This window comes from Podarcis gaigeae (genome assembly GCF_964106915.1).
Source record: "Podarcis gaigeae genome assembly, chromosome: 4".
Classification (NCBI taxonomy): domain Eukaryota; kingdom Metazoa; phylum Chordata; class Lepidosauria; order Squamata; family Lacertidae; genus Podarcis; species Podarcis gaigeae.
In genome coordinates this window covers 63,009,828-63,154,006 of record NC_139677.1, presented here as the reverse complement: position 1 = coordinate 63,154,006, position 144,179 = coordinate 63,009,828, and the positions used below count along the sequence as shown (strand labels likewise).

The window sequence follows — 144,179 nt, the reverse complement described above, 5'->3', positions numbered from 1 at the left end:
TGGGATGCTTGAGGAATTCAGTTCTGTGAATTCGTGATATGACCTGACCTGATCCACACATCCCACGCTCAAGTGTGGATCTGAAAGCAGCTATCAGTTCACTCCTCTGAAGATTGAGATACACTCCTTGACTCAAAAATATGTGTCAACATGCATTTAAAATGTTTATTATGAAAATAGTGTAGCATTATGTATTCAAACACATCTTTTAAGTCACATTTCTGTGTGGATTATAGCTAACTAATAAGTAAGGAAACAGATTTGAATGAGTGAACAGATGTGAAAGTGACCCAGATGGGATATAGACTGATCTGTCCATCCCAAGGTTAGACTCAGCACTTGCTCAACACAGAGTGTGTGGCCTTTTTGTGATTAGTTCATCTAGTGTGAATGGAAGAAAAAGAATGAATTTGTCTCCATGTATGCTATAGCAATTATCTCTGTCATCTTCAGTGACTCTCTATCTAAATGGAATCTAAATAGAGCAAGTGAACTATTCCACACAGCTGCCTCAATGTTAGCATGACTGTATTGACCTCAGCTACAGGCTGCAGGAAGGCATACAAGTCACATTTTTACTAGCCTCCTCACAATACGAAAAGATTTTCTTTTTCTCATAATAGAGAGGTCATTTATCCAGCTACTGCAACTATTATTGCATTTTCTGAGCATGAGTGAGGGGGGGAATAACTGTTAGCATTATTAAAAATACACCAAAAAGAGAAACAAAAATCAATATCGTATTTAAGGGAACACGCAGCAATATTTCAAGTAATTATTTCTTCTATAATGCAGCTGTCATCTGAAAAAAATGTACATTTGTTAATTTATAATTCTCCTTTTGCCTTCTTACAAATTATTTTTTTCTATTTTTTCTTTGTTTTAATTTTTTCAAATCAAATCTACTTTTTAAAAATATATTATTTTCCCACTAAAGATAAACAACATTTTTGTTCCATCTCAAGCCTAAGGACTATGTTACATACTCACAGAAAGATAGAGGGGTTGGTTGTTAAATGGCTGTAATGAATCCCCCCTCTCCCATACACTGGGTATCAAATAAATGAACATGGTAATATGAACACTTGCACCCAGGGGCGTAGCTAGCTCCTCCAGTACCCAGTGCAGCAGGGGCTGGGCGACCCGCCCAGAGGGCTGCCGCCACAATCCTTGCGCAAGGGCCACTGCTGTGATCCTTGTGCAGGGGCTACTGCCGCGTTCCCCAGGCATGCTGGGGGAGTGCCTGCTGCCCACAAGGGGTGCAACTGTACACTGCCGGGGTTGCAAGCGCCCACCAGCAGGGGGTGAAAGTGCCACCTGTTGGGTGTATTTGCGCGATCGCAGGCGGATTTTCGTGGTGACGATTGCACTGATTGCGAAAATACGCCCGCTGGGGGCGTGTGAGTGCCACAACTGCAATCCACCTGAGTTGGTTTTTTTTGTCACGCTCCTTAGGCATGACACCAGGCTGGGATATTTACCTCAGTGACTTCTAGTGGCCAGAGGCCTGTCAGGGGTCCCTGAAACTTCACAACTCTATGGAAATGCAATGTTGCATCTCTTACTAGATCTTATGCTACACTCAAAACAGAAAGCTTACTGGACATACTTACATGGATCCTATAGCCTAGCCCCTACATGATTTCTTCCTTATATTCCCAGCAAATCTGGTTTCTGTACTTTCCTGTGCTACTATAACAGCAGTCTTACAACAGCACTCTCTTTCATTCTCATGCTCTCTCTCACACCTCTTGTCGCTTCTGGTGCTCCCTATTATAATTTTACATATATAGTAACTCGCTCTCCATGACACATAGGATTAATTAATTGGACCCATTACTAATTAGAAAGGCTTGAATGTGGACAGATATAGGACTAAAATAATCCTTAAGGGCTCTTCACCCTGAAACATCCTCCACCTTCTGAAAATGTATTTTTTGTGGGGCCCTGCTGTAGAAGGCTTTCCCCAGGAATGTTGCCTGCTGTTGACCCTGATGCCTTTCTAGTTCAGATGAAGGCTTTTTTAATTCACTCAGTCCTTTTAGCTTCAATGTGTAGAATTATTTTAATCCGCAGCTTTATTTGCTTAATCTGAGATTGTGCTGGTGCTCCTCATGTAATAATTTATTTTGATGTTTTAAGTGGAAACTGTTCTGAAAGCCTTTTGGTTAAAGATCAGGGGAACAAATTCACATGGAACCAAGCCCTGTTTGGCAATTAGAAGCAATGGGTCCACAGGAGACCAAAGGCTTTGTTTTTCTTAGAAAGTTTTTGCAGAGTTCTGGAAAAATTATAGGAAGAATTGTTTGAAGAAATTCAGAAATGGAGAGATGAATATTTGATAGGGGGGAAAGAGCCTAAGCTCCAAAGCTAGAATGTGAATGGGACTGTGTAGCCAGGGACTGGATTATTTTATTGGAATAAACTAATTCATTTTTTGCTTTCCTTTTTTTTCTATAGTGCATAATAAAAACAACATCTGAGTTGTTCCTCTTGCTTTCCCCTTGGAAAGCAATGGTTCCCCCCCCCCCTATTTTATTAAGTTTCCCATTGGCTTTTGAACAATGATCCTGCAGGAAACCTGTGGTCAGGTAAACTGGAAGCACTGTGCTATTTTGAGACCCTGACATTCTCCCCCTTTATTCATGCTGCTACATTTTGAACCGAGTATCTACGCTCCAAATGAAGGGAAATCAGAATTTTACAAGAAGTTGCATGAGATTATGCTGGATTATCTGGACTATGATAACATCATCATGATGGGAGATATGAATGGGATCGTTTCAACGAATATGGATAGGTCACAAAGCCAAAAGGTTACTAAAGATGGCAGACTACCAAAGACCTTTTTCGAAATGACAGACAACATGGACTGGATTGATATATGGAGGACAAAGAACCCCTTGGGGAAAGAAGGAACATTTTTCTCTGAAGCCCAACTGACTTGGACAAGAATTGACCAAATATGGATTTCTAGAGGTCTGGCTCCTAAGGTTAGGAAAGTGGAAATCTGCCCAAAGACCTGCTCCGATCATAACGCGTTGAAAATGGACATGACACTATTACCAACCGGCTCCTTTAGATGGAAGATGAATGACAACTTGTTTAGAGATCAGGAGATTATTAAGAAGGCCAAAAAAACAATAAAGGACTACTTTGAGATAAATTTGAACACTGCAGTGGAAAAAAGAACAATCTGGGACGCAAGCAAAGCTGTGATGAGAGGGTTCTTGATACAACAGAACGCCATAAAGAAAAGACTACAAAATGAGAAAAAGGATAAGATTTTGGGGAAAATCAAAGAGTTAGAGAAGAAACTAAGAGTAAACCCGAAGTCACAGCCGATCTTGAGAGAAATTAAACTTCATCAGGCACAATATTCCAAACTGATAAATCAGGAAATAGAATGGAAGATTAAATTAATGAAACAAAAAACATTTGAATCGGCTAATAAATGTGGGAAACTGCTGGCTTGGCAGTTGAAGAAGAGACAAAAGTTGAACATAGTAACAAATTTGGAAATAGAAGGAAGATATATTCAGAACCCGGTGGAAATTAGAAAATGTTTCCAGAAATATTTTAAGAAATTATACACTCAAGGGCCACAAAATGAGGAAGAGATTGCAAAATTTTTGGAGAAAAATGGACTTAAAAAACTATCACAAGAAAATAGATCACTCCTGAATAGTAAAATAACACGATTAGAGATAGAACATGCCATTCAGAATATGAAGCTGGGCAAGTCTCCAGGGCCAGATGGCCTGACCTCCAAGTACTATAAGACATTAAGTGACTATTTGATTCAACCACTGATGGAGGTCAGCAATGAAATTATGGAGGGAAAGAAGGCGCCTGAATCGTGGAAGGAAGCTTTCATCACATTGATACCAAAATCAGAAACTGAAAAGACACAACTTAAGAACTACCGTCCCATTTCCCTTTTAAATGTGGATTATAAAATATTTGCTGACGTTTTGGCAGGAAGACTCAAAAGAGTTTTAAATGAGATAATTCATAAAGACCAGGCAGGCTTTCTCCCAGGAAGACACTTGTTTGCTAATACAAGGAACATTATTGACATTTTGGAACTTTTGCAAACAAATATTAACACTAAAGCAGTTTTAATTTTTATAGACGCGGAGAAGGCCTTCGATAACATCTCTTGGAAATTTATGAAGGGGAATTTAAAAGAAATGGGAGTGGGGCGGGGTTTTGAAAATGGGATTGATGCGATTTACTCAGAACAAAAGGCAAAACTGATAGTTAACAATGTGGTTACAGAAGAGTTTAAGATTGAAAAAGGGACACGACAAGGCTGCCCGATTTCCCCCTTGTTGTTTATTTCTGTCCTGGAGGTGCTCTTGAACTTGATTAGAGGGGACCGGTTGGTGCAAGGGATTCAGATCGGAGCGAAACAATATAAACTTAAAGCTTTTGCAGATGACCTTGTTTTGACATTGCAAGAGCCAGAATCTAGCACAAAAAGAGTGTTACAATTGATTCAGGACTTTGGTCGGGTAGCGGGCTTCAAATTAAATAAACAGAAAACTAAGGTGTTGGGAAAAAACTTGACAGACGCAGAGTCAGAACGGTTTCAGAGAGAAACAGAACTAACTGTGGTTAAAAAAGTAAAGTACCTAGGGGTAAACATAACAGCAAAAAATCTGAGTCTATTTAAGGACAATTATGAAAAATGTTGGTCTGAAATTAAGAGAGACTTGGACAGTTGGTCAAAATTGAAGCTTTATTTGCTAGGCCGAATTGCTGCTATTAAGATGAATGTATTGCCTAAGATGTTGTTTTTGTTTCAAACATTGCAAATTGTGGACAAGACGGAGTGTTTCAGGAAGTGGCAGAGAGATATTTCTAAATTTGTCTGGCAGGGCAAAAAGCCCAGAATTAAGTTTAAGATATTAACTGATGCGAAAGAAAGAGGGGGCTTTGCCCTGCCAGACTTAAGGTTGTACTATGAAGCCGCAGCTTTCTGCTGGCTAAAAGACTGGCTACTTCTAGAGGACACTGATGTCTTAGATCTGGAAGGTTTTAACAATGCATTTGGTTGGCATGCATACTTATGGTATGATAAAGTTAAGATCAATAAGGCCTTTAAGAATCATATTGTCAGGAAAGCAGTGTTTAATGTCTGGACAAAATACAAAGACCTATTGGAAAATAAAACTCCAAGATGGCTATCACCTCTGGAGGCCAAGGCCCGAAAAAGACCCAATATGGAGGCCAAATGGCCGAAATATTGGGAAATAATAGAGAAAGAGGGTAATAATTGGAAATTGCAGAGTTTGGAAAAAATGAAAGACAAAGTGCGAGACTGGTTACACTACGCTCAGATCCAAGAAATTTTTAAAAACGATAAAAAGTTAGGATTCCAGGTGGAGAAATCGAAGTTGGAAACAGAATTGTTAGAACCTAAGACCAAAGTACTCTCAAGAATGTATAACTTGCTGTTGAAATGGAATACACAAGATGAAATGGTTAAGTCGGCCATGATAAAGTGGGCACAGGATATTGGGCATAATATTATGTTTGAGGATTGGGAAAGGTTGTGGACCACGGGGATGAACTTCACGGCATGTAATGCTCTGAAGGAAAATGTAATGAAAATGATATATAGGTGGTACATGACCCCAGTTAAACTTGCCAAAATATGCCATGTGCCAGACAATAAATGTTGGAAATGTAAGGAAAATGAAGGAACATTCTTTCACCTCTGGTGGACTTGTCCCAGGGTGAAGGTCTTCTGGGAAATGATATATAATGAGCTGAAAAAGGTATTTAAGTATACCTTCCTTAAGAAACCAGAGGCCTTCCTCTTGGGCATTGTCGGCCAGATGGTGCCAAAGAAGGATCGAACATTCTTTTTGTACGCAACAGCAGCAGCAAGGATACTTATCGCTAAGAAGTGGAAAACTCAAGATCTACCCACGCTGGAAGAATGGCAGATGCAGCTGATGGACTATATGCAACTGGCTGAGATGACTGGCAGAATTCGAGACCTGGGAGAAGAGAGGGTTGAAGAAGATTGGAGGAAATTTAAGACTTATTTACAAAAATATTGCGATTTGGTGGAAAGTTAAGTAGGATGTTTGATCATAAATAATTGGCCACCACAAAATCGGATTGGAATGGGATGTAAAGTGAGATGAAGAGAAATAAATTTGCAGAGGACTATATTTAAATAAGCGGTTATAAAATTTGCAAACTAGATGATAAATTGCATGGAAAAAATTTATGATGATGAAAATGGTAGCGGGAGATGTGAGGAAGTCCAAAGAAGTTATGAAACTCTGTTGAGATAAAAGCAAGGTTGTTTATTGTCTTTGTACTCTATTCTGTAAAAACCCCTAATAAAAAATTTTATTAAAAAAAAAAAAATACATTTTGAACCGAGATCCCATTGTTCTGTCCACAACAATGGGTTGCTAGTGAGGAAAGCAGAGTTAAATCTAATACATTAAAAAGCTGTATGTACACACACCCTTATTATTATTATTTTTATAAAATATTTATTAAATTTTTTAAAAAATAAGGCATAAGCAATAAACAACATTACTTGTGTCGTAACAAAATTTCATAACTTCTTTGGACTCCCTCACGTCTCCCGCTCCCACTTACATCGTTAAAGAGAAATTTTTTCAAACAAATTATCATCTTCTTTACATTCTTGTATCCGCTCATTTAAATATAATCTAACACTTCTCCAATAAGTTTATATTATCCTTAATCTCATTTAACATCAAATTTAAATCTAAATTAGTGGTGGTCAATTATTTATGATCTAGCATCCTTCTTAACATTCAGCCGAATTACAATATTTTTGTAGATAAATCTTAAATTTCTTCCAGTCTTCTTCCACCCTCTCTTCTCCCAGGTCTCAGATTCTGCCAGTCATCTCGGCCAATTGCATGTAGTCCATCAGCTGCATCTGCCACTCTTCCAGTGTGGGTAAATCTTGAGTTTTCCAGTTCTTAGCGATGAGTATCCTTGCTGCCGCTGTTGCATACATAAAGAATGTTCGGTCCTTCTTTAACACCTTCTGGCCGACAATACCCAAAAGGAAGGCCTCTGGTTTCTTAGTAAAGGTATACTTAAATACCTTTTTCAGCTCGTTATATATCATTTCCCAGAAGACCTTCACTTTAGGGCAAGTCCACCAGAGGTGAAAGAATGTCCCTTCATTTTCTTTACATTTCCAACATTTATTATCAGACACATGGTATATTTTGGCAAGTTTAACTGGGGTCATGTACCATCTATATATCATTTTCATTACATTTTCCTTCAGAGCATTACATGCAGTGAAGTTCAGCCCAGTGGTCCACAACCTTTCCCAGTCCTCAAACATAATGTTATGCCCAATATCCTGTGCCCATTTTATCATGGCCGATTTAACCATTTCGTCTTGTGTGTTCCATTTCAGCAGCAAGTTATACATTCTTGAAAGTACCTTAGTCTTAGGTTCTAACAGTTCTGTTTCCAACTTCGATTTCTCCACCTGGAACCCTAGCTTTTTGTCATTTTTAAAGACTTCTTTAATCTGAGCGTAATGTAACCAGTCTCACACTTTATCCTTCATTTTCTCCAAACTCTGCAATTTCCAATTGTCTCCATCTTTTTCTAGTATTTCCCAATACTTTGGCCATTTGGCCTCCATATTGGGTCTTTTTCGGGCCTTAGCCTCCAGAGGCGAGAGCCACCTTGGAGTTTTATTTTCCAATAAGTCTTTGTATTTTGTCCAGACATTGAATACTGCTTTTCTGACAATGTGGTTCTTAAAGGCCTTGTTGATCTTAACCTTATCATACCATAAATATGCGTGCCAACCAAAAGAGTTATTAAAACCTTCCAAATCCAGGACATCAGTGTCCTCGAGAAGTAGCCAGTCTTTTAGCCAGCAGAAAGCTGCGGCTTCATAGTACAACTTTAAGTCTGGCAGGGCAAAGCCCCCTCTTTCTTTCACATCAGTTAATATCTTAAACTTAATTCTGGGCTTTTTGCCCTGCCAGACAAATTTAGAAATATCTCTCTGCCACTTCCGGAAACACTCCGTCCTGTCAACAATCTGTAAAGTTTGGAACAGAAACAACATTCTTGGCAATACATTCATCTTAATGGCGGCAATTCGGCCTAACAAAGAAAGTTTTAACTTTGTCCAACTATCTAAGTCTCTATTAATTTCAGACCAACATTTTTCATAATTATCCTTGAATAGACTCAGATTTTTTGCTGTGATGTTTACCCCTAGGTACTGTACTTTACTTTTTTAACCACAGTTAATTCTGTTTCTCTCTGAAACCGTTCTGACTCTGTATCTGTCAAATTTTTGCCCAATACCTTGGTTTTCTGTTTGTTTAATTTAAATCCCGCCACCCGACCAAAGTCTTGAATTAATTGTAATACTCTTTTCGTACTAGGTTCTGGCTCCTGCAAGGTCAGAACCAGGTCATCTGCAAAAGCTTTAAGTTTATATTGTTTCGCTCCGACCGGTACACACACCCTTATTACCCCTGATACTCTTTTGAGAAAAGAACACAGAATATCTAGAATCAGCTTCCATTTTGACATGTTATAATCTGTTTCAGCAAAGCTACTCTTTAAACATTTAGCAATGTATGTTACTCAAAGGTTTGTCAGCAAAGTCTGTTTAGTTAAAGTAATTAGTTAATGACATGTTTAAGTAAGGCTAAGCACTAAATCAATTTCAATAGATGAGTAGCAATTATCATTATGTCCACATCAGCAATGCTTTAATGAACTCTTATTATTCTGTGCAGCTATACAACTTGTTCTTTGTCCAACACATTTTATTAAATCCTTGATTCAACCTTCTGATCCTCAATGTTATAAATCTTTGAGTAGTCTATGATAGAAGCTGAGCTAGAAAGTTAATTAGTGTAGACATTTAAAACACTGAATACAGTAGCTCAGCTCAGAATTAGAAAAAAATCAGAGATGAAGTTCTGAAAAAAAGATACCCTTTGTTTTACACTGCATTATATATATATAAAAACCTAGATGGAGCTTTTATTCAATTTGAACATTCACTGGCAATGTTAAGATAGTAGCACTATTAGATTGAATAAATGTGGAGCTCAAACAAAGAATTAAATACAGACTAAGCTGAAAGAACCAAGGTCAATTTAGAATTAATGTAAAAAGGCACCACAAAAGGAAGGAAAGTTGAAAACACCCGATTCAGCCAACTAATGTTTTGCAATGTCAGTTTTGCAATGAACTTTTTTGTGATACATAGATCATGTGTGCAAGTTAGAAAGATGGAAAAATTCACAGCATGATTTGCCTTGGATCCCCCACAACCACAGGGTACAAAATATGGTGGCTAGCCCTCCAATCTCTATACAAGGTACTGAATATCTTTCAGATACAATCTGTGGCTCAAATTATGGCCTATGAAATCCTCCCCAAAATGGACGTATTTGATTTGTCTTCTTTCTAATGCTCCATCAACCATTAAGACAGGGTGGCTAAAATTTTGGAAATATTGAATATTGGTGAACTCTCTTGAGAACTGCATGCTAATGTTGGTCAAAATGGCCAGTGGTCACTTCCACATGCCCAAGTTCATGTGTAGCTTCACAGGTAATCTGGTCACACCACAAATAGCAATAGGTTTATGAGGGTTTTTGAAATTCAAAGATTGCAACTTTCCACTGACTGGAGCACCTTTATGGCAACATAGATAAGGCTCCCATTCCTAGTGCAGACAGGCACAATTCTTTTACAGCGCCTTTGAATCTAGAACTTACATAAAGGTGACCTCTGGATATCATCTAAGACAAAGCAAATAATATTCCAAAACTACTTCTTTCTGCGTCAGTACAGAACAGATACAATATTCACAACTGCACTCAGAGACATTACTATCTGATCCAGAGTATATGCTGTGCACAGGTATAGGAATATCATATTTGAAAGTAATAATAAAAGGAAACAATATTAAATTATATAGCTTAAATACATAAAGTGGTTATTCATTTCACCTATAGCAAGACTTCGACTGAAGACATTCCTGAATTTATGTGTGAAAAGAACTTACACAACTTCATATTTATTTATTTATTTGTTCTATCAGTATCTCCTAGAGCAGAAAGCAGTTGAATATGCACAGAGCTCCCACATGATCAAGACTTTCCCTTCACTTTTGTGTTCACTGTCCCTGGTACTGAAATAGATGGGGAAAACCTTTGTTCACACTGTGCATGTATGCAACTGAGCTTTCAGTAACCTCTGGTTATTTAAAGCATAATAACAAATTTAATGTACTGTCTGATGAGCTGCTCTCTCTATATATATTTAGAAGAGTCACAACGAAAAACACATAGGGAAAACAATACACAGGGCTTGTAAGGCAAGGACTAGCAACATTTAGTATGGAACAGTGGAGTTTTCCCTTCAAACAAAGACAACAGATTTGCTAACAGCCTGTGAGGTCCAAGAAACACACCTGGTCAATGTTGGCTGTGGTCAATATGGCAAAACAGAAAAAAATTAATGGGAAAAAGGAGCTCCCCCTTGCCCCTTTTTCCATTGAAAATATAAATTATATTTTTTAAAAAGATTTAATACATTGTGTTTCTAAGTATTAAAGCAATTTTAGATATTCCGGTGGGCGCGGGGGAGAATCTCTGCATTTGACAAAAGAAACCTACACAAACAATAGGCAAAAAGAACACAGGAAAACCCAAACAGAGTGAGGTTGATTCAATGAATTTAAGCTATTCCCTCCCATTTTCCTTTCTAAATGTTTGTCTGTGATCAAATCCTCCACTATTATTGCATTACAGTCTCTCTTTACTCCTTTCCTTGCCAAAATGGCCCTAGGCTGTGGTCTCCCAGGTAGTTTTAATATCCTTTTGTAAGCCCTCCTTGAATGATTATGGTAAGTCTTGCTTGCAGCAGTTTTTGTTCCCCCTAGCATCTTTTCCACCTACCTCTCTGTGCTATTCTTTTGTTTTCAAACACTGCTTTATTCCTTTCCCTACAGCCTACCAGACGGTGGTAATATCCTTTTTTAAAAAAAAAGACAGCAGGAGTGGGTTGCTATTCCTCCATGTATTGTCAGTGATACAGTATGTTTTTCAAACCTTCCAGCATCAGTAATTTTGTGAAAAACTGTCAGGGCAAAACTGAAAACAAATAATAAGTGTAATCATTTCTGAGACAGCTTGGTGGCTGATATTCACAAGAACAATCTTCATGAATATAACCGATAATCCTGCTATCCTACCAACCATGTCAACAAAACAGAGATAGATTCTTAAATTTCTGATCATCCAAACCTTCATTAGCTGTCCAAAGCCTAGCGAAAACAACAAACTGCATATGCATCAAAGTCATAGGAGTATAACAGAATAGCTGTGCTGGTTTTGTTTCCTTGCTTTCAGTTGCATTAATTCATTTTTGTTGGGCAAAAAGAGAGAAAAGCAGGTTTTTGCTTCTATGCCTTCAAATCTATGGATGGGTGTACCTAAATAGCTCAGGACTGCAATACCTCAAGGACCACTACTCCCGATATAAACTGACCTGGACTCTGTGATCATCATCTGAGGCCCTTCTTTACGTGCCTCCTCCATAACAGGTCCAGAGAATGACAACACGAGAACAGGCCTTTTCTGCAGAGGCTCCCCATTTGTGGAATGCTTTCCCCCAGGGAGTTTCATCTTGCACCTTCATAATGCATCTTTAGGCACCAGGCAAAAATGTTCCTCTTCATCCTTTGTGGGAGTGGGTTGATTTTTTTTTTAAAAAAAATAAATCAATTTTGTGCTTTTATCCTGTATTTTTATCTTGTGAACTGCCCTGTGGATGAAGGGTGGAAAATCATCATCATCATCATCATCATCTGTTCCTTTACCTTAAACTGGAAGCAAGGGCTATGTCTTAATGGTAGCCATTAGTACTTTAGATGCCAGATTCAACTATAATGAACACAGATACACCCAGAGATCTCTGGAATGGTTGCTTTTTGAAAAAAATATCTTAGTGGAGAAAAATGAAGAACAAATGAATATGTCAATTCTCGTTTCAGTGTATAGCCTAGGCGTTGGGGTGGGGAAATCTGTGGCCCTCCAGATGCCATTGAACTACAGCTCTCACCTTCCCTGACCATTGAACATGCTGGTTGGGACTAATGGAAGTTGGAGGCCAACAACATGGGGAGCCATGTTGCAATAAGCATATCTACAGGTAAAGACACATAACAGAATTTGCATTTGGATGTTGTCTATCAGTTAATGAAATGAGGGGTTCATGTGAAAATGCAAATGCATCTGCAAACACTTGCCTATTACTGCTGATATAATTTGGAAAATGTTTAAGCTTTCCATGCAATGGTGCCCCATCTGTGGAATTTGTCCCCACCTGTCATCAATTCTTTTGTCCTTATGATCCCAAAGTGTACGTGTTTGCCTTGACATATTCAGTGTTTTAGTGGGACACGGGTGGGGCTGTGGTCTAAACTACTGAGCCTCTTGAGCAGTTCAAATACACACAATGGGGTGAGCTGCTGTCGCTTTGTCCCAGCTCCTGCCAACCTAGCAGTTCAAAAGCATACCAGCGCAAGTAGATAAATAGGTACTGCTTCAGCAGGAAGCTAAAAGGTGTTTCCATGCGCTCTGGCTTCTGTCACAGTGTTCTGTTGAGCCAGAAGCACTTTGGTCATGCTGGCCACATGACCCAGAAAGCTGTCTATGGACAAACGCCCTTGGCCTGAAAGGGGAGATGAGCACCGCACCCCTTAGTCAAATTTCACTGGACTTAACCATCCAGGGGTCCTTTACATTTTTACCTTTACCTTTTAGCATTAACTGTGGTAGGGAGCCTGTTCTGTGATTTTACTTCTTATTTTGTATGATTTATGGCTGTTTTGTGTAATTTTATGTGATTTGTATCTTGAACCCTGACCTGGGATCCTAAAATGAAGGGCAGGCTAAATTGCTCATCATAATAAAGAAATATATAACAAGAGAAATAAACCTAGTAGCACTTATGTTAACTGAAAGAATAAAATATTTCTTTTTCCAATATAACTGAATCGCTCATGAACTAAACATAAGAACTATATAATAAAGCCACAAAGCCAAGAGCACTTTAGCTAATTATAAACTATTCATACAGAAGAGTGACTTCCACTGCAGGTGAAAGGCAGCCATCCTTGGAACAGAGCACAGTGGTGCACTTAACAATACTAAGCAACATTCTGCAAGCGTTTTTGGCAAAGGAAGTTAAAAACACTTTATCCAATCAAAACTTCAAAGGAGATTGGGGAACTGGAGCTCAGCCAGAGTACCAGACTGCTTTCTGCTTTGTGAAATTAATTTGGAATCTTAAAACAGTACAGCCATTTACTACTCTTATGAATAGCGTATTTGCTTCTTCCAAATGCACAGTTTTAAGTTTTGCAGTAAGATTCATGATAGCGTTTTATGTCTACCACTGTGGTTTTATGACAAATCTGAGTTATAAGTTTGCCAACATGCCATGCCACAAAGTTCTGGTTGCAAAAGCAGTCACTAACATTTGAAAGATTATGTGCAAATTTAAGACTGCCTTGACTGAGGAGAAAGTTGACACTTTTAACCAATTGAAGAAGAAAAAAGATTGTTACAAATGTTGGTATGAAGTGCTCTAAATAAAAGATAGCTTTGACACTTAGACCAGACAGATTTAATAAAGACACATTTCACAACCACGTTTCAAGGGCAACTGTGGTTAAAATAAAGAGGCTTTTTCTTCTTCTTTTTTTACAATAACAGCTGTAAAGGAATACAATACTCAATTTTTATGAAAATAAAATAATTGTACATCATGTAAACACATTTCTTTGGGGGGATGTATTCTAATGGGAATATGGGTTTGTCTTTAAAGTCAAGGATCTAGAAGATAAAAGAGTTAATGTGAACATTATAATTGAATATTATTAGATTTAATAAAAGGGCTGTTTGGTAGAACTGCATTATTGGATTCAGTTGAAAAGCTAAAAAAAAATTATGTGATAGCAATGTCATTTAGTAGTCTCTTTCTTTTCTTTTCTTCCTGAAATAGTAGTTCACACTGTTATCACCTCAAAATATAAGTGTTGGAATTCTGCTGATACTCCATGTTTTAAATTATGGCAGTAATATCTGTGGACAGCTGTATCCTGTGATCTAATCACTTTTAATACAAAATTGACTATTATATAAATTTCTCTAAAACACACATAGAGTGAAACCTGACAATCTCACCCATTTATTCTGGAAGGAGACAGGCAGGGTGCATTAAGGAAGCAATTAAAGAAATGCTTCCTTCACCAGAGCCAAAGAATACGATGCTGTAAACTCAATAACTTTAATCAGGCCAAGAAACAGGGTTGCCACTTTGTTTAAATAGAATACAATTCAATTAATCCAACAATATGTCAAGAATGTATAAATTTAAATGGCATGCACTATGTGGGGGAATTGTGCCCTTCAAGGAACAAAGCCATTGTTTAAGTTCCATTTCTTTTAAGTTTCTTATCTTATATTTAAGTTTCTTATCTTTAAGTTTCTTAACTTAGGAGAGTTAGGAAAAACCTGAACCACTTAATTGATCACCAGTGATGTTGTGTTTAATTTTGAAGTACAGGAGCTTATCGTAATGGCTTCCAGAGCCACATGCCAATAGAGAGTCCATAACTGCAGTCCCAAAAAGAGTTGGAAAAGGCACCAACTGGCAAAGACTGATTTATGCGACAAGGCCCAACGCACCCCTAATAAAATAATAAAAACACATTGACACAGAATTTTAGTTTAAGGTTAATGGGCAAAATTTAGGTCACAGCTTTATTGATTACAGCAATGTGAGTGGTATTGGCTTAGGCATTGGCAATAACTATATCTGACTCCTGCCAACCTTGCAGGAAGTATAGAAGGGCAAACCACCAACAGAAGGAGCTCCATCGATGGCAACCAACTGAAGCTCACCCTCAGGGTCCTGGCATAGCCCTAGCCCCACAAGCAGACTTTGGACAAAATTCAGACCCGCAGATTCCTTTAACAGAATACCCTTGTACCTGGAGGGGCAGGTGATAGCCACACCTCCCCTCTCCCATATCTCACTAAGCCATTGCCTAACTACCAAACCTTACAAAGTTGTGACAATTGCTAAGAGGTAGGACAATGGACAGTGCCAATCTGTCAAATGGAAAAAATTCCTACCCAGCCCCTGTTCCAAAACAGGCAACCAGCTGAAGACCAAAGCACACGCCTAAAACACTACGTGGGGGGTGTTCGGCAGCACGAAGCCAGGTAAAGCCCCGGCGACATGCCACCGGCTTTTAACAGCCCACACGATCACTCCACCACACTCTGATTGGCCAATCTGCCATGGCGTGACCGTGGGGCATCATGAGGCTTGAGCTCATCCCCACCCCACCCCATGGATGGGGGGGTTCCTCGCGCCAACGCACAACACGGGCCCTCAATTAGGAGGATCCAACTTAGCAGTTAGCATGTTGGACTTCTCAGCTGAGGAGATATGGGTTCACATCTCTGATCAAGCATGACGCTCAGTAGCAGACTTTGTCAGCCTAGTTTATCTAACAAAAGGGCTATGTGCCAGGCCAGAGCTTTCCTTCAACCAGCAGCAGCAGCTTACAATACTGGCAGGACTGCTCCCGAAGATTATGTCATTACTCCTGCTGTGAAAAATGTAACAGAGCTGTGTTTCCCTGAATTCCTGCTCCACTACACCACTTCAAGATGACCAAATTTACCCCAGATTGACAGACTATGTCAAGATGGCACAAAAGCAAGAAGAGAAAGACCTGTGTGCATTATTTTTCAAATAACATTAACATAAATTCATTCCACTGAATTTCAACATAATTGCAAGGTACAGCATAAATGACAGTTTTACATTAATGCCTGCAGATGTGATTTTTTAGTAACTCATTTGCAAATCAGAAAGAAAAGGCTTAGAGAGGGAAAAGCTGAAGTATTTTTCCCTGGTACTTTTAATTGAGTCAGATTAGATGGTAATGTAATAAGCTATTCCTGGACACCTTCTCTAATAAATCCCTTCTATTATAAACCACAGCGCTGTGAAAATTACTGCACTCCTTTCTGAAAGAAAATAAGAGAAGAAAAACCACATGATCAGAGAGAGGTATCTTTATCCCACATACTTTCCAGAGTATATGAAAATCTTGTTTGCTCTTTCAACACTTTTCTACTTATACACCACAATTCAGTTGCCTTTTTCAGACTCAGTATATCTTTCTTCACCTTCTGATATTTTGTATTATTTGGGTTTTATACTTGGACCCCAGTCTTCCTATAGAAAGCTCACATGTGCTCCTCACACCTCCTTATCTTCATCATACACTCCCACACAACCAACTTTGCTCTATACAATTTCTTCATTGTTGTATTACATTAGTCTACCATGCTTCTTTTTCATTCCCTAGTCTTTTTATTCATGGGTTACCCTAATATGAATATCCTTCAGCTCTGAATAAATTTCTGCTTTATTCCATAATCCTACACACAGCACAGCAGCAGTGTGCCAGAGACTGTTCAAATATGGGATTCAATTGTGGTGGGACTTTCTCAACTGCATGACTTTTGGTGGCTTTTCAGAGAACTGCTTGGCTCTCCAACATTTTAAGCCATGATCTTTCCCATCTCTGCTATATCAGATCTTTTTAACTGGAGATGCCAGGAAATGAATTTGTAACATGATTGAATCACTCACTCCTTGTTTCCAAAACATGGAAACTGGAAGCCTGGGTGATTTGTTGTTTTAAGCAAAGAAACATCATGCCAACCTCCCCAGTTTGTGCTATTAAGTCTGGAAGACAGTACAATAACCTGCCTGGTATCAAGAGTTATCTGGGGCTGTCAAAAAGGAGGCAGGACAGAGGGAGAGGAAGTATCATATGTTACCTAGGCTGCCTCCTCCCCCTCCTGGGTAGAGGCAGATCCTCTGTGCAACAGATGGGCTTGTACCATTGACCGCAGAGAATATGTTGGCTCAACTTATTCCTTGGCTCTATCATCTCATACCCATGGCTCCTAATCTGTTTGGCGCCACTGCCACTGCCACTGCCTTGAGTCCTTCCATTGTGGTTCCCATTGCAGGCCAGAACAGAGAGGGGAGCAGGGGTCCAATTGGCATGGGCCTACAATTTTGAGGGGGCCTACTCACAGTTCCCTTGCTAGAGGCAAAGGGGAAAGGGCCCTTTGGTAAAGATTATTAAAATGGGACCTACATTTCCCATCTGGCCTGGGCCTATTACCAGCTCTGCACAACTCTAGCTTCAGGATGGGAGGAGAGAGCAAGGGAACACAAGATGGAGGCAGAGATGGCAGGAGCCTAATAATGAATAAAGGGGAAAGTAGGGAAGGAAGGGAGGAGGTGTCAAGGGGGGGCAGCTACTACAGTGCTCCACTTGATTTCTCTCTTCCCCCTTAAACCTAGGCTTGCCATATATCAGGAAAATTCCTGACATGTCCTGGTTTTCAGGTGCAAAAATTGTGTCAGGGAGGAATTTTCCCAAATCAGCAAAATGCCAGAGAAAACCCAGAAGTATGACAACGCGATGGAAAAAGCAGTGGAAACAGCTCCAAAAGCTTAAAATCAGTATTTTTCAAGGTTTCCCAAAAAGTTCAACAATTTGTGTTTGTTCTCAAAACAAGCTAGGGTCTTATATGTCAACCCTATTTAAACCGGGACTACCCAGTTGTGTGTGCCTCCCAAACACAGAGGTCTTTCTTTCCCCCATGCCTTCCTGTCTGCATTTTAAACACTAAACTCTAATTACACATTAGTGCAAGCCCCTGAATTGCTTTGGGGCCCAGATCCAGGTCAGGTTGGCCCCAGTCTGATCAGGGCTAATTCCAAGCAATAGATTAGGCCCTGACTCAGACCTGGAGGCTGTGCACAGCCCTATTTCTTACATGAGCATTTCCTCCACACGCCCAACATATTTGGGAAATGCAGAAACAAGAGAATTTCATTTCCACTTCTCTATCTGCTATTTTTTTAAAAACAACAACAGAGAGATAAAGAGGTGGAGAAAGGGTGCATAACAAAATGGGCAGTGAAATCAGTCTGTGATCAGGCTATTAGACTACTTTTTAGAGAAAGAAAAACAATTGTGAAGATAACCAACCCTGGGCGTAAGTGTCTATGTGCATAATTGATTCCAGGTGCTTTTCCAGGCACACAAAATTATAACGTAAGTAAGGTAAGGAAACGTTTCACTGCACCATAACATGAAATTGTTTCTCAATAGAATGGGAAGGTGTACTTTAGGGAGGATCTGTGTGTGCCTTAAATTCAGGTTTATGGGCCAATTTTCCATAGAAAACTATCATGTCTTTTAGATGAAAGGTCAAATTTCTTCTCACAAACATTTTAAATTCTTTTCCCCCCTGCCAACAGCAATACACTTGCTATCATTATTTTGCCAGATTCCCATTCATTCATTTTGATGGATGCCAAGAGCTTTTGGAAGTCAAAAATCTCACTATTATACTCTATGATTTAGCTTATTCCTAGACATCTAATAAATGCCAAGTTAATTCTGGCAGTTTGGGGCCACTATTTTTAATAAGCTCTATCATGTTAGTTGGCATGGAACTTGATTATATACACACACATTGTGTCTCCATGCTATTTTATATTTTTAGAAAATCTGCTATATTAAAGTAACATTATAGATTTTAAAAACTGATTACCAAATATTTTAGGACTGGTTGAGTCTATTAAGTTACCTACTCTTAAATCTAATAAATGTTCTTAGATTTCCCTATAAATGATCTGCCATAAAAAAGTCTCTCACTTTAACGATCACCAGCAGTATTCATTTTTACCTAGCATTCGTATTTGTATACCTGATATATCGAATTCTAAATGTCACCTCTGTGTATGGGAGACATGGGTCTCTGAAATCTGACATACTAATACAATAGCAAATTACTTATTAAGAAAGGAATCTCTGACCCTCTTACCTCATGTACCTCAGCTTTTCCCTCTAAACTAGCCTTGCCCAACCTGGAGCCCTCCAGATATTTTGGACTACAATTCCCATTGTCATAGGAGGCTTGATCATGATGGCTTGGACTTGGATGAGTTGTATTCCCAAACACCTAGAGGGCACCTGGTTGTGGAAGGCTTCTATAAACCATAGTGTGAACACCAGACAATGCAAAACAACAATTTGCCAAGCGGTAACATTCCATAGTATGCATGTACTTTCATGATAAACTATCATTTGTTATCTGTATTGTCCTGCCAAGTAGTAAGGGTATTCTTATTCTTGCTATTCACTTGCTTCACCTTCAGAAAAGTAGTGAGGTTTTTTTCACTGTTTGGCACGGAAGTAGTTTTAAGCACAACATATTTACTACTTAGCAAATTGTCACCCATATTCAATCTACAGCAGGTGACTACCACTAATGACCGATTCATGACTTGGAACATCCAATCTAATACCCCAAGAGAAAAATGCAAGTCAGCCTTCATACAGACTTTTGATAGGCCATGGCAAAGACTGTCATAAATCAAGAAACAGCACATTTAGATACATGGTGGGCTGCCATGTTTAGAAATCAAAGCCAGTGGATATGGGCCCTTAAGCACTTCAGTAAAGCAGATGAGGGCAAGGATGCAATCGGGGCTGTATGATAGAGGGAGGAAGCAGAACAAAAAGAAGAGCTTTGAGAAGAAGCAATAAGGTGGCTTGTCTAATTAGTATGCAGAAAGCTTGAGAATAACATATGTTCCCCATTCCATTCCTTTATTATTCTGTGAAACATTCTGTACTGTGTTCTATGCATTCTCAATTCTAGTTTAATTAAGATGTTCTAATGTTAGTTCTGGAGTTCAGTCATGAGCTGCTAGACACTGCCTTCCATTTCTTCAGTTCATTTGCATCTTTTCCCCTTCTGCATTACCAATGCAAATGTGTGCATTGATAAAACACCTGGGAGGAAAAGCAATCTCCATGTGTATAATTCCATCAAGATTATATTTTGTTCGATGTTCTACTGAAGTGCATGTCTGCTACTGCTCATTGGTGAAATGTCACACACATATCTTGATAAAGCCTTACGTGCAATTACACAAGGATTGCTCATTGGCAGTATTTAATCAATGCACATATGCACATATTTAATTTAGGAGGGCGAAGGAAAGGCATGAAGGGACAGAAAACGCTGGTAAACTCTGCATGCAGTATGCCTTGTACAAGTGTGTATGTTTTGTTTAATGGAGGCTGCTCAGTGCAATGGCTTTATGAAATATGATACGGGAATTTGGAAACTGCAAAATCTAGGGGGGGGAATTAGATGAGGAATATTTTAGAAGCATACATAGAGAAAAGACATTGACCTGGTAACTCCAAAATGTATCTATCAATCAGCCTAATGACAATCAATGCTTTATGCAATTGACAGAGATCACAAGTTGAAAAACAACTATGTCATGACACTCTAGTAGCTTTCATTTATCATACAACAGGGCTGCAACACAGAAGCAAGATTCAAAATATTCTTGACAGGTTGGTACACTGAGCTGAAACCAACAAGATGAAATTCAACAGAAATAAGTATAAAGTCCTCCATTAAGGTACCAACAATCAAAGTCACTGGATGGGAGATATCTGGCTTGACAGCAGGACATATGAAAAGGATGTAGGTGTCTTAGTTGATCATAAATTGAGCATGAGCCAGCAGTGCAATGCAGTTGCTAAAGAAGTCAATGCAATCTCAGAATGCATTAACAGGAACACAGTCTCCAGACCATCAGAAGTAAAAGTTCCAGTTTATTCTGCACTGGTCAGATTGCCTCTAGAGCAGAAGTTCCCAGTTGGTAGTCCACGAACTCCAGGAGTTCCTCGTAACCCACTCAGGGGATCCATGGCACCATTCACATAACAAACACTACCATAGAAATATCAACAATTGTAAAAGTAGGCAGTCCATAGCTTCGCTTTTGCAAAATGGTGGTCCACAGTATTTAGAACCACTGTTCTAGAGTATTGTGATGTATTCTAGGTACCACATTTTAACAAAGACACTGACCAACTGGAGGGCAATCAGGATTATGATATGTGTGGAAACCAAGTCCTGTAAGGAACATAGTTAGAAGAACTGGGCATGTTTTACCTGGAGAAGAGAGGTTAACGAAAGACAAGACTGTAGTCTTCACATATACCAGAAAGGTTGTCATGTAGAAGATGGAGCAGAAAAATGTTTGGATAATTGAAAGGGTGCAGATTTGAGGTAACCATAGGGAGAATTTGCCTAACAATAGAACTGATTGCTTCAGAAAGTGATGGGCCTTCCTTTTCTGGAGATATTCAAGCAGAGGCTAGTCCATCATTTGTCAAGGGTAGTGTAGTTGCATCCTGACTTGCAGATCCTGTATGGGGCAGGGGCTGGACTAGATAACCTACAAGATCTTTTCCAACTCTATATTTTATTATGGGCCATAAATTTCACAACACATGGCCAATTACTCATACAAATGGGCAACAAGATTTACCAAAAATGCAAGTCATACAGACCAGCTAAGTAAAGAAATGTAGGCTTCCAGCACAAATACCTATAGTTGTGGAATGACTGTCTTTCTCTGTCTGTGAATCTCTCCAGTATTATTTTGATCCTAACCACTACAGAGATTCACTGGCGCTTAACACATAGCAATAAAATTTGAATGCATGTTTTACACTTTTATTTATTTATTCATTCATTTGTTTAAAATGAATTACTACATACAAAACTACAGTTTCATTATTATTGGAGGAGGGTTTCTCAAAAAAAAGTGGAACTGCAACCAATTACCATCCAGAGCATATATCATACATTTTGCATGTTATAAATTACAGGAGAAATAGCAGACTTACCGTAAAGAAGTAAATACCACGGAGCTTACTTCCTAGTAAATATATTTAGGATTGCAATCTCACAGGAATTAAATATCTGAATTTACTATTACTCTATTTAGACAGCACTCATTTGCATAATTGGATGGGTACTTTTGTGCTTAGTTTGGTTGCCTGCAGGCTAGCTGGCTTATTATGAAGAAAGGTGCCACTAATTTGTTTATTAATTTCCAATTAAATTTTGTATTGTGTGCATGGTGATTCTCTACTGAGTTGTAAACTGAGTTGTTTTTTTGTCTAAGTTATGTTGTGTTCATAACAGCACTCGTGCAATTAGCAGAACTATTACCACTGCAGTAATTAGGATACTGTTCTGAAGATTGGTATAAAATAAAATTGATTTTGTTTAGATGTGAGTACAGTTGGGTATAATAATCCCATATTCTTCCCATGATACCCATCACTATACATTGCATATTCTGTAATAGTATTTTTCAAGTGTCTTTTATGACCATGCAAGGTAGAACATGGAGGGTGGGAGTAGAGAACACACAAATTCTTTAGAATGGAGAGGTTTGCACATATAGGATACAGAATACAGTATATGTGTGTGTGTGCAGTGCCAGATTTAGGGAAATGAGGGTGGTTCCCCTGAACTGGGCGCAGAGCTGAGGGGGCACAAAATAACTACCACTGCTACTACAACAATAGCAATAATAGCAGCAACTATATTTATCTGGCTACCTACTGAGAAAATCCATAAAAGTAACTATACCCAAATAAATTATTGTGAAAATAAGAAATAATTTTCTGGGGGCACCGAATTTTGTCTTCGTTCATCGGGTCAATTTACCAAAGTCTGCCCTTGATGTGGGTGTGAACTACAATTCCTTCCCCACACATTACTTATATTATGTACCCTCCAATATGCTGGGCAGTGAAAAAGTTCACCTCATAACCAGAAATAATTAAAAATCAGGAATGGGAAACAAGCAGGAAAAAAGAAAACGGATGATGAGAATAATTAATTATCACACACACACCTAAGAGTTGTGCCAAAAATGATTCTGGCAATGAAAGCCTTTGGATTTATGTCCATATGGAAGATATTAATGGACTCCTACCACACCCTGGAAGCAATTTCCTATTGATACTGATTGGTAATTTTTAATGTACTACAATTTCAAAATGTCATTCAGGGGAAGAAGAGATGTGTGATAAATTTATTCTGTGAACTGCCCAGAGACCTGCTGGTATAGGACAGTATATAAATAAAATAAAATAAAATAAAATAAAATAAAATAAAATAAAATAGTTCTGATATGAATCCTCAGTAGAGCAAAAACAATGGATACAAAACCTACTCTTCAGCCTGTATTAAAACAACATCTATAATTTTGCAGCGTCATTTCCTGGAATTATTGTAAAGCAGGGTTAGTTTGGGTGGATTTTCCCATTTTTTACATGAATTTTATATCAGTGCAACTCCTTTGATTTTAATATAAATTGTGTTTTTTAGCTTTTAGTTTAATGGAGAAATGATTTTCTATTTACATAATGTAAAATAGCCCTTAAATGCCATTATGGCTAGATATGCAAACTATTGTTTCCAAAAACAGTTGTATCATTTGTATTATGAAAGTTTTTGGGGCCTCTTTTCCTCTGGAGTTTTAAGAATGACACTACAAGAAGCTGTAATCTGGATCATTTCCGAATACCAGTTACTGGGAATCCCAAGTTGCTAGGAGAGTGCTGTTGCTCTTACAGGTTTCCCACAGCCATTTGCTTGACCATTGGGAGAACAGTATGCCAAGAAAAAAATTCCCATTGGATATACCCATATACTGTTCACACATTGCCTATTTGGTGTTGAAAAGGAATTTCCTCTCAAGAAAGACTGACCAACTGGGGAGAGGGTTACTTTTCTCTATAGTGTGTCAGTTAAAACATACTAGTAAGTCACTTGTAGCTTTTTTTGTAGCTGATGAAATACACTTAGTGTCTGGATGACAGCCATTGTAGTACAATTTAAAATATTATAATGTTGGCATTGTTGCAATTATATGTTATTATTTCTTTGTTGCATTATGTTTTGAAATGAATCAGTGGTACTAGGACGTGGGAGACAATAAAAAAAAGAGAAGAACAAACCAACAGCAGATGATCACAGCCTAAAATAGTCTTAAGGTAAAATGTTGTGATTTAAAAGGTCTGTGAAGAAACCTATTTGCCAGGTATCAAAACTACATTAAAGTAGGCACCAGGCAAGCGTTCCTAAGGAGGACATTCCACAAGTAAGGAGCCACTCCTGAAAGAAACAGGAGTTGCAATCCAATTATGCAAATGTGAAGCAGCCAGTCCCGTAAAATAAGCTTCAATTATGCCTCCTCTTCTTCTACTTTGGCAATCACTCGTAGCCGAGTAAGATTGTCTTCCATGAACAGTCTGAACAGTGAGTCTGTAAGTAGCTGTGGAAGCCAGTTCTGGATCAATACGACCTTCCACAGCGGGGAAATAGGTTTCCAGGCAGATTGGATCACGGTGAGTGTTTGCCAAACATGCCTTCCTCTTAGCAGGTTTCTCCTTTTCGTCCTCAGTTTGAGCATCTTCAAAGTCCGTGACACCTTTGGTAAAGGCTGTTTTCAAATTGGAGCGCTCTCAGGCCTGTTGTCAGGGATGATCCTCCACAGGGAGAATTGTCAGGGAGGCTTCAGGAATGAGCTTCTGTTGCTTCTTTAGACAAGACGACTGGTCAATTGCAACTTGTATTTCACAGGCCAGGACCTCACACATGCAGCTCAACTTGCCAGACCAAGCTGAAGAAGCATGTATGTAGCACCCATTTTCTCATTCAGTTAGGAATATGCGCAAGGTGCTTTCTGGATCCTGCTTCTTTCTGCATGTGACATCTACTTGTGTTGATAAAAATATATTTGTTATGTCTGAAAGGTTGCAAGGAAAACTGGTGTGGCAAGACTCACAAAAACATTGTGTCTCATCAGAAGATGGGTCCAAGCATTCTGCATGAGTCACACTCTGACAGTTTTTGAGAAAGGGCCATCCATGAAACCAGCTTTAACCAGAATAAGATTTCCCCTCGATAAGCCTCATCAGCCAACTAGATTGTGTTAGGACCATTTATAGCTCAAAGCCTGCGGCTTTAACAACAGCGCACTGATTAATTGTTGATGCCAGTTATGCAACTACTTGAGGCTGGTTGTAAAGCTAATTGCGAAATTTAGAGTCATCATAATTTTCCATCAGATCATTGTAAAAATAGATAGGAATTTATATTACATTTAAATTAAGGTTAAGAAAAGAATAAACATTTTGCTACAATACATGCTGTCCCATAAGCTTCGTTATTCAGTAACTAGTAGGGAATTGGTAATTAGAAATTTATGTTGCACTGAAAACATAAGCAATACAACTAATCCAATAAGCTTTTTAAAAAAGAGTCAGGAAAAGCGAATGGAAGAATTGTGTTCTCTGCTGCATTTTCCTATGCAAACAGCCTGTTGAAATCCAAACAATTGCCCCATTATTTATGATGAAGACACGTCTGCATTTATGAAGTAGATGAATATGCAGAACCAAAAGTGTGACCCAAGAAATGTGCAGTACGTTTCCACCAGCTAATGAAGTGACAACAGTCTTCACCTTTTGTGCCCCAGGATATTTCAAAGTCTACCTACTGATACAGGAGGAATTAGCTGGTCATGCATGAGCAATGCTGCTTCTATTGATAGGCTTTCCATTGTACAGCTGGACAAAGTATAATTAGCATTACATAAAAGAGATATGTTGATACTTTAAAGTCCAAGAACATTCCGCCACATGATGCGCTCCTATAAGCCTCCTTCTCATTTGGAGAAAGAATAGCTGTCGTCAAACCTATTGATCTTCTTTTCTTTAATGTAATGATTGCATCTGATTGCTTTAGGCTGAACTCTGAGCATATTGTGTTACTTAAAGCACTAGAAGAGGAACACACAAGGAATAATCTTAACCTTTTGTATAAGAATATTACATTTCCCCCATATGCCAATGGAATGATTCAATAAATGCTGCATGTTCCAAATTACATTTTGGCAATCCCTGTAAATGATAGAACTAAAAAAAAAAAGACCTTTTATTTTAGATGAAAAAGGGTTTCTATTGTGACTTTCTGAGGAAATCTAGAGTCAATTTCCAGTTGTAAATGACTGCTTTTTACTGAAACTATGGCAGTTTAAAACAGATGAAGATCCGAGCTCATGTATGTGTGACTTTGTCCACCCCTGGAGCAATATTGCAAATATGGCCAGTTTCAGAGAGGTACGTTTACTGCCAATCCCCCTACCCCCATTTGCCATATTATCTTGGTTTGGCTATGAACACCTTTAATCTTATTTTGCCCAGGCAGGCGCATTATGTGACCCATGAGAGCAGCAAAAGAAGCAGATTGTACAATGGAGATGGGATAAAATCAGGCCAAATCTTTATTGGTGGCAGCAGGCAGGGCAACGGTTGGCATTGGGTCCCAGGATCAGTTCATCATTCCTCAAGCCCCATGTTGATGGAATGGATCCGCTGGGTGTGGATTGCTCCAAACCGGTATGACAAGAGTCAGCCAGTGTTGAACTTTGCCATGGTGCAAGCCAAGCAAGCAGGGTCTCACTGGGGGACCCGGGCGCAGATTCCAACCAGGCAGATGTCAAACCCACACTTGGGTTTGCTGTGGTCAATCATCCCCTTAGGCACTTTCTGGGGGGCCCTCTGTACTATGTTGATCCTGACCAGTGCCATTTCCACACTCATAAAACAATGTTATTCTGCCGAACAAAGGAAAGCCATAATTTCACTGAGGGAAAGGCAGGAAAAAACCCAACCGAGTGCCAATCAGGTTGGGGGGGGTCATTTCTGGCCCTGTCAACCAATGACCCAAAAAGAAAACAAAAAAGAAACAGAAGAGAAAAAATTACAAGGACCTCCAATTTTCTGTCCATCCGTAACATAAAAGAAATTATTCAATATATTCACTCTAAAATTGCATCCAACTAACCTCCTTTCTGTTGGGCAATATTTTCCCACTCTCCCAACCCAAATGTCTCAGATTAATTCATTTTACTTTTTACACAAGAAGTCAAAAGGGGGTTCTCTAATTATTGTTATTAATAAATTTCAGAAATAGTTTTTCTCTAAATAAACATATCAACTTTGTCTCCAAAAACTTCAACTATCATTCCTCCATATTAAACAATAATAAGTCCTTCCATCTTTGACCACACAAGGATTTCTCCACTGTGATCATATATTAAAATAATATTCCACAATTCTTTTCTTATAATGTATTCATTGATATGCAACCAGTTCCATATCTTCTGTTCCTATTGCCTGCTTTTGGCTATCGTTTTCCATCCTAATTTAAAAAGTGTTGCTGAGTTGTAGGCTGTTTCCTTAAATAAAGAGTTAACTTCCCTGACAACTGATTCTTCCTCTTTGTGCTGACCTGCATCTGACTCCAGCCCTGACCCACACACATGCTACTTGGACATTTATTCCCACTCCATTCCGAAAATCTCTTCTCTGGAGCAAAGGAAGCGCACACCCCTGTCCACACCTTCCTCCCTCCCCCCCCTTTTAAATTTAAAACAAGCCCCAGCTCTGGTTGAGGAAGGTGCCCACCATGCCTGAGAATGCATGGATACCCCTACTGTGCCTTCCTTCTGTCCCCATACCAGAGTTTTCCATCTGAAAAACACACTACACACAAAAAAACTGTCATGCATCAGGGTCAGGCCTGATGATCTAAGCTAAGATTTTAAAACTTACTCTAATTGCATGTATTTTTGATTGACCTGTGTGGTAAGACTAGCAAACTGGAATAGTAATTAAAGCAACATAAATGACATCAACTGGGAGCCTGAACTGCCATACTAAATAATGGATGCCAACTTTTAATTTATAGTTAATGAACTAATCTCTCCCTTTCCACCCATTAATATTTCATGCAATTTTAATCAGAATTCAAGTCTAAACAAAACACTACATAAAACTATGCACTTATATCAAAGGTATATTTTGCCATTTCAAACATGTAAAGCACTTATTTGCTATTACACACTAATTCAACTTAGACGCATATGGCTTTTCTACATCACTGTGCAAACAATGAGAACAACCAAATTTTCCAAGCCTTTAAGGCCATTTATTGGATTCTCTCCACAGGGAGACAGAATAACTACAAGGGCGACTTCATGTTAAGGAAAATTATAGCGATTCAAGCTTATTCTCCCCCATTCCACAGACCTGGTGTTCATCTATGCATAAAGCATTTCTCTTTGTAGGCCCCTTCAGACATTTTGTATTTTCAATCAATAAACATGTGAGGGATGGCTGTGGAGACAAGCACATTGGGTTCAACTCTGCCCCAATTCTCGTCATCTTTATCAGTGCTCTTCTGTAGTCTTGTAGTTGTGGAGACTCTCCATGTTTTAGAACTCTGATTTTCCAGGACCCTAAAATATGCAGAGATCCTCCACAGCTGCAGGAGGCACCCAACTTCAGTCACCGCCCTCCAACTTGTGGATGATGATGATGATGCGGGAGAAGATAGTGATTCCTCTCACATATATACTGAATGCTAGAGATGAAGCAGAAATTCAGTTTGGTTTTCACTTTCTGAAACAATACATGAAGCAAAAAGCAGCAATACTTTGAAATTTGCATTTCTTCAACATTTGCAATGCTGTTCTCCAACCAAAAAAATATGTACGGATATATATTCATTTTAGAAATGTGTTCCTTCAGGAATGAAAAAGCAGCACCACATTCCACGAGGAGACTATCTTCTGCTGCCAAGCATGCCATTGGCATTTATAAACATTTGATAGTAACAGTAGTAATAAGTATATAGAATGGGGCAAAGTACACAGGAGCTGGAGCCAAAGTTTCATCATTGTGTGCTACTCTTCCATTTTGAATATCACCCTAAATTATGGTGTGTTGGAAGAGGGTGCACATTTTCTCCCATATATTTCAAATTATAGCCAAGGTGGGGGGGGGGTGCTTTGTTTATCCATCTGTTCCTTGAATAGCTCTTACAGTTAATGGGATCTATTTGCTCTTCTGTTTGGGGCTAATTAACTTACTCTTTCCAAATTGTTTGTTCTCTTTCCCTAAAAACATGAATAACATTCTCTTTTCCAAAAGAAATACAAATACATAATACAAAGAGGGGTGATCTTGTTATAATGCCAGGTTAGATGCACATCTGGCAATTCTCTCTAATCAATTTACAGAGAACATAATGGTTCCAAGAACAATTAATTGATTGATGTTGCCTTCCTGATGAAATACTGCTTTGTTTCTTCCGTTGATGAGGTACAGAATAAGATGAAGATCCTGGTGAGAAGAATGCACACCAGTGTTTCAAGTTCACATATTTAGTTAAAAGATTCATATAATGTCATTTAACAGAGCTTTCAGGGCCATTTACAAAAATAAAATACATACATTGAAAAGCCTGGGAATTTTAGAGCTGTTTCTCACACATTGCTTTCTCTACATGGATATATTAAAAGCCACAAAATGTGTATAATATCGGGAGCAAAGATTGGATGTCTGATTTACTGCATGCATAGATTTTGCTCACATTGGTATTTTGCCATATACAGTATGTGCAAGATGAATATGTGTGCCTTACCATGCATAGTGCATGCATATTTTCACTTGTATAGTCCTGTATGGTGGTTATACCTATGAAGGAAAATGCCTGTGTAAGGAAACTTTAGGGATTATATATTTAAAGAAAGTTTGGTTCTAAGAAAAAAATAGTTATCATTTTGTCCAACACTCCTTGAATATGAACATGCCAAAAGACACTGCCACAACATAAACATGTAACTATCAATGGCATTAAAACCATCAATGGTACTGTGCAATATTTTATGGTGATGGTTTTAATTGTACTGTGTGCCACACTGAGGAAGAATAAGAATTAAAAAGTCAATTAAAATAAATAAATCGAAGATGAAGTTGCATGATCAATATAGTACAGTTGTCCCTGTTCGTATCCACACACAATGGAACCAGAAATCCTTCCGCCTGAACAATCTACAGTGGTACCTCGGGTTAAGTACTTAATTCATTCCAGAGGTCCGTTCTTAACCTGAAACTGTTCTTAACCTGAAGCACCACTTTAGCTAATGGGACCTCCTGCTGCTGCCACGCCACTGGAACACAATTTCTGTTCTCATCCTGAAGTTCTTAACCCGAGGTACTATTTCTGGGTTAGCAGAGTCTGTAACCTGAAGCGTATGTAACCTGAAGCATATGTAACCCGAGGTACCACTGTATTTCCATTTGTATCTGTTCAAGGTTGAAGTAACCATGTGGGTCTTTCCTATCCAGTTGTTGCCTGAACAAGAGAAAGGACAAGGATCATTTAGAATCATGACTAACCTCCCCCCCACTCACGATTATATCAATCACACAAGCCTGCTTGCATGGTTGCCATGCATGTTTATAAGGTCAATTATTCCCAACATTTACTGACTAAAAACCGTCAACCAAAGCCATAAGAGTACTTTCAGAACATTCTTAAACCAAAGTAGAATATAACCATGGAAGGGATCTGAGAAGGCAAGAAATCCATCTCTGGACCTACTTTCCTACTCCATGAGAAAAAGCTTCTGCCCAAACAAACTACGGTGTTTCTGAGAAACTATCTCAGTAATTAATTCTTCCTCAGCCTGTGAATTCAGGCAGGCTCTTTATTCTCTTCAACATTCAAACAGTGTACTCAGTAAGGCTGACACAACCAAAATGATCCAGCTATCTTTATGTCTGAATGTTGTGTAGTGACACAGAAACAATTAGATTGGCAGAGGCAAAGAGAACCCAACGAATCCCATGGTATCCTAGCTTGTACTTGTAACTAGATATAATTTTGTTAAATTTGTTATAAATATTGTGGTGGAACATAATGCTTCAAAATGTAAATTTCATAAGGATTTTTTAAAATCCAGAAACTTTCAATATCTCAAGTTAAATAAAGAAAAGTATACATTATGGTTTTAAAATATTTGTTAGGATTAATTAATCTTACCCTGGTGGTACATAAATCCAAAACCACACCACACAATAAATAAAATACATCCTGTGGTTAAACATCCAACAAGTCAATGAAAACTGTGTTGATTTGCATAGAACTAATAACCAAAAATTACATCCAATTCTCTTGCACAATATACGCATCCCATTTGCCTTAACAAGTCATACAACCCTGCCTTCAACAATTACATGGTTCAGTAATGATTGTTACTAACAGTGCAATCCTATACTGTTCATCTGCTCAGGAACAACCTCAACTGGGATCTGGACAACAAGGGAGATCAGCCATGCAGCTGCTTAAATCCACTAAGGCACGCCCCCCGGCCACCAGGATTGGCTGGCCGGGGTCCATGACACAGCCAAGGGATCTCCATTGACATGGGGGCTAAGCGTGCGAGAGGCCACATGGCCTGACCGCAACCCGCCCCCCATGAGGAAGTGGAGAGGACTTGCAGCCTAAAGAAGAATAAAGAGTACATTAGAGCTGAAATGAGAGAATTTCTCAAAGAAATTCTAACATACATTTCCTAATAATGTATCTTTTAAAAATTATATTCTCTGAAACCATTTTTTTCAACATTCCAAATTCCGGGTACTATTGGGTTTTAGGACTGCGCTGTGCTATCTTGTGGGTGAATTGAACTGTTGTGGGAAATTTGTGTACATCACTACTGAAGTACAGCCATTAATGCTCTCCTCTGTAGCAAGGTAACATTTGGACATACCTATGAAAAACTAAAACTACAAGAAAGATTGCTGAAGGCAACTTCTAGCAAAGGGAATATGATTTTATCACAAATATATCAATCATATCTTGTTTTGCATTTGGGAGCTAATAAAAATTAAACCTTGCACACAATGTCACAAATGAAAACTAAATCAATGTAGAAATTCGTAATATAAAAGTGCATAAATATAGCAGTTCTTTGGTTCACCCTCATTTAGCAGTGAGACAAGGGATTTTTCACATAACCTGAAGCTATACATTAAGTCTTTCTTTCGTGAGAAACCAATGCATGCAGAAATGTGTCATAGAAAGAAATGCACCCACAACCTTCTACCCATTTCAGCACTATAATATCAGTACTGTATATGTCACTTTAAATGCTAGAAGCTTGATAACAAAAATTTCCTTGGCTGATTCAAATCAATATATAAAACTCAAACTTCTTCATCTTTTTTTCCTCCTCCTGGTCATATGCACTTCTTCATTTTGCCCACTCAGTAAAAGGTTAAACTGAAAGCTAAAATGGTTACATTTTTTGCAGTAAAAGTTGTACGTTCACCCTTTGCACAAGTTGTGCCTGCTTGTACTGCCATCATTGTTAACCTATGTATAGCACAGATTCAACTCAGGTAGGGCGTTTGAGGTTTTATAACAGTTCTATCTTCTCTGAGGACAACAGCCTATTTCCTTTGCATGCTCACTGTACTGTTAAGCAGGAAGTCTTCCTAGCTGATGTTCCATGCTGATATGGGATATGATACTTCCTTGAGTATTACGAGTTCTGAGAAGGAGCTGTCTAGAGGTATGCTAAACAGGCTTGGTATATCTTCAAAGCAAAGCCAGCTTTGGGGGATTGAAAAAATAAAAAATGATGTCAGAAAATGGTTGCTACTCTAAGTTGGGCCATCAAGGTAAAGTGTGTAATCACAGCATTATGACATTGAACTAGTTTCACAGGGTGGGTGGATGCCATCGTCACTCTAGGTTACTTACTTTCCTAGCCAGTGTGGTGTAGTGGTTAAGAGCGGTAGTCTCCTAATCTGGGGAACTGGGTTCGCGTCTCCGCTCCTCCACATGCAGCTGCTGGGTGACCTTGGGCCAGTCACACTTCTTTGAAGTCTCTCAGCTCCACTCACCTCACAGAGTGTTTGTTGTGGGGGAGGAAGGGAAAGGAGAATGTTAGCCGCTTTGAGACTCCTTAAAGGGAGTGAAAGGCGGGATATCAAATCCAAACTCTTCTTATTATTATTATTAAAGTGTCAGTGAAGAGTGATTTGCTTTTCAATGTCTTTCTTCATTCACTGGAGGCTTGCATGAGGCATCAAATTATGTTAAGATACTTTCTTAGGGATTCTTTGGTGGTAAAAAAGGGGGGTATAGGACCCCTGGATGGTTAAGTCCAGTCAAAGGCGACTATGGGATGAGGCGCTCATCTAGATTCAGGCCAAAGGAACCGGTGTTTGTTCACAGACAGCTTTCTGGGTCATGCGGCCAACAAGACTAAATAGCAGTGGTGGCAGCTGAGCAAGAATATTTTTGTGATAGTTCACTTGAATGATGTGAAGGCACAACCAAATAGAATCATGGAACTGTATAGTTAGAAGGACCCAAGAGCAAGACACAGTTCTCCAGGTCTGACCAAGGCAGAATCGAGTGAAACTATTACTTCCTTTGATATGGACACTATACAGTGGTACCTCGGGTTAAGTACTTAATTCGTTCCGGATGTTCTTAACCTGAAGCACCACTTTAGCTAATAGGGCCTCCTGCTGCCACTGCACCGCTGAAGCACAATTTCTGTTCTCATCCTGAAGCAAAGTTCTTAACCTGTGGTACTATTTCTGGGTTAGCGGAGTCTGTAACATGCAGCGTATGTAATCTGAAGCGTATGTAACCCAAGGTACCACTGTACTTCTGTTGATGCAACCTAGAAGTAGTATGATGTAGCTCACCAACTCCTGGATCAATCCAAATTTCATTCCCATCCCCCACACCCACCCCAGAAAATGGAGGGTTGAAATTTCACTACAAGTCTGGGATACCTTAGAACATTCAAATAAATGATCTCAACACACATCACTCTCCCATATTCATCTGAACCCACTCACAAGTGTTCATTGAGGAAAGGACATGCTGAATAAAATAGAAGGACAAATTGAACTAAATAAAAATAGCACAAAGGACAAAAATGCACAGATGGAGACAAGCCAAACAGATCTACTAGAGTACTTTATATTTCACCTTGGTTAATGGCCTCCTTGTAAATGACTTGAAAGTTTTGCTGCCTAATAGTATTAGAAAAATACTGTTGAAAAATACAAAGTAAATAAAATCTATATTTCTTTCAATAGAAATACATGGTTATGTATACTCTATCCTAATAACATGATTTATTAAAACACTTTTGCATGTACTGCTCAAATTTGGCATTTAGCTGTATCACTGTCCATTAGGGACAACAATACAATTTAAGGACATATTCAGATTCTCAAGGACAATTCTGAGATAATTTAAAGAGCTTATATATGCTTTGTTGTATTACCAGGCATTGCTTTGTGTGAAAACAGCAACAACAAAGTGAAGAATGATCTGTACTTTTAAGACATCAATATACACTTGCTGAAGAGACACAAACAACTTACAGTATAGGACTTTATAGGATTGTAAATGTTGACCAACTTTATATTATACTGGTTAGGAAAAGTGTTGTAGGTATTTCCACATAGCAGCTGAAGAGCTACTTATAAATGTATCGTTGCAGTAATCACTAAACCATTAGGCCTAAACAGATTGGATTCTTGCTGAGACCAGAAGCAGAGCCATTACTACATGACAGTTATCATGACTTAGCCATATCAAGGTGATAACATTTATAACCTTTGCAACATACACATGAAGATTCTACATACTCATTATACAGATTGTGGCCAAATTTACCAAGCCGATGGCTAGACACTGAAATATTCATATGGCATAACACTCTAAGATAAATGGTACTGTTTACAAACCATTTTATTTATTTTAGCCTGTGACAATGACATGGCAACATTAGATGCTCTTCAGAAGACTCAATCTAGGGTAAAGAACTGCTATGGGACAATTCAGCAGGCAAAGGACACTTCCGGGTTGGCGCCATCGCCGAATGGCGGACTCCCTCCGAGCTCCGGAAGGAGCCTGCTCGGCAGGGGCTGGGTTCTACCGCGCCGGCGACGCGGGGACCCTCAAAAATCATGGGCGCTGAAACCCATGGGCATGGTGACTCGGCGGGCACCGTTTGCGCCCCCCCGACCCGCGAAGGAGCCTTTTTAAAGGCTGCGGAGCGGGTGCCGGGGGGTGTGTGGTGCTATGAGTCCTCCGCTTCCCCTACCGAGCGAAGCCGCATGCCATTCGGCGGAGAGCGCTGACTTCTTCTATTGAAAATTTGGATCAAAAAGAACAACCCGTGAGTAATTGGAAACTGGACTTAAAAAGGAAAAAAATTTTTTTAAATTCGGAGCGAGCGGGGGAGGTGCAAAAAGGAAGTCAGTCTCCCCCCCCCCGGTTGTAGAGGATCTAAAGCAAAGGATTTGACAACTAAGATTGAGTGCTACCATATTTTGATAAAGTTATTAACTTCACGATGGAAAACAATAAGATTGGGCTGGAGGAGAAAAGTAGAATGTGAGCTAAAAGGCAAACCCCCCCCCCCGGGAGCCGGGAGCGATTCGCGAGAGTGCCGGGAGAGGAGCAAAAGAGGCTTTGACAGCTGTTAAAGGAGCTGTCAAAGCTGAAGAATAAAAAGAGAACTTTGTTACGAGGACTTTGCCGGTTATATTCGTTACAAATTGGATATTAGCTGTTTAAAATAAGGAATAACAAGTTACTTTGACTGTTGGGTGTGATCTGGAAGGAAACTGAGTTACTATAATCCCTCTAGAGGGGCTGCGGGACACTACAAGTATTGCTGGTATGGAATTTGAATAGAACTCTTTATCTCCTGGGAAACTGCGGAAATGGAATACTATTTTGTCTACAGAGGTCTCTACACCAGTGTTTCCCAACCTTGTGCCTCCAGATGTTTTTGGCCTACAACTCCCATCATCCCTAGCTAGCAAGACCAGTGGTCAGGGATGATGGGAGTTGTAGGCCAAAAACATCTGGAGGCACAAGGTTGGGAAACACTGCTCTACACTAAAGGAGACAATAGATTTATCTATTGAAGAATGGAAGGGACTTGACGTAAAGTTTGGTTCCTGAATAACAAAGCCTCTGTAGAGGATTTAGAAGCTTTTGGAATTAGAACATTTTTGCAGGGGAGCAGGAAATGAAACTAGAGGAAACTGAGGAGAGAGAATAACAAGAACAACATGAACAACAAGAATTGGACAAAGCTGGAAGTGGGAACATTTGGGACATCCAGATTTGAAAGGCCTAAAGAAACAAGATTGGAGTTTTTGCTCTTAAATATAGAGATCTGGATGGAAAAAATGGACCTTTTTGAGATAGAGTTCTTCCAAGATTGGACGTTCGAAATTAAAGATGACCAAAAAGGCGGCAAAGACTTTTAAAAAGACGGCAAAGTGGACTTGTGAAGGATTTTGGCCTAGATGTGGGATCTCCAGGATGACAGCAGGCATTGATGGACACTGGGGAACGCAACCGGGAAAGGGGGGGGGGGGAATTTGGAATCCAAAGGGTGTTAAACTATACTTTATTCTTTTTTCTTTCCTTTTTTTATTGTTTTTTAATCTGTTCTGCATATTAAAGAGGGGAACTCATGGAAGGGAGCGGGGTCGATTTTAGGGGATGGAAAAACACTGTTAACGTTGGGTTAATCATAATAAGTTTAAAATTTGGGGTAAGAACTTGCTGAATCTATTTGAAGGAATTGGAATACAAAAGGGGGTGGGGCGGGGAAGTCCTGAAAGTATATTAATGAAAATAAGGTTATAAAATGGATGTTTTATTTTTCTTTTTTCTTTTTTCTGTTATATTTGAAAATGTTCAATAAATATTATTTTAAAAAAAATTCAGCAGGCAAAGGAATAAATGACAATGCTTAGAAAATATGTTGTGTGCAGAGCATTATGGAAAACCTTCTGAGGAAGAACACTTGGAAGTTTGCTCAGACCACCATAGCCCATGGTACTCTTCCCAGATCACATTTCCTCCATAACAGCATTCCCTTTCCCCCTGTCACACCCCAGATTGAATACTACTCTCCAGACTTTGTGGGGGAACTACAATGAAGATCAAGTAGATGCCTAATAAGTGTTCTTCTGTGGGTACTGACTCTATTGCTGCCATGTTGAGGAGATGAAGGACACATTCCCCCACAATCTAGTGTTTGGAGGGTGAGGTGGAGATCGATGAACCAATGTTGAGGGTGACTGGTGAATTCTATGCAGTAACCATAGGAGATGGTAGAGAGGACCCATCGATCCATTGTTGAGTGCCGCCAAGTATGTATGAATGCTTGTAGGCGACCCCCCACTTGAACACTGATGGAGTCATTGGTGGTTTTGAGTTTGTTGTGGGGGCTTGGAGGTGTTGAACTTGTCTCCCTGATGTCCCTTTGGAGGAAAAAAGAATCCCAGTTTGTTCCAGATTTGTTTTAGTCTGTATTTATTTGGAGTGCCTTGTTGTCTGTAGGGACAAAAGGACTTATTTGTCTGATGCAGGGTATAAAGCCTGTTCCTCCGACTGGGTGACAATAACTTTTCTTTTGTCTTTAGATTCATTAAGAATGTCTTTGAGTGCTTTCCCCCAAAGAGCATCAATCCTTATAAAGACACTGTAGACAAGTTGATTTTAGAAGCAGTCTTTGCTTCTCACTGTTTAAACCATAGGGTTCGGCTTGCTATGACACCTGCAGCCATGGAGCATGCTGAAAACTTTGATGCATCCTTCATGGAGTCTACCATAAAAGCTGCCGCACTAGATATCTTGAGTAAGGTAGCAGGATCCTGTTCTGGAGTAGTGAAAAGATCCCTTTAAATGAGATCCTTTTAAATGTCAGAAAGAAAGAAGCTTCATGTGTGCATCTTATTTTATTTTTTACTTTGTGCTGTCCAAGATTGTGAGAAACAGCATAAGGAAAATAGGGGTATTATGGTGGTTTTTAGCAATGCATTGGTGCATAACAGCTTTTTATAACAGTATGTTCCATTATAAATATAAGATAAGGAGTGAAGTCACAACGCTATCCCCACTTATCTAAGAATACATCCAATGGAACTCAGTTAGGTTGGCTTCTGAGTAGACATGTATGGGGTTGCACTAAAAGTACAATTCATAATTAATAAAAATAATAGCCCAAAATGCATCATTCGCTTTGGGAAATGTAAAAAAGCATTTTACTGTCAATTAAAATGTTAAAATAACATCAGAGAACTGATGATAAAGCTTGCTAAGTTGGCTTTCTGGCTTTATTGTCTATCACGGGACTATTTTTGGTAACCTAGGTAAAAGGTAAAGGTAAAGGTACCCCTGCCCGTACGGGCCAGTCTTGACAGACTCTGGGGTCGTGCGCCCATCTCACTTAAGAGGCCAGGGGCCAGCGCTGTCCGGAGACACTTCCGGGTCACGTGGCCAGCGTGACATCGCTGCTCTGGCGAGCCAGAGCCGCACACGGAAACGCCGTTTACCTTCCCGCTGGTAAGCGGTCCCTATTTATCTACTTGCACGCGGAGGTGCTTTCGAACTGCTAGGTTGGCAGGCGCTGGGACCGAGCAGCGGGAGCGCACCCCGCCGCAGGGATTCGAACCGCCGACCTTTCGATCGGCAAGTCCTAGGCGCTGAGGCTTTAACCCACAGCGCCACCTGCGTCCCATTTTGGTAACCTAAGCAATGACTAAATTCATAATTGGTACCCATTAAATTAATTAGTGTATTCTAATTACCTGAGGGTTAGAAGGCTGCATTTGTCAGAGATGACAAAAGTAATGTGTCCTGAATTCCTTTTGTTTTAGCCTTATTTATATTCTAATCAAAAGCAAAAAAACCCAAAATGTTAATAAATTATTACTAATCTAGGTATTTGGAGGTCATGTGAATGATAATATGAAGGAGAAATAAGTTTCAGTTGACAGAATAAAGCACAGACACTCATCATAAAGACTTCAATGGAACTGTGCCAAATTTCATTAAGTGGAGAACAATCTTTAGGTCTATATGCAAACACGCAGCACATAGAGAAGAATGTTTTCAGAAAATGGCATGAAAGTGCTCTGCAGAACGGGTCTAAATCATATTAATAAATAGTGGTATGGAGGCGCATATTTCCTGAGGAGCACTTTGAAAATCAGTCTCCTGAGAATAAATGGATGGCAAAGACAATTGAATATAGATGAAGATGATGGATTTGAAGAGGGAAAAGAGCAGAGAATAAAAACACGTGTCATTTTGTGGGCAAGATTGTAGATGCCATCCATAGATTGTTCGTAACAGAAAGACAAAAGGCAAATATCTCAATTTACCAAGACAACTTTGACAAGATTTTAATAGACAAGCCTATGATGGAAATAACATATGAGGAATAAAAGGGGTAAGAGGCGATGGTGTAAGCATCATAAATTAAAAATATTAGTGCTTCCCAAATGAAATGTGGGAGTTGGAGTCAGCCAGGTGAAACATGAGGAATGCACACAGTACAAATATACTGACATGAAAGAGAATTCTAATTATTACATGGGAGCAGTAGTGCAAAGGGAAATGATTGACTAGTTATATTGTGTCTATTTGAAGCCTATAAACAGAAGTTTCATCTAAAGCTGAAGAACACAATTCTCAAGAATCAAAGCCTAGTTTTATTCACTTACACTGAACTGAATTATGCAAACTGAAGAACTGTATTAAACCCTTTAGCTTACATGACCATCTCTTGTGAATGAATATGAATATAGATGAAAACATTAATCAGAGTAGTGAATGTCTGTTCTCTTGTTTCTTTTCAAGCTGTATGGCTCTAAAGTGAGTTGCATCTTTTACTGCCAGAGCTATTGTACACTGGAATGCCTAAATTATGAGATATCTGGCAACACAGTTCCATAATTATATACAAAAGTAGGGAACATCTATAATCCAGACACATAACAAGTCATTGAAAGCAGATGAAAAAGTCAACATAAGGCAAAACAGCTGTATGAGTCGTTGCATATTCTGAGTAATTTCTTAAAATGTTTAAAGAATAAAGTGATAAGGAATAAAAATAAGCATCTTTTCCCTTAAGAAAAAGAAAAGCTCTCTCATATTATTATCAAAACATCCAGAAACTACTGTTGTGCTTCTAAACCAGTTTTTGAAGGCTATGAGTTTAGAGGAGGTGAAAATTAATCCAGAGAAAACATGGTAAGTGATCCCAGTGGTCCGAAAGGTGTGGTTCTCCCTGTGATAGACGGAGTGGTGATTACCCTGTGTGATCAGGATAGGAACATAGGTTGTTTGCTGATCTCATTTGTTTCTGGGTAGACAAGTACTATTAGTGGCTAAGGCTGCAAACTCACTCCGGCAGCACATAAACTAAAATTGGAATGATACAGAGAAGAATAGCATGGCTCCTGTACAAGGATGGCACACAAATTCATGAAGAGTTCCATATTTTTATTCTACTTCTCCCGGGCTTTTGGCCAATTAAACAATCTATGGCCTTTTAAACAGTGGGCTTTGTTCATTACAATTGGTTTTGTTTGTTACTATGTTGTGTATTTTTGTCAGTAGCAGAAAAATTGATCCATTCTAATGTTTTTATCTGAGGTCTCATGGAAAAAGCAAAATATCTCACTGAATACATCCAGATTTTAGAGGAAATTCTGCCTCAGTAAGGTAGGACTGAAACAAAAGATTAACATTTAATACGTTATGCTACTTCCAAATTTGTGGTCTTTATATTTGACTTTGATTTCTTACTTACCTATGAATGCACATTATATAACAGGAACAAAACACATTTCAGATTTATGCTCACATAGAAGGAAATAATGGTGTTGACATAGCTTTTTGTTTACTGTCCTTTGTGTAGTCATTCACATTCAGTTGATTTAGAGAGAATACTAAATTATTTACAATGCTGGGTTCATAAAGAAGAATCACAATAATCCTACATTGGGTCATGACTTCTCTAACTAATCAGTCTGATCATTGTTTTATGCTGTACAGCTCCATTATGAAAGGACAGTTCCTCTTAAGCTACATTACATTATGAATTCTTTTGCATGATTAATTATACAGAGCATTTACAATGTTGGGGAAATTAATTACACTGCATGTATTAAGTACAATACAGAATTTGATGGCATCCCACTTAACAATTTAGAGGAAACTCACTCAAACCAGAGTACCTTTGACGAGAATTAGAAATAGTTTCAGATTACTCTGAACTCAGCTTTGATGAAATCAGGAGCTACATTTCTTTTAATTTCCTTTGTTAGCTGGCTAAAATCAAAGCAGAAACCTTCTTTCAACTGCTGCTACATGTATGAAACTATCAGCACTCACTAGTTTATTTTCAGTATTTGTATACTGCCCTTTAATAATTTTTTCAGGGTAATTTTCAATAAAATAATTATTGTCCCGCATAAGGACAAACAGCTTATGTTACCATTTCTGCTCTAAGACAAAGCTTAAACATTCTTTCATAAATGTTATAGAACTATACATACGTGTTGAAATGTACATGTAACATTTACTTCATAGAAAGCTTCTCCCCCACCCCAAAAAAAAATGCCGGTGTGAGACCCTAGCATAAGGGCAAAGGATTAAAGTCCCCTACTCTCCATGCTATGCTCCCATTTCACATCAGGGCCCCATACTGGCATTTGGGAGCTGAGAAACCTTGCACTCATGGCAAGCTACAATGTCACATATAAAGGTAAAGGTAAAGGTACCCCTGCCCGTACGGGCCAGTCTTGACAGACTCTGGGGTTGTGCGCCCATCTCACTTAAGAGGCCAGGGGCCAGCGCTGTCCGGAGACACTTCCGGGTCACGTGGCCAGCGTGACATCGCTGCTCTGGCGAGCCAGAGCCGCACACGGAAACGCCGTTTACCTTCCCGCTGGTAAGCGGTCCCTATTTATCTACTTGCACCCGGAGGTGCTTTCGAACTGCTAGGTTGGCAGGCGCTGGGACCGAGCAACGGGAGCGCACCCCGCCGTGGGGATTCGAACCGCCGACCTTTCGATCGGCAAGCCCTAGGTGCTGAGGCTTTTACCCACAGCACCACCTGCGTCCCTTTAAATGTCACATATAGTTTGGCCCTAACATGAGGTCAGGAAACATAGGTGTATGTCTACACTCTGGTTCTTGATGAAGCTCTGTAAGGGTTACTCACGGTCCCTATTTGTCTATGTAAAACCATCAGACTGACTGGGAGAAAGGTGGAATAACAGGCTTGGACAGTCACATGTTTCATTCAGGTAGAGCGACTGTAGGACTTGTGGGGAAGCTGAGTACCCTGCTCAAGTTGGCACCTGTTATGTACTAAGCTTGGACCCTAGAACAATAGGCAGGTAGGATCCTAGAATGCAACAACTGATTGCCTTGCTAGAGAAGACCAATCAGGCTCCAGGAGGAAGTTAATCAGCCTATTAGGCTGGTAGGATTGTAGAATGCAACAACTGATTGGCCTGCAGGAGAAGACCAATCAGGCTCCAGGAGGGAAGCAGAATCAGCCAATCAGACGGGACTCATTGTGTAAATAATGTATATAAAAGCCTGAGGTTTGGGGGGGGGATTTAATCACTGTTTTACAAGCTGCAATAAAGAGCATGAAATCACTGCAGGACTCCAAGTAAATTTCAGCACCTTTTTCTTCCCTTCCAGCCCAGTACGTTTTGGACATCCCATAGAGAAAACACACTGAAATTAATAAATTTACACTAGTCATGGCCATTAATCTCAATGTGTTAACTCTGAGTAGGATTAGCATTGGGTAAAACCCAATATTTCAAATCTTCCATTTTCACACAGCACTCAACAGATATTTTGCCATGACTGAGCTCACCTATATCACAGTTGCACTATGTTTCTACAAGGGGTAGAATGGCATGCTAAATGTAAGAAAATGTGTGATTTTTTAACACTATTCTGGGACAAATAGCTCATTTAATTTCACATAACTATAGATAATAAATCTGCAGAATTTGAACAAATGGGGCACAATCCAAATAGACTTAAACTGCTTTAAGCCCCATTGATTTCAGTGGGGAAATAAAACACACATTTAAATCTCTACTGTAATGAGATTTAAATTGTTTAACTTTGGCTGGATCATGCCCTTAGGTTTTTTTCACAACTTTTAATCTAACAGGCTGCTTATGAATGAGCAATAAATTGGCAACTGTTATACTGGAGTTGCAGGGTATGTTTTCCCCACTCTTGAGTTCTTTTGTTTGGTTTAAAATTAAAACAGATTTCCTGCCATTGTGTTCAGGAAGAAAGAGAATCACAGAGGTAGAAAGTAGGGACCCCAGGAGTTGAACAGGCCCAGAATATATTTAATTATTTTTTACAGGCAGGTATCTAACTCCATGTTTATTTACAGTAGCTTATTTTTCACACTCATTATTTATTTTGTTGTTCCTGCTAGGGAACTGATATTTCTTCAGATGAAATTACATATTTTTTCCCTTGAAAATGCTATCTTGTCCTGTGTGTCATTTTCCTACAGATTGGAATACCAGTCTATCACTGGAAATAAAAAGGCAGCCAATCAAGCATCTTATTGATCAGACTTACAGAGAGCAAATTGAAGTCCCACAGTGTGACACCAAACTCTTTCAAAGTTCTGACAACTCATTTTCATACGCCTTCATCCATCCTATGGTAATCTGACCTTCTCTTGGATTCATATTATCATCTCCACTGGCTCTCTAGCTGTGATGTTGCATTTCACTGTCTTCCTATTCCTTGGGGGCTCTTTCTTTTCTAATTATCACAATAAGCAGATTTGGCCTTCTTTCTCTCAGCTTGATCACTTTTTCATGCATGATACCATCTGCCTAATAGGCTTTTCTATCCAAGACTGTTATCATTGATTCTGCCATTACATCCCTAGAGATCTTCATCCATGTTTTCTCATCATTAAAGAAATCCTGTCTCATTTATAGCTTATTTGAGCAACAAGTTCTTCCCCCAGTGTCACCAGAAATATATTTTCACATTGTGCAATGGCTCATGTATGAAGTTACCATTGGACATTAACACAGAATACATTCACTCCTTGGCTAAAATACGTTGCTGTATTAGTGATTATCCCAACTATAAACCAAAAGAAGGGAAATTCCTATACCCTTCATTTGGCAATGTAAGTAGAAGGGAATGTAACAGACTTGACACAAGTTCAACATTACAGAATTTGTTGAGGGCTTTTGTTTTGTTTTTGCCAATTTTATTCACCACAATTTGAAATTTTACTGCAATGATGCGTGAAACATATGGAGCTATACCAAACAAGGTAACTGCAGTGGCTACAATTTTGTATAAAGCTATAAACAGTAATATTTCACACAGAGAGAGACAATGACTTAGATCAAAACTAAATGAATTCCAATTTTATATTATGCTACAGTCCTATACACACCGAACCTGACAGTAAACCCTACTGACCTCACTAGGACTTGCTTCCGAGTGGGCATGTATAGGATTTCAATAGGAACTAAGTTCAACATTATTCTAAACTGAACCCACTGCCCATAAACTCACTTGGGTAAGTGAGTTTCTATATCCTTCTGAAAATGCAGCTTTTGAAGTCCAAATAACAGATGTACTGCAAGACTGGGTCTTTCCCCCCTCCTTCGCCACTATCCACCTTCGTCTTTTAGGTGCTATTTCAGTACCTTTAAAAAGTTCAGGAAACCGATAGTTGTGGTTCACACAATGAATTCCACTGAATGATTCAGTTTGGCTTTTTCATTATTTCTTCCTGGTTCTCATTACAGTCACTCCAAAGAAGCAATAAAGCAAAGGTTGAGAACTTCAGGAATCACATTCCACTTTTGCAGCCAGATCACTTGCTTTACATTAGAACTACAATTGTGTAGATTCTCTGTTTCCATGATTACTACAATCAAGTACATATCCTGTATTTCTCTGGGCTAGCTGAAGGTAGGGTCAGCTTCCAAGTATGTGCATAACACATGCTGCTGCTGCTCCATTCCCCACAATGTTGTTCCAAGTAATATACACTTAATGTTAATGAGCTTAATACAAGTTAATGATGATGGTAAATTTAGAATGAAATCTATAGCTCTACAGTAGCTTCTCTTTTCCTAATGTGAAGACCAGTAAATCTTCATTAATTTTTTTTCTGCTAGCTACATTCACCATATTTATCCCCTTTGTCATTATCATTATTATCACTTCATTGGATATTTATATAGATTCGTCAGACAACCCACCAGGAATTCCATTATGCACAAGCTGGAGTGCTTTGGTGTTCGCCCTCATGTTCTTTATTGGGATAATGTCTGACTGAAGTGTATTTCACTAGCTCAATATCTATTATTTGTAAATTAGTTAAGGTGCCTGTGAGAAGCATAGCTTCACTTAGCCCTGACTTGGAAGGGGCTGTTAATCTTGAGGAAAGTTGTACCATGAACAAGACAGCCAGAAAATTATAGCTCAGCAATTTTCTAGCTTTGGAAGGCTGGTTGTTTTAATGGGCATGAAATTCATGGCCAAGCCAAACGTCTGGCTTGTAGCTGACTCAGTATTTTTAAAACCTCGATTCATTGAGGAAATGTCTTTGAGGGTGCCATTTCAGATGTGAAGGAGGGACAAGATTCACAGCAAGGTTCAGAGGCCCCAGGTTTAAATTACAGAGAGAGGGGGAGGATTTTTTAAAAGAGTGTTTGATGCAGTTACTTTTTATAATCAAGACAGGAGCAAACAGTCATACACACACACATCATCTCATACAGACACATACAAGTGTGTGCCTTTGGTATGCATAAATAGTAATTAGTCTCATGAAATAGTAATCACGCTGTGTGTTTTGTATTTTTATCTTGTATTTTTATGTTGTGGACCGTCCTAAGATCTATGGATGAAGGGCAGGATGCCAACAACAACAACAACAACAGAGAATCAGAGCTGGCCAGAATTATGGGTGTTCCAGAAGAATAACTACATGTAGTCTTAAAGATTGTGCCAGGTCTTCCTTCTGACTGGCCTAAATGACACTCTTGAATGTCTGCTCTAAATATCCTAAAAGGACACTGAAATGTATAAGAGGGTGGAGTTGGAGGCAAGCAAAGCTGGAAAATGAAGAGATATAAAGTAATACACTTGCAAGAATTTTATTTATTTTTAAGATAATCAAAAGATCTTGGGGATGTGACTGGGCAGAATAATCAGACAGCAAGGAAATGAGAATTCATCATTGAACATATGTGGGAAGTCCCAGCATTTAAAAAAATCACAAAGTGTGTTTCCATGGCAACTATTTAGCCTTCATTCATATCTTAATAAGCAGGAACCTATAAATCTTTATCTGATTCATAGTCAGCTGGGTACATTATTGTCCTGGATGACTTTTTTTTTTTAACAACATTTCTGCTACAAATATGACTTGTGCATTATGCATCATCCAACTGTTCATATGTGGGAGTCTGTTGCTGCCCATTTAAGGAGTTGGGCTTTGGAGTTGTAGCATTAATTAACTCGACTGGCTCAACAGATTTTGAGCTGAGTTAAGCATTACTACATTACAAGTCAAGAAGAGCTCTGCTGGGAAACTGTAGTTCCCCCCTTAATTTTGCCTCTAGCTGTGCTAATTTATGACTTATGTCATTCATTTCAATTACATCGCATAGCAAGAATATTTTGCTTTGAAATCTTTCAAGGAAATGGATATGGCAAGTATACCGGATGCATCAAAACTAATGCAGGCACTCACTCCCATGAGAACACCAAAAAGGCTGCTTCTTTCATATGGATTCAATGTTGGTCTTTCTACCAATCACTTACAACTAAGTATGTCTGTTTGCCCCATCCCCATCTTCATTTCAACCCTTACAGAAGAATAATTGTCGAGGGACACTTGAGGGTGTTTCTTAAGTGAAATGAATTTCTATTTAATATCTGATCCACTATTTAGAAACTTAACCTCAGAATGTTCAGAAAAACTTAAATCTCTGCAGAAAGTATGTCTACAGAATTGATACTTGGATGTTAATTTGACTGGCACTGCTGTTTTTTAAACTGTTATATTGTAAAGTTTTGGACTTTCCATTTGTTTGAAGAACAGCACATAAAAGATTTAATTAAATAAATAGCTCATTTTTACTATCAGTTTTTCAAGGCAAAGCTTAGGTTCTATGGTATGTGGAACTTCAGGCTTTGTGGGGTTCCTGCTGCCATCACCTGGAGTACCACAAGTTCTGTACTGCTGGTCAAAACTGATAGGAAAAACTTCTAAACTTGTATGATCTAAGGCCTAAAACCAGAAATCTTCTGTCCCTATCTAGTCAATCATAGTAGTGCAACTTAGCTGCTACAATGTGCCATTGCCACCCCAGTGATGGTAGACACACTGTCCGTCAGATGCAATTGTGTCTTAGTTTTATTAGTATATTGTTTTAAGAATAAACTGTTATGACTGTATTTTAACATTTTAATTATGTCTGATAAGTGCAGTAAAGAAGAACTTCAAAACTTGCAGAGAACTGGAGATACCAGCTGTGCTACCTAATTTCTTCATAGAATGCTGCATATTATTATCCCTTTGATCTGATGAAGGTGTTCAACTACCACTAGTGTGTGATGAGCTTCATCACGCTAAAATGGTACATAGGCAGTGTTGCCATAGAAATGGAACGGCACCACAGAGAGAGCCATATAATCATGAGTGCATCTAGAATGTTGTCACACATAACTATGCATGAGAAAGTGGCATGCTGGGATTGCTTCTAAAATTATGCTGGGATTGCTTCTAAAATTGCTATCCATGATGTCTGGCAGTATATAGAGTGGCTGTTTTCAAAAGCCAGTACAAAGAGGAAACAAAAGAAAATCTTCACAGAGAATAAGAACAGAGGATGAGTGAGGGTCAGAGAAACAAATACACTGCAGGTAAATATAAAAAATTAACCAGAATAGACAAGTAATTAGGTGAATGAGCTCTGGAAGAGACCTGAAAGACAAGGAGGAGTGATATGGGAATGAACTGAAATAAGATTTTGGTTAAGCAATGGAAGAAACTCAAGGACAGAAAATATAGAGCAATGAAGAAAATAAAATGGTGTTGAAAACAAAAGATTTTTTTAAAAAAAAACACAGTGCCAAATAGGAAACGGAGAAAAAATATATGTAGGTACAATGGAAGAGTTATTAATAACCATGGAGGTATTGAAGAGATTAGATAGCTACTTATTCCAAGCGATGAATCCTCTTTTCCACCACATGTTCAACAAAACAAATGTCTTATTTATTAAGTTGGGAAATTCAATCCATATATATTAATATCAACTGGAATTTCTGCATTGATTTACACGAGATGAGGCACTCACAAGTGAGTAAGGCCCAATTGTAGATGAAGTTTAAGTTTTCCTAGTATTCATACATGAGCAGTTCTCATTACCTAGCACCTTTCTGAGAAAGCCACAGTAATGCATTTTGAGGCTTAGTTACATTCTTTGTCTACATTCTTTGTGTACAGTATGTGAGAGAAGTCTCTTTTTATGATTTTGTCAGCATGAGGGAGTCCCAGCATTGAATGGGATTGGCTAAGTTGTCTCAGTGTTTCAGCTATTTAGATTGTACATACATATTCAAACTAGCAAATTTTATCTTAGAATCCAGGTTTTTAAATATTTAGAATCTCCCATTCCCACTGCATATTATGTAGCAGGACTGAAAATTCTGAATAGCAGAGGTGGAGTTAGCATCCAACAATGTGCCTTTCAATGCATTTTAGCTTCTCTCAATCTTGAAGAAGAAACAGATTCTCTCTTCAGATTTTTCAGATTGTTGGATATGCATGAAATAATGTGCTCCAGGCTATGATGAGGGATTTGCTCCCAGATATACAGCTATTTGAGTTTTGAAAAGTAAAACCAGGGTTTTTTCTGACTATACTCAAGGGTACACAGCACAGGAACCTTTTTTTCTAGAAGAAAAGCAAAACAGGCAGCAGGGTGAACAAGGAGGGCAAAACGTAAATTTTGGGACTGCTGAGTAGTTTGAGGCCACTCACAGACAGTAGAAGAAAAACATATTGTCATATGCTCATAAACAACTATAATTGAGGATAAGGGGGAATATATTCCTGCATGCTCAGGTGCACAGAAGAAGGTATTGTAAAAGAAGCTATTGTGAGCATTAGGAAGCTGCTTTCTGCTACATCAGCCCAACAAGCAATGGTTCTCCACTGTTTCAGAAACAGGGTGGTATGGTACAATTTTGGTATGAGAGAGTTCAGTGCTCTGTTATGATGCCTGGTTGTCAAATGCCTGGTAGGCAGCGCAGAAGAAACTTGGACAGGTGGGCTGGGTTAAAAAGGTTTTCCATCTCTGTTAGTGCATTATATTGCAAGTCAGTGACTTTGCAGATCACAGGCCTCCCTATCTCCAAACAAAGGCTTTGCTTCTGGATCTTTTTTCTCTCCCCCCCCCCCCCAACAGCTAGGCCAAGAAGGCCTTTTGCTTATCTTTAACATGACAAGCATAACAGTGATAATGCCCAAGGTATGTGAAACCTTTGTCTGGCAGATCTCAGGTTCACAATCTCTTTCAGTATGGCACATTTCAGCAAAGCATTCAATTCAGTTCTTTGCCAAGGTGATTAATTGAGAATGTAGATGATAATGGATTCTATCCCCGTGCATTGGTTGTTGTTTTTTAGTCTTTCATTGACATCCTTAATGGAATGTAATTATAACATTCTCATGATGACAAACATATCAACAAAAATAAAATGCAGCCACTAATGGAAATGAAAAAAGTGCTTGCAGCAGAAATTATGACATTTAACTTAATTGCAGTATTTAATTAGCATCCAAAAATATTACAAGATTGTTTTCATTAATAAGCTTCAGAACTGCTCAGCTGGGTACTAAGATTTATTTTTTTACTTATCTGTTAGACTGTTTCTTGGAAGGCATTGTCAGACCGGCTTTCCTGGATGAATGGGACACCTCATTCAAAAGGGCAACAAGGATCAGCCAGGTGGAAACAGGCAGGAAATATTGATTAGCACTCTGCAACCAGCTACAAATTCATCTAACAACAGCATCATCTAGTCCACGTTTTACCAGTTTGCCAGGAAGGAGAAGAATGTGGGGTCTTGTTACAGGCCTTGCTGAAACCAAAATACAGTACACTAAATCCACAGCATTCTCTTGATCTGCATTCCCCTGATCTACCTAGTTAATACTCACAAAAGCAGATAAGGTTAGACTGGAATCACGTGCTCTTGAGAAACTCAAGCTCTCTTAGTGCTCACTGCCTTTTTATCTGTAAGTGCATATAAATGAATAGTCTGTTCTTCAACTTTGCCAGACATCAAAAGCAAGTTGGTTGGTTGGTTGATTGATTGGTAGGTCTCTGGATTCTCCCCAACCTTTGTGAATATGAAGACTTTTGCCCACCTCTTGGTACCACCTCTTTGCCTTGGGCTGCAGCTCCTTCACTTCATCATTTGATCTATTTTTGCCACATTGAGTACATTTTTTCTTGTGGGAGAAGACTGGGTCAAAGTAGGTTCTGACTTCTCTTTATCACCTGCTAACATTTCACTATCTTATTCTCTCAGTGGAGAGGAGCTATGCCTTCAATAACAGCCCAAAAGATACTTGTTTTTATGTTTTTACCATCTCTTCTATATTACTATACATCTCCCTTTTAAATGTGAACTTATCAGAAAGTTCTTTATGCAACTTTCCCAGTTTCTTTAAAAGTCTCCCATTTTCAGTGAGCATTCCAATGACTTCCAATGAGCCTTCAAAATCTCATTTTTAGAAATCCACATCAATCCTGAGGTCCCTTCCCCTCGAGTATATTGGATCAGCATGCCTTTATACTTGTTGAAATTAGCTTTCCCAAGCTCCAGGAAGCAAGTCAGACCACATTCAGGTTTTTCTTTCCTCATTATCACAAATCCTATGAGAACATGGTCGCTTATTTATTATTATGATTATTATTAAAATAAAGTAGCCAGTGTTTTCATTTTGTCAGCTAGTTTTTTTCTTGATTTTTCTCCACCCTAAAATTATGAAAACCACCATACTCACAATCGCACAACTTTGCCACCTGCAAATGGAGCAGCAAAATTAGGGGGGCCATTTTGGCTGAACATTAAAATGAAGGCTATCCAAGCATTAATTCTGCTAGCAAGTGTGCTGCTAAGAAGCAGGCAAACACAGGAAACCGGATCTTCCTAGTGGGAGAAATCATTATCTCCACTTGCCCCCACTAGCCAAATTTGACAGATGGACAAGACCTCCCACCTCTCAATTATCTGATGTCACAGTGCCATCAGATGACCTGTTTGTTTTCCCCTCTGCATGATTTGAAATCAAACTGAGCAGACAAAAGAGTGTGTTCACGATTGAGGAAGCCCTAAGTGCTGTACTACCCAAGAATCAGCTGGTGGTTAGCACTGGGCAAGCCCTGTCCACAGCACTTTCCAAGCACCAAAAATCCACTGATGGCTGATGCAAAGAACCTTTCATCCAAGCGCCAACATTACCACACCTACACAGGCATAGGGCATGTGGGTGTGGCCAGGCCAAAGTGGGGTCATAGGCAAAATGGGGAAGTCCTGCAGGGCTAATTTAGGCCAGTGGACTGGAGCTTCCTCACCCTCACCCTAAGGTCTGAGTGATTTAACTAAGAAATGGGACAAAAATTCTGCTGGGGAAAATGCAGGGAAAAAATGAGGGGATACGATAAAAATGAGAGATGTAAAATTTCCTTTCCAAATCATTTGAGAAAAGAGGCCAGAGCTGATTATTTCACAATGCAGATGCAATTTCAGAAAGGAAGCCCATTACTTAAAATACATCTTCACTTGTAGCATTTAATTGTGGGTGCTTGAAAATCAATTTGCCTATTCTAAAGGTGAATATTATTTAAAGTGTACATTACCCATACCTTCATGCAGGCAATCTAATGTTTAGAGGCTTGCTTGCTTGCCTGCCTGGATGGATGCCCTATTCTTCATTATGAAGCTACCCAGTACAACTGTGATTTTCTCAGAGTGGTGGCTGTTTAAATGGCAGAAGAATTAAAATGATGTATAATCTATTCATTTTAATCGTTAGTTATCACTAGAAATGCTTGTGAGCTGAATGGGAATTGCTTCCTCCACCCCATACATCCACTTCAGCATAAATGGAAACATAACAGTTTTGATTTGTAAGAGGACTCCCTGATATTTATTTATTCCTCTGCCACTGTCTAATTCATAGCCCTGCTTCCCTCATATAATATAAGTAAATTGAGTAAAAGCTTGCCAGGCGACCCTTAGTTGTACTATTATAAATTATGTAAAGTATATAATAGCTCTGCAAAAGATAAAGGCAGATAACAGCTAATTATATAGGTAGAAACATTTAGAATAGTTTCCCATATTTGCAATTCCATTGTGTTCTGTCTTATAAAGTGGCAAACTCATGGAATGGATGGCAAAACAGTGGTATTTCAGCCTTTAATTGTGAGTGCTTGAAAATGTGTATACTTATCTTTAAGGTGAAAATTATTTAAAATTAATAAGTGCGGCTTTTTCTCACTGGTAAGCTTGAAAAGTTTGAAATTAAGCTGTTGATGCAAATGCCGCAAACTGAATCCAGAGCCCGGTGTACCTGCAACTGTGAGTGACCTACCTTAAATCATCCTCCAAATGAAATCGATCTCACTGGTTGACTTCTAAAAGACAGAGTAGGAGAAAAGTTGCCTTCTGAAAGACATCCAGAAAATTAGTTTCTCTGAGGCCATCATAAGAGACCTGGACAGGCTCTGGCACTCAGTCTAAACGAATGTCTAAAGCAATTTTATCTTGTATAAACACTTCTGATCCGCAGTGTAGACAGGCTTGACTGGAAACACTTTCAATAGATAAGCAAGATTTTAAAACACATAAATAAAAGAAACAAAGAGTCATTCTGAAGCTAAATAGAATGGATGCATGAAAAAAAGGTTGAAGTTACTTCTTTTAGAACAGAATAGGCAACATGCAATACCACAGGTTGCTTGCAGTTAGAGGCCCTTTATACTTTGAAAGTAGTATACCGGTACTACTTAAGTTTAATGGAAGCAAAGCATAGCCTTCATGTCTAGTAGCCACTGATAGCCCTCTCTTCCATGAATTCATCCAGTCCTCTTTTAAAATCTATGGCCTTTTAAAGGGGAGGCGTTATTGTTTTTGTTTGCTATTATGGTATGTATTTTTGAATTTTTATATTGTAAACTGCCCAGTGATCTGAAGGGCGGTATGAACATTTAATCTAATAATGATGATAATGATAATGATAATGATAATGATAACTGAGCTATCTGAGAGGGGCGGAGTTTTAAATGGTTTCCATTGTCATTCCAACTTGATTCCAAACTTGACATTTTGCAGATTTGCATTTTTGCAGTGAATCTCAGTGTATCTTGGCTTTTGCAGTATGGGAACTCAATGCCCCCCAAATCAGCATTTTGTGAATGCATGCTTTCACAGTCATTCTAGCTAATGTAGTACATGAGATGCCAGGTTCTCCCCCACTGCTCTAAAATGCACACCGTTGCATCTTGTGTGTACCTACGCTTTGCTTATTTCTCCAAATCTGTCTTTGAGGAAAGGCACTCTGCACATGCCCAGTGGTCCTAAGCTGATTTCTTTTTTAAAAAAACCAACAGAATAATGTTGATTGCCACATGGAAAAGGTAACCCCACATTCTCAGAGTCTATCCTAACTTATTTCCTATTTGTCAAAATTCTTACTTAAAATTAGAGCACCACAAAACAGCTAATCAATTCAGGCTTACCATTTTGAACTTTTGAGAGGCAATTCTGGAATGGCTGCAATATATACAGGGGACTGCATGCATCTAAGCTAAATGAAGAAGTCACCTATAATTTTATCTTTACATTTGTCTAAAAATACAAATTAAATATATCTTTAATTTATTTTAATGCATTTTTATTTACCAATTAAATGATAAATTGCTTGATTAAAAGAAGGAGAGAGATGTGAACATAAAAGAAACAGCAGCTGATGAGCCCTAGGAAGTTGCCACAGGAGGTTGTGGTAGTTGATGGCTTTCAGATGAACAAAGAGATTGTTTGGGACTTTTTTTAAAAAAATCAGTCTTTCTAAAAACCTGGACCTGAGCCATAAGAGTGCTTGGTCTGCAAATACCAGGTTTAAAAATCAATCCCCTGCTTCACAGGAAGCCAATGTACTTTTGCTCAAAATTAGAGCAACATGAAAAAGTGTCTTGGAGTCATTAACCATCTGACTGCTTGTGCTTTTCTATCTTGTCCTTCTCTTCCTCATTGGGGGGTGCAGTTCAAAGCAGCCACCCAAAGGTTAACGCATTTTCAGTCATGTATCTGTACTACATGAATGCACTTCAGGGTCAGTGATAGAAGATTCATGTATTACAATAGGCTATGCAAGCCGGAATTCTACTATTGCCTGCTTCAAAATTGAGAATGAGCCAAGACAAAGTAAAAAGCAATTGAAAAATACTGGTAATAAAATACCACCGTGGAGAAAAATAGACTTAGGAGAAAGATACTGCTCTGATCTAGATAAGGAGTGGAAATGAATAGAACTATCATTACAGAGAATAATTTTTAAATAGCCTCTTAAGAATGATTATATCCACTCTGCAGTATTCATGAAGCAGTTCTGCCAAAAATATATTTATGAAGCCTTTCTCTGCAATTATTCTATTCATGACTTGATATTCCTTTCTTTTTTTAAGGGATATGTAATTCAAAAGAGAGCATCTGGGTCTCTGTTCCACCTCTGAAATATTCTTTTAAAAATATATTGTATTAATTTTTGTGGTATTAAGTCATTGGGGTTACTTTTAAAAATTGTTCAGCACTTCTCAAAAGGAGAATATTAAAAAATATTTTAAAGAGATATGGTTTGTCCACACAATTTAAGGACCATATATTTCTTTCAATGAAAATACCACTGAATTTAAGCCCAAAATAATTTTTTAGAACTGAGCCCCAATGGAACAGGGGGTGATCGGTTTCTTTTAACATTATTTCAATGAAAGCTTGCTGCAGCCTAGTAGAATGTAGAACTAAAAGTTGTAAGAAGAGTACAATCTTTATTAATGTACTTGATTCTTCAGTCCCAAGCAGCAGCAAAAGACAGATACTTTTAAAGAATGTCTGGTCCATTTGAGTGTTATACATACATACAATGTTGTTGGCATCAATCTGTCTTGAGAAACAATGGAGTGCACCTCTGGGGGTGAAGTCAAACAGCTGGAAAATCACAGCGCCTACTGCAGCTGGAATGACTGGTATCTTTTAACTGCTGCTTCCCACATTGTTTTTGCTGGGACCCAAGTCTGGGAAGTATGTATGTAAGTCCTGGGCTGCCCACAGCAGACCTGTGTTCCAAAGGAAAGCAGTTCATCCAACTCATTCAGTTCCATCTCCAGTGACTCAGTGAAAGAAGGAGTATTGAATTGTAGCCTGGATGTCAATTAAATATGTCTTCAACATCTATCAGTGGGTGGTAAAAGAGACAAGGCCAAAGTATTCCAAGTCTCATGGAGAGGCCAGCGGGCTCACAGAGTAGCATATATTTAAGATGTCGATATTAAATCACCAGCTGCTGCTGCTGACCTAGACCACTAAGTAATCCAGCTTCCCAGGTTTACTCTGGAAGTGAGCTCCTGCACCCTGCTGTTGTAACCCCAGTTCTTGATTGAACTAAACAGTGGACCTTCACCGACACCCTGAAGCAGGACACTTGACATCCACTTTCTGTAGTTGTCATGAATGCAACTCTGCGATCAGAGGAGGAAAGCACAGAGACCAATGCAACTGTTTTCCTTAAAAATTAAAATTAAAAAATCACCTCCTCGGGCACTCTCAATCACACAACACATGCTCTGCGGGGATATAGTTAACAAAGGTTAACTGATTCGATGGCCAGTGTAGCAACACAAAATGAGGGATGGGGTTGGGTGTGCTCACACCATGCCAAGGTCCAGCTATTTTGCCCATCTCCCTCTGGATAACCAGTAGCAGCATGTGTCATTTAGAAGCCAGGAAAACAACACAGCCTCACCCGTCCCACCTCACCAGACGCTACAGCATTCACCACACAGCTGATCCTATCACTGAGCAGCATGAGGCAACCCCCTCAGGCAGCTAATTGAGTATCTAGAGAGCACTATTTCAATTTATCAACATACTTAAAATGCCAGGAAAGAGGAAGGGCACTTGTGGGGCTTTCTGCCTTAGATGTCAAAGTAGCATAGCTGGCTGTGGGTACTGTATTTTGACTGCAGGGAGGGAGCAGGGGCATCATCTTGTGCTCTGCTTCAGAAAGCCGAAAGTCTTGGTCTGCAAGAGATCTGGGACTGGATCTCCCAATATTTGAAGCAGCTGTGGGCCGTAATGATTTTATTAGTGGGACGTGTGTGTGTGTGTGTGTGTGTGTGTGTGTGTGTGTAAGTATTAGATAAGCATTTCACCCTTTCACCAACTAAATTATTACTGAAGCACATCTCCCTATCAGAGAGAGTGATCTCCATATAATCACAAGTGGGGAAGTTAGGAGAGAAGCCTCCTCTTCCCATGCTGTGTTCCAGTAATTTACTAAGGAAATTGCCTTTCATTAACTAAGGAAAAACAAGGTGCATATGTCTACTTTGGCCCTCTGCTATCTAGAAAGAATGTTACAAATATTTGGCATACAGACTGATGCACATTTTAAAGTAATTATTTTAATATTACTTTAGGAGTTGAAGCTTGCTAACAAGACCCCATATTACTATTCAGTCAGTGAATGGATTGTGTTTCAAATTACTTTGGGGAAATACTATGTAGGCATAAAGATACTCCTGTATCCCACTTGCCCTCAGAAAGCTGCAGGTTAATCACTACTGATTTACTAAAGCAAAACTACCCCTCTGGAAATTGTTACCAAAGCAAATGCAATTTTATAGTATCTATCATGAATACTAAAGTGGAGCATGAAAAGATGCCAAAATCTCTTTTGAGACCATAGTAATAACTTAGGGGTGGGGAAAATAGTCTTAGGCTTTGGTCCTTAAGACACGTGCCTTCAACTAAGTCCACCTGTAAGCAATGGAATTTACTTTTGAAAAATCATGTTCAGAATCAAGCTATGTATAGTCAGGATTAGACAACGTACATTACTTACAATCATGATAAAAACAAAAAAAATTCCTTCCAGTAGCACCTTAAAGACCAACTAAGTCAGTTCTTGGTATGAGCTTTCGTGTGCATGCACACTTCTTCAGATACACATGCATGCACACGAAAGCTCATACCAAGAACTGACTTAGTTGGTCTTTAAGGTGCTACTGGAAGGAATTTTTTTTGTTTTGACTATGGCAGACCAACACGGCTACCTATCTGTAACTGGAATCATGATAAAGAATGGCAAAATGCTGGAATTTAATTCATAGCCACTTATATGTCAAATAGGGATTCTATTATATGTTTGCATTCATGTTTGACCTGATCTGTAGTATAACGGAACACATTGTGTTTGGGTTGATGTGATGTTAATGTCTGCTTGTGGTCTGTCTGTCTGTCTGTATGTATGTATAATTACAGCCTTTGTAATATACATATTCTTGAACACTACAGAAGAGGAGCTCCTTGCCATGCTATCTGCCTAGTTAAATGGAGTTAACACTAGCATGAGGTGGAACTCATAACATGGGTTCTCTTTCCATATTTATTTGCTTTTAAAACATATTTATATACCACTGTATCATTAAAAAATCACAGCAGTTTACCACAATACAAAAACATAAACCAAACAATAAAATAATAAAAAGTAAAAAAAGTGATCCATTCATCTCCCAGTATTCTTTCTGCAGAAGATCCAGCTCCTAGTTCCGTCTCCTACAAACTTCCTCATTTTTTACATCTCTAAGAATCCAGGAATCCAGGTAACAGTTCTGGGCTTGAGACTCCAGCATTCTTGAGTCTCTTTCTCCTTCACACATACAGAAAATAAAATGACAAGCAGAAATTTTGTGGTGCAGGGAGACTGGGACAAAATGCAATTTTGTGTTCTTAGATTTTTTTTTAATCTCAGGCAATTCTGTATAATTTTGTTAGCAAAAATCCTCATATATAAGAAGTTATTTAGTGCATCACAAGACATACAATAGACGGGGTGAATCTCAGAAGAGTAGCCAAAATGCGCCCATTTCAGTGTAGCACACTGTTTAAGATTGCACCTTAAAGGTGAACAAATGAGTTGTGGCATGAACAGAGGAAGCTACCATAAACCAAGTCAGACCATTTAATTGGTCCATCTATCTCAGTATTGTCTATGCTGACTGGCGGCCACTCTCCGGGGCTTTCAGATAGGAGCCTTTCCCAGTACCTGGGGAGATGCTGGGGGTCGAAATTAGGACTTTTCACATTCAAAGCATGCGAGCTATGAGCCCTAAGAAGCAGGTTGTAGCTTTAGAAAAAGCTTGTGCCACTATACATTTGTTGCTTGATAAAGTGCCATGGGACTCTTTGTTAGTTTTGATATATACATACCCTAATGAGTCCTGACCTAATGTTTTGAGTTTGACATTGAGGAAGTTACTCCTGGGATCGTATGCTAATGTTACAATATTGGCAATGGCATGAGGACAGAATTAGTGTCCTTGAGCAGAGATCCGACCCCATCCTTGACCCTGGCAGATGAGCAACAGCTGGGACATGGTCTGGTGGCTACCAAAGTATAACTGCCAAAGTATAACTGGGCCATGCAAAGACTGTTAACCATGCTCTTTCATGGGGCAGTGGTTATGAAAACCCTTTCCAAGGCAATCAGTATTAAGAGTGGAATAAGTAGGACCCATCCCATTACACAGTGTTCCAGGGGCCTCTTAGCTCAGGGATGGAAACCTGTGTTCCTCTGGATGTTTTGGGCTACAACTACCATTATCATCAACAGGTACAGGCTGGTCTGATGAAAGCTGGTGTCCAACAACACCTGGAGGGCTCTGGGTTCCCCAACTGCAGCCTTAACTGCTTCTTCCCGGGCTTCAAGACACAGAAATGGGCTTAAGCTTCGATATCATGATTCACTGTTATTGTTGCTTTAGCCAGTGCCAATCTGGCTCATTCACTGAGACTGCACTAAACAGGGTGGAATTTATTAATTAAAAGTAGAGAATCAAATATTATGTTCCCCCTTGATGTTGATCATACTAGAAAGGTAAGCTAATGCACAGGAAAGGCAAAAAATACAGCTGCAAAAAATAATAATGCAATGGCAACAGTGCTTGTTACAGAATATTAAATAATGTAATGGATATCAATGCATAATTGATAACTTGGAATAGATTCCCATCTCTGTTTATGTTAATTATTTCATTTGAGAGTTATGAAGTATGGAAATATTTATACAGTTTCCATGTTTTAAAAACCTATTTATGCATTTACTGTCGTATACTGTTAAATATACAAAGGCTTATTTTTTTATACAGCCATTCGCTGCTGAGGGAATCAAGTTCTGATGCCTTACTATGATAGTAAGATTTCTAAAATATGGATGTGTTTCAGCATAGCGTGTTCTCACTAAAAGGAGAGCACGGGTTGCGGATGGGGCTATACAAGGCACCCCATGATTGCTAGGCAAGTTAAAGCCAGGGCTTGTTTAGATGGGAGGATCTGGTTATCTGGGGAAAGTTGATGTTGCAAACTTAGGGGTGGGGTCAGTGGCTATTTAAGCAAGGTCCACAGCTTTCTCTTTCTCTTTTGCTGTGGACATCGGATCTTGTGGACATCGGATCTCATCGGATCTCTGAGTGACTACAGCAGAAGTTTGGGTCGTATACCTTTTCCCTTTGTTTTTCTTCCTCCATTTTCTCCTCTTTCTTTAATTTGTTGCTGAAAGATCCTTCCCCACTTTATTTAATTTTCCTGTTTGTTTTGATTCCCTTTAATTTAGTCGGGGGGGGGGTGCTCGGCCTGGGCCCAGGGGCCATGTGGGGAGGGCTTCCCTCAATTCCCCTGCCCTCTTGCAGGGTCGATCCCCAGTCAAGGGAACATTTCTTCTCAGTTTGTCCTTGCTTCTCCCTTCCCCACAGGCTTCTGTTGGTAGCTTCCCTGCGGCTGGCTGCCTGGCTAGGGGTGGCTTACCTTGCCCTGTAGCAGGCCCTGGGAGGCCGGCCTGGTGTTGCTGGGGGGCTGGGTGCCGCTGGTTGTCCCCAGAGGTGCATTGATTTGAGCGGAGAGCTGTGAGGCCTCCATTTTGCAGCCTCATTAGGCGGGAGCGCCATTTTGATTCCTCTCGGCCACGTGGCGGCCTCTAGCGTTCAGGCCTAGTAATTGCAGGGCCTGGTGGTTGCTTTATCCTAGGCTGAGTATAATTGGTACTACTGCGACCTCTTGTGGCAGTTGATATGTTTGCAGGCAATTAATTTCTTCAATTGCACGCAGCATGGACGGCTAGTGTAGGTGTGTGTGCTGGTAAAGAGCACAAGGTTGTGGTTTGTTTCCGTATTGGACAGCTTCTGATTTGGTGGCTGGTGCTCTTCCCAGCTGCTCCTGGGTTACCGATCTGTTGCATAATCTGTAAGCAAGTGGTTGCCTCCTGTCTACTGGTGCATCATTTTATAGTCTAGCTCTTAGTTTTAATTAACTATTTAATTCATTCTGCTTCATTTTCTTGCAGATTCTAGCGTCTTAAAGAACTTAGTTTTTTTTTTTTTTTTTTTTTCCTCCTCTACTTAATTTTATTTTCTTTTCTTTTCTCACCAAGTAGTAGGAATGGCTCCTAAGAAGGCAGCAGGAAGGCCTGTTCCAGCCCGCTCCTCGAAGCGGCCTATAAAAGGCCCATCCCAGGCCTTGCGATCTCCGCAGCCTGGTCAGTCCTTGAAACGCATCCAGGCTATGGTTTCAAGTTTGTCTGGCGACCCGGTGACACTGGCAAGGGTAGAGGCGGAGATGGATGGCCTGCTACACCGTTGCTCGACCCCGTCAACGTCATCAGCATTCCCGCCTCCCCCGGTGGATGTTTCCTCTCCTGCATCATCATCTAGTGAAGAAGGGGAGCCACTGTTAGCCGGAGTTGGCTTACCTGATGCTCCGCAGGTCCAACCTTCGGTGCTGCCTGTATCGCAGGATGCAGTGCCTAGGGGCCGTGGTCGTGCCAGGGTCGGCGCCAGAAGAAGCGCATCGACCCGGGGCCGTGCTGTACGGGGCTCACCTGTACGGCCCCAGCGCTGGGGCATTCTAATCCAGTTCATTCACAAGTTGTCTCTGTTCAGTCAGCCCCAGGTGCAGTGCAACAGGGTGAAGCGTCAGATTCTTCGATTGAAGACAGTCTTCCTCTTCCTCCAAGGTCCTCTTCCGGTGGGCATCGTCGCCGAAAAAGGGGCTCCAGGAGGCACTCTAAGAAGAGACGGAGGGACACATCGTCCTCCACTTCAGGTACTTCCTCCATCAACGATGGCTGGCGAGACTGCTGCATTATCATATGACCAGAACTTTAGGCGTAGGGCGGCCAAGATACCGACGTCCCGCTGGGACAGGAAGGACTTGGATGTGTGGACCACTTATGTGGCACCACGTATTGAGAAGAAGGCTTCTGAGTTGCAAAAATTCAAGCCTGCCACCCAAAAAGTTGGGCGCAAGTGGTTCTGCTGGGACTTTAATAAGGGCATTTGCCAACGTCAAGCCTGTAAATTCGCACACCTTTGTGACAAATGCTCTGGGAGCCACTCGGCTTCTGCTTGCTCCGCGGCCAGGCGGCCCTTTCGCAAGGGAGGGGGCTCCCAGCAGCCCCCCAAGGTCCCTGCCCAGCCTCCTGTTCCCGGAGCAGGAAAGTGATATCTTTTCTTTGGCCTATACTCCGGTTCGGCTACAGCCGTTACTGGCGTTACTGGAATCTTACCCAGACAGAGAGTCAGCGTCGTATTTGAGTAATGGTTTTTCGCTGGGATTTAGGATCCCAGTGGTCGTGGCCCCTGTAGCCCAGAATCCTAGGAACCAGAAATCCGTTAAGGACATGCCTGGTGTGGCGCGTAAGAAAATTGAAAAGGAGCTGGCTTTACGTTGTATGGCTGGTCCTTTCGCCACCCCCCCCTTTCCTAATTTGCACATTTCACCCTTGGGAATAGTTCCCAAGAAGGCCCCGGGGGAGTTTCGCCTAATTCATAACCTCTCTCATCCTAATGGTACGTCGGTTAACGACGTAATTCCCCCGGAGCTCTGTTCGGTGAAGTATGCCTCTCTTGATCATGCGATCAAGATGATAAGGAAGTTTGGGCCTGGTGCCCTATTGGCCAAGTGCGACATTGAGTCGGCTTTTCGTTTGTTGCCAATTCATCCTGAGGATTTCTGGCTGCTGGGTTTTCAGTTTGACGGGGGATTCTATTTTGATAAGGCTATGCCCATGGGCTGCTCGGTAGCTTGTGCGGCTTTTGAGTGTTTCAGCTCATTCCTGGAATGGGCCTTGCGCGACAGAACCGGTTTGGGCGGGGTTACGCATTATTTGGATGACTTTTTACTGGCCTCCGCGAGGGACACGGGGAATTGCGTGGTTCTGCTGCGTGCCTTTGCGTCCCTGGCTGAAGACCTGGGGGTTCCATTAGCGGCAGAGAAAACTGAGGGTCCCACTACGCAACTTACCTATTTGGGTATCTTGTTGGATACCGTGGCCCAAACCTCTAGTTTGCCGCCAGATAAGTTAGTTGCTTTAAGGAAGGTCATTGAAGAACTGCTCCCATTGAGGAAGGTTACCTTGCGACAGCTTCAGTCGTTGCTAGGTCATTTAAACTTTGCTTGCAGGGTGGTGGCGCCGGGGCGCCCGTTCTGCTCTCGCCTGGCCAAACTTACCTCGGGGCTGCAGGCACCGCATCATAGGGTTCGTTTGTCCGCCCAAGTGCAAGCCGACCTCCGTGTGTGGCTGGAATTCCTGGAAGAATTTAATGGCGTATCACTGTGGCAGGACACTTTGAACCTCCACAATGATTTTCAAGTGCATTCGGACGCGGCAGGGTCACTGGGGTTTGGTTTGTTTTGGGACGGCAGGTGGTGTGCTGAACCTTGGCCCCAGGCTTGGTGTGGGGAAGCGATAACTCGAGACCTGACATTTCTTGAGTTTTTCCCCATAGTTGTTGCGGTACACTTGTGGGTCGAGCATTTTAAGGACCATCGGGTTTGTTTTTGGTCCGATAACCAGGCAGTAGTGACTGTTTTAGCTAAGCAGTCATCCCGGTCGTCTAGGGTTTCGGCCTTGCTTCGGGTGTTTGTTTTGCACTGTCTGCGTTTTAATATTGTATTTTCTGCTCGCTTCGTTCCGGGTATTTCTAACGAGATTGCTGATGCTCTGTCCCGTTTTCAGATGGAACGATTCAGGTCATTGGCGCCAGAGGCTCGAGACCGTCCGGAGATTTTCCCGGATCATCTCTGGAACCTTGGCAACACTTAGTTTCACAGGGAGTAGCAGCATCAGTCGCCCCTTCCACGCTAAGGTCCTATAAGAAGGCCTGGGCTGATTTTCTGTCCTTTAATGGCCAATCGCCGGGGGCGGTCATCACCCCTCATTCTACTGCCCAGGTGCTTAAGTATCTGGCACATTTGTTCCAGATGCGCCGGGCGGCTAGGACCCTGCGACTTCACTCGGCAGCAATTTCTTTCTTTAGCAGGGCCACTTTTGACAAGGACCCATGTAGGAAGTTTGTGGTGCGCCGGGCATTGGAGGGATGGGGACGGCTCACCCCATCGAGGACTGTTCCCAGAAGTCCCATCACTTTTGAGTTGCTGATACAGATGCGCAGTAAACTGCGGAGCATCTGTTGGTCCAAGTTTGAGGCCCGTCTATTTTCAGCAGCCTTTTCCTTGGCATTCTTTGGGGCACTGAGGGTAGGCGAGGTGGTCCTGGAGCAAAAACGGGATGGAGGTTCCAGGGGTTTGCTGTTGCAGGACGTGAGCATGTCACAGTCGGACCTGAGGGTGCATATCAGGAATTCGAAGACCGACCAGGTGGGTAGGGGAGCCGTCATTCGGCTCTCGGCAACGGGAGAGAAGGGTCCTTGCCCCGTAAAGGATCTTAAGAGATACTTGTCCTTGCGGCCGGCAGGCGAGGGGCCTTTGTTTATTCATGAAAATGGGCACCCTTTAGTCCGGCATCAGTTCACTAAGGTGATGCGCAAGGTGGTAGTGGCCTGCGGCCGCAAAGCATCGGAATTTGCTCCTCACTCCTTCCGTATTGGTGCCGCAACGACAGCTGCCCATTGGGGTTTGTCTGCAAGGAGGATAAAGGACCTGGGTCGTTGGAGATCGGATGCATTCAAAGTATATGTGAGGAAATAATGGTGGTGTGTGTACTGACATTTTTGTGTTTTAACCCTAGGTCTGGCCGCTATCCGTATTTGGATAGTGGGACACAGCATTGTGCACTGGGCCGCTGTCAGAGCTCGTCAATCTGGTCTGGGAGCTGGCTTGGGCCTTCCGCAGCACGTGCAGGTGTCCTGGATTTCCAGACGAGGGATGCAGTGGAGAGAATTATTGCCTCTCATGCACAGACGGGTCCTCCACGCTGGCCCCCCTACAGCGATAGTGGTGCAGCTGGGGGAGAATGATATGGTTTCCTCTTCTGCTTTGGGCTGCGTGCTGCCATATTACTGGACTTGAGGGATTTGGCGGCCTTGGTGCCTTCAACCACACTAATTTGGTCGCAGCTGCTGAAACGCCGCATTTGGAGGGGTAGCCCTTGCCCGGCGGCCACCGAAAGAGTTAGGAAGCGGATTAATTCCGCGGCAAGCAAATTGGTGGTTGGTTTGGGCGGATTTGTGATTCCTCACCCTCTGATTTCGTTCAAGGCCTCTGAATTATTCAGGGATGATGGGGTGCATCTTTCCCCGTTGGGGAATGATGTCTGGTTGGATGCAGTGGTGTCCAAGTTGAGGGTGTGGTTTAGTCTGTGAGTGGTTGGCGGCGAGCGTAAAGGGCTCGGGTGGCGGTTAGGCATTGGTTAAAATTGGTTGGTGGAGGGGTATGGATAGGCTGGGCCTGCCCCTCCAATGCTGCATGGGTATTCCGTTAAAGGAATTCTGGAACTTACCATCCCCTTCGTCCAAACCCTTGGTGCAGGGTGCGGGCCGTGTAAGTTCCAAGGAGCATGCGGGGATTAGCTGAGGGTCTGTTTCGCAGCTCCAGTTGACCCTGATCTTGCTCTTCCGCACTGACTACGGAGTCAGGGCTGTCCCCAGGCGGGGAGGACAGATAGTCTAACCAATGCCTAAGCAACCACTCACAATTTGTATTGATAATAAAGTTGTGGCCAAAATTATGCCAAAAACCTTAAACAAAAATAATGTGTGAAGTTTGAGTTATTGGGTTTGGGGTGTCTTGGGGACCTCAGCACGCAAAGCGTGTTCTCACTAAAAGGAGAGCACGGGTTGCGGATGGGGCTATACAAGGCACCCCATGATTGCTAGGCAAGTTAAAGCCAGGGCTTGTTTAGATGGGAGGATCTGGTTATCTGGGGAAAGTTGATGTTGCAAACTTAGGGGTGGGGTCAGTGGCTATTTAAGCAAGGTCCACAGCTTTCTCTTTCTCTTTTGCTGTGGACATCGGATCTCCCGCCCGCCCTCCCTTGTTGGGCTTCGCTTGACCTTGCTATGCCTGTCATGGGGTCGTTCGCCTTGGTGCGGGGGCCCAGTAGGAATTTACCTCTTGGCTGATTAGTGTGTGCCAATTGGGTTTTGCCTACTGCGTAGCAAATCGTCACAACTTGTAAGGTTGGCGGTTAGGCATTGGTTAAAATTGGTTGGTGGAGGGGTATGGATAGGCTGGGCCTGCCCCTCCAATGCTGCACGGGTATTCCGTTAAAGGAATTCTGGAACTTACCATCCCCTTCGTCCAAACCCTTGGTGCAGGGTGCGGGCCGTGTAAGTTCCAAGGAGCATGCGGGGATTAGCTGAGGGTCTGTTTCGCAGCTCCAGTTGACCCTGATCTTGCTCTTCCGCACTGACTACGGAGTCAGGGCTGTCCCCAGGCGGGGAGGACAGATAGTCTAACCAATGCCTAAGCAACCACTCACAATTTGTATTGATAATAAAGTTGTGGCCAAAATTATGCCAAAAACCTTAAACAAAAATAATGTGTGAAGTTTGAGTTATTGGGTTTGGGGTGTCTTGGGGACCTCAGCACGCAAACAAATTTTCATTTTAATCCCTCTGCATATTTAGAGGAACAGCTGCAGTAAGGGTGACTAGCTTGGTGGAACTACTGAAAACAAAGTTAGTGTCTTCCACTTCTAACTGAAGCAGGCTCTCAAGTAGTGAAAGGATAAGGCTGCAATCCTAGACACTGTTAACAGGAAGGAAAGCTCACTAAACTAAAGCCCTCTTGCTAGATCCACAGCATGTGCTGCGTGTTGCCTTACGTGATGAACTTGATTTTCTAGGTTAGCAGGCTTGTCCCCTCATGCATAAGATTAATGTGGGTATGCTACAGGATGAACTTATGAACACATGTGAACACAGACTGAGCCAGACTGTGAACACATAACACAGAAATTACAGGCCTTTGCTCCTATTAGGTTCATTTTTTCACACCTTTGGTTTACATCTCTCTGTGAAAATGGACTCATAGGTTGACAACCTATAAAATGGGACTAATAGCAGCCTCTCTCACACGAGAGTATTCTGAAGCTGAATTAAGGGATTTCAAATTACCAGTACTTTTGGCATTTTTGATGCCATATGCATTATTAATAAAATAATGTAAATAACAAATTGTCATTGTGTTTTCAGTTCAGTTATTCTGAGGATGAGAGGATCAGACAGTCATGCTTATTTTTAATGGGTGAAGTTGAATATTTAAATATTTAACCTATTACTAAAAATGTCTTATTTTTTGCTCCTATAATAAATCTGATAATTGAATTTTCAGTAGGATAACTGTAGCCTCTTGAGAACACTACATACAGCCAAAGGGCTGCTGATAAGAGCATTTAAATTGATTATCCATTAAACACTAGCTCAAATAGGTTATCTAACAAATATAATCAACACAGTCTCCTTTCTTTACAGATTTAACTACACTGGTTTTCAACTAGTCTTTATTTTCTTTCTAGAAATACTTTTGCACTCAAATTAATTTCCTACAAAATAAATGGACAGACTCTTTCCCAGTATATTAAAAGTAAATTACTACATTCACCACAAAGACACATATTCATAAGCAGATCTGTGTAGATAATGGAGAATAAAACCAGTATTGCAACATATATATTTTTATTATGCTTTTCTTTAAATATGCTAACTAGTGATCAGTTTAATCCATCAGAACAAACATTTATATAATTCATGAGAACATAATAAACACATGAAGCATTGGGGCTACTGCTAAGTATGCATCTTTACCACTCAAAATTAACAAAGTGGGTGGTAATCTGGTATATAATATTCTGCCTCTTTTTCTACATTTTGAAGCACCAAGTATAATTTTTGCCTTTCGTGGATCTCCCTTAAATTAAAATGCTCATCTAACATCAAGTGCAACCCATTTGCTAACTGTGCCAAGATATTATAGTACAGCAGGAAGTGCATTTCAAATGCAAGGGAATGCATTTAATTAACTCGGTCTAGATTGATGATGTAGCAAGCCACTGTTTGTTTCTGTTCTCACAATAGATCTCACAAAACCATCAGAGGGCCAGCTCCAGCTATTCGTCACCATTCACTGGCATCATAGTGGCAGAAGAGCTGAACAGTAGCAGACCCATATCAGGCTGTGCAGAGGAATGGGATGAAATATTAATCACTCCAGCTCTGCATGTAAAATGCAACTCAAAAAGTAAGTCCAAAAAAATATTTATTTTTTAAAGGTCTGTGCGAGTGAGACACTATAATAGCAATAGAGAGGGATGCTAAAGCAAAATGTTGCACAGCCTCCAACCACAATTTTTAAAGCCTGTCATAGACTAAACAGTATCATGGTCACAGCAGGATACACTAATATTAACAGTAACTACTCTCCTAAAGGGCAAAGGGAGCCGACCAGCAGTAGTGCAGAAGCAGTGTTTGAACAGAACCGTTTATCAACATTTCAAAAAGTGACTCAAAGCAGAAGGACCTGAACTGCGGTTAATTTAGAGTTATTAATCTTTCTGATGTGCACCTTGAAAAGCTTTGAGTGTAATATATGTCTTGAGCGGTTTACTGTCAAGTGTTTCTGCAGTCCATCCCTCTGCATCTTTTCAGGCAAAAACTCCAGGAGGATCACAGAGTGTTAAGAACCAAATAAAAGCCGATCTCAACTCCTTGGTCTCTGGGGATGAAGAGTGGGGATGAAGCATACCTTACTTGAATCCAGAACAATGTGGACCCTACAGTATTGCACAATATTGTGTTTAAATAATAATAATAATAATTAATAATTAATAATAATAATAATTTATTATTTATACCCCACCCACCTGGCTGGGTTTCCCCAGCCACTCTGGCCGGCTTCCAACTGAATATTAAAAACAGTACAGCATCAGACATTAAAAACTTCCCTAAAGAGGGCTGCCTTCAGTTGTCTTTTAAAAGTAAAATAGTTGTTTATTGCTTTGACATCTGCTGGGAGAGCGTTCCACAGGGCGGGCGCCACTACCGAGAAGGCCCTCTGCCTGGTTCCCTGTAACCTTACTTCTTGCAATGAGGGAACCGCCAGAAGGCCCTCGGCGCTGGATCTCAGTGTCCGGGCTGAATGATAGGGGTGGAGACGCTCCTTCAGGTATATAGGACCGAGGCTGTTTAGGGCTTTATAGGTCAGCACCAACACTTTGAATTGTGCTCGGCAATGTACTGGGAGCCAATGCAGATCTCTCAGAACCGGTGTTATGTGGCCACTCCCAGTCACCAGTCTAGCTGCCGCATTCTGGATTAATTGCAGTTTCTGGGTCACCTTCAAAGGTAGCCCCATGTAGAGCGCGTTGCAGTAGTTCAAGCGGGAGATAACTAGAGCATGCACCACTCTGGCAAGACAGTCCGCGGGCAGGTAGGGTCTTAGCCTGCATACCAGGTGGAGCTGGTAGACAGCTGCCCTGGACACAGAATTAACCTGTGCCTCCATGGACAGCTGTGAATCCAAAATGACTCCCAGGCTGCGCACCTGGTCCTTCAGGGGCATAGTTACCCCATTCAGGACCAGGGAATCCCCCACACCCGCCCGCCCCCTGTCCCCCCAAAACAGTACTTCTGTCTTGTCAGGATTCAACCTCAATCTGTTAGCCGCCATCCATCCTCCAACAGCCTCCAGGCACTCACACAGGACCTTCATCGCCTTCACTGGTTCTGATTTAAAGGAGAGGTAGAGCTGGGTGTCATCTGCATAAATAACATTGTTTCACTTATTGTAAAGTCGGTTTGTTTTTTCATTAAAGGACATAAAAGAAGAAAAGACAACAAGGCCTCATGAATATGAATTGACACATTTAAGGAGCACACTTCATCGAGAGAAAAAGGAAAGTAAATCTGTTTGAAATCAATACCATCAACACCCTGTAACTTTAAAACTAATTATATGTTGCAATTATATTGATTATGGAACAGTTATGGATTGCAGAATTTGCTAGACTAAAGCAAATCCAAAACAGCATCTTGGAAAAAACACTAAGTGTCTTAAAATAAAATAATAAACCTGACAGCCAGTGAGCTCATTGTTTGGAATTTGTTGCTACGTACTTGTAATGCATAGATCAGGCGCAACACTGCCGTCTTGATAACACAGCACACAAGTTGTAATTAGCTTGAAGATTTATTGCAATACAAACACTCAGCCTTGGACACCTATCCGTATGTCCATGACTTATGGATCAGTTGACCCTTCTGAGGAGTGATTCTGCGTACGGCAGAATAGCCGGAACCTATGCCCTTTCCGTTTCCGGCTTTGTTTTCTATCTAAGACCTTTCCCATACATCTGCTCCTTGGATGACTTAACTCCCCTTCCAGTGTGGAACTGCTTTCCCTCCTGACTTCTGAAATGGCCTGTGTCATTTGAGAGAGCTGGTTGCTGTCTAGCATACTCTCTGCATTCCTGTCACTTGAGAGAGTCGATTGCTGTCTAGCACACTCTCTGCATTCCTGTCTTTCTCACAGGGAGTTGATAAACTACCGTTTGCAGCTGTCTGGGAAGAATGTGAGCCTCTCTCTTGTTGGCTGCTTCCCGACTCCTCTGGAGCTCTTATACCTTGGGCAGAAGTGTTCATGACACATATTGTTGGACTCCAGCTCCTATCAGCATCAGCCACCATAGATAATGGTCCTAAACCTCCACTGTATTGCAGTTATACTCTTTTATGAGAAAGTCTTTGGGAATAAACCCCAAGCTAAAATATGTACCTGCTGCCTTGTGGGACATCTTTGGGAGAAGAAAACGCTAACCCTACACAAATCTGGAGTGGAGTCCCTAAGATGGCTGGGTGGCATATTTATTTGTTCATTTATTTATTGTGCTAATTAAATTTGTGTACTGCCCTTCATCAATAGATAACAGGGCGGTTCACAACATCTTATATGCTTCCTTCCAGCAACTCCTGCAGCCAAGCGGGTGCAAGGGCTTGAGACCCATCAGCTACCCTTACCTGGTATAGCCAGCCAACCGAAGCCGTTTCCTGGGGTGTGGCTGCTGTGGCATGCTGACACCTTCTAGGAACCATTGGTGAGAGCTGAGTCCAGGGTGGGAACTAAAGGTGAAAAAACTACCCAAGAAGGAGCATGACGGTTCCTCTGCCAGAGCTACTACGCCTACCCTAACACCCCCACACACACACTTCTGCAACTATATAAGCATATACAAAATGATAAGGAAGGGCACCTCTGACTCCTTCATCAACTGCATAGAGATTCCTGCATATCAGGGGTTGGACTAGATGACCCTCGAAATCCCTTCCAACTCTACAATTCTATGATTCTATTATATGGATATCCAAAACCTGTGGGAGCAATTTCTGTTGCAGAGAGTTCTTGATGTTGGCAGTAGGGTAGCAGCCTGAGTTCTTTCTCTCTTTCTCTCTCACTTTTATTTAACATCCCTGCCCCTCCCCCCATCATCAACTCAAACTTTTGTATCAGCCCTAACTTTATATGTATAGGTATTGGGTTGTATCCAACACTATCATTCCACTTGCACAACAGACTTCTTCTTGCCCAATGGGAATCTCCCTTCATCTCCTCTCACCTGCGGCTTCCCCAGAGCAAATTTTGAGGTCACAAGAGAAATAAAAAGGTAGAAGCAGTACTGTTACACAAACAGAACCCCATGCTCCCAGTGTTAGATATGGCCCATTCATCACATCTTGAAATCAGCACAGTAAGTTAGGGGAGAAAGCAAGTCAATTCAAACTCCATGCCAAACAAAAAATAATCTCATTACAAGTTAATATATCATGTGTTTTTCTTATTTTCTACAATATGGTGCTCCAAGCTAGATTTTAGAATTAATAGAACATTTTCAGAATAAAAGCAATGGCCAAATACCATCTGAGGCACGTGATTGCACTTCCTAGGAAGTTTCTGAGAACAAAGAAGTGCTTTCTTTCATCAGACTACAAATCCACATACAATAGTGGGCTGATTATGAAATTTCATTGCATCTCATGATAGATTGATCTCTGTGCCAAATACAGGAGGAAAAGCACTTAGCAGGAAAGGACAAGATATCACCTAGGATCAGTAAAAAAAATCTTTACAGTCCTCTGTATTTTTAAATTGAAACTCTTCTTTAAGTAGTGCAATGAGAGCCCCTTGACATTTAACCTCCACCCCAGCTGTCAGTATTAAAAACACTTTAATATATAAAGCTGATACTTGATGTTTGCACATGTCTGCCTTAGTTTTCTATTTGACATGCCGTTTACCACTATTTAACATTTTACTGCATTCCCATGTTGTTTTGTGTTTTAGGTTTTAATTGCTATGTAGAATAGCTGGGCAGTTAAGACAAGAATAAAGTACTGTATGCCATTGTGAAGTATAATTTCTTTAGCTGTTTGTTTGCCCAGCATTTCTGAAAACATAACACAGTTATACTTAGATGAAAAAGACAAAGCAGTGCCTTAATGTTTTACAGTATAGATTTATGCATATGACCAGTCACTCCAATATCCCTACAAAGACTAGATTATAGATTCCATAGCTCTTCAACTTCTCCTTCAGCTACTAGAGATAACGGTCCCTAGGCTGTGAACATTTGGATCAGCAATCATTTCTCATTTTCTCTTTAAAGTTTTCGTTCTCTTTATTTTCATGTTTAACCCTCATCCAACTTTGTAGAGTAATACATTCCAGGTGCACTTTTCATTGTGCAGTTTACACATAGGTAGATCTACAGGGTAGTCCCTCTAGTACAGTACATTGTATGGGAAACAATTTGTGACAGTATCCCTAAATTGTAACCAGTACCAATTAGCATTTTCCTTCAGAAAAGAGCAATAAAGTGTTAGCAGGTTGGCACGCATCATGTTATGTGAGGACATTTCACTAACCAAGGACAGTTTTCTTGTAGGTTTCTTGAGGTTTGAGACACACACACACGGGGGGGGGGGGGAGATTAATGTTAGCAATCATTAGTTCTTAGTTGCAATGAGGTTTTTTCTATACATTTTTAAATCTTTTTAGAATATTTTATTTTAAAAGATAGTTTTTGTTGTTTGCAATTGAAAATTCAAAAATAGTTCATTAAAGGAACAGAAATGAGGGTATTTTCATGCAGTTTTTCAGAGACATTTGTTTTTTAACTTTTCTATAACTGTTCATCTGTGAGAATTTTATCAATTTTTATTGATTTTAGCATGTAACAAATATATTCACCTTCATACAATCTGAAAAACAACACACAGAATGTTTTTGGGGTATATTTTCTACCACAATGAAAAGTTCCAATGTAGAATGTAGAATGTAGAACTCAGACAATATTTGTGCCTGTGGTGACAGATGAAGTGTGCTTGGCAGTTTCTAGACACCCAGAGCCATAAAACACTTATTTAGAGAAGGTAAAATTTTTGGGGACAGGAATCATTTGCCCTTGCTCCTGCATATCGAGCAAACAACACAATTTTCTCCTAATAAAAACCATATACCCAAACACATTTCAGTGCATCAAAATTAAATATGTGTATAGAAATCTCAGGAATCCTTGTGTACACACACCACAATTATTTAAGCTGTATGTACACAAACCAGTCTGAATTGTATAAGTAAACAGAGAGAATAATCCTCAAAGTAAAAAATGCAACATTATAATCACAATATCAACAAAGTTTTTGCTTCTGGCACCATTCATCGCATCAAATTACAAGCCTTGCCAATCTTACTTTTAAACAGATATGGTACATTCCAAATGGACAGTGCTAATACTGAGTTAGATAAGAGCTCTGTGTTGCCATAAGATAACATATGCCTCTGGGGCACTGCCCTATGAATCTTTATGACTTGACTAACTCAAGGAATGCATTCAATATAATTTTAGTATTACAATCAATAGTGTTGGAATACCATTAAATATCAAATCACGATAAGAAAAAGATGAAATTCTTCAGCAGTTTTTAGCTAGGAATATATATATATATATATATATATATATATATATATATATATATGCTTTCGTAGATTTTCACGGGTACAGGAATGCAGGTTTTGGTGTCCTCGGGTGTCTTCCCGTGTAAAAGTTGGGGTGTCTAGGCGACGTTTCGACGAGGTCTCACTCGTCATCTTCAGGCTGGTGCTTTCGGCTTCTTGTTACTGGAACAGAGCGGGATCTCAATGTTTGAGTTCCTATAAATACTGTAGAGGGGGTGTGGTGTCTAGCCTCCAATGTTCTGGGCAGAGAGGAAAAGGCACACTAGCCTGGGAACTTCCTCTCTGCCCAGAACATTGGAGGCTAGACACCACACCCCCTCTACAGTATTTATAGGAACTCAAACATTGAGATCCCGCTCTGTTCCAGTAACAAGAAGCCGAAAGCACCAGCCTGAAGATGACGACTGAGACCTCGTCGAAACGTCGCCTAGACACCCCAACTTTTACACGGGAAGACACCCGAGGACACCAAAACCTGCATATATATATATATATATATATATATATATATATATATATATATATATAATGTTTACTCATTCTTTCTTTAACTTCATACTCTTACAGCTGTAGACTACTGTTATATCTGCTTTTAAAATGACATGATAAAAAAGGAAACATTTTTAGCAGAAAACTATAGCTGTTTGATCCATCTATAATCAGTAGGACCACTGGAAATGATATAAAATTAGTGTTTTCTCTTACTGTGCCAAATTCTCTCTTTCAAACCACCTTTCAGTTTGCTTATTCAGTTGTGTACATGTTGTGACAAAGTCATGGACATACTGCAACATATAACAGCAGCATATCGTGTTGAAAATTTAACATTTTGAATGCCCTATGTCAGTTGGTAGAGTATGACGCTCTTAATCTCAGGGTCATGGATTCGAGCCCCATGTTGGGCAAATGTTTCCTGCATTGCAGGGGGTTGGACTAGATGACCCTTGTGGTCCCTGATTCGGATGTCAAAATAATGTGGCTTGGAAAATAATACCACACGCACTGTGACATGCATGTGTATTTTTACATTTGTTAAGCATATCTCCTGTGGGTTTTGAACATACAAGAATTTTGTAAAATGTGAAGGTGAAATTGAAAAGGAATAAGGGCACCAGCTACAACAGTGAAGGACAACTACAATGTTATTGGTGGTTGTAGGCTACACACTAGAAGCAACATGAAACTCAATAGTGGCACTTGAACCAGGAACTGAGAAGCTAGGTATGTCTGGCACCAACCTTAGCCATAGAACTGAAGCACTTAAGCAGCTTTGTTTGAATGAAGTCAGTTTGCCTTCCAGTCAAGCAGTTGACTAGACTACTATATCCAAAATACATGAACAGATGTTGACTCCACTCTATCTTTGGCTAAGAGTTAGCATGTAAGCATTTATTGTGCATGGTTTTCATTCCGTAAACAGCAACTGGATTGAATTAGTATTGCAGCATGCAGGGACTGTACTGTAACCCTGTTTTGTGCACCAAAACTCCCTACCCTTCCAACATGAATATTAGTCCTGGAAGGGGACCCTCTACTAGCTTTTGTTTAATTTTTGGCATCACTGTGGTGCACAGAGGGGGGGGAGCTCCTCATTCATTATGATCCTAATCCTGCTCCTCTTCCTTTGCTTTTTAAAGAATGAAAATGTGCACATGCAATGTTTACATGCACACAATGTCTCATGTAGAAGAGGTGAACAAGTTTTGGTGACCAGCACAATTGCTGTAACTTCCGCCTGTTATAACCCTCTATTACATAACCATATGCACATCCCATGTTCTCTCATCATTCACTTACCAAGATGAAATGTATAAAAGCTACACTTACTATTGCACTTACCCACATAAAAGCAATCATGTGGCCTTTTTATCAGACTGTCAAAACATATCTGGGCTATAATTTGACACCTTGTTTCCTTCTTTTGTAATCTTAGAAAAATGAAAACTCTGCCCGAAGTAATTTTCAGGAGTACCAAGACAGGTAGAAGTACAGAGAGATACTAAAGTTTATCTCAGTTCGTAAAATTTCTATTATTTACAATGATTACCCATTCACGGCACATTCAAAACTTCCATTATCAGCAAAGGGAATTTAGAAAAGAAGGTCAACCTATGAGGGTCTCAGCTGAAGTTTTAGCCAATGCAGCGTGATTGTACTGATTGGAAGCACTAAACCCTAATCTGTAGACTATGATTCACTGATTGCAAAATGTCATAGCACATAACAAATTATAGCTGTGCATTCCCAGGGATATATATCTTGGCTATAAAACAGTGGAAGGCTGGGTTTTGGCATACAAGGACTTAGCCTGGAAGCAATTCTTTTTAATTCAGTTTTTTAATATGCACACAGCACATACTTTTCACAGGCACATCAAACCACTCTCATCAAAACTAATGAGTCTAAATTCGCTATTTCTTTCTTTTTTTTAGAAAAAAGGTAACATTCCTGAAGTACATAGCTTTGATATACATGTTGCATACATGTTATTACGGTAATTACTCCTAATTTTCTTAGTTACATCAAAGTATTAATTCTGTTTAGCAGAGAAACATAAGCCAAGAGCCAAGGAAGTTAAACCTGGCTCTTTGAGCCTAGTTAGATTTGACAGGCTGAAATTTTGTGTCTGGCTATGCTGCTTCTATCGTTGTAACTTCCATAGAACCTATCTTGATTGAAGCCACATTATGTATATTTTTGAAAAATCTGGAAATTCAAGCACCTGAATTATCAAGGAAGCTTGCCTTGCATGTTTAGGAGTCAAAATGAAGATAGTGCCCCAGTAGGATAGCAGTAAATTACACTGGAAAGCAGTGCAGTATAGGGAATTCTTAAAAGCTGGGAGCTTGTTATATTACTACTAAAATTGCATGACCGTGAATTTGGACAATGGAGTCCAATATCCTGACTGATATTTATTTTTAACATTTGTCAGGTCCCTGCCACCATGAGCTTAAAAGCAACAAACAAAAATGTGGAGGTGCAGACTAAGCACACTTAAACTATTTGACAACTGTGAATAAGGATTAATGCAACAAGCCTTTGGGGGAAAGATTTAGTTTATATTCTCTCTTCCCTGCTAGATGTCAGAAAATGTGGAGTTTTTCTTTCCTTTGGAGTGGGCACCAGACTTTCCAGCTATCCTAGGACACAGGCTATAGCTGAGCAGAAGATTCCCTTTTGATTTTCAGTTTCTTCTCTGCTCCATGTGCTTGAATGGCCAAAAGTAATCCAAGCAGACATTGGCTCTAATCCATTATCTACAACAATGTGGGAAAGTCCTAGCTGGGAAGGGAGGATATGCTTATTTAGCTCCCATGCATATGTCAAGGTGGGGGGGGGTGAGGGCAAAATTGTGAGACATTTGCACCAAAAATGTTGGTGCATTTTCAGGAGGATTCTTTAAAAAATGCAAACTGATGTGTAAATGTAGAGAACTGAACTTGGGATGACCTAAATCAACAGATTCTCCCATCCCTGCTTTTCATAGCTCATTCCTCTACGTCACCTGGTATCATTGCCACGTTGAATAAGCCTCTTGATTCCGCATCATGTTATATGGAAAGAAATAATGGCAATGGTTGCTAATATTTATTGCTCAGCTGGGGTTTAATTTCTCTACCAGCACAGCTGCACACATGGCATTACTCCAATTACTCAGTACTTTTACCACTGTGCCAGCTCAACTGCTCATATGCTCCAGCCATATTGCATGCAGGTCTTCAGGTGAGTAAAACCTTGACCCTTTCCCTCAGATATTTTGTATTTTCTCAATACTTGTGGGTCTTAATTTGCTTCCTTCTTTACAGCTTTTTTATGAACCCCATCTGGATAGTGTGATGTATCTTAGATGGAGTATAAATTCAGCTACCCACATGATATATTCCTGAATCCATGGCATGACATAGCTTTCTAACAGAAAAGCAACTTCAGCAAGGAAATTGAGTTCTCAGCAATATCTTGAAAATTAACATAGCAGATGCTTGACTTGAATAGTGCTTTTGTCTGAAAAACAGAAAGTGGGGCCACAAAAAATAGCTACATTTCCTGTTTATGTTTAGTTTAACCTTGGTAATGGCCCATTTCAAAGGTTGCATGAATACTTCAGCTATGTTGATAATAAAATAGAGCTTTGATTCTCCTCCCCCACCTTGCATTTAGATCAAACATATACCCATATTTTTCTGTAATTTACAGTGTAGTGTTGTCAAGGAAGAAAGTTATAACCCCAGGCATACCATATGTAGTTAGCAAGTTCCAAAAAGGGGAGGGGTAGCAGTCAACAAGGGATGGGAGGGAACACCAGATCTGTCTCCTAGACTCAAATTGCTATCAGATGCATCTGCTTATCATTTTAATGCAAAGGCAATGCAGTGCCAAAACAATATGGACTTATATATTAGTGTTCTTGCAAATTTCCCGTTCTGTTGTTTTCCACTGAATTGCAACTTATGACAGCTAAGCTTGCCAAAAGCAGTGTTTCTATATTGTATACCACCCTTCAGTCTTCTAAAACATATAGCCAATCTTTAGAAATATTTTGTCTTGAACGTATTATTTGGAGCTAATGTTCATCAGGATTTTGCTTCCTGCAGCATACAGTAATTACAGGATCCAATACATTTCTTTTCTACAACTGAACAGAACAAAGAGGAATTCTGCACATTTATACCAGAAGACAACACTCCCATCAGTTCACAGTTGCTTAGGTGTGGTATGTTATTCTCCCAAGTACAGTGGTACCTCGGGTTACATACGCTTCAGGTTACATACGCTTCAGGTTACAGACTCCGCTAACCCAGAAATAGTGCTTCAGGTTAAGAACTTTGCATCAGGATGAGAACAGAAATCGTGCTCCGGTGGCGCGGCAGCAGCAGGAGGCTCCATTAGCTAAAGTGGTGCTTCAGGTTAAGAACAGTTTCAGGTTAAGTACGGACCTCCAGAACGAATTAAGTACTTAACCCGAGGTACCACTGTACATTTTAGTGTCCTTAGGAGAAACTAAGCCTTACAAACTTTCATCTAGTGTGTAGGGCAGGAATTGACAACCTTTTGGGGTCTGTAGATGCATTTGCAAACCAGAGAAACTGCTGTAGGCACCGCATAACCGCTGCAACCACTTACACGAATACACACTGCTCCTGCACACATACTCAAACATGCCCACATGCTCTCCCACATGCAAGCAGGTGGGGGGGAGTGGACTGAAGATACAGGGTCTTTTGCTTCAATAGCAAAATCAATAGCAAAGTAAACTACACCCCACCCACACCCCAAATAGTCAATTATTTAAGTCAGTTATGAACCAAAAACTGTTGTTGTCACATACTCACCGAGACCATGATGGGCTTATCTCCTTCCCCAAGTCTTCCTCTGAGCCCCACACCCCATCTCCTTTCCTCCAGCTCTCCTTTTTAAAGGGTGACAGAGGTCTAGTGTAGCAGAGAGAGATAAAGACAACTTATTTCACAGCAGGAAAGGTGATGTATTCTTGCTATTTGGCAGTCTTTTGCATGCCAAATAAACAAGTTTTCCTCAGGGATAAAACCTCCAAATTAGCCAAGAAGAGGAAAAGGTAGATTGCATTAGTTTATAGCAGTGGGGAACAGAGCAGCAGGGGCATTCTCCTAGCAGCAGTATTTGCATTTGCTAAGGTGAGGGTGAGGCTCGGCACTGTAATGATGAAGCCCAGGGAGCTTTAGACCCTAAAAAACAGATCACAGGTGTCAAAGGTGAGGGTAAAGAGCAGTAGCAGTTGGTGGAGTGGCAGAGGTGGGGCAGCATGGGGAGGGCACCCTTGTTCCCCTGGCTTCCCAACACTAAGCATCACTGCTGGTAAACAAGGAGGAGAGGGTGAGGTGTGAGGCAGCAAGAAGCTTGGTGTAGTGCAGCTGCTGTGTGGGCACAGATGTGGAGCCAATCCAACACCTGCACCCACACTGCCCCAAGCCCCCCCCCCCCCGCCCATTGCCTTGGCCCTACTCAGTAACAGGCAGTGATGCTCAGCACTGGGCAGTGAGGTGATTAGTGCTGCCCTACCTGTGCCTCCCTGCCAACTGCTTGTGGTAAAGAGAAGTGTTTTCACCATGCATACAATGAGGGAGCCAGGTGCACCTCTACAGCGAGAGAATTCCATGACTTAGAGACTGTCACATAGAATCAGGGTGTTATGTAGCCAATGTGCTGCCTGGCAATATCTCTAGTGACAAGCAAAGCCAACTGAGAGTACAAATATTTGAGCATACTGATATAAGGGGTATTTAAAGCAAAATGCGTCAAGCTACTAAATTTTATCATAATAAATTATTTGCCAGCACCTGCTCCGGTTGTCTCCTCTTCTGTTTCTTGTACATGTAAGCAAAATGTATTACCTTACCTGGATTGATTGATGAATGGCTTTTATGTATTTTATATTTAGTGTAATGCTAATGTGTTTTTTATATATATTGTTCTGGGAGCCGCTGCAAAAGTATTTCAAAGTGGATTAGAAGTAAGCACATACACACACAGTATGGGGCCATCTCTCAGTTAAAGAGAACATTAAACAAATTTCTAGATTCAATCCATGGCATCTTCAAGGATCTCATTTAAAAGGATCTCAGGTTGCAGAAATGATAATACGGGGTTACACAGACAAGGGCTCTAACCTGGTATAAGGCTGTTTCCTATAACTAAACAGGAGTCCCTCAACATCATTCCTGTGAGTTAATATACATGTAAGCATGTTAAGTGTGAAATGTAACTTAACAAATGAAACTGCTTTTCTCAGGACAAATTAATGTCCCTTCAAATTAAAGGTAGGTAGCCGTGTTGGTCTGCCATAGCTGAAACAAAATAAAGAAATTCCTTCCAGTAGCACCTTAGAGACCAACTAAGTTAGTTATTGGTATGAACTTTCGTGTGCATGCACACTTCTTGTGAAGAAGTGTGCATGCACAGGAAAGCGCACACCAATAACTAACTTAGTTGGTCTCTAAAGTGCTAATGGAAGGAATTTTTTATTTTCCTTCAAATTAAGTCCCTTTCCGGGGACTTAATAAGCATTCTGAATTAATAGCTTCTGTTTTATCAATATTTTCTTTGTTTGCATCTGACGTACTCTATATTTATATTTATGAAAGAATGGAATCGTTGTGGGATCCATTGTTCATTCAGTGTTTTGTCCACAGTGATCCCTACCTAATGCAAGGCAGAAAAACATCACAAAAATCTATTTCCCATTTCTGCCAGGATTCTGGTGCCTAAAATTGCCACTTGAAAAATTGAACTTGAACTTCTACAATCAATTAATCAATGACAGAAAAGCTCCAAGGTCTGGAGTGTTAAAAATGATGGTGACAACAATCTCCATTTTCTCTTTATTAAGACAAATATTCTTAGAATTCCCCCCATATTATTCTAAATTGATAATGCAAGTGTGAGTGAAATGACATTTTAGTAGCTCCCCTTGTCCAATCTTTGGATCCTATTTAAATCTCATTCTGTCAGATGAGTATAATTTCTTTGCATTTCTAGTTGTCATCATCACGGTAGCATTCTGTATATTATCATTACAGCTGATCCATTTTCTTTGAAAAATAGCCAATTTTCAACTTATCTTGGGGAGACCATTATTATAAGCCTCACTGGCATCTAAGCAGGAGTTGAATTAGATTATTTGTGACTTGCATCAGAAAAATCTAGTTCCTGGATTCCATTGCTAATCACTTCCAATTTATCATAACTTGTAGATATAGCATAAAATGCTGGAAAATGTCTTGCTGCAAATACCCAATACTGCTGCATAAATAGATGGTTACAGTACAACACCTTTAATAACAAAACATTCAGGTCACCATTTATACTGTTTGGATGCTTGTGCACTTGGATCTTTCCAAGGTATTTTTTCTGGTATGAGAGCCTGAAGTTGTGGGTGAGATTGCATTTTAGACTATATGAGGGGTATGGTTGAAGTGAAAATGATCAGTGTTTCTGGCTCCCCTCTCCTGATGCAATGTCAAAGTGGAACAGTTAAGAGTTCAAGCATGTATTTTCTTTTCCAGAGGCCATCTGGAACTCATAAATCATATCCTACATGAGATCTGTGATTTTTACCCATTTCAGATATTACATAAAAACAGTAAATTAGAAGTTTGAGTCACATCACTTCTAATGCAATTTTAAAGTTTCCTCTATATGCTAATATCTACCAAATTTATGCAGAGAATCCCAGGATTTATAAGTGGGGGAAAGCATGCTCAATGCTGACCACTATCTGTAAAGAGAACACTTTATGCATGGGCTTTATCTAGCCCAGGAATTGTGTTTCTAATTCTGCAGCCCTTTTAAAGACATTTCTCCACTTTGGAATTCCTTGGGGTAATAAAAAGGTTGCATATCTAAAAGTTTCCTATAGCTTTATCATAGTAGGAAAGAGTAATGCAAAATTTGAGATACTGTGTACTTCACTTGCCCAGGCAAGCACATTATTTGACCCATGAGAGCAGCAAAATAAGCAGACTGTACAACAGTGATGGGATAAGATCAGGCCAAATCTTTTTTGGCAGCAGCAGGCAGGGCAAGGGTTGGCATGGCTTTGGGTCTCAGGATCAGTTCCTCATTCCTCAAGTCCCATGTTGATGGAATGGATCCGCTGGGTTTGGATTGCTCCAAACCTGTATGACGGGAGTTGGCCAGTGTTGAACCTTGCCATGGTAGATGCCAAGCAAGCAAAGTCTCACTGGGGGACCAGGGTGCAGATCCCAACCAGGCAGATACTGAACTCACACTTGGATTTGCCATGGTCAGTCTTCCCCTCAAGCTCCTTATGCCCCCCCCCTATACTATGCTGATCCTGACCAATGCCATTTCCACCCTCTTACATGCATTGTTCTTCCACCTAACTAAGGAATGCCATAATTTCACTGAGGGAAAGGCGGAAAAAAAACCCAACAAAGTGCCAACCAGGTTGAGAGGGGGAGAGGAACTATTTCCAGCCCTGTCAACCAATGACCCAAAATTGCTCAGTGAAGGGTCAAACCCAAGGGTAGGCAGGTGGGAAGCTGTCAAAACAGGGAAGCAGCCTTATATAGGCTTTCTCCTCCCCTCTACAGCAAGGACTCATGGGACAGCTTTTTCCCATGAGCCCATCACACAGAGAAGATTCTGAGCAAAACCTTGCCCAGTATTTTGCTGCCATCTATGGGCCACAGTGCCACTGGGCAAAAGCATCCCGTCCTTACTGGGCACAGAACGGGGCTTAAAAGGAACACTGTGATACCGGGGCAGGGGCAGTACCAGAGTGCAGGAGGCCTTTGGCACAGTGCCACTGATAGGCCCACCACACAGCCATAGCTGCATTATTTTTTCTGCTGCTGTCTCCACAGTGGCAGCATCAGAACTGACCACCCTCCCTGGAAGTATTTTAGTAGTGGGCAGGTGGTGGTTACCTTTTTAAAAAATGGGAACCAACTCAGCTTCCATTCATGGTAACTGCCCATCATCTTAATTTACCAAAAGTACAATGCCCTGGTATATATATCTATGAAGTGCTTAGCTTTTATCGAACTATCCACAGATCAATAGCCCCAGGCAATGCATTTGGAGTAAATTAAGATAGAAAGTAAGGAACGCGGGTGGTGCTGTGGTCTAAACCACAGAGCCTAGGACTTGCCGATCAGAAGGTCGGCAGTTCGAATCCCCGCAATGGGGTGAACTCCTGTTGTTCGGTCCCTGCTCCTGCCAACCTAGCAGTTCAAAAGCACGTCAAGTGCAAGTAGATAAATAGGTACCGCTCTAGTGGGAAGGTAAACAGCATTTTCGTGTGCTGCTCTGGTTCACCAGAAGCAGCTTAGTCATGCTGGCCACATGACCCGGAAGCTGTCTGCGGACAAACGCCGGCTCCCCCGGCCTATATGAGCACACCAACCCCAGAGACATCCACAACTGGACCTAATGGTCATGGGTCTCTTTACTTTTACCTTTTAATATAGAAAGTAGCCGCTATGGATGGCAGCCAAGATTCTTTACCCGTCTAAAGCATCACTGACACTGGTCTATTGATAAAACAGCCATCTAGAAACCAGGCAAGGAAGCTGATGAGTGGCCATGTAGTTAGGTCAGGCTGGTCAGGGGCTTCCTCAGTTCCTGCAGCTTTCAACCAGTGCCCAAGTGGCACCAGACCTGCATTGGAGTATGTAATGCCAACATTGTACCACCATGGAAAACAGATGACTACAATACGAAGTGGCTCAATTGTGACCATTACCTTAGAAAGTGTGTAGGAGTGCTCTAGATCCACCAAGAACTGAGTAGGGTAGCCAACATATTGCAGGCACCAAATCATACACCACAAACACATACTGATCTTAAAGAGTAAAACAGTCTCCAATTAGCCAAGCCTGAGGAGTGAGCATGCCAATTTGCTCCAGTACCCACACTAAAAGCAAAGAAGAAAATATATTGGGGTATCCCTGATCTTGAAGCCCAATACAACACAGAGTCACGGAGCTGTGCCTTCTGCAAGATTTGAGCTCTTCCTTTAAAATCCTATACCAGCTACTGTAAGCAACAGAAACCTCTCACCCATTCTTTGGTCCATGGTTCAGCAAAGCATAAGGCTGATCCATGAGACTGTTGAGGAGTAAAGAGAGGGGTCCCATTAGAACCTGTGAGCTACCCAACCATTGTACCCCTGTTTATTTCCTACAAGTTCCTATCTGATTATTATTCTGTTTGCTAAGTTTGAACTTGAAAGGACATGATCCTAGCAAAAAATGATTAACTGGTTATCCATATACTTCCTGTATCGTGAGTCTACCTTGGAGGAAGAATTTATTGTCTATGTGGAACCCAATTCCATCTTACAGGAGGAACGTTGGAACACAGGATTAAGTGTTAGGAGGTCAAGGCAGCCATACAGTACAGTCTATAGGATACGCTTCAGATAAAGAGTAGAGTAGGGTTAAGACAGTTCATAATGGGGATATCTTCTTATATCAAGTTATGCCAACTGCACTGATAGCATGATCTACGGGAATGAACCGTTTAAGAAATCCAGATTGACTCCTTCCAGGAGATCCTGGAGAGCCGCTGCGTATCTGCATAGAAACTTCTGAGCTAGAATGGCCTGTCTTTGTATAAATCACTTTCCTAAGTAGATCTATCTTCTTGGTGTCATATGAGAGCAAGAATGGCAAAGAAGATAAAAACGTTGCAGACTGCTGGGTTCAAGAGCAGACTCAAAACATCCCTCCTGTTTGATGAGCATTCTTTGAATACAGTTGTCCAACCAGCTATGAATCCACGGGGTGGTATTTTCGTGTAACTTGTATTAAACGAGTTGGACAACCAAAATACCATTAGGAATTTGGACAAACACTTTGCTGAAATCATATTAGAATCCCTTCAATTCACTAAGATGTGAACTGATTCTAACAAAGGGAAAGCATTGGCAGGATATATTTTTGGCAGAACTATGTGGGTCTACTAATCACTGGGGAAAAAATTGGGGGGGGGAATTACACCACATACTGCAGACAATATAGCTATCTCAAATGCAAACAGATGCCCTGCCTCCCACACAGCCATCTTGCACCTATGATTTATTGGATCACTGTGAGAGAAAATCATAGAATCATAGAATCACATTTATTAGAACTAAAGTACCCCAATTCCCAAAAAGGGACAAGGTTTTTGCAACTATTATATTAAAACTCAAAACATCCAAAAGCCTAGTAACCTTGGGGAGAAGACAAGCAGCAGTGCCAGGCCCTTCCTACTGGCAATAGGATATGAACTGTCTGTTTCAGAATTCCCAGCATGAAATTGATGCTGTGTGCATCATTTTCACTGGTGCATTATTTCTGTGCTTCTCCCTAGCAGAAATAATGCGCATAGCTGGTAGTTCCTGTTCCGTACTAACTCATAAAGTGTATTTTTTTTCTCCCCAAGGATGGAAATGGAACTTGCAGGCCCTTCTGGCCTCAATGCTGCTTGCAAACATTCACATAGGTATACTAGTTTTTGTAAGTGCTCGTGTTTGAGTGCACACAACATCACTAATTTGGGAGTTCTGAATCACCTGCTCTTGCTTAGAGGCAGTATCTTTATAAACCTCCCATTTTTGTTCTCTGGGCTTTATAAAGACAGTAGCACATGTGCAATTTTTTTGGGGGGGGCTGTCTGCTAAGTCTTCAGGAATGCTGATGCAATGGTGTGCACAATCACAACAAGGTTCCTTTTTGAGCTGTGCATCAGCAATGTGCACATGCACTTCTGTTGATCAGTAAGTTAGACAGGACAAAAAGACACAGGAGAACAGAAGGAATGGAAAGATTAGTTCCATTGATTTACATGGTTTGATTTTCCGAAGCATGGAGATGTCACGAAGCCAACTGCCATTGTGCAACATCAGTCTGTTTACTGTGTGATATCAGATTGGCTGAATAAATCCATGTTATCTTATCTGCAGAACTTGCTGTCAGCCATGGAAGCTAAAAACAGATGTGCAGAAAAAGACAGAAAAGGCTTTAACATGAACTTTGGGGTTTTGGATTTTTTAATCAACTAGGTAACTTATTCTGCCAAAAAAAAAAAAAAAAGGATAAAGCCTCATTAAACTTGGGGTTGCTAATATTTTGTAATGGACAATATGAATTTTCTTTGCACTGAGCTCTGTGAGAAAAGGTACCTGGCAATATAAATCCATGAAACATTCTGTTTGTTTAAATAACAATGGAGCTATTATCTTACCATCATTGCTGCTGCTGTGGATTTATCAAGTATTCATGATCCGTTCTGTGATATAGTGTAGTGACATTGTGTCCAGGGACAGGGGCAAATCCTGCATATTGAGCAAGCCATACAAGCAGACAAATAAATACTTCTATGTTGTTTTTAAAGAAAGCACCTGACATTCCTGCATGAGAAATAGTTTCTTAGGAAAGGTTATTTTAATTAGTTTTGCCTAATAAATGGTCTCTAGTCCCACAAGGAAAACCTTGTAATCCTGATAATAGCAAATACAGATTTAAAAAATGGATGTAGACTATCAAACAATAGATCATGAAAATATATCCTCTGAATGGCATCTGGAATCTGGGATTCAGGCCAGGAAGTAAAAGCATTCGGGTTATGAATTAATGCAGTTCCAAGATCAAAAGATCAAAGAGTTTCCTCAATCTACCATGCAGAAAACATTTGATTTATAATTGTTTGTCTTGTTTCTGACTTCCTAAAGGAAAAGATTGTTAGCCAGGAACCTCTTCAGAAGTTTTAGCAGCAGCCTTTGGGCTTCCAGATGAATTATTAAGACATTGTTACCATACGTGCATTAATTCCTGAACTTTCCAGGCTTTTCAGCTTTTGCATGCCCATTTTACATAAAGAAGTTCTCTAGATAAGCCTGTTCCAGAATCTCCTATAAAAGGAGCCCTGCTGAATCTGACAAAAAGCCTATCTAGTTCAGCATCTTGTTTCTCAGAGTGACCAATCAGATGGAAGTGGGAAACTTGCAAGCAGGGTTGGGCACAATGCCCCTCTCCTGCTGTGGTTCCCCAGTGACTTGTACTCAGAGTCATGCTGCCTTGATACCTCAAGTAATATATATGCATCATGATGAGTAGCCACTGACTCATCATAGACACTCCTTTCAACACATAAAAACACCTTAATGGATAAATACAATTCCTACAGATAATAAAGTTTCTGTTCCTAGCTTTTGCCTGTTCAGTGAAGCAAACTCCAAAGGTGCTGTCTCATTTCTGCACAAACCTCTCAATTCATGTTCTTGGGATAAGAAAACTTCATTTGTAATGAAACGGGACAAAGAAATGGTGGAAGCAGAGAATCAGAAGATAATGAGGTTATTAAACCCTCTCTTTTTTCCATCAGGAGACAAGATGCCTATCAAACTGAGGTAAATATGCATTATATTGACCAAAAATGTCCTCATAAATGTTGCAAGAGATGTGGCAACAGAGGAACATATCTACCTACTTAGTGGTATTGCCCAAAGGCTGTATTTTCTAACATGGTGCCCTCCAGATATTTTGGACCTTCTCTCCCATTGGCCATGCTGGCTTGGAATTTTTGAAGTTGTAGTCAAAACATCTGGAAGGTAGAAAGCTGGGGGTGACTGCCCTAAGATCATCTGATTCAGGGCAGGGTTGCTTGGCCACATAAAGTCCATTATAACATGTGGGGAACAAACTGCTTAATCATGGGTAGGCTGATCAGTAATCAGCCTGAATGGACAGCAAGTGGGTAATGGTGGGACTGGTAAGGTGTTGCAAAAGCTCTTCTCTTCATGGAAATAAGAGATTTGAAGAAAAGAGGGGTTGCCTCTTGCCATAGGATAAAGAAACTGGCAGGGAGTGGTTGGCTGGGTTACTTATCCTCTCACTGCTACACTACTTCCTATGATGAGCAGGGCTTCTCTAATCTGACAGGAAAACAGAAGAAAGCCCTAAACTCTGAGGAATCTGGGTCCCCAGGATTATCTGTGACACAGAGTATATAATCCCCTTGAACCCATTTGTAGTTCTGTTGGATTACTTAGAGAAAGAGAATATTTCTCTTAAATGAGATAAATACACATTTGTGTGTTTTTACTCACAATATTCATAAAATAAATATTTTATATGTACTTTAATGTGCTTTCTATGTGCTTTAAACTCTTTTTTTTAAATACATTTTTAAACCAAGAAATGCATGACAACATTCAGAAAAGTGCAAAAAGCAAATGATGACTCTTTCTAATCTGCATAACAGTTCTGGAAGTACAAATTAGGTTGGTTCAATTAAAAATATAAGCTAATGGAATATTCCTAACTGGATTTTCCCCTTAAAGATACCTGTTCTGTGCACACAGATAAAGCATACCATTTATGTTATCCTAATTTATATTTCTAGCACCAGAGGGAAGCCACCTATGCCCCCCACCCTGTGATTTTTAACTTCCCTGTTGTTTACTGTCTCTGAGCCATTAAAAGATGCCTGCTCACAGACAAAGAATAAGAGTAAGCCCAGTAGCTGAGCTGTCATTGGTTTCTTCCAGCTACCTTGGGGAGGCAAGTACAATTTGTTCCTTGCATAGGGCAGCCTGCTGTGACACACCCTGTGACACCCCTATGTCCTAAACATTTATCCAACCAATAAATGCTGCCTTTCCACAGCCACTGGCAAGAATCCAAATCTCTGCTTCACATGACCTGGAACAAACACTCATCGTTAACAGGCTATGCTGTGACAATCATTCCCTATGCTACAGCTGTTGCAGCCAGACTCGGTGTCACTGGAGCAGAGAAAAACTTCATGAAAAATAATATGGTTGTTGGTCACATACAACAGTAGGGATTCAGAGACTGAAAGGAACAAAGTATCCTGTCAGCATAGCTGAAAGGGAGACTGAGTGCGATTTAAGCATATCTGTTCCCTTGTTGTTGTCCTCTCTTTTCTGCCCAAGAAATCATTGCACACAAATTATATTGAGATGTACTGCACACTTGCCTCCTACATAATCAACTGTCCATTCAACAGAACAAGTGATAGAAAGCCAAAGCTCACAAGGACATCACTGTCTCAGCTGCAGGGGTCCTAATAATCAATGGCGCCTGACTCTTCAGGAGACTGTCTGAGGCAGTTCTGCCCTCTGATGGAAGTAAGATAGAAGTAGTCAAAGTCTTGGGGAGGGGGGATAATGGCATAGCTCAGTTTATCCTTTCCCTCAAGTTTTGGAATCATCAGGTTCATGTCTGTCTTCCCCTTCTGCCTGCTCTTATCCAACTCATTGGTGTAGATCTGAGATTCATAGAATCATTGTATTGAAGAGTTGTAAGGTACCTCAAGAGTCATCTAGTCCACAGCCATCCCTGAATGGGCTCAAACCACCAACCTTCTGGTTAACAAACAGACACAATGACCCATTCAATGTTTCCTTGAATATGAAGTCTTAAGGTGTTTCCCCTACAACAAAGCAAGAATTATTTCTCAACATTTTTGGACCACTGGGCACATTTGGATTTTTAGGAAGTTGTGTGGATGTCAGTCACAAAATGGCTGCCATACCCATATGGCATAACATAAAATGGATGCTATACCTGAAAGAGCAGAAAAAGAGAGAGAGCCACAACAACAGTGTGAATGTGGCAGCTAAATTGGCCACAACTGCACTCACTCACAGAGAAAAGCTCCTCTCTTCAGAATCCTAGCAACTCATGAAATGTGGGCATGTTTAATGGGGTGGGGGTCCAAACTAGAGAGCCAGTAAAAGCAGGAATATTTGCATAGGAGGTAGTGATGCGCATACTGGTATCTGTGGGTGCCATCTTGCTGAGCCCTAAGATAAAATAATCCTTCAAAAAGACAAGAGAGAAGCAATTTTTCCTCGAAAATGTGGTGCTATACAAAAACCACATAAAAGAAACTGACTACCTGAATGCAGTCATAAAACAAGTGCTTAGAATGGGATGCTCTAACTGCTGCCTCAGCTCCACCAAACTAACTGTGACAGTTCACCAGCTTGTTCGGCAGATTCAGTCACTCAATGCCTTAAGGTGTCACTGTGAAAAAGATCTCATATCTTCCATGCATTTCTGTCTTTTATTTATTAATATAAGAATGCTTTTCCAAATTACATAGAAAAAATATATAAGATCAATAGCCTGTTTAGATCTCTCCCTTCCACTCCTTTTTATTTTATGTAAAAAGTGAGTGCTTCATTGTTGTAGTTCAGATATATTTTCTTTTTGATCTCTAGTGCCTGTCTTGGGGACAGCAATCGAATATTGTATACCCGTGGATCTACTACTATATTTAAATAAGCTGCTGTTTACAAGAAGGCAGTAAAACAGAAGGAAAACAATGTTAATAACTGTCCAAATATTAGGTTCTGTATTAAATCTCCAGTTATTAGAGCATGCGGTGGAAAGAGAGTCGTTTGAGTGCTGAGTGTTAAGCAGTTCGTGGCATGCTATAAATTTCCTATGCGTGCATGTTATATAGCGCTGCACAAATCATACTTTGGAAGTCAGTTTCATTTGTGCCATGTCTGCTGTAATAGACCAAAAACAATTCAAGCATGCTTAGTTTCCATTTTCAGGGGGCTCAGGGATCATTCAGTCGAAGGAAGAGAAGCTTCTAATAGCATTTGAAATATAGCATTAAGAAACGTCACAAGCAACAGTTCAGCTAGCAGGGCAGTTTATAAAATTCCTGCTCCCTCAGCACTATGGAGGATTTCTTCTTTCTTTTTTCCTTCATTTGGAACATTACTGAATGTTCCAAATATGCTATTTCAAGTACCAAGCTGCCTTTAAAATATAGCTACAGAACAAACTACCTTATACCAGTTACTGAAACAATTAGCTTAACTTATGGTTACCAGATTTTTTTCAATGAATCCAGGGATCAATGAGTCAGTAGTGTAGATGGTGAGGCAAAAGGCCCTGGGCCCAAGCACATATGCATATTGTCTAAAGGTGCAAAGCCCTTCTTTAGCACTGTGTGAAACATAAATACACAGTTTTTAAAAAACGGAGCAACAGCGTGCCGCCTGCCCATGACTCCTAAGCCTTCCCCAATCTCCTGCCCCCTTCCCCCTTTGTTTTGACAGATTGGGGGAGGCTCGGGAGTCATGGGTGGGTGGCTGTTGCCCAGGAGGGGCACAAGGAATGTGGTTTCTCTGCCAGGCAAGGTGCAAAGCCCTTCTTTCGCACCCTGTGAAGCATAAATGCATAGAGTTTTCTAAAAAACTAAGCAACGCCCGCCCGCCTGAGCCTCCCGAGCCTCCCGAATCTGTCAGAACAAAGGGGGCAGGAGATCTGTACCACTGGACGTCCTCAGTTCCCCTTTGGCAGTGGCAGCAAGCAGCGAGCAGCTCCTGAAGCCAGCCAGAGCCAATTGCGCTCCGGCCTGCTGAGGCTGCCGCTGCCACGTTTCCTGGGGACAGATTTGCAAATCTTGGGACTGTCCCCAGAAACCGGGGACGTCTGGTAGCCTTAGCTTAACTAGTTCTGTATTGTTTGTAATGGTTCACACTAACTCTCTAGGGCCTTTATAGCCCTAACTAGAAGAACCCAGAGACAGAACCTGGAACCTTCTACATGCATAGAATCTGCACTAGCAGTGAGCTGAGTCCCCTCCCCTAAAAATGCTACCCTTCAGAATAAACAATTCAATGGGTTTTTATGAAGAAAATAACTTCCCAGTCTGTCTCACTCTCTCCGCTACTCCAATTGCATTGTCTTTTTTTTTTTAGGCGAAAGTTCTTGTCATTCAAAAAAAGGGGGGGAGGCAAAAAAAAACTGCACAAAATAGCTTATCTGCTAAAATGAGATGTGGCAGTAATAATGTAAAGAAATGTCTCTATAGAGGTTTTATTGCTTCTCCAATAATTAAATGCCTTCAGGCCATTAATGTATGGTTTTAATAAATTTAACTTTCACTTTTAAAAAGGATCAGTCTATAGTGCAGAAACTTCTTCTTGTTTGCACACTTTCTGTTAAGTTGTGGGTGAACATATCAGACAACACAGTGATTCTTCAAACAGCTCTTGTTTATTCACAGGCCAGAACAGAACTGAACTGAAGGGTTCAGCCAGCCTGCTTATATAGAGCTCCACTACAACGCAACAGTAACCACTTTCTGTAACTATCCAATCACTGAACGTCACTTTCAATCCCTTATTTGCATATGTGGACCTGAGTGAAAACTATCTACAATATCCCCCTGCTGGCCCAAGGTGAGAACCTCAGTACATAACACTTTCATAATTGCATTATAGATTAAAAATACAGAGTGAATCAACAAAGATACCTTTGCACACTGAGGACACTGATAACACATTTATTTGATAAGAGACCAGTTGATGCTCTCTGAATGTTTAGGACATGGAGGTGTTTTTATATGGAACAACACTAACACCCAAGTCTGAATCCTCAGCATTTAACAGGGCAGAAAACTACATTTAGAAACATTTTGGTAATATATTTAAAATCAGAGTAGGATAAAACTCATTACCTGCTGCTGCAGTAAAAAAGAAAAAGAAAAATCTATTTAAAAAAGCTTTAAATACATTTAAGTCAGATTTCAATTTTTAAGTTTTAAACAGGAGGGGGAAATCTCTCAACATTCTCCACTATCCTTTGTAGCATCAATATACAATTTCACTATTAGAATTTCTATTAGAATCTTGTTGGTTTCTACAAGAGTCTGAACATTTGAGAACCCTAGTACTACCAAGAACCTTAGTATAATACTGTACTTTTTATATACCAAAAAGTTTCATTGCAGTATATCCTATATTATAATATTTCCTATAATAACAGCTGCAGCATTTTAAATGACACAAAAGGATTCTAACATTATGAATAAAAAGTGCACATTCCCCCACAGCTAAGAATATTGTAAAATACTAGGAACATCATAGTCACAGTTCACTAAAACTTGGTTTTAAAAATATGGGGACAACATAACAAGTACCCAGAGTCATAGTTACAGCAGTAGCTCAGATAATCCTTTAATTTGTAGGATTGTCTTGACGGTTTCATGATTAAACTTAAGTCTTGTAAATCTTAGTAGGGATTGGCTAGGGAATAAATTCACATGCTGTGCTATGGTTGCTGGTGGCGCTGTCAAGCATTTTCAAGGAGATCATGGAAATCAAATAATCACCCCCTGTCTTCAAAAGTTTTAAATAAATGGTTTCAATAAAAATAAACCTAAATAAGTTATATTGGCTTATGGTTTCAATAAAAATAAACCTAAATAAGTTATACTGGCTGCATTAATAAGCTCTATGCCATTGAGTTTGGGGTTGCTGTGCTGATGTTATTGCTTCCTTAACATAATGGTGAAGCTTTCGAACAGTGGTGTTTGCTTATCTCATGACATCTGTATTTGTTTTCCAACTGTTTAGGGAAGCGATCTTCCTTGAACAGAGGTTTCCTGAAATGTCAGATACTTTTACTGTGCTATATAAATAACCATTTTAGAAAGTTTACCTGACCTGAACCTTTTTCCATTTGCTTACCTGCCCACAAAGCCAACTTCCTTGGTGCTATTGCCCTATTGATATTTAATTTTGCATGAAGCTGAACCTGCATTTTCAGGAGTTAAGTAGCTTGTATGCTTGAAGAGCAATCCCATTCGAAGTGAAGGTCCTGCTGGTAGCTTGTCCTGTAATCTTCTTCACTCAAAGGAAAAATTGTTCTTCAAAAGCATATTGTGAATGTGAACTAACCAGCTGATTTACCTAATTTATCTCTAACTTACTCTGCTGGATTTAATGATATAAAATCCCTACATGTTTTACTTTACTCATGTGAAGTAATTCATCTCATAATTGACTGAACTCACAAGTCAGTGAATAAGACCAATCAGCTTTCAAGATTCATAAGTCTGTGCTGTTTGGATGATTAGTGAACAATTTGAGTGACATAGTTTTCAGCCACCGCATCCACATAAATGGTAATAATACAGCTATATCTGGAATAGATATAGTATTCTAAAAATATGTATCTTCAAGAACATCAGGGTGCATTGCATGGGACCTGATTTAATATGGGAACATGCACATTATCTGTATTCTAACACACAAGGTTCCTTCATGTGCTACAAAATTCTGTCTGAAAAAACCTATTCCATTTATGAATTACTGTGTGGAATTTCATTCTACATCACACACACACACGTTTTCCAGTATACATGCACCTAGCAGGATATTTAGAGGCACGGGGTGGGATTCATACAGCCATCTCACTTAATGATGTGTTCTGGGAACAGGATAAATGTTAAAGTAAAAATTAATCCCATATAAAATACAGAACAAATGGAGGTCTAGATTTTATAGGAAGTTTTCATTTCACAATAGATGGCATTTGAGAGCAATTACGTTGGACTACAACCTTTATGGATCATCCATATTGAAAATAAAGCAGAGGCACTCATTGGATCTCTTGTAGAGATTTCCAGGGGTTATTTGACTGTATTAGGGTTAACATCTGCCTAAACATGGTACGCAATGGCTGACAGATGACAGGTAGCAATTGTCCAAGCAAGGCTTTTGAATTGCATGTCTTCGAATATAAACTGCTCCGCTTGGTTGCATTGAGTGACAGTTCTCCATGTCTACAGGGCTGTGAAAAATTCTTCACTTCATAAGCATTTTGGAAAGTGATTTCTGACACATAAACTTTTGGCAGCAATTTTCAAGGGGGTCATCTAACATGACTGATATAGTAGTTAGTGTGATGCTGGCATAGCACATTTAACAGTTGCTGAACTCTGAATATAATACAGTGAGATCCTAATTGCAGCATCGTATGTGAGGAAAGGGGAGATGCTTGTGATGCTTGACACATCCTTTATCACGGTGACAAAGGAAGGGACACTGCAGCTGGTTATATCAGGATATGGTACATTGCTATTGCATGGACTCCTTTTACACCTAAGATATTCACCGTGGTTAACATGACTGAAGTGGAGGGAGGGGAGAGGCTCATGACCCCAAGATACCTAAGAATGATTATTCAAGTAGCCAAAACACTTGAGGGTATTCATGCCTCATATATGAACAAACTGATGCTTTCAGGCTTCCTTTGGGGGTGGGGGATGTAGTGTGCACATGGACTGCCCTGCCATGTGAGAGCAGATGCCACTGGTTCACACAACCCCATTGTTTTTATTCTAGCTAGATAGCCCTTCCCACAGCCCTACAAAGTTAGGAAATGTTGGGAAATAACATAAGTTTTTTAACATGTCAGATGTATTTCTGCCATAAATGATTGATTACTTAATACTATCATGTATTAATATACTCCAGTCTTTACTCATGCTTGCATTTTTATAACTTCATTTTATTTTAGTATCGGTGCTACCAAATTCTGCAGGCACCATCAATTCAATTTATTCACAATGTTTGACAAACTTTTATCCACTGTATAAAAAAGTGTTTCCTTTTCAACTAAATTAAATATCATAGTCACGAACCTTTTCCCACTGTAGTTTACTATGTAAAATGTTTGCTTTAGGACCTTGCTCTGAAAAGTAATCTGTTTGCTTTATCTTAATCTCATGCCTTCTGAGTCCAGGAAAGTAGTAATTAAACACTGTCTGATAGTCTCTTGTGGGATATGGAATTAATAACACAATAGTCCATGCAACCATTTTCTATACTTGCTAGAACTGTTCATCCCCATTTTATTCAAAACATCTGGGATGGAGAGAGAAAATAAGGATATCATTCATTTCCTCGTTTTTAAGAACATTTTGCTTGGAAACCAGTGAAGAAAAATACATTTCCAGCTGAATCATCATCATCATTAGTGCTAGCTCTTATTTCAAATAGTTTTATTCCTTATTCACTGATGTTTTCACATTAATATTTTTGGCAAACCAAAACAAAAATGCAGGGAGGTTGACAATTTTTACAATACTTAAGGAGGCTCTGTGGTGCCAAAATGTTTGCTGGGAAGCAGGAATTGGGACCTCAGGATGCATACCCTCTAGAAAACCAGTTCTTTCAGTGGTGAAGGGAAGGTCAACCTATCACCATTGCATCTGTGCTTGTAAAATTATGGTATACAAAATATATTAGCAAAACACTACTGAAGGGAAGTATGCGGAGATGTTCCCCCTCCAATGAACGATTCAACTTGGATGCCTGTTCCCACCTCTCAGGATCCTCCAAAGGAATAAGTCGATTTACCTCTTAAAAGGTTCTTCATCCAGTGGCTTCTAGGGGCAGGCTCACCATGCATGCTCCCTCAAAAATGTTGGGTGAGGGCTTCCCTATCCAAGCAATAGTATTTCACACAGGTGTGGACTCATCTGATTAAAGGAAAGAATGGGGAACATTCTAACCAAGTCATATCCTCAATCACCTTATTAGATTGAATCATGAGTACACTTCAAAATCTACCGTAAGAGCTGCATCGTTGCCTCCTCTATTCCTGCAAGCTGTGTTTTGGTCTTTTAGAACAATGTTAATCCAGCTGCCCAGAACCTTTGCTGCCATGTACTTTGAAAGCATATAGTAAATTCCCCAGGAAATTACTGGACTTGATGGTTTTCTCCACAGGAAGAAAAAGTCTGCCCCTATGTATTTCATTGTTCATTTATCTATTACATTTATATCTATCTCTTCCTCCCAAAGGGCAGCAACAAGCAATGAAACAATAACAAGATCTTTAAAACATATTAAAAACCATTTCATTATAGCCAGGGCTTCTTTCCAGCCAGAACTCACAGGAACTCAATTTGGGAACTTCTCAGGTGGGTGCCATTGCCATTATAGGAGAATGGAGGCATTTGTGGTGAGTTCTGGCACCTTTTTTCTAGAAAAATAGCAGTGAATACAGCATTCCTATTTACAATTCCAGTTTACAGTATGTATGTAAACACATGCGTACATACAATACTTAACTTTTGATGCAGTGTATGCCAGTTTATACTCATGCACCTAAGGACAAAATTACTATGAGAAGTGGCTATAATTCAAGGTAATTCAAATGTTCAAGAAATTCATAAAAGAAATTCTTAGATGTTGGGAAGTACTTCTATGTCAAAATCTCTCTTTGCGCTCACAAAGCTGGCATGTCAGGAAGAAAGCTTATTTGGCATGCCTTTCACGTGAATGGTCACTTTTGTATGCAGAAGGAACTGTTAATGCAAAGACACTTTCGAACAGATGATTCTCCCTAGTACATGCCTGAAGTAGTAGAGTCCCCAGAGGCTTGTACTGCTGTGCCTACTCAATGCCTGAATCATCCCAGAGTGACTACATCAGGCTACACAGAAGCACTAGTCTAGCTATCAAGGATTACTGCTCACAGTGACTAGCTGTTGACAGCCTCTCCCTATCACAAATGGAATTAGAATGCATGGCAACTGAAATTATTTCATTCTGCTAGGACTTGATGTAGATCCCTGAACCAAATATCTTGTCTATAGCCTGTGTGTTGTGATAAATGGGCATCTAGAGTGGTGAGGAAGGCCACTATAGTTATGATGCTGGCCACGTGGGAGGAGAAGGGGTAAGGAGGGTTTTTTGTTTTTTGTTTTGTTTTTTAAGTATAAAGCCCTGACCTTCCCTGTCACTACATTTCTCAATGAAGCCCCACAAAGCACTACTTTATCCATACCACATGAACCACTTGTCCTGCAGTTGTTGTAGGATGCATGTAGGTAATGGAGGGTTTTCTTTTGTTATCATCCACCACTAGTTTTTCATTCTTTGCCTTCCATGTATCGGTTTTCCCCTGCTGACTTAAAACCACAACATAGTTTTTTTCCCCTCCTTGAACTGAACTTTGAAATGGCTGCAAGGCAGATCCATGTCTTATGCAAGCCCTAGTGAACTTCAGAGCAGACATCTGAGAGCTCAATCAATGAACAGTGCCGGAATGCAGACCTTGCTTGCATCAGCCTCCAGATACTATTCACTCCTTTTTGAACTCACAAAAGATCTGTTTATTGTCTGGCTGCCAGTTTATTGCTTTTCCTTTAAAAACTAGAGGTAGCTCTCAGCTGTAGCTGAATTCAAACACCTTCTCAACAGACTTCGGCATACAGAGACACATACCTATGTGCATTACTTATGACTAGGGATGGTAAGGAAGACTTTTCCAAAAACAATGAGATTTTTCACTGAATTTCACCCAAAGTGATATTCAAAAGCAAATCTAGGGGATTTTTGTTGGCCAAAACTTCTGTGGAATTTCAAGACTTTCGAAATTCCTCCAGGAATATGAAGGGTAGTGGGTGCATTCTTAAGTTAATGCTAAATTTTATGTAAATAAGGCAGATAAAACTGCTTAGCTGATGGAATATTATTATTTACCAAGCTATGTGAATGCGGCAGGGAGAAAGGACAAGAGGCTAAGTGGTTCCGGCCAGGTAGGTGTGAGTGATTAAAGATGTCAGAAGCAAAGGGTGCTTTATAGTGTATTCTTGAGAAAAAGGACTACGCAGAGTTCAAAACATGAGTAGACAATATAATGCCCTCCATATGTTTTGGACTATAAGTCCCATCATCCTTGGCTAACATGGCCAAGGGTTAGGAATAATGGGAATCATAGTCTATAGAATCTGGAAGGTGTCATGTTGACTGCCCCTGATTTTAAAACATTAATGAAGGGATGAAGCTTTAGAAAAACATACAGAAGCAGTTGGCTAGGATGTCATTCTCTCTCAAAGACTATGAACTGCATATAAGGATAACTGACATACTTAGGTTGTGTGGCAGAGTTATCACTACCCCAGGAGCATTGCTGACAATGAGTGGGAAGCTAAGAGTAGCCACTGAAAAACAGGATTTTAGTGACATCTCTGTGTATTTACTCACTTTTTAAATAAAAAAGGTCACAAACATTAATCATTTTATGTATTATATAACATATAATATACCTGTTTACCTTCACATTTATGTAGTGAATGAAAGGTAGTCAAGGACAAGACCATCTTGTCCCTTTGAGGAAACAAGCATATGAGAGACATGCCTTCTGCACATGTTATTACAACAGATCCTTTGTTGTCAAACTAGGGTCAGATTAGTGCCAGAAAATCTAAATCCAAACCTAATTTCTGGCAGGGCCTATAGGATCAAATGTGCCTCCTTGGCATTGATCCTCTGTGTGAAACCCTCAAAAGGGCAGTGAATGACAGCCAAACTTATTATCAGCTCCAGCAAGTGAAGGTCACTGAGTGCAACATCTGCCTTGCTGGGACTTGCCTGCTTATTCATGCACAACTTTCCACTCATCCAGGGGTCACAAAAACTCACTGAAAGACCAAGTTGCCACTCAAACCGGCTGCTTCTACAGATATTGAAGCAAATTGTTTTTCTACCCGTTTGCTTTGAATTTTGGCAAAGCATGCTGACTGCAGAGGTCATAGTCCACCCTGAGGACGTGATTATGTGCAAGTTATCAAGGACCAGAAGTGTGCACTGTGTGACTATTTCAGTAGTTCAGGCTGATTCATTTTGATGAGCAAAATGACTTGTAGAGTAGCTTTCCTATCAAACAATGTTTGCCCTGTACAGAATAAGAGAACCAGCTATTCAGCTGTTATAAATCACCTAAGCTCCACAGACAACTTTGGCTGATGATCTGAAGCTTATAGGCTTACAGAAACAAAGCTTTAAAAGTATAAGGTCACACAATCAAATCAGTAATTGCTACAGCAAATCATCCATGCCAGTACGAACCACCTATGGTTTCATTCCACTTCAAAATGTGGTATAAGCATTACTCATATCGTTAGTAACCATGAAGCTTTGCATAATGTAAGAAATTCAGTCAATATAATTACTAAAAGAAGTGTATGTGTTGGTTGACATACTACAGATCTAGAGGTTGAAAATGTGCCTTTTCAGCTCACTCATGCTACACACAAAAAATATGCAGTGTTTCTGCAAAAGAATATGGAAAGAGGCAAACTTTTCCCTTGGGTGCCTGCATGAAATAACTGTGATGATATCTAGTTTCATGCAACAGGCTTATGAACAAAACAAATTATTTTCAACTCCAGACATCCAGGAAGCATCACCAAATGATTGTGTTATCCTGCAAATAAATGAATCTTTGCAGTGTTCTGTAAAATCATCTCTATGCATGAGGTGTTGAAGTGCAGTAATCTTTTTTTTTATTTTTCTGTAGGGTCTTCCTATAAGTAGGACTGATGAAGTATTTTGATAGCACTAATTGTAGATGTTTACAATCGTGGTCAAACTCATATGTTAATCTTACAAAAGTTGAGTTTTGAAAAGTGAAATATTTGTCACTTTAAATTTCCTAGTTAAATCCAAATTTGCCGGTGCATTTTTTTACTGTTAGCATTTGTTTCCCATCTGTTTTCTCTTTTCCTCATATTTTGTGGTGCTATGCAGAGAGCAATAATTTCCTTGAGGAGTAAAATTGATGGCAAGTAAATATTAATTTGCAAATCTCTCTCTGCATTATATATTATATCAATAACTCAGCCTGTGCATCAGTTGGGTATATATCATAAACTGGAAGGTAATATTTAACAGGCACGTTTATATCCCAATTCAGTGGGACTTTATCAAAATAATGTGTTTGCTTTTCTTATCAAATAAAATATTTCTGGCTGCCAAGGGATATCTATGCAGCATCAGGTCCTGTAAGGTTTTGAAACTAAACACATTACACAATGTATGTCTGTGCATATCTACTCAAAAATAGTCCCAGTGAGTTCAATAGGAATTACTCTCAAGGAATTGCACATAGGAATGTAGCCTATGTATATGCAATTTTAGTCTCACAGCTAAAATTCTTTGACTTTATAGAGAATCATATCTAATTACTAACATACTAACTTAGATATGGAGTTGATATCTAGCCATTTTAAGCTTTCATAAAAATCCAAGGTGATGCAGCAGCTGAAGGTGCATGCAGATGAAGATTACTTACGGCATGTTCTCTATTAAAAAAAGTAACCTCCTTCATAAGCCTTTCACTGTTTGAAACTGTCTTTGCCTATATATATATATGACAGATTTATTCTCCAACTGAGCTCTTCAATCTCTAACTGCAGCATGTTAGCAATCCTTTTCTGTTGCCATCAGTTTCCAGCTGTTACCATAAAAACATGAGTGTTCGTGTTGCCTCAAAATGTCCTTGAAGCATTTGTTTCCTCTCCATCTTGTGTTCAGCAGTACCCTCCTGTAACTCACTAGGTACCAAATGTTGTTGGCACCCTGGGATCATCCATCCTCAATATATGGCCAGCCCAGCATATCTTTTACTATGATGAGCATGATATCAGTTGTAGTTGGCTGGCTGTACTTCAAGGCATCATTATTAGAAGCTCTCCTGCCACTGCATGAAGGATATTGTGCTCATGGGTTCAGAGAGGAAACTCGTGTAGGAGCCGAAAATGACCTTGCTAGCAGGCTGAGGCCAACAGCTATACAAACTTCTAATCTGCCGTAATTCAAAGCCTGTGCATCACATTCTAGTCAGGCATGATTATAACTTAAAATATGCAACGTTTTGTTTGCTTTTGTGTTCTAAATACTAGATGGCTGAGAACAGGAGAAATTGTGCATCAGTTCAAGTGGGTTGAATGCTCCTGTAAGAAGTCCAGCCCTACTATTGGGCATTGCAAACCTTCTGTCTCAGGCACTTAGATTTGAGTGTCAAAAAGGGCAAAAACTACAGTGGTACCTCAGGTTACAGACTCCGCTAACCCAGAAATAGTGCTTCAGGTTAAGAACTTTGCTTCAGGATGAGAACAGAAATCAGGCTCCAGCGGTGCGGCAGCAGCAGGAGGCCCCATTAGCTAAAGTGGTGCTTCAGGTTAAGAACAGTTTCAGGTTAAGTACGGACCTCCGGAACAAATTAAGTACTTAACCTGAGGTACCACTGTATTAGATTTTGTTGATACGGGTCCATGCTATGGTGGCAGGGGTTTGAAAACTTGTGTCTGCTTTGGATTTTTTTTAAGAGAAAAATTGGCCAGTTACACACACACACACACACACATACACACACACACACATCCCTAATTCAAACAGGCGTTTAAAGTCACATCTAGTTTGCATGTAACACCATGGATGCTTTATGAGTCTAAGCAAGTTTGTCCTCATGTCATGAATGTGGAACATCCACACACTCATGGAACTGAATACAGCATCAGACAGATTATTTGCTTTGTCAGCCAACTGTCAGTTGTATTTAAGCAAATGTTTCTACAGAGTTTTCTTTGTCCTAGCTTGTCTCTTTTCAGGCAACAGGAAATTGGGTGTTGCTCTTAATTAGTTCCTGATTCCCTCCAGGAAGCAACAACACATACAAGCTGCATCTAGAGATTCTACCATATTTTTACACTGCCAATGTAATTCCTTTGGACAATCCTATGTAATTCCATAATTTTTAATTTCATGAGAAATATGTGCCCCTTCCAATGCTACACACTCATATTTTATTAAAAATGACACTTGAAACAAAACAAAGCCTAAATACACTATTAGGAAAAAGAACAAGCTACTTACCACAGTTGTTACTGTTTTTTCCTCTAGCAGGCTTGTGTGAAGCACAAGTCCATGTCAAAACATGGGCATGATCAAGCCAATATTAAGCAATTTTAAAACCACTAGGCTCAGGAATCTTAAAAAGTAGAGACATCACCTTGCCAACAAAGGTCCGTATAGTAAAAGCTATGGTTTTCCCAGTAGTGATGTATGGAAGTGAGAGCTGGACCATAAAGAATTGATGCTTTTGAATTATGGTGCTGGAGGAGACTCTTGAGAGTCCCATGGACTGCAAGAAGAACAAACCGATCTATTCTTAAGGAAATCAGCCCTGAGTGCTCACTGGAAGGACAGATCGTGAAGCTGAGGCTCCAATCCTTTGGCCACCTCATGAGAAGAGAAGACTCCCTGGAAAAGACCCTGATGCTGGGAAAGATGGAGGGCACAAGGAGAAGGGAACGACAGAGGACGAGATGGTTGGATAGTGTCTTCGAAGCTACAAACATGAGTCTGACCAAACTGCGGGAGGCAGTGGAAGACAGAAGTGCCTGGCGTGCTCTGGTCCATGGGGTCACGAAGAGTCGGACACGACTAAACGACTAAACAACAACAACAAGGCTCAGGAAAAGATAAATCAGTATGTGCTTAACTTACCTGTTGACATCAGTGCCCCTTAACAAGACCCTCCTAAATATTTCTATCCAAAAATAACTACGGTACTATGTAGTTTACTGCACTGAATAGGTATAGAACCAGTTCTTTTTCTGGTGCTACTCAAGGCTACACAGTACCGGCACCTTCCCGCCGCCCAAAAAACATTAAATGTGTGGCACTTACTATAACAACTACATAGTATCTTTTATTTAAAAAAAGCAAAAGCAAAAAAGAGAGCACTGCATAGAACTGAATCCAAAAAGTGTTCTCTTACTGACTTTCTGACTTCAAAATGATCATTCAACTTTCTCTTTCTCAAATGTTTATCAACTGAACAATAACACCTTGTATTTATTTAAATCAAAAAACCACAAATAATATTTTAACATGTTAACATCTTATGCTACACAAAAAGTATCATTTTGATTTTCACATCCTTTCATTTCACAGCAGAACTGTGTGTTGATTAACATCATACGCAGTGGTACCTCGGGTTACAAATGCTTCAGGTTACAGACTCCACTAACCCAGTAATAGTACCTCAGGTTAAGAACTTTACCTCAGGATGAGAACAGAAATCACATGGCTGCACTGCGGTGGCAGTGGGAGGCCCCATTAGCTAAAGTGGTACCTCAGGTTAAGAACAGTTTCAGGTTAAGAACAGACCCCCAGAACGAATTAAGTTCTTAACCCGAGGTACCACTGTATAGAACAAATGAGATGTGTGCACTTGGTGTGAAAGTGCAAATAAATAAAATGACTTATGGGCAGAGTCATCCCTAACTAACCATGTTTCTTATTTTTGTGCAGTTCATGAGGTCAAATAATGTATATTTTATTATTATTAATATGGATAACAACTTTTGAAGAAAATGAAAGGGACTTCACATTGTACAACCTGCTAATAATTACCAGTAATATAATTAAATTTGTGCTTAATGCTTATCTAAATGAGCTCATTACTCATTATAGAGATTTGAAATAATCTAGAGACTTCAAATATTCAACTTTCATTGTATTTCTGATATTGATCTAAGAGACTGTGTCTACTGCATTCATTACACTATGTCTACATAGTATTGCTTAGTAGATCACTTGTTTCAAAGCAATTATTATGCAAATACAAAGAATTTTTTTTCTTGATGTGCCTTAGAGACAGAGGGGCTATTTTGGTTTAAATAATAATTCTGAAATCATTTATAGTACTAATCAATGCAAATGTGTAGAAAGTAAAATCTTGAAGTTTTTCCTTTACCTCAGAATTACATAATAGATAGTAGCTAAACCACCATTACAAAAAAAAATTAATTTGTCTTGTAACTGAGTAATATTACAATTGAAAAGTTCACTTATAAGTGTCCTAGACATGGGTTAAAGTCACTGTTTCGATACACAAAATAATATGTGCCTGATCCACAGATCAACAGGATATGTCAGGGAATGAGACTTCATCTCAGGATTGTGGGTTCAAGCCCCACTTCGAGTGAAAGATTCCTGCATTGCAAGAGGTTGGACTAGATGATCCTCGTGGTCCCTTCCAACTCTACAATTCTATGATTCCATGGCATTTAGGGAAGACTTAAAACCAGAAAGAACAGCACAGAGCTGAAATAATGATGTCAAGACCATGTCTTTTGTCTTTTTGGAAATAGCAGAACTGTGCCATGTCATGCCATGATCTTCAGAAATTGTGAAGCTGCAAACAATGCAAAGGGAAAGCTGGGTCCACAGATCACACCTTCCACCACAGGAGTCAGTTTGCAGCATATGTTCAAGTCATGCTCCACATAGCACCACATTTCACAAAACACACACATCTACCTAATATACCAAGTGAGAAGGATACAGTTATTCCCTGAACACACTTGTGAGTGTGTTTATTTTTCCAGACTCCACTACATACCTCTGAAGGTGTGTGGACAATTGGAAGACAATGACAGTATCTGGAAAAAGATTAAGCTATTTTTAAAAATAAGTTGACCCAACAAATCTGCCTAAGCCAGTTCTTCAGATTGTGGCTGGTGTAAATGTTTATTGAATGTTTTATTGAAATATTTTATTATTGTAATTTTGATGGTTGTGAACTGCTTTGGTATTCGGTGAATGAAAAGCAGTATACAAATGCTTTCATCATAATAATAATTCCATTAAAATAATAATACCCTCAAATAACACATTGCATCTCAGTTCTTGCATAACTGTGTTGTGTAAATGACGTCTTTTTTTATTGAAGGCAGTCCATTTCTGAAAGCACAATCTTATCCTATTGAAGTTGAGGAATCTTGCCATGACCAGACACTATAAGACTGGAGCCATTGTTTTGCAGGAGATACATAATCCCTTGGGATGGAGGGAAACTGGCTGGCTTGATGAAGAAAGAGATTATAAATAACAGCTTAGTTATCTGGGACAACAGGTAAAGGGAAATGCTGTTTATGTGTTACTTGTAGTTTTGTGTTTTTTTTCTTAAAATATTCAAAATGTAGGTATGGCTTGTTGAACCATTTCAGAACTGTATGGGAACGTTACAACTTTGCTTTTGTAAATATGATCACAAGGTGGCGGGGGCAAGGATGAAGGAAACATCTCATTTTGCTTGTGTTGCTAGTGGCTATTTGATTCTGATCTGTCAGGCATTAACAACCCCAGAAGATGAGCTCTATTCATTTGCAATTCAAAAATGTCGCAATAATGGCATCACTCTGTAAGAAATACAGTTTATTATAATAAACAATCTGTCCTACAATGCCTGTATGCTTTGATGGGGGCTTTTGATGAATAAATTCTTGTGCTTGAGAAGAAATTCCAATTCTGATAAATCATTAATGATTTACAGGAATTTCTCAGCTGAATCTGTTTATAGAACCTCACACATTGCAGCTGCGGTGATAGAAAATCATATTTTCATTTAGTGTGTGAAATGAAAAAACGTACTTCACCTAAAAGCATCTATGCTTTGGCATAGTTCACAGAAAAATATAGTCATGCAGATGAGGTGTTTATTAGGGTTAGATACATGAGAAAGCAAAAACATAATAGCTGCTTACTTATATATTTGGATTCATTTACTTAAATGTTTTCATTTACTGATATATAATTTACTTTTCATGACACATCGCCCCAAAATGCAAATTATATAAAGGCACATCATATTTCCTGTCAGAAATACAGATTCAACAGCTGCAACCCTATATATGTCTATTCAGAATTAAAGGACCAGTGAAGTTCACTCCTGAGTAAGTGTGTAGAATTCCAAGCTTCAGACTGCAAGTAAGCTTCACTGAACTTAATATACCCTTTGAGTAAACAAGTTCAGGATTAGGATAGAAGTCTGGACCAAATTAGACATGACATGAACTCCTGTGCTTCTTTCCTCAATAGTCTGGTGTTTGGGAATTGGTTTTGGTTTTACTGAAAATCAAGAGTGAAAAAGATGTGGGGTCAGGCAGAAGATTAGAATAGGGAGGGTGGCTTTTGAGTGGACTAATGGTGGAAAGTACAAAGGTTAAGAAGCTTCCATCCACCTGCCCTACTACCACTGGCAGTCTGCAGAGGCTGCTTTTGTTTTGTTTTGTTTAAAAAAAACCAGCAGGAGATGTAACTCCATGCAATGCCTGGTTTGGTCTTTTGTATTTTCCATTTCTACAGTAGACAGCACAACTTAGATTATGCACCTTGTATAGATGCAAACACAGCCTGCTGAGGTTAATTGAAAATGCATAGAAAAGCTTCCTCTGCTTACTAACACTATTGATGATGCTCTTCTAATGGCCCAGTTCTTATTATGCTACCTCTTCATATCTGACATGATCAGAATATACAGTACTTTGGATATATACACATCAATCTGCTGAAATATTTTCACAGACATAACATGACTGAATGACTGGATATAAACGCCTCATACAATAGATCAATCTCATGACATGACGAGGCCCTCAGACTGGTTCACGGCATATCCTCAAGCAACACATAGCACCATCTCCAATAAATGCACAATAATGTATAACATTAACACATTATTATTACAATTTAAAACTTTAAAATAATCAAAGGCATTGAGAGGAGGGAGACAGAGCAGTTGTATCTAGTTTCTTGCACATTAAGGCTGCAATTCTAGTATAGAAACATACTGCTATTCTAACAGAAAGTTGTAACATCCCAATTATCTGTATGTGAGAACTGGAAAGTGGCCAAACTTGTAATACTAATTCTTTAAAAGGGACCTTTGAGAGGAGGGGGAGTCTGAGAAATTGTATGCTGGTTAGCTTGACATCTTTTCCAGGTGGAAAGCATTATTAAATATAAAAATACAAAGCTTGTAGAAAAATAAGTCTGACAAGGTTAGAAAATAAACACCAGACTTTTAGAAGAGTTCGCTGAATCAGGCCAGTGGCCCATCTTGTCCAACACCCTGTTCTCTCATTGGCCAACCAGTTGCCTATGAGAAGCCCACATGCAGGAATTGAGCACAACAGCAGTCTCCCTTCCTGCAGTTTCCAGCAACTGGAATTTGGTAGAGCATGAGACTCTTAATCTCGGGGTCCTGAGTTTGAGCTCTGAATGCTGAAACCTTTCCTCATGGGGAGTTGCTTCATCTCCATGATCATTTTGGTTGCCCTTATCACAACATCATTTTTTGAGGTGAGGCAACTAAAACTGTACTCCAAGTATGGTTACATCATTGGTTTATATAATGGTGTTATGATGTCAGCAGTGTTAAGTTATACATTTGGGATTTTAAAAACCCTTACTTAACATATAGAGTAAGGGGTCTGAACTGGAGATGACTGGCCACAAAAGAGATCTTGGGGTCCTTAATAGTTGGCAGTTATACCTGTCCTAGTTAAAATCAGAAGTTCACCTCAGTGTAGACCTGCCTTTAAAGACAGTTGGTACAGAAAAGTTCTAACTAGTCGCTTGTGGGGTCCAGCTGGTAGAAAAAACAACACATATTTTATATCAGTTGTATTTGTTTTCCATTAAGATCCCAGGCCCAATTAAAATTGCTAGTGATTACCTTTGAAGCTCTAAACAGTTTAGGGCAAAGCTATTTGAAGGCTGATCTGTACTTGTATGGGCCTAAAATTGGCTGCGCTCACAGGCCCACCGCCACTACAAATTACTAGAGGGTAATATTGCAGTTACTAGCTCAGCAGGAATCATATGATGTATGAGACCTGTAACTTTCATCCTTCTGACATTGAGTCATTAGTCTGAACAATCTGAACAGTCAAATATGCCATTCCCCCACTTTGTGAGTTGCATCCAGATGGACAGCCTCAACATGAACAAGTTCTGAAGATGTTGATCTCTCTGCTTGCATTTCTCTCCTTAAGATCCCACCGCCTGTTAATACAGTAGTCCTTTAAAGGACTGAAATGCAGAATTGCTAAATAGGAATAATCTTCATAATCCTAGAGTGGAGTATAATAGATCACTTTTCAGCTATCATTCTAACTGCATGTAGCCCATTTGTAAAAGATGGACAGTTCCTTGCAAAATAGGGCATGAATGCCAGAAATCAAAATCACTTGCTAATGTATAATGCTCCAATCCTTTCTACATACAGAATTTCTTTTTCAGCGATGTATTATTAAGAGCAATTGATTTATGAATTGTGGGGATGCAGTTTTCTGCAACATGTAAGACACATCTTCCATTCTTTGTTTAAAGTCATATTCACATGAAATAGGAAGCACTGTTAGAAAACCTATAAAGATATAGAAAATAATTAGCAATCCTGGTAAGAATAAAATAAAGGGATAATTTAAGTTTTTTGGGGGATATTCTCACTTTTTGTGGAGGTAAACAGCTCTCCATGGAATACATTATAAACTACAGTATCATAGAGCTACCGAGACATCATTTTTCCTGCTTGAATGAAGATATAAGATGTATAATATATGTAATTTTGTCTCGAATAAACTGGTACATAGAATTCCCTCCTCTGCATTTTCATTGCATTCAGTTTTCCAAATTTGCAGTGTTGTCTCTTGTCAGTTTTTTATTCCTTATCATAAGTCCTATAACAAGGCTGAATGTCTAACCTTTCTTTCTTTTACTTCCATCAAATGAACCACAGAGCATGCTTATTAAAGATTCTGGTCATTGCTCCACGGTGCAAAGGCTATCTCTCTGCTTTCTAATAAGGAGGTGGTTCAATTTTGGGTGGGCAGGGGGGGCAGGCTCAGCTTCCCTGATAGATAGCTAATTCTTTTTTAAAATATTTCATTTTGTCAGTCCAGGTTTACTTTTATAAAATGTATACACTGTATACTGTATAAAACTGTACACAGGAATTTTATTATTAATATTACACAGGTATAATGGAACAGGGGAAAGAACTTGCACACCCTTCCACAACTGCTAGTCTGGACAGGCCATTCTTGCCAGAAGCTATCAAACAGACTGCTATGTCACAGGCCCCCAACATAGGAGTGATTTCTGAGATATCTAGGCAGATAATAAGGAAGAGGGACAAAGCGAGAATCCAGTCTGCCTTGCTCTTCCCCAAGCCTAATGCAGGTTGTGCTGCTCTGTCAGACCCACACATGTAGCATGACATGTCAGGTTAAGCCCATGAGAAGTCTCACCTAGAATGTCTTGCAGTAAATGCATCTTGAGATTACCAGTACCAAGAACACAGCAGCCAAACTATCTCAGTCTAGGAATGGCTGTAGCTGTCTTACCTATTGAAGTCAGGTAGACACCTGAGAGGAAAATTCACTTCGAGTGTAACAGAAATGCCCACAAGAGCCCAACATCCAATTTTATGAATTTTATGAAGTTAAGAGTTAAACTTATTGTGTCTAAATTTTTCTTAGTGGTATATTAGATGCATATTTGTATGAGCCTAGATGCTAACTTAAGGAAGCACAACAAAGCAACAGAAATACAGTTCAGTGGACTGCTTAAGTTTGTTTTACTCTATTATCAACTCAGTGTACGTTATTTTTTAAAATAATAACCCTCAAAAAATAAGCAATAATTTCAATCTAGTTAATCATGCTATTTTTCTATTTCTTTTCTTTTTTTCTTTTTTCTTTTTCTTTTTTGGCAATGGAGAAGGTTGCATTCATGGAATAACTGTATTTTAATTTTCTGTCAGCGTTATTATCCCAAGACAGTGAAGCCATGTAATTAAATTAGCTGTGACTCTGCAACTCATTTTCAGATTTTTTAAAAAGCGTATGGTACCTTTCATGGAACATTTAATAAAGCTATTCATTTAAAAAAATGAATTAAGCATGTGTTGAATTAAGCATCTAGTACTACATTAGTCTATTTATTTATAATATAGGATGTCAAATTCCCAGTTATACCAAATAACACAGAGAAAGGTAGTGTTAGGTGAACAAAGGGTTCAGTAGATCCAGTTCTTTGATTTGCCCATTGAACAAGCGGTTTGACTGATTCCACTTCTTTTCCATACTTGTAAATACATTCCAGGAATCCAATGATGTTTTAATGTGCCTATCATTGGACAATTTTTGAATTGTGAACTGAGAGGACAACAGAGATAAGTTAGTTTGTTCTGACTACTCTTCAGAGTGGTTTGTGCAGGGCTGGGCGGATGTGAGGTTTGTGGGGCAAAGGAAATGGTTGATTATGTTATATAGGATTGTTTGCGTCACACAGAAGACAGAGAGCCTCTCCGTCATAGGTTTAGTGTTTTGGGTCTTAGAAATTTGTCTGCAGGGACTGCCGTTCAGGACCAAAATCTCTGGGGCTCAGTATTTATGGTAGGTTTGTGAAAGTCATGAGCCTCTATGAGAGGCTATGAATGAAGCGTGATCATATTGTTGCCAGTAGGTGGCAGTAACAGGGCCTTTCCTTGGCCTTGGTACTCCATTGCATCCCAAAAAGTTTTAACCCTGCCATTGTGCATAATGCTTGGTAAATAATAATAATAATTAATAATAATAATAATAATAATAATAATAATAATAATAATAATAATGAGAGAGAGCAGGGCAGGGGACATCCCTTGGAAATTCCCTTTTAATTGTTTTCTATTTTAAAAGATGCACCCAGAAACAGGACAAAACCTGTCGGTTGACACTGCAAAAAGGACATTAAAAGGATCGAGACAGTTCCATGCACCCCTAATCGCCAGACGGAACTACAGAAATGATCACGCTGCTTGTTCGTCTTTTAAAATGGAAAATCTAATCTACTTGTTACAGAGACTCACCTGGCACCTACTTTAATATCTTTGTGGAGCCGGTGAATACTTTCCTTTTCTCCCCAGGCATTTGATTGTGAGCATCTCTGCTATCTTTGTGGGTGTTCTGGCTGGCTAATTTCTTACTGATTACAATCATTTGAATGTAGTTGAGATGAGACTAGATTTCTGCCCGCTGCTTTTAGAATTAATCTATTATTGCTTTTAATGTTGTTGTTTTGGTTTTTCTTTTCTATATTCTGCATTGCGACGAATTTTTTATATCATTATTTAGAGCTGTTTCCAGATAAATTCTTGAGGAGCCAATTGGGTTAACAATTGTTCCCAACGAGAATGGTCCTGGGAACTAGCCTATATCAGTGCTGGATTTAGGGCTGTAGAAGTGTTTCTCCTGCACAGGGCGCCAAGCCAAGGGAGTGCAAAACTATTATGTAGTGCACTTGAGAGCATTTGCAGAAGTTAAGGGAGGTAAATTTTGTCCTCCCTCAGGGCACTGTATTACCAAAGTCCACCCTTGTCCTACATCAGGGGTGTCGAACCAGTAGATTGCGATCTGGTAGATCGTGGGATCCTTATTGTGTACAAAAAGTTGGGGGGAGCTTTAAAACTCTGTGCAATTCTTCCCCAAAAATAGCTCAACAACTCTGGACAATCCATCCACCCCACGCACGTTCATCCTGCCTCCAATGACAATGGGTAGATCACAGTCAGTTTCTTTATACTGGGAGTAGATGGCAGTCTCTTGGGAGTTGTAGTATCTGAAGAAGTGTGCATGCACACGAAAGCTCATAACAAACTTAGTTGGTCTCTAAGGTGCTACAAGGGGACGAGGGTGGCGCTGTGGGTTAAACCACTGAGCCTACGACTTTCTGATCAGAATGTCGGAGGTTCGAATCCCCACGACGGGGTGAGCTCCCGTTGCTTGGTCCCTGTTCCTGCCCACCTAGCAGTTTGAAAGTGCATCAAAGTGCAAGTAGATAAATAGGTACTGCTCCGGCAGGAAGGTAAACAGCGTTTCCGTGCGCTGCTCTGGTTCGCCAGAAAGCAGCTTAGTCATGCTGGCCACATGACCCGGACGCTGTACGCCAGCTCCCTCGGCCAGTAAAGCGAGATGAGCGCCACAACCCCAGAGTCATCCACGACTGGACCTAATGGTCAGGGGTCTCTTTACCTTTAAGGTGCTACTGGAAGGATTTTTTTTTATTTATCTTGGGAGTTGGACATGCCTGTCGCACATCATGACTCAGCATCATTCTGTTACAAATTAAAAGGGAATGATACAAGCAGCTGTGGGCCACCTAAAAAAATTCTACCAAACTCAGTGGGACTTACTTCTGAGCAGGCGTGTGCAGTATTATTCAAAAGAATTTGAGCTGAAAACCCTTATTCTTCTATATACTTTTCTCTGTTTTTTGACGAAGGGATCTCTCCTCCCTCCACATTCTCGGGATTCTACAAACCAAGAGATGCAATGTGGGTAGGGAGGGAGAATTTACTACTTATTACAACTGAAATTTGAGAGTAAATACTGAGAAGAGACTCACCAATGTGTGAAGAGGGCTATTTGTGAGTAAAAAGGGTTAAAACTCTGTATGTAGAATTTTCTTACTTGCTTTAGTATATTCCAAGGTTTAATTTGTTTATTGCCCAATTTGTGTAAAAATAGGAGAAAATAAATAACATTATATTAGAAGGTACACAGCACATTTAATAATTTAGTATGTAAAGTGTGCAGGCACAGGAAATATAGTGCATTTGGTTAAAATCTGCTGTCTCTAGGTCAATGCAACCCACACAAGAGGATAGATTTTTGTCTTTGTCTTTTCCGCAGTCTTGGAGTTGTGCCTAATAAGAAAAACATGAGATTGTCCTTGCAGTTTCTGCAGGCTGTTTTTCAAAGGGTCAGTCAATGAAGCTGGCATGGCTTTGAAGGATTAAACCATCTGCAGATGCAGAGGAGTTTCTTTAGAGCATTAGTTCTTGTAATTTATTGAACAAAATGATCCTGAGCTCTTAAGGGACGAGAGCTAGAGAGAAATTGTTAACAACTGAAGAGATATATGTACCAAGAAAATTTATATAGTCAGTTCAAATATTATTATTTATTAAATTAGTATACCCCCCTTCATCTGTAGACGTTAGGGTGGTCCACAGCATAAAAAATACAAGATAAAAACACAAAATGCCTAATAAAACAATAACCAAAACAAAACAAAACCATAACCCCCAAACACATTTAAAAGGATATATTAATTATATGTATAGTAATTAGTTTAAAAATTGTTATGAAGTGTTAGGATGGTGTTTAGGGTGGAGTCTCAGGCCTTTACCCTACATACCTTTCGCTTCTCCACCCAAGACACCCACTTCACAATTTCTCACCCATTTCCATTCAGCATCTTCGCCCTTTTGCTCTCCCAGCCTTTTGTAGACTTTTAGCTTTAGCTAGTTTTGTACAGAAGCCATTGAGTTGATCCCCTGGCTTCCTCACTGCCAACATAGCTTCTCCATCATTCTGAGCCTAGAGTGGAACCAACTTGCTTCTGCACACCCAGTCCTGAACTGAACTTGCTCAAGTGAAGTAACAATTGGCTCTTGCCAGATATAGAAGTAGTGAACAATTTACTTGCCTCTCCAACATATTTGAGGGTAACGCTATACCAGGAAATCCAAAGACTTATCCATAAGACAATTTATTCTGTTGCCATGGTTCAAATAAAGGATGCTACAATAACACAAAACATAGTAGCTATGGGAACAGGTCCATATGAAATGGTTGCCTCCTTCTGGAATCACTGTGTATGTGGTTCACTCTTGCTGTTGTATGCTTATTTTCCCTCCCCAGTTAGGTAACCTATCAGGCAGCCTTTGATCAGAGTCTCCATCATTTTATGACCCAGGACCCAGATTTTAGGTGTTCATTACTGAAAGCAGGTTCAAAAAGCTGCAACAAGTCTGTAGGCCATTGTTCAGGCAGTTGACACTACCCAAAAAACAAAAAAAACCCAGAACACAAAGAATTTTTTGGAAATTCAGGGTTCTGTGGAAAAAAGCAACACCTTGAATAAGGGTCATGAGCTTTATGAAGGCAAAGAGACGGATTAAACTGCCTTTAAATGAATGTAAAACAATGCACACCAGGATCAACAATAACATACAGACTAACAAACTGTGACCTTTCCATAAACTAAAGGGAATGCTGATATGATTAGATTAGGTGCAGCATTATCATAGAGCATGTGGGAGGAAACAAGCCCAAATGCCTGGTTTTAAAGCTCACAATTGCTTTGAAAATGGAAAAAATCACACTGATGGGAAAGAAAGGTATGACAAACTGTGCATGGGCCATTTCCGAAATGAGATATGTATTTGAAGGATTTGAAAGATTATATATATTTGAAAGAGACAATTATATATATCTGAAAGATTTGAAAGACAGAAGTAGACTGTGGAACTGAGACTGTACACACACTATTGTTTACTCAGCATCCAGTACGCTCGCACCAATGGTTTGGGAAGTAATGTACGCAATCCATATCTATCCTCCATCTATTCTGTTGTTTCTTACAGAATACAGTGGTACTTCCGGTTGCGTATGGGATCCGTTCCAGAGCTCCGGTCGGATCCCGAGGTTTCTGCAACCAGAGGGACCGCTTCTGCACATGCACGTGTGGTAGTAGACAGCTTCCGTGCATGTGCGCATGGCAGTAGAGTGCTTCTGCGCATGCACGCGTGGCAAAACCCAGAAAAATACTTCCGGGTTTGCCACGTACGTATCCCGAAGGATATGTAACCAGAAGTGAACATAAGTAGAGGTACCACTGTACTACATTTCAATGCATTTCTCACAAAATACCGTATTTTTTGCTCTATAAGACTCACTTTTTCCCTCCTAAAAAGTAAGGGGAAATGTATGTGCATCTTATGGAGCGAATGCAGGCTGCACAGCTATCCCAGAAGCCAGAACAGCAAGAGGGATTGCTGCTTTCACTGTGCAGAGATCCCTCTTGCTGTTCTGGCTTCTGAGATTCAGAATATTTTGTTTTCTCGTTTTCCTCCTCCAAAATCTAAGTGAGTCTTGTGGTCTGCTGCGTCTTATAGAGAGAAAAATATGGTAGCTGCAATTCAATAAAAAGAATGTTCTGGCTGCTTTTTCTATGTATACGGCCTAAGACAATGGTTAAAAATTCTGAAAATAAAGTGAGGAAATCCACCCACCCACCTCTATGGGGTGGCTATAATTCTTCCTAAGTCTAATGCCATAAACAAGAATGCTTTTATTAGCCTCTTCAACTAGGCCTTTGCTGATTTGATTCCTCTTTTTTTGGCCCACTTCCCAGCCTGATGTATCTTTGTCTCTGCCTTGCTTCAGCTAATTACTTACGTTTGATGGCTACCTCTGCAGGTCCCATTACTTATTGCCACTTGTGAACAGTTGTAGTAAAGGTGTTTGTCATTTACCCCAAGGTCATTCTAGCCCTGTTTTAATTTGGTTGTATTCCCTACCTAGTAATATTGATGATAATATAGTAGGAAGCATTTTCAGCTCACACTGACCCCATAAGAACAAGTACCATGTATTTGCCTGAGGATACTTCTGCTGAGTAAGCCTTTAGAACATGGCAGTGTTATCCTGGAATGTTAACTGTAAGTCATCACAGCTGGCTAGGGAGCAATATAAAGATTCCGTTGATTCAGTCACTTCTAGGGGGGAAAATTTATGTGCTGGTTTTTTCCTCCCTGAAATATGTCCTGCTTATTCATCTTAACTATATATTTCAATGAATATGTGGAATTCATGCCTATTTTCACAACACACAGTATTATCCTGCATTCCATAAAAGCACTCCCATTCTTTTCACTTTTCCTGCTCTTTTATCAATTTCATTCCCATTTTCCCATTCCCAACACTATTACTTTTACATAACTGCCTACCAGGATACTTCATTTGGACTGATCCTTTACAGGAAATCTCCCTTTTATTTATCTATATGCAATGATGACTACTTGAGCAAGACACTTTTTGGGGGGAGGGATCATATGCTTAAAAAACATATTCATAATGCAACATATTCATAATGCAATTTCAATATGCAACTGGTGCTATGCTGCAAGAGACATCTAGCCAAATGGACATAAGTTTTGTCCCTCTATTATCTTTCTACATTTCTTTGTCTTAGGCTGCAGGTTGATCTAAAAAGCACGATGACATTTCCATATCTGCCCCCTCTGTGTGCATAGAGTAGATGAGCCATATAATAAATGACAGCACAATCAGCTGTTTCAGGTCAAGACAGTGTGGTAAAGGCTAACTCCCCAGCCCCATTCCATCAGCTGGATGGTGCTTCTGTTGGTTTTCTGAATGGTGCTATGTAACTGTAACTCTAGCAACTGAGTTGGATGAGTTGCAAATGCAGCATTCATTTACTTATGTAGTTGTTACTTTTATGTAGTCCTCCCAGCTAAGAATGCTTGCATGGAAACCTGCTTCTGTCTTTCACAGGTGTATGCCCCCTGGTGAGATCAGGACATCTGTCTGGAATAAATGAATAGCCAAACCGCTGCCTTTTTACAACGGATAGCTATTGCCAACAGCTCTTGTTGCTGAGCCTGAATGTGATTATTAGAAATGTTCCTGCAGTTGCAGTTTTGTACTTGCTCTCTTTGACCTGCCTTGTCAATTATGGATATGCCACCTTTCTTTCTCTTGACTAAATGTTTGTTCAGCTATATAGCAGTGTTTTTGATTAACTTTCTTTTTGTGCAATGTTATACTTATGTGTGCATTAATATCATTCTTTTAACTGATCTTAATAATGTATATATTGCAGTAACCCGCACTGGGTGAAGGGTGGGTAAGAAATCTAATAAATAATAACATGCAACTGAAAAAGAATATTGATGCAATCAGATAGATAATCTGATCAAGATGGTTTTTTGCAGTGTTTCACCAACACTTTTAAGTGCGGATCAAACGTGCATATTAGTTTAAACATAGTACATAAAGGAATCTAAATGCAATTGTATGCATGGCATGAGCAAATAAACATTACTTCTTTCCCATTGTTTAATCAATGCAAATGTAATAAGTGAAAGCTGTAGCAAACTGTGCATGCACAGTACTCTGTATAAAGTTTGGAAATAATAAACCACTTTTCAGGGTTTGTTTGGTTCTAAAACCCATCAAACAGTGTATAAATGATATGGAAAAAATAACAGAACAGAACAATGGATTATTTCTAGTGTACCACTAGAAATTCAGAACTGCAAAATCTGAGAGAAATTCAGAGGAGGAAAATTTTGGTAGCAGCCCTCTCACCAGCCTAAATGGGAATTGATAAACCTTTTGTGGTTCTTGTTTGCATCTAATATTGTGAAAAGGAGAGGGTTGTCAACACCTGGCAGGCCAGAATATATGGCTGGATTGTATTCAGCTGGAAGGATCCCAAGTTATGCTGTGTGTGTGTGTGTGTGAGAGAGAGAGAGAGAGAGAGAGAGATCCCATTTTTTCCACTTCCCTCTGTGGGTGGTGTATGTGCTTCATCTGTGTGTGAGAGAGTGTTATAAACAGAAGTATAATTAGAGGGAGCTGCTACATAAATGAGTGGACATAAGAAAGGGCCAATTTCCCTCTAAAGCTCAATAAGCATACAATTAGCACAGTGACATAAGATACTCTCCACGGGATATATAAATACATATTGTGAAACATGTGCAAGGTATGTTCTGAACAGAACTTGCAGATGAATACAAGAGACAGGCTGGTGACACCACCTTTAAAGAGCACACAAAAGGCAAATGCAGTATTTCACAGCTAAAAGGAGGAATAAACATAATGCTATGGACATAAATGACTAAATTGAGATGGAGAAATAAATTAAATTAAATTGAAAGGAGCTCGCAAAAGTATCAAGCCAGCCCACAGCTTGAAGGCCCCTATTTCTGTTTTTTATTAGTGTATTTCTATGGCAGAACAGGGTCATGCTGAAATTTAAATGGTTATGTAAATCAATATGCAAATTAGTTGTAACCTCCAGGCATCTGGAAAGTTGCCAGGGCTGTTTCAGATCCAAAGTGTTTGGGATAACACAGCTTTGTGATTGTAAATTCTCATGCAAATTGCATAAATTGTAACTGTGTATAAATGTAAAGCTATGGGTTTATTGAAGGTATGTCACCTGAGGACCTATTATTGGAATTGCAACAGTGGTGTCATTTGCTGAGAATTTTCTTCTTCTTCTTCTAGATGGCTCCCTATAGCTTCTTCATCCTAGCAGGGGATTATCTCAATTCATGTTCTAGGAAGAGCTCAGCAAGGAAATGTCAGAGTTATCCTGTGTTTCTGGATGAGCCAGATGTGAACCAAATACAGATGTGCAAATACTATTTTACCTTATTTATTTGCAAGAGTATTTCTAAACCACCAAGTCATTTGAAAAGTATATCATGGCAAGGTGCAATATTATTAATACATTACATTATAAAATCATAAAAGAGAGAACAAAAAGAACAAAAGAATAAAATCAATTCTCTAAAAAAGCTTGGCAAAACAGAAATGTCTAGAAATGCTTGGTGAAATGGAGAAATATCAGAATTGTGTGAGTCTGGTTTGCATGCAAATTGCACCCCCAAAGTAACACACTAAAATTAGTTTGCACAAACTAACCAAAAATGAGATAACTGTAGGACAGCCAGGAAGGCTTCTCCAGATGACCGAAGTGATCTGGCCAATGTATAAGACACAAGGTAGTCATTCAGGGAAACTGGTCCTAGGCTATTTAGGGTTGTATAAAGTAACAGTAATACCTTGAACTTAGCTCAATAATGTAGTGTCTGCCAGTACAGAGTTTTACTTTAGAATCACTGCACCTATTAAGATCTCATTAGCTAGTCAATTTCGTTCTGTTATAACATTGACAAAATGGATGAGTCACACAGAATTTCCTCAGTGTTGTTTACAGGGCAAAGTAGTGTGATTGTTTTATCCTTCATTAATGGAGAATCAAGTATTTCAGGGTATATTAAGGCAAGGTTTTTGGCGTTTGAGATTTATTCCTTTCACATTTCCTCTTGTAAATGCAGCCTAGTACTTAAATGCTTACCGAAAGAACAGCAAATGTTAAGAGGTACAGATGATGTGGGGAAGGGATTGACAAGCTGTTTGCCATGTTGTAATGATGCAACAGATGAGTGGATGCACACTCAACTATGCACCTCATTTAAATTGGGGTTTTTTAAATACAGAAAATGAATCCCTTTTCCAAAGGACCATGTGATAATGGCTAACTGTTCTTAAGGACTCAACAACCAGAGGACAGTGAAAATATATCTAACTAAAGTATACATTTTAGGACTTAAGTTACCGTTAGACAGTTTAGATAAGAAAGCATATCAGTCTGACGCAAAATATTGTGCAATAAACTATCATCAGATTAGATTACTCTGCACTTCTCACTTTTGCAATTATTAACAAAAAAAAATTTTTATGATTATTCCCTTTAAGTCTGAAACAGTATAATTTACATGAGGGTCCCTATGGAAAGCAGGCTGTTTTAAGCTGCCATTCTGCAAATTCAGAAGCAACTGAAACACCAGCAGGGTCAAAAGGGGGCTTAGAGTGATTTGGAGCAGAGAGGTTGAACAATGAATCCCACATGCCAGAGAACTATGAAAACTGGAGCTCTGTGAGTGTAATAGTTCTCTCCTAAAAACTCTCAGCACCCTTAACAGTTCCCAGTATTATTTGGGAGAAGCCATGACCGTTTAAAGTGTTATAATACTGGTTTAAATGTATAGCACAGGTAAGGCCCAGGTTTGCACACTCAAAGCATCCAAGTTATCCTTTATCCTCAGTCTTCTATGCAAACTGAACTTTCCACAGATCAATAGCAATTTAAATGTCATCCTTCCCTGTAAAAGCATTTCGCTTGCATGCCTGTTTGTCTCACAAACCAAATTATTCTTAAAATGAGTCTGGAAAAGCAATCACACTTGTCCCTTTGGAATTAAAATGCTACAAACAGAAAAGAAAACTCTGTCTTTAAACTGTGAAACTGTTCAGATTAAAGAGATCTCACCTCTTACAGTTTGATGTTGATTTATTGAGACATGGCTTACAATTTAATTCCATGACAAAATGAACTCTTAATAACGGATGCTATAAGCAGACTGAGGGGAAGAATGTTATGCAGTGAGACCGACCAGAAAGTTACTAGTGGTGGCGGTGCAAGTACTACATACATTCACAAAAAAAAATATGTTCAGTATTATATCGTACTTTTCTTACAGAAGACTTTCTCATAATTTACCTGCAAAGGCAAGTGTGAACGTAAGTGAAAATGATATATCTAGAATTCCTAAAATGGCCGTGCTGGTTGGCGCAGGTGGATGTTGTACTTAAAAGCTTATGGAGGGCACCAGGTTGACAGAGGTGAAGTAGATCGAGCTATCTATCTATGCACTGAAATTCCAGCTGATTCCCTGCCCCAATTTGGAGTAATGGGTCTATAAAGTGCAAAAGAGACATGTTGGTGTGGATGTTAACCCCCTCTCAACCCTGGCCTCTTTCTCTCCTTCAACTCCTCTCTCAGCTGCTTTCTTGCAGCAAAGCAAAGTATGAAAGCTAGATGGGGTATGAGGAAATTAGTTGGTGTAAACTAGACAGTGGAGGTGAGTTCAGCATTCACCCACCTGCATACTACCTTTCAAAATTAAATTACACATCGAAGAGGGGGTGAGAGAGGATGTATGAAAACTTGTGGCTGGGACAGAAGTGCTTTTAGAGACATGGTGTTATGTATGGTTTGGCACCAGGTATAAGAAAAGGCAAGGAGAATGGCAGGCTGGGGAGCAGACAGGGCTGCTTACTGAGGGAAATGGTGAACCCCTGGCTAATCATTGTTCTCTCCATTAGTGTGTCTGTCCCAAAATCTGCCATCCGATTTCAATGATCTGGGCTGTTAACCCGATTTTTGGCTACATCTGCACAGTAGCTATGTGGCACATACATAGCGCTGTGTGGCACAACAGCAGGCATTGCTTTCCATGTTCTGCAATTTGGGGTTTGTGGATCTCTAGAACCATTCAATGAACAACAAACATAGGGCATATCACAAATTAAGAGGTGAGACCAAAGTCATAATAAATAAGTCCAGCATGTGTTATGCATCACTTATGCTATTTGCATCTGATATACATTACAGAATTTACAGATGACTTGCTACAAGAGATGCACATAAAATATTAATTAACAGCTGTCCATACTGTATTCAAAGCAAACTTTTATCAGTTAAAATAAGCCGCTAACCTTTACAACAGTCTACATTTTCTTTACTATATTTTGTCAGTAATTCAGCTGTTGAAAGCGCAGTATGAATATATCAGACTAAAACAGACCAAGGACACAATCTTGTACCCATTGATGCCCAACTGAATTCAGGTCTCAAGTGAGAATATTGGATGAAAGAATACTCCGAACTACATACCTTTTCCTTCAAGGGAGAACAACTTGTAACAGGCCAACTCTCCAGTTTCTAGACCCCGCCCCACCCCCAATCCACCTTAATCTTGTCAAGATTCTGCTTCAGGTTATTGGCCCTGATCCACCCCATCACTCCCTTCAGAAACTGATCCAGATCCATCCATTGCCTCTTTGACTAAAAGGAAGTAGAGGAGGAATCTGTTTTAAACTGATTTATACATGGAATTTGGAAATTCAGCTGAACTTTGCCACTTCTTGAAGCAAACGCCCATGTATGCACAATGCCACAGGCATTGTTGAGCATTGTTTTTTTTAAAAGCCCAACTAATTTATAATACACACATATAGTACATACAGTACAGAACTTGTGTAAAAGGATAACTTCCTATTGAGACCAATAAATGAGATGGGAATTAGAAAAAATCTGTGTAGATAGGTCATCTTGCCAAATTATTTGTTTTTATTCATATTCTAAATATCATTTTAAAAAATTAAATCTATATCAAAATTAAGTATAAAACATAGGCAGCAAAATGGATGAACACCTATAACAATACAGCAAGATCACCAATTAAGGGAAAAGTCACTGATTACATTCCTCAATTACAGTAAAACATCATAAGGAGAAGCTCACTAACTGTTGAGAAAATCTGGATATTAGCAAATGAAGCCCTGTGCAACAACAACAACAAAAGTGGGGGAGGAAAGGGAGGAGGTTGTTTTTAATATTTGTGCTTTGAAAGAGACAGCCTGTATGTCATTCCTTTAAATAAGCTTATGTTGGCAATAAAATCAAGAAATAGAAACCTAAATGGTAGTATAAAGCCCAAGGGAATATCCAGTTCACTTGAGAAGCAATAAAAGGCCTTTCCTTTGTAAGACTAAGATTAAACATTTGTGTATTTCTGTAAAATAGCCAGCAGTCTTGCACAAAACAAATACTTTGGAGTAGATAAGAATTCTCTGTTGTAATGTACATTTCTTTAACTATAAAATAATTCACTCAGTCAGTGAGGCAAAAGTCGGAGATTGCCTTGTTTTTTAGTGTTAAACAGATAATCAATAGTTCAGTGCAATAAAATTAAGTGTTTTGAGTTTATTAAACTTCAGAGACAACCACAGAGTAGCTAGAAAGTACAATGTCATTAAAAGACAGCATAAACTATGCAACCTTGTGTTTGTTCTGAGCCGTGTTCCACTCCTCTGTAATTAGAGAGGGGAGTATTGTTATTGAAGAATACGCAGAAGCGCTAAGTTATCCTCTGCAGTATCCAAGACCCTGGAATCGGTCAAAGAAACCAAAATGACTTCTGCAATTCACTTAGACCTAGACACTGAAGATGTCTGATGCAGTGGGGAGTTGATGAAAGCACCACCCTTCCAATAAATGGGATTATATAACCTCAATTATGGTGTCAGCAGGTCCTTATATATTGTTTTTCCTTGCAGATCTTCTGGTACAGTACTATTTTTCCCCCAATAGATTTTTTTATTCTTATTGTGTCAATTTGCAAAATTTTATAGAATAAATTAAAGAAATATACAGAACTTGAGATATGGAATGGACAATTTCAAGCTACGTTTCCAGGCAATTTGAATTGTTTCTGAATGGAACATTAAATTCTGAACTTTTTACTTCATTCTAAATTTATTATCCATCAATTTTTTTGGGGGGGGGGTATTAACATTTTGGCTTTAAGGAATTTGGCCTTAGCTAAGTGAAATCCACAATGGTTTTTCTTTCTTCATATTATTATCAGTAATAATATTATTTATTATATTTCTATATTGCCCTACATCCGAGGATCACAGAACAGCTTACAATATTAAAAAAAATACATAACAGAATAACAAACAAAACAAAAACCCCAATAATAATATTGGGCAACTGTTTTCTATTAAACTATTAAAAAACTATGTTTTGCTACAGATTATATTGGACAAGCTGAGATAGATCTGTATCTGTTGGGTTATATATTCCTTTCAAAATGTTTGACTGGTACTGTCAAGTTAGTCAAGAATATGTATTGGCATTTCTAAATGTAATGGTATTGGAATCAGCTATTATATTAAGTACCTTTTAAAGCTACACTTTAGCTAAGTACATGTGTCATTCTCAATAGCATAACAACTTAATCTAAATAAATATATATCCTATACTACAATCAAAGTGGATCAGCCCTAGAAATGCTAGTGTGTGTGGTGTTTTGAGGAATTGATTTTAACTGCTGTATAATTGCATTCAGTACATTTTAGCAGTTACTTTAATAATCTGACTTGGAACTATTTGCTAACTAGATACACTAAACTGGAAGTTTTGGATACAGGGCAATCTAATCATCATGAGAATATTTTCCACGTCAGATATGTTATCTTTAAGCAATTGCTGTATAGGAAGATTAATACCACATCTTATCAGCATATGATATTACAGAGGGAATACATTTTGGTAGAAATTAAGCACTGTTGGATATCTACCAAAATTAGACAGAAGATTTAAAGGGAGCCTAAAGGCTATTTTCAACACTAAAACCTCATTTTATGTGTTTCAGTTTAGAAATAACACCCAACCACCTGAATGAATCATAGGAAAGTTAATTGTGTTTTCTCTCTCCCATCACACAGGCAAATACTGTCTTTCCTTTCATAGCAAACCATAGTTTGCTGGTAAATCTAAACTGGGCAAACTATTGTTTATACAAACCAAAAAATGCTTAAAAATCCAAGGTGGAAACTATAGTTCAATTGTGGTCTACAGTTCCAATTTTCAAGCAAGCAATGATTCGCGCAAGGTATGGTTTGCCTGGTTCAGTTGTAATCTACGCTTTCCACAAAAGAGGAAGTAAGACAGAAAACAAGGGAAAGAAAGGAAAGGGCTTGTGAAATAAAATCTTAGGACAATATACTGTTATTTAGTATGATAACGAAGTGTGGGCTCAGGATGCTTAATTGCTATTTTATAGCTACTGAACCTTGAAATATTGGAAGCATTACAAATATTAAAACACACCAACGTCACTCCACAGCCTAATTTCCCATCTATTTGCCTCTGCATTGGGTTAAGGGTAGACTGACAGACACTGCTGTTCTCCTGAAATGAATATTCGGGCATTTGTGGAGTAGGTACACAAGCTTTTATGTAGCATGAGATTGCACATCTCCACTATTCCACTGTGTCAACACCTGGAAAAAATGGCAGCACCAGAAAAGAATTTCAGTGTATACTCCCAACCTGAAAATGTGTTTTAGGGAAAGGAAGCTTGTTCGCATCATTAAGTTATAGTTTACTAGTAGAACATGGTTTGTATGCAACAGGTACCATGTTCAATCTCCATGATCATTAGTGTGCTTTGAAGTTTCCTTCTTTGTTTCATCAGTGCCCTTGTGTTGTGTTCATGCTCCCTTTTGATTGCTTGTACTTTTAACTTAATTTTGAAATAGAATTGTATGGTTTTTTAAAAAAAAATGTCACAGAAGACTATTGCTTAAGCACCTTGGAGAGCTGCTGCCAGTCTGAGTAGATAGCACTGAGCTAAATGGCCCTGTGACCTGACACAGCATAATGCAATTTCACATATTCATACAGATATTAAGCAATGTGGAAAGATTTGGGTGCAAAATTTTCAATGTGCAAGCTTGAACTTCCAGCTTACAATGCAACTGTGTCAAACACTGATTTGGAAAATTAAAGAGCAGCTTTTAAAATAAAATGTTAGGGCTACATACCTACATCCAGAAGTTTCAGCATATGCCAGAAGGAGCGTACACTAGTGACTAATGATGGAGGTGAACATCTAGGTTGCACTTTATATTAAAGTTCTGCTTATAAATAGTTTATAAAGGGCCAAGAAAAGATTAATAGCTGTTATAAGCATGTAACAGCTATGACCACTGTGTGTTATTGAGTTATAGGCAGTTGTAAGCACATCAGTACAGTATGTTATAAATCAAAGTGTGAACAACCTGTTGGAGTCTGTAACAATCTATAATTGATTCATTCTAATATTCATGTATTAATTCTTTATAAGCTGTTTATAGTATTCATACATCCTTTATAAGCTGCTTAAACATGGAGCATCATTATGAAATGTGATAGGCCATTATATAACACTGAAGGCATCAGTTCTGCAATATATCTGAAGCAAAATCTTCTATTAAAATTTTATGTACCTTGACTTATATTGGCATCAAAACAATGTCACAGCATGGAGGGCCTTTGTACAGTGTGGAATTTCATTTTTAACTAAGGAAACAAAGCCCGATTATCTTAATGTTTGTTAAAATACCATATTTCTAGAATTTAACTAGAACACTGTATCAATCACAGTTTCCTAGAAAATTCTAACATGAAAAATATATTCATGCCTTTATGGGGCCTGGAATATTGAATGGATTCGTGTTGGCTTAATTTGTATACCAATTAGTTGAATTGTGGCGCTGAGCGGTGATCAATACCAGCCAGATGCAGCTACAATTCTGTTATAGACATAGTGATATATTATTATAGTTTGTCTTATTCTCTCACATGTATTTATGGGCCCAGGCTCAGTAAGCCTGGGGCCACCGGGGGGCAGGAATAGGAGGCATGAAATGACATGACAGCAGCTTCGGATCAAAATGGCCACAACATTGTTGATTACAGATATCACTAGACTTTGGCACAGGCACTGGGTATGTATTCCGGATCAACTAGCCCAACTGCTGGCTGATTATTTCATCAGGGTTGATTCCGGATTAAGAATCTCCTTATCATGCAAATCAAATAGGGCAATCCCACCAGGTAACCATCTGGGGAATTCTATGGCCTGTTAGCCTCCCCCTGGACTCCTTTACTGAGACACCTTGAAATTTGAACCTAGATAAGGGGTGGGTCTAGTTTAAACTATGAGGAAAACAAAAACCCCAGACAGGCACAGATTCCTCCCTGGCTCCAAATATGGCAACAAATTTATTCCACAGCAGGCACTGCCACAGGGAAGGTGAATGGGGTATCTGATGCCGACAGTGCTGTTTGCTCCCAACAGAAGTTTAAATTCTGTAGAGGCAGATCCAAGTTAAGACTCACTTCAGAGCCCAATTCAATTTTAGATTTCAGCAGGAAATCCTGTTGACCCCTGTGACCAGCTGAGGCCAATGACGGAGTCAACAGGCTGCATGGAAAGGAACTCTTGACGCTGCCCAGCTATCCCACAATTGCCTCTGTCACCAAAAGTGGTCAGCTGTCTTTATATGACATTGCTATGAGTACAAGCCTGAGAGTGTGAGGAAAATGTAAACTAATAGGAGCATGGAGAAAACTTTACAGGGGAACCTAATTGTGTGATCTGAAAACTCTTTTAAGTATATGTCGATCTAATTAAAGGATGTTTTAATGCAGAAATATAACTTCAAAATGGCATTTTACTTTTCATCTTTCAAAGGACAGCAGAACTGAAAAATTATTATACAAAATGGGCATATCTGTGCTTGCTTGTACACTTCCTTTTTATAACTACAAACTGTGTACTCTAGATTAGGCTTCTCCAACCTGGTGCCCTCCAGATGTTAGAACTACAAGTTTCATCAGCATGGCTGATGGTCAGGGATGATGGGAGTTGTGGTTCAAAATACCTGGAGGGCACCAGGCTGGGAAAGGCTGGTCTAGCTGCACTATAGATGTATATATATATTTATAAATAGCATTTTGTGTGTATTCTAGATATATTTCTGGATTTTGTAGTGATTCAAAATATTTTTCTCTGCATCATTCTCTCTAAAAATTGGAGGGATGCACAAATACCTACTTTACTGTTACAGATATAGACCAGTTTCCCTTACGCTCGTGCCCACCTTGCATGTGAAATTAGGGTTTTTTCCTGTCCTTTTTACATTTTACATTTGTTTTTGCACTGCTCATCACTCTTAAATTTAGACACCACCATTATACTTTTAGTGTTTTTTATAAAGTATATAGCCTGGCATACTCCTTTTTGCTTGAATATTTTTTCTTCTTCTTTTCTAGCTATTTTCCTAGATGTGGTGACATAAATCTGAATAGAATATATGTTAAAGTGCTCTGACCTGGGAGTATCTTCTATATTTCTACATTGCCTTGTAGAATAGGAATAGACTTGGGAGAATATTTTTGTAGGACACACTTACCAGGCAATCCAATGGTTCCCAGTGTCTCATTATTTTTCAGAGTACATACCATATTTCTGTGCAACAAAACACAACTTTTTAATTATAAGAAAGAAATAACAAGTCACCTTCAGGAAAACAGACATAATCCCTCGGGGCCACAATGTCATACGTATCACAGACAGGAAAAGCATATTGGATCCATTTGTGCGCACACTCTATAAAGTTAAAATTGTTTCTTATACGCTCTTTTGCAAATGTTCGTTTTTGTTATTGTTATGAATAATTCAAGTGATAGGATCTCCCTCCATGCTTTCCCAGGAGAGGTTATTGTACACTACAGCCCCTTAGATACGGTTGTTAGGAATTGTTTCCTGATATTTCACTGCCTACTTACATTGCTTTATATAGGCTTAATGTATACTGAGTGCATAAAATCCATTATCTCAGGTCTGTTATTTTTGTCACCATCCCACCTTCTTCAAGTCACCTCCATGTGTTATTTGATTCCCTTCTATTTCACTTTAATCCTTACACCTTCATTTACAGAAATCAATGCAGAGACTATGTATGTATTTTAAAAAGCTGTTCTGCAGAACAAATAATTTCTTGTGAGTTTGATAAGGCCCTTGCTAGCAAACTTGCATCTGCTTAGAGTAACATGAAACTCTTTTTTAGATTTTAAACTCTGCATTCAGCCATACCTCTTGTGCTGTTCTTTAATTAATTGCAGCCACTGGGAGAGGGGAAGGATTGTTATTGGGTCCATCATATTGGGAAACAAGGATTATGCCTTTCTTTCACAGCCAAAACCTCCTCCATGAAAATCACTTGCCTTTATGGTGTTAAGGCTTAAAAAGAAAAAGAAGAAAAGTTCCCACTGGCGTCAATAGAAACTTTTTAACTTATTTGCATGTGAGAACCTGATTTTAGCAGAATCACAGGTGGAAAGTGAAGAGATAAACTTCCTCTCCCTATGCACTATGATCCACCAAATAATGACTGTAATTAATTAAAGGAAAACAAGAAACAGCTGCATACCACGCATTAAGCATAACATGCCATAGCAGATGGTGTGATGGGCAGAGATGCTTACCTGACCTCCTGGCAGGTGAATTGCTGCAATTTACCAGAAGGGGGTGGGGTAAGGGGGTAGGGAGGATTAAGCCTGACATCCACCAGTTAGGCTTGTACTGCAGGAGTACAAGCCTGACTCAGCCGATGCACTTGCACTGTGACCACCTCATCACCATTCCAGGTAAGCAGCGGCGACTCACCTGTGAGAGGTCAAATAAGCAATGCCAACCCACCATGTTGTCTGCAAATGGTCATGTGTAGTTTGGGCCTTATTCTGATTTATATGATTAGCTGCAGCTGACTGAATTGCACTGTGCCCTTATAATGAGAAATGGGGGCAGTAGATTCTATGGCTGATTGTTAGAAAATGCTCCATTGGATTGAATTGAAACTTGGCAGGTTAAGAAAGGAAAGTATGAGGATGCTCCATGCTGAATTTGGAGTAGAAAGGATATGAAACGACATATTTTGAATGAGTTAAGCATGAATGAGTTTTGACACATACTGTGTATTTCCTCTGCCCCAATTGGACTTGCTGGGGTGCTTGTAACGTGGAATGGTAGCTTCAGAAGCATGATAGTTCTGTTGCACATGTTTATTCTAGTGAACAGACAAATATGGGACTTCAACTCGACACTGTCCCACCGACAGGTAACTAGCTCCAAGAATGTAGTGAAGCTGAAACTAACCATATGCCATAGTCACATCTGTTAAGGATGTAGCAATTAACAGCTGCAACTTCCAAGCATTTTGGAGGTCAGGTAAAGATTGAAAACCCTTAACACAACATGTTACACCAATAAATAAATTGTTAACTGAATAACTCTTATTTTTGGTGATTTAAGAGACAAATTCATATAGGGTATGCCTATCAATCACTATTGTCCAAGGGTTGTATTTTAAGTGCTACTCAGAGTAGACCCACTGAAATTAATGTACCCATGTTAATCATGTCCACTAAAATCAATCGGTTTACTCTGAGTGTGAATAATATTGGATATAATCGATTATAGTTTTATGAAATCTCCAGATTCAGGGGCAATACGCCTCAGAACATCCATCGCTGTGAAACAATGAGAGGGGTCTTGCCTTCATATCCTACTTCTGGGCTTCCTGGGGGAATCTGGTTGGCAACTGGGGAAAACGTGGTGCTGGATTTGAATTGGGTCTGCTCCAGCAGTCATCTTAAGCTTTTATCACTTCAGCTAATAGTTTCTCTGTTGCTGCATTGACTAGTCGTTCAGGACTCACAACAGGGTCGTGCCATCAAAGAAAGTGGGAACTGGTGGAATCATAATCTTTTGATTTTATATAGGAATATTTTAATATAAAAATAAAATATGAAAATTTATGAACAGGTAATGAAATTTAGGAGAAAATAGGAAAAAGTGAGGGGCAAAAGATGGGCATTTAATATTTTTTAAAAATGTGGGTGATGTGATATGGGTATGAAGTCTACTTAAGTGCTCTCCCCTACAGCGTTGTTTTGAGAATAGAGAGAAAAGTACTTTTTTACATTTTAAAATTCCTTCTTCATTGGAGTAAGACTTACTGTTTTGAAGTCTGAAAAATAGCTCCTTGGACCACAGGTACTATTTCACAATCTAAAAACAGTTAAAAACTGTGGTGTAGGGGTTAGAGTGTTGGACTAGGACTTGGGAGTCCAGGGTTCAAATTCCCACTCAGCCATTAAGCTCACTTGGTGACCTTGGTACAGTTACTGTCTCTCAGTCTAATCTACCTCAAAGGGCTGTTAATGAAGATAAAATGGCTTCTTGGGGGCGTAAAGGTGGTATATAAATGAAATAAACAAATATTAATTTATATGAAGCACTTTCAGGAAAGAATCAGTGCAGCACTTTTAAAGGATTGGTCCAAATATATTTTAGATTTCCTTGACCTAGCTCCAAGATAATGGATAAGTAGCCTAACCACCTGCCTTAAGTATTTTACAAGTAGAAATGTTCCTCTCTTTTTTTGTGTCTATGTGTGTATTATGTCTGACATGCTTCAGAATAATTTAGAGAAATGCAGTACCCAAAAGAGCAGTTGTCGCACATTTCAACGGATTTCCCAACTCTAGTTGAAAGCAGCTGCTGAGGGACTTTCAGAGGACTCAAGGAAATGACTACCATGTCAAGAATCTGGCACTCTACGCTCCACCTCACACCCCTCTCCTGAAATCCATGTGTTCAGGCTCATGTCTACATGTCTAACAGGAAATTATCTTAAAATCAAATTATCCAATGATGTGTATAAATTCCCCAAAGAAATCAAAAGCATGCATGTTTACAGGCAAACAAAAATTCCTCGTGAAATGTAGTTTCGGGGAGTTAAATATAAGTGGTATTGTGGGTGGGTGGGTGGGTAGTTTCAGTTTACATAGATAATAAACAGAAACATGATCTTGTTTCTTTTACAGCAATTTTAAAACATTCTTTATAAAATCTTCTGCCAAAGATTTAAAGCTTAAATATTAAATGGCAGCCAGATGCTGGAATGATTGGTTTTGTTTTATTGTTTTGCATTCTCACTCTTTATCTCTTTTTAAAAACGTAACTTAACTACTTGAGCATTTATTTCTGAATATTTATGTTACTCATGGCATTTTTAAGTGTATTTTCTTTAATTAAGAGACACTGTTCATAACCATAGATTTTTCAGAAACTACTGATCTCTATTTCTGAGGTAAACATAAACCAAGAAATCTATAAAGAATCTTAAATAAAAAATAAATTCTCACTATACTGCATAGCAGAATGCCTGCTTTTTATTTGATAATAATATATATATCTAATATATAATAAATATATATCTTTACATGTTAGGAGGCATTTTCAGAGATTCTCTTTTTACCATTAGACAGTACTAAGAATACTACTTTTATCACATTTGGTTTTCATAGAAATACCTCGATGATTCTTGAAGTCTCCTCAAAAAATAATTGTCAGTTGATGAAGAATGTTCATTAATTAATTCCCTTAAGATCCCCTGCTGCATATCATCCAGAACTGATGGCTTGTATAGATTGAGTCTTCTCTTGTATTCTTGCCAGCATTTTAATGCCAGCTCTGTCAACAAGGACTTTGTGCCCTATTTTTCCCCTTCTCCCTTTCTTTTTACAAGGAACAATTCAAATATAGCTCAGTGGCTATAGAATCTATGCAAAATATCCCTGTAAGCAAGGACATTGGCACAGAGTGGGCAGACTCTATGATAAAGTAGGATGAAACAGCTGTTTGTGCCTTCAGCATTTTATGTGTTTTTAAAGCATGTTTTAAAGCCTTATTTTTCACTGTGAACTAGAAAATAAAGAGAGCTGCGCAATTTTTAATGCAAGCAATGTTCTTTCTGCAAGCTTACTACAAACACGCTGCCACTTCATTCACAAATATTTTTCCATTGCACTTTATGAAAAGTTGCAAATTGGCAGTATTTGTGCACAAGTCTGCAAAACATTTCTAGGTGTGAGTTAAGCAATGTGGACAACAAATAGTTCTGTGGCACAAAAAATACTTACAAAATCATTATGGAGTGGTGCCTCCAGACAGTCGCTATTTTGAGAGATAAATTCAGTAAAATACAGGAACTTTAGGTTTGCACAGTTAAACCAGATTAAAGGGCTCTGTTGCCCCAGCACAACAAATCCACTTTTTAAAAAAGAACCGGAATTCTGCCGTTTCAAAAGTGATGGGGAAATGCATTGAAAAGTGTGTGATGGATGAATGACTAACAGAAACATGCATAAGCACCCTGCAAACAAATCAGAGCAAATAACCAATGAGAACAAGTTATAAGCTAACCTCCTTATCAGCTTTGTGAATGCAATGAACAGTTCATCTGCAGATGCATATGGAATATTGTGTACTTCATCAGGTACATGATATATTATCCTGAGTCACAGAGTAACTTCAGTAGTTTCACCAGTTCATTCAGTAACTATCCTCTCACCAAAAACGTGAGCCTGGACCATTCCATGCAACAGGTTTAGTTTCTGGAAACTAATGGATAGATAAACATCTTATGTGTTCACAGACCTTAGTCAAAGATTCATAACTTAAACATTTACATTATTGTTTTATCTTTTTTGCAAACTGTTTTGAGTTGTTTTACTTTACAGCCCCCAATTACCTTAAAATAATTCAAATGTGCTGCTGTGGGATGGGGGGGGCTTCAGCCTGGATGGTGCCTTGAGTACCCTCTAGTTCTTGGCATCCTGCACCCAGTGAGAGTTCAAATCCAATAGAAGATTCTATTTGGGCTGAACTACTTGGGCAAGTTTCTTTGTAAGACAGTGACCTTAGCCAGCCACTAAAATGTCCTCATCAGCCCCCCAAACCAATGAACTAGGTTGCAAAATCTACAACTAAGTGATGATGCCCTCCAGGTTAATAGGTCTCCACACCACCACATAGTTGCTAGGTAAGAGAGCAATAGCCAGAGTAGTGTGGATGAGCTGAGCTGGAAGCAGGCTTGAAGCTGGAGACACAAAGGCATACTTGCTCTATGCTGGATCCAAAGCTGTGACTGGTGGAGAAACAAGATCTATTGGAGTATTAAAGCTATGAGCGCCTCCATATTATGCTCAGGTTGTATATATTGTATGTGTAAATAAAACCTATATCTTTAAAGACACTACTGTCTCTGCTGACCTTCATTCCAAGAAACCCTGAGTAAGTGCCTGAAACCCCTGGAGACTCTCACCAGTCAGAGATTGGGCTGGCATGTAGCAGTATCATTAAGGATCCACAGTCTGTCCTGTGCAATGGGACTTCTCTCACACATGATAGTACTTGCTTCCAGACAGCTCCCCAGCCTAAAACAGTTACTTACTATCAACCACAGGCCACATAGCACAGATAGCGACACAGGGACTAGATCCTACAGCAGATCCAGATACTGTATCTATCCTGTATCCATGTCTACTCTGACTACTCTACTCAATAATCAATAATGTCATCCACAATGTATGGGTCAGTCATCTGTTTATCTCCCAATGTGATATTTGCCATTATCTGCCAGCAATCCCCTTTTGCATTCTACATAATGCAAAAGATCAGTCTCTATGCGCAACAGTAAAAGGTTGCACAAATCTAACTTTAGAAATGGGAAGGAAGGAAGGATTTCAACCTCTCAAGACATTCTGTAAGGGATCTTAGAATTGCCATCATTGGATAGAGGAAGACAGATTTTTTTTTTAATCACACTACTTTTGCAATCCTTCCGGAGAGTAAGCTGCATTGAATTGTGATTAATTCTGAGAAGGTATGCATAGGATTGCACTTTCCATGTATCAATTGGTTTATCAATGCCAGAATGTATGTGTTATCAATAAGTGTGTGTGTGTGTGTGTGAGAGAGAGAGAGAGAGAGAGAGAGAGAGAGAGAGAATGAGTGTAAGTAATTATTATATTATAAAAGAATAATATAATTAATATTCTAATGCAATTATCACTGCACTTTCTGCATTTCGTTCCCTTCTAGCCTCAGTGTTTCTGATCCTCCAACCATGTGTATGTTTGTATACGCGTGTTCAACTCAGGATAACATTTCATTCACCTGATAAAGTGGACTGTAGTCCATAAAAGCTTGTGCCATAACAACTTTGTTAGTCTTTAGAGTGCCACAAGACCTTATATTGTTTTTCCTGCAACAGATGGACATGCTTACCACTCCAGCAAAAGTAATATGGAGGCATCTTATATTTTTCTTACAACTTTATATGTTTGTAAATGTTGTGTGACATGTCCATAGCCTGTGAGATATAAATCACAATGTTATAAGGTTGGTTTTAGCCCACTTATTATCGCTTTTATTGATCCCTTTAGTGAAAGGTAAAATGAGAGACGTGGAACTTCTTCCAAGCCATCTCTTTCCCTCTCTTCCCAGTGACATGTAGTTTATCACAATGTGTGGTGTGATTTCCGCCTGCTGTACTTCCTGCCTTGACCAGCCAGTGATCTGAAATAGGAAAATTTTCAGCATGATAACATCACATAATGTGTGTACGATAAACTATCCATTCCTAGGAAGACTGGGACAGAGATACAGAGCAGCAGCAGCTCCATGGCTCTAAGTGCTCTTGTTAAAAGAGTGAGCAAAACTGCAGGAACAAACTTATCACAGTGGCAAAGATCCAGCACTCATAATATACTGTTAGACATGGTTTGATGGATTTATTGTTCCCAATTGATATAATTTTATCATGAGATAATCAATGCTGTCCCAAAACATTTTTCTCCCTGAAGCAGAGAGCAAAGGATCCCTGCCCCACCCCTTTTGTTTGGGCATGAAGCACTTAAAAAAAAGTCTGGCTGTACCAGTTTCTGCCTTGTCTATCCTCACTCCTACCCCGCATGGTGCTGCCTGAAGCAGGTCACTTCCCCTGATGCATAGCAGAAGCGGCCCTATGCTATGTTTAGATGTTATGCAGTTCTGTTTTAAGAGACCCTTCACCGATTGTATAAGCAGAGAATGTTCTGCATTTGTGCAAAATCTCACCTTTCATCTGTTTTTAAATGTGATGATGGCCAGGGAAGTGTCATTGCTTTCTTTTTCAACTGAAGAGAAAGAAAAGGTTGAGCTTGAGTAAAGAGAGTTACAGAGGTTGGGGCAAAAGCTTAAAGACGGAGGGGGGGAGCTCACAGCTGGAAGGAATCTGAATGCAAAACTGAGTTTTAACAGAAAATTCCAGAAGATTGCAAATACTGAAGTATTTCAAAATGGGTTAATTAGTCTGTTAAACGGTGCCAGAAATATATTAAATTCTGGGGCTTCAGAATGCGCATGTGATAAGGAATATAGTATATGGAAGGAAGGCGTGTGTATAGAACCTGGAGATACTCCTTTTCTGTGCATACAGCACTGGACAACTAACTGGTTGTACCTCTAACACCTGTTTGGTGGGGATTGATTCCAGGAACCCCTTTCCCCCTTCCCATAATGGGAATCAGCACTGCATATTCGGTGGGGTCCCTGGATCAGTGCTAATGTTACTTCAGGGAATTCAATAGAGTATAGTTGCCATGAACTCACAACCACTTGAAAAGAGCCCTTGTAATAGTTTAAGAACAAAGATCCCCATTGGTGGTCTTAAGAAAGAGGTTTGGCATAGGGACATGCTTCCAAGCTTACGTCACACAATCAAACACAATCGTTCTCTTTCACACACACTTATCCACATACATAAACAAACAGTACTCATCATACACAGAACCAGCGATCAGCCCCACACTACACAGTATAGAAGGTCAAAGCCACACCCTGGCCTTAGTAAATGAGCAATAACATGTTTGTATTTATTCATGCATTTATATTATTCATTGTATTTATACCACTTAATTTCAGTATGGCTTCTAAGTGGTTGTGGTTACACACACAAGAAAGAGCAGCAGTACATAGCACAGTATCCAGTTTATTAGGCTTATCATCACATCAAATGTCCTATGCACATTTACTTGAGAGAAAGCACCACAAATCTTAGTAGTGCTGGCTTCTGATTATGTAGGTTCTACTTGTAAAACAAATTGATCTTCAGCCAGTTAAAATGCAACCTCCAGCTTTTAATTATAAATGCAAACAATCCTGCAAAGAAGTGTTATCAATGGAACTGCTAGCATGAAGTAGGAGCCTCATCAGTGGAAAAGAAAAACATGTCCAGAATTTGCTACTAGCTGTAGCCATAATGTATGAACAGGGGTTGATAAGAGTTTGAACAGCTGCATGGTATTCTGCATGATCCTTGACACAAGACACTTCTAAGATTATTTTCAATTAAGCACAGCTCTTTGCTGTAAACATCAGTTCACCATTAAGTATCAAACTTTTTGTCTTTATTTGATTTTTAAAGATCGGACAGGCTACCCTTCTTCCTATTCTCTGTCTTACTGGATTCCCAGTGTTGTCTTTGTTTTCATTACATATATTTTTATTATTGGAGGAAATGGTTTCACATTGAATACAAAACGCAGTACACAATTATATATATGCGCACAATAATGTTTGGACAACTTCCACTAGTTTCAATAGGGAATGTAAAAGAGAACTTCCCACTGGCTTTTTCGTTAAGGTGTTAGAGATAAATTTAAAACTAGGTTCAGGGACTTGAGTTGGTTTTCTTTTTCAATGTTTAATGATTTATTTGCTCTGCTTGAATCAAGCTATTATCCATGCAGCGATAATTGATCAAGCAATTGCGTTTTAATTGTCTTAACAGAATGACTCAGTGATTCATTCCTCTTTGTTTTGTTTCACTAGAAAGTCATAATCTTTGCTCAGATGGTTAACTGCCCACCCACTTTGTCTATTAAACCAATCTGCCAGTTTTGGTTTATTAATCCCTATTGAACAGTTTAATGTGACAGTTATCCTATACTTGGCTACTGTCTACTTCTACTACACTAAATCTGTACATTTTCAAACATATCTAAGGCTTTATAGTTTCATGAAAAATGACAATATAATTTCTTTCTAACTGGCCACACTATTTTGCTTTTACAGTGATGAGTACAGTGTTGTATCTGATTAGCAATCAGTGACTGGAGATAAAATTTAGCAGACATCATTTTTACAATAGAGGTAATCAATACAAATGAAATATTATCATTTTTTCTACCATTACTAATCTTACCACATATGTAGCAGGCATAGACTCAAGACTCAAATCTTGGAAATAATATTCAAATTCCATTGTAAGGTTCAAAATGAACAGAAAATTTGATTTATGAAGAAAACTACTTTCGTCAGAGATTTTGAATAGCAACCTTCCCAATACCTGAATTGTTTTATTCCATAATCCATTTTATCTTACTAGCCCATTAACAATGCAATCCTATGCATGTCTACTCAGAAATGTTCCACACTAGGTTCAATGGAGCTTACTCCCAGGTTAAGTGTGTATATGGCAGGGATAAGAAACAGCTTTCAGCCTGAGGGTCACTTTCCCTTCTGGGCATCCTTCAAAGGGCCACATGTCAGAGTCATAAGTGGGCAAGCAATGAATGTGAATTTTACCTTTACTTAGTAAGTTGATCTCTGTCTACACACACAAACCTACCTCTCCATACTTCACCCAGGAAAACGAGAAGCATTATCAGAGTTCAAGGACACATTCAAGAGGCAAGAATACTCAAGAAAGCTGCAAATCAGGACGTATATGGGGTGTGGGCTGGGAAGAGGGAATGTGACCTGGATCCCAAGGGCCAGATAGAGAGATAGAGAGATCTAAAGAGCTGCATTTGGGTCTCAAAGTCCCCCCCCCATCCCTGGTGTATGGGACTGAGCCCATACTGCAGTCCTTTCAGTATTCAATACAATGGGAATAATGAGCATGTTCCATATAAATTCGCTGTTCTGTAGGGGTTTTTTTTGTTTTTGTCTTATGAGGACCATAGCTGAAACCCAGAATGTACCAGTCCCCATACAGCAACTTCTAGTATGGCTGTAGTATGTAGGGTGTGTTGAATTTTTAAACTTTCAAATCCCAGAAATGAGGGGGCTGGCAGTGGTGAGCAGAGAGCTTCATGACAAAGCCACCCAGCACACCACTCTGCAGGTACAGCTAGATAAACTGTGCAAATAGCAGTTCACCAGGAACTCTAAAAAAGAGATTTACACTTGGCAGTTGCTCAGGCAAGGGACCTTGATGCTCAGCTGCACTCCAAAAAGGTTGAATTGGTAACATCCTTGTGTGGAAAACAAAGCCTCAAGAAAGATTTTCAAGAGTCAGAGTAACAAAACATCTCTCTCAAGAAAAAGATGAGTGATTCCAAAAGACAATGAGGAGAACAGATATGGAAAACAAAATGAAAACTCAAAAGGAACAAAATGACATTTCTAAAGAACCTTCATGATGATGAGCTAAAGAACAAGAAGCAAAATTACAAGAGCAGGACACAGTTTCACCATCACTAGGAATTTGAGAGTAAACTTTTGAATGCTTTCAAAGAGCTCAGAAAGGAACAACAACAGGTTCAGGAATATGAATATCAGGTGGAGCAAAACTTCGATGCCAAAATGGAAAACATTCAGCTTTCTGTGGCAAAGCAGAATGATATTGCCAATTCTGCTCAGAAAGAACTTGGACAAAGAAAATTATGAGTTAATTCTCTGATGTCACAAAATGCTACATTGGAAGCCAGGAAGGGAGATCTGGAGATTAGAATAAGGGAGCTGGAGAACACCATTGCCCATGGACGAGACTCATCAAAGTGTTACATAGCTGAAAAGGTAAATTGTAGAAATGCAGTGGCATATCCCTTGCAGATGACCATAGTGCATAGCAGTGCACTGCTATCCATAGCAGTGAACAGAGGAGAAATAACCATAGGGAGGAGCACTGAGAGAATAAACACCATGGCACATCTGCAGCAACACAACCAGGTGCCTTCCTCTGCCCCAGCTACAACAAAACATTGTTGAACGGTTTCTTTAAATATTAAGGTTCGTTATTGTTTCACAAGATGTGTATCTCTTTAAAGACCTGAGCAAATAACATGATCTAGTTTTACGGCTGTGAAGCAATATGGCAGATGCTGTTAGGTTGTGGTAATTAAGCTGTGTCAGCAATTGGGTATGGTATATAGGGAGCAGCATGCAGCTCTCTCAGTACCCTGGTGATTGGGTCATACTTATGGATATAATGTAATTTAGTGTAAAAGGAGTTTTTGTTTCAGTTACTTTTGTGTTTCTTGAATGTGTGGTCTCCCCAGCCCGCCTTCTGCAGTGCAACTAATGTCCAAAATAACCAACAAACATGTCTCTGGTGAAAAAAAGGAAGTGGACGCTTGCAAAACAGCAAGCCCACAATACACATTTCAGCATACTTCATATTCAGGAAATATTCTCATAAATAGAAGATATAGACAATGAAGTAAAATTAATCAAAATTAAAAACAAGTCTGTTCAGAACGAGTCACTAAGTGGTTGGCCGGTAAGAAGGCAGCATAGAAACCAGTCTGACATAATGTACCCATTTTTTTTACGCAATTTACCCTTAAGGTTGGTCAACTAGGTACAATCTAGGGTCTTGCAGAAAGTTTAAGCCCAGGTTATGGTGTACCTGTTGCTACAACTCTCAGTGTTACAACAGGTTTATTTTAATATGCTATTTTCCCTGCAAGGATTTATTTCAGATGGGTTTCTTCATCACCAAATATTTTAAAATAGTTATTTAATCTTAAATACTATTAATACCACTCTTCACCTCCAGTGTGTTAGCAGACCTAAATATATAATTTTGGTACTTATAAATATTCAGAAAGTTACATAGGAATAAGCTGGCTTTGAAATGTATGTGGGGCTCTATTTAATAGAGGGGTGATCTGCTGAACCACTTGCTTTATATTAAATACAGTTAATGATTGTTTTAGCAAGCCATAATATTATACTCTCTCTTATTTCAAAGAAATGAAGCAACCAAAAGAGTTGGGTGGGCATTCCTTATGCAAGTTTTATCATGCTGTATTTCAGCAAACTGTAGACCTCTCCACTTCTGTGTAACAAGATTTCTTAATAAAAAAAGCATAATATAATAATATCTAAACCCAAAAGTTTTAAACAACCCCAATGTTATTAAGCCACCAGTAATTTAAAACTATTCCTGCCCAATATAGAAAGTGTACTTTCACAATGCAGCAAAAGCACATCTGAGAGTGCATAAGAATCATGCAAAGGCCACTGGAAATAGGTAAGTCTACAAGGCTTTTTGAAAGGATTACAGACCTCATGAATCCCAACCAGCAGGCCCAATGGTCAAGAATGACAAATGTTGTAACACAATACATCAGGAGGGCACCAGGTTGGAGAAGGCTGCAATGCAGTACTCCTATTGCTGTTTGTTGCAAGGCAGCTGGGCTGTGTAGTCTTTGGAGTCCAGGAATGCCTGAGATTTGCCAGAGCTGAGAGAAATCATCTCAGTGCTTCCACAGTGCTGCAGGGTTCAGAAGAGTTGTGGACTGGGTCCTTCGCCTTTTACTGCACTGAAGCCAGGATAGAATTTTAAAATGCTATAAAACTGCAGTTGTAAATACACACAATCTCTCACTCTCTCACATTCTCTCTCTCTCTCTCTCTCTCTCTCTCTCTCTCTCTCTCTCCCCCACACACAGTCTGTCTTCAGTTGGATTTATCACTAAAATATTTTAAACTGATACTTTTCTTCCATTAACTTTGTATTCTTATTGATACTGTGCAATGTTTTACATGTTAAAGATCCAAAGATGGTTTTAAATCTTACCATTTATCAAGTCTAACTCATATTATGAAATCAGTGAACTAAAATGAAAATATAAAGTAAACCTAGTAATGAATGGCACATGATTATTTATGGCTGCTAAATTATGCATTATAAATTACTCTTTAACTTGTAGGCTAGTAATCACTTCACTTATTCATTTTGATAAATAATCCTATGAGATAAGTCAGGCTAGTCAAACATGAGGCACCCATACATTACACAGATGCCAGCTATGTACTGTAACCCTCACATGCTTTATAAACCTTCCGCTTTTGCAATATTTGGAAGTCTGGAAAAAGCTAGAAAATTATCAACCACCATGCAAACAGCAATATGTGGACTTGACTTTGCCAGGCCCAAATTATATGACTGCATACCACAGATAGGATACTTGAAACTAGATTATAAAGGCTTTTTGCACTTTATGCATGGCCCAGGCATAGCAGTGTTCATCCAGTGTTTACTTTGGTAAATGCAACATGAAAGGAGGAGATGACCATTTCCAAACACTTGAGGTCATGAAATGAAAACATGCTGATAAGCTGAGATTTCTCTCAGCTGCCTATCCATGACAAGTTTTTGCATATATGCATCTCCCCTTCACACTTTATGAATAATGTCTAACTCGGACATTGAAATCAATGGGCTTCAATGGGTTTACTCTGTGCCCGACTAACACAGCAGAGCACTCTGTTTAACATGGCAAACAGCAGTAATATGCTGTTTAAGAGAGCTTCCTTTAGCAGAGAACTTTCAGACTCATTCATTTGCTTCATCCCAACAGTAATCAGCGAGAGAAAAATTCTTATTTCCTATGTTATTGCAAGGGTAGTCAATGTGTTGCCCTCCAGACATATTTGGACTTTTGTTTCTATCAGTCCCAACCAACATGGCCAGTGTTCAGCGACAATAGCCCCTGTAATCCAAAACATCTGGAGGGCATCAGGTTGGCCACCGCCCTTTTATTACAATAGTTAGTCCTGTGAAAAATTAAGGGAAATGGCATTTATAAACAACAACACTTGTCCAAGTTAAAATAGTGAGTCATTGCCAGAGCAGGATTTTTTAATAGCCGCGTTTTCTAGACCAAGACTTATTTCAATTAGATTATCAACTTGAAATGATTGTTTGCTTCCAGAGGGGTAGTCATGTTAGTCTGTTGCAGCTCAAAAACAACAAAGATTTTTGTGGCACCTTAAAGACGAAGTGATATACAGTGCCACCTCGAGTTACAAACGCCTCAGGCTACAAACTCTGCTAACCTGGAAGACTTACCTTGAGTTGAGAACTTTGCCGCAGGATGAGAACTGAAATCGTGTGCTGCCGGCGCAGCAGCAACAAGAGGCCCCATTAGCGAAAGCACGCCTCTAGTTAAGAACAGTTTCAGGTTAAGAAGGGACCTCCAGAACAAATTAAGTTCGTAACTAGAGGTACCACTGTAATACACATTTCCATGTGATAATTTCTCAAACCAAACCAAGGAATCTGTTATAACTTAACACACAGTAACAATATTACCTTAAGAACAACTGGACAGTCGTTTTATCTAGCAGCTATGTGATTATTTGCACAGGAGTGTTTAGGCATTTAATCTATGGGTGCTTCCCACATTCCTTTTGCTTTTCACCACCCAGAAAACTTCACTTGACCTAAAGTGAAGCAAACACTAATGAGAAGGCATTTGAAACGAGTTCTTCTAATTAATACTTCAGTTTGGTAATGAGTCAATTTGGAAAACGACTGCTTTCTGCAAGAGGAAAATTTGGGTGTATTAGGAAAAATGAGTGCACCAACTGTTATACAAAACAGCACAGTGGCAAATGGGATCATGCATTAAGGTTACTGACTCCATCACAAAGCTACAATTCTTAGCAAAATGCCAAGCCCTGCAGCAGGAGCAGCAGCAGGCTTCAGTAACGCTGCATTTGAAGCTCTACCATCACCTTCTGACAGCGGTGCTGTGTGAGAGCACTTAAACTGTATTGTTGAGGGCAAAGTGGGAGCAACACTACTGATCATCTTTTTACACTTCTTGACATTTTTGGCCAAGACCAGGAGAAATGTGTGGGAGCACCAGGTAGAAGTAATTTTTCCAACAAGGGAAAAGAGAACTGGAGCCCCGCTGCTCTTCTTTCTTTGCCAGGGACCGGATCCCATAAAACTGTTACTCCACTGGTGCAAGCCAGCTGTCATTGCTTCAATGGTCTCTTTCTGGCAGTTTGGTACCTCCAGAAGCTTTGCTTTGAAGAAGAAGAAAAAGGAAGTCCTCTCGCTCAGAATCACTAGAGCTCAGTTTTAAATGTGCTTAAGGCTCGGGGGAGCCAAGGAGTAATTTGGAGAGTGAATCCAAGATCTTTCCATGAACCCTCCGCTACCCATCTGAGCATTCTTCGCAAAAGTTGTTAGTTTTAGCCTCTCACCCCTTTCCCCGCAACAATCCAGCACAAGGCAGCTGAAAACGGGAAAGGTGTGCACTGCCTTCTCCGGCATCTCTGCTGAATGTGGGTTTTATTCTGTTAAATCTCAGCAACACGTACCACCACAGCAGAGGTAACGAATCAATTCCAGGAGGGTTGCCCCCCCTCCTTCGCCTCTCGTCTCCCCCTCCTCCCATTCATGGCTCGGCTCCTCCAAAGCCGCTTGCAAATTGCTGCTTTGTAGTTTCCCTGCGATGGAGCAGTAGGACCCAGGGGCCTGCCTCAGCCACCAATAGAAGCTCATACTTGGATCTATTTGTATGCAATGCCTTCTGCTCTGCGCATTAATGGTAATACAGATAACGGGTCTGAAAGAATTCTCTTCTGAAGAAGGATTTGGTTTTCCGGAGTCCTGATACTGGGGAAGAGATCCAGTTTCATCCCTCTTTTCGAGTGAAAAGTCCTCTTGAATAGCTTGCCTGCTTGAACTCAACAGAAGGTCTCTGTATATGTTAAGGAAAGTTGCAAGGATTCTTTGAATCATGGAGCTGCTAGTTTTCTGACATCTTCCTTATCTCAGAGGGGTAAGTGCCTCAAG

The 144,179-nt window shown here is 39.6% G+C and overlaps 1 protein-coding gene and 2 long non-coding RNA genes across 5 annotated transcripts in view; 2 read left to right on the top strand and 1 right to left on the bottom strand.

The window, feature by feature from the left end:
- The first annotated feature begins 40,442 nt into the window (after positions 1-40,442).
- On the top strand, positions 40,443-46,228 carry LOC310844025. Its single transcript, XR_014563893.1, has 2 exons — positions 40,443-40,514; positions 43,357-46,228. It is a non-coding gene; the product is annotated as an uncharacterized lncRNA (long non-coding RNA).
- Positions 46,229-53,444: 7,216 nt separating this feature from the next.
- On the bottom strand, positions 53,445-133,002 carry LOC310843963. Of its 2 annotated transcripts, none has more exons than XR_014563830.1 (5): positions 131,842-133,002; positions 127,875-127,930; positions 122,372-122,405; positions 86,169-86,259; positions 53,445-53,499 (listed from the first exon to the last, which is right to left on the bottom strand). It is a non-coding gene; the product is annotated as an uncharacterized lncRNA (long non-coding RNA). The 2 variants fall into 2 exon arrangements; XR_014563831.1 differs by lacking the exon at positions 53,445-53,499 and adding an exon at positions 85,890-85,909.
- A 10,881-nt stretch (positions 133,003-143,883) lies between these two features.
- ROBO1 (roundabout guidance receptor 1) overlaps positions 143,884-144,179 on the top strand; it is a 591,421-nt gene continuing 591,125 nt past the window's right edge. For both annotated transcript variants that reach the window (XM_083735868.1, XM_083735867.1), the window contains exon 1: positions 143,884-144,165. The gene's annotated coding sequence lies outside the window, so the exon portion shown is untranslated. The remainder of the gene's footprint in view (positions 144,166-144,179) is intronic.